Below are 124,390 nucleotides of genomic sequence, written 5' to 3'. Positions count from 1 at the left end.
ACAACTCCCATCATGTCCTGACAGCGAGGTACTACAGAACTACAACTCCCATCATGTCCTGACAACGAGGTTCTACAACACTACAACTCCCATCATGTCCTGACAGCGAGGTTCTACAACACTACAACTCCCATCATGTCCTGACAGCGAGGTTCTACAGAACTACAACTCCCATCATGTCCTGACAACGAGGTTCTACAACACTACAACTCCCATCATGTCCTGGCAGCGAGGTACTACAGAACTACAACTCCCATCATGTCCTGACAGCAAGGCTCTACAACACTACAACTCCCATCATGTCCTGACAGCGAGGTTCTACAACACTACAACTCCCATCATGTCCTGACAACCAGGTACTACAGAACTACAACTCCCATCATGTCCTGGCAGCAAGGTTCTACAATACTACAACTCCCATCATGTCCTGACAGCGAGGTACTACAGAACTACAACTCCCATCGTGTCCTGACAGCGAGGTTCTACAACACTACAACTCACATCATGTTCTGACAGCGAGGTTCTACAACACTACAACTCCCATCATGTCCTGACAGCGAGGTACTACAGAACTACAACTCCCATCATGTCCTGACAACCAGGTACTACAGAACTACAACTCCCATCATGTCCTGGCAGCAAGGTTCTACAATACTACAACTCCCATCATGTCCTGACAGCGAGGTACTACAGAACTACAACTCCCATCATGTCCTGGCAGCGAGGTACTACAGAACTACAACTCCCATCATGTCCTGACAGCGAAGTACTACAGAACTACAACTCCCATCATGTCCTGACAGCGAGGTACTACAGAACTACAACTCCCATCATGTCCTGACAGCGAGGTACTACAGAACTACAACTCCCATCATGTCCTGACAACGAGGTTCTACAACACTACAACTCCCATCATGTCCTGGCAGCGAGGTACTACAGAACTACAACTCCCATCATGTCCTGACAGCGAGGTTCTACAACACTACAACTCCTATCATGTCCTGACAGCGAGGTTCTACAACACAACTCCCATCATGTCCTGGCAGCGAGGTACTACAGAACTACAACTCCCATCATGTCCTGACAGCGAGGTTCTACAACACTACAACTCCCATCATGTCCTGACAGCGAGGTACTACAGAACTACAACTCCCATCATGTCCTGACAACCAGGTACTACAGAACTACAACTCCCATCATGTCCTGGCAGCAAGGTTCTACAATACTACAACTCCCATCATGTCCTGACAGCGAGGTACTACAGAACTACAACTCCCATCATGTCCTGGCAGCGAGGTACTACAGAACTACAACTCCCATCATGTCCTGACAGCGAGGTACTACAGAACTACAACTCCCATCATGTCCTGACAGCGAGGTACTACAGAACTACAACTCCCATCATGTCCTGACAGCGAGGTACTACAGAACTACAACTCCCATCATGTCCTGACAGCGAGGTACTACAGAACTACAACTCCCATCATGTCCTGACAACGAGGTTCTACAACACTACAACTCCCATCATGTCCTGGCAGCGAGGTACTACAGAACTACAACTCCCATCATGTCCTGACAGCGAGGTTCTACAACACTACAACTCCTATCATGTCCTGACAGCGAGGTTCTACAGCACTACAACTCCCATCATGTCCTGGCAGCGAGGTTCTACAACACTACAACTCCCATCATGTCCTGATAGCGAGGTTTAACAACACTACAACTCCCATCATGTCCTGATAGCGAGGTTCTACAACACTACAACTCCCATCATGTCCTGACAGCGAGGCTCTACAACACTACAACTCCCATCATGTCCTGGCAGCGAGGTTCTATTACACTACAACTCCCATCATGTCCTGACAGCGAGGTTCTACAACACTACAACTCCCATCATGTCCTGACAGCGAGGTTCTACAACACTACAACTCCCATCATGTCCTGACAACGAGGTTCTACAACACTACAACTCCCATCATGTCCTGACAGCGATGTTCTACAACACTACAACTCCCATCATATCCTGACAGCGAGGTTCTATTACACTACAACTCCCATCATGTCCTGACAGCAAGGCTCTACAACACTACAACTCCCATCATGTCCTGACAGCGAGGTTCTGCAACACTACAACTCCCATCATGTCCTGACAGCGAGGTTCTACAGCACTACATCCCCAGCTGTCACAGCACTACAACTCCCATCATGTCCTGGCAGTGAGGTTCAACAACACTACAACTCCCATCATGTCCTGACAGCGAGGTTCTATTACACTACAACTCCCATCATGTCCTGACAGCGAGGTTCTACAACACTACAACTCCCATCATGTCCTGACAGCAAGGCTCTACAACACTACAACTCCCATCATGTCCTGACAGCGAGGTTCTACAACACTACAACTCCCATCATGTCCTGGCAGCGAGGTTCTACAGCACTACATCCCCAGCTGTCACAGCACTACAACTCCCATCATGTCCTGGCAGCGAGGTTCAACAACACTACAACTCCCATCATGTCCTGACAGCGAGGTTCTATTACACTACAACTCCCATCATGTCCTGACAGCGAGGTTCTACAACACTACAACTCCTATCATGTCCTGACAGCAAGGCTCTACAACACTACAACTCCCATCATGTCCTGACAGCGAGGTTCTACAACACTACAACTCCCATCATGTCCTGACAGCGAGGTTCTACAGCACTAAATCCCCAGCTGTCACAGCACTACAACTCCCATCATGTCCTGACAGCGAGGTTCTACAACACTACAACTCCCATCATGTCCTGGCAGCGAGGTTCTACAACACTACAACTCCCATCATGTCCTGACAGCGAGGTTCTACAACACTACAACTCCCATCATGTCCTGACAACGAGGTTCTACAACACTACAACTCCCATCATGTCCTGACAACGAGGTTCTACAACACTACAACTCCCATCATGTCCTGACAGCGAGGTTCTACAACACTACAACTCCCATCATGTCCTGGCAGCGTGGTTCTACAACACTACAACTCCCATCATGTCCTGACAGCGAGGTTCTACAACACTACAACTCCCATCATGTCCTGACAGCAAGGCTCTACAACACTACAACTCCCATCATGTCCTGACAGCGAGGTTCTACAACACTACATCCCCAGCTGTCACAGCACTACAACTCCCATCATGTCCTGGCAGCGAGGTTCAACAACACTACAACTCCCATCATGTCCTGACAGCGAGGTTCTATTACACTACAACTCCCATCATGCCCTGACAGCGAGGTTCTACAACACTACAACTCCCATCATGTCCTGACAGCGAGGTTCTATTACACTACAACTCCCATCATGTCCTGGCAGCGAGGTTCAACAACACTACAACTCCCATCATGTCCTGACAGCGAGGTTCTATTACACTACAACTCCCATCATGCCCTGACAGCGAGGTTCTACAACACTACAACTCCCATCATGTCCTGACAGCAAGGCTGTACAACACTACAACTCCCATCATGTCCTGACAGCAAGGTTCTATTACACTACAACTCCCATCATGTCCTGACCGCGAGGTTCTACAACACTACAACTCCCATCATGTCCTGACAGTGAGGTTCTACAGCACTACAACTCCCATCATGTCCTGGCAGCGTGGTTCTACAACACTACAACTCCCATCATGTCCTGACAGCGAGGTTCTACAACACTACAACTCCCATCATGTCCTGACAGCAAGGCTCTACAACACTACAACTCCCATCATGTCCTGACAGCGAGGTTCTACAACACTACAACTCCCATCATGTCCTGGCAGCGAGGTTCTACAGCACTACATCCCCAGCTGTCACAGCACTACAACTCCCATCATGTCCTGGCAGCGAGGTTCAACAACACTACAACTCCCATCATGTCCTGACAGCGAGGTTCTATTACACTACAACTCCCATCATGTCCTGACAGCGAGGTTCTACAACACTACAACTCCTATCATGTCCTGACAGCAAGGCTCTACAACACTACAACTCCCATCATGTCCTGACAGCGAGGTTCTACAACACTACAACTCCCATCATGTCCTGACAGCGAGGTTCTACAACACTTACATCTCCAGCTGTCACAGCACTACAACTCCCATCATGTCCTGACAGCGAGGTTCTACAACACTACAACTCCCATCATGTCCTGACAGCGAGGTTCTACAGCACTACATCCCCAGCTGTCACAGCACTACAACTCCCATCATGTCCTGACAGCGAGGTTCTACAACACTACAACTCCCATCATGTCCTGGCAGCGAGGTTCTACAACACTACAACTCCCATCATGTCCTGACAGCGAGGTTCTACAACACTACAACTCCCATCATGTCCTGACAACGAGGTTCTACAACACTACAACTCCCATCATGTCCTGACAACGAGGTTCTACAACACAACTCCCATCATGTCCTGACAGCGAGGTTCTACAACACTACAACTCCCATCATGTCCTGACAGCGAGGTTCTATTACACTACAACTCCCATCATGTCCTGACAGCGAGGTTCTACAGCACTACATCCCCAGCTGTCACAGCACTACAACTCCCATCATGTCCTGGCAGCGAGGTTCAACAACACTACAACTCCCATCATGTCCTGACAGCGAGGTTCTATTACACTACAACTCCCATCATGCCCTGGCAGCGAGGTTCTACAACACTACAACTCCCATCATGTCCTGACAGCAAGGCTCTACAACACTACAACTCCCATCATGTCCTGACAGTGAGGTTCTACAGCACTACAACTCCCATCATGTCCTGGCAGCGTGGTTCTACAACACTACAACTCCCATCATGTCCTGACAGCGAGGTTCTACAACACTACAACTCCCATCATGTCCTGACAGCGAGGTACTACAGAACTACAACTCCCATCATGTCCTGACAGCGAGGTTCTATTACACTACAACTCCCATCATGTCCTGGCAGCGAGGTTCTACAACACTACAACTCCCATCATGTCCTGATAGCGAGGTTCAACAACACTACAACTCCCATCATGTCCTGATAGCGAGGTTCAACAACACTACAACTCCCATCATGTCCTGACAGCGAGGTTCTATTACACTACAACTCCCATCATGTCCTGGCAGCGAGGTTCAACAACACTACAACTCCCATCATGTCCTGGCAGCGAGGTTCTACAACACTACAACTCCCATCATGTCCTGGCAGCGAGGTTCTACAACACTACATACCCAGCTGTCACAGCACTACAACTCCCATCATGTCCTGGCAGACAGTTTCTACAACACTACAACTCCCATCATGTCCTGACAGCGAGGTTCTACAACACTACAACTCCCATCATGTCCTGACAGCGAGGTTCTACAACACTACAACTCCCATCATGTCCTGGCAGCGAGGTTCTACAACACTACAACTCCCATCATGTCCTGACAGCGAGGTTCTACAGCACTACAACTCCCATCATGTCCTGACCACAAGGTTTTACAACACTACAACTCCCATCATGTCCTGGCAGCGAGGTTCTACAACACTACAACTCCCATCATGTCCTGACAGCGAGGTTCTACAACACCTACATCTCCAGCTGTCACAACACTACAACCCTCAGCAGGTCCTGGCAGCGCCATTCTGGGAGCTGTAGTCTGGGACATGGGGAGAGCTGCAGGAACTGTGTCCCAGTGCTTGGTTCTCTCTGCCCCTATATCCCTGGCTTACGCTTCATTCCTCTAGCCCAGGAATGGGGAAGGTTCCCCATCCCCGCTCTAGCCAATAGCTCTCCAGCTAGTGCAAAACTACAACTCCCATCATGCACGGACAGCCAACAATTCCCATTCATGATGGGAATTGTAGTTTAGCAACAGCTGCTGAGTCACAGGTTAATAATAATAATAATATTTATTTTTATAGCGCCAACATATTCCACAGCGGGTAGTGCGGCGGTAAACAATTATTCACAGAATAACACACATTACAAAGTTATACAACTTAGTAATGTATGTTATGTCTGTGAATGGCCCCCTTCCCCGTGTCCCACCACCCCCACCCGTGTACCCGGAAGTGTGGTACGCTATACATACCTGTCACGTGCCGACTCGTCTCCGATCTTCAGTCAGCGATGTCGTCTTCGGCCGAATCCCTCCGTCCGTCCTGAGTGCCGGCCGCCCTCTGCCACGTCATCGACTGCTCAGCCTCGATTGGCTGAGCATAACTGTGCTCAGCCAATCGCGGCTGAGCAGCAGATGACGCGGCAGAGGGCGGCGAGCACTCAGGATGCTCGGAGGGATTCGTCCGAAGACGACATCGCAGACTGAAGATCAGAGACGAGTCGGCACGTGACAGGTATGTATAGCGCACCACACTTTCGGGTACACGGGTGGGGATGGTGGGACACGGGGAAGGGGGCCATTCACAGACATAACATACATTACTAAGTTGTATAACTTTGTAATGTGTGTTATTCTGTGAATAATTCTTTACCGCCGCACTACCCCTTTAAAATAAAATATAGAATTAGATACCATATTTTCTGGCGTATAAGACGACCCCAACTTTTCCAGTTAAAATAGATAGTTTGGCATATACTCGCCATATAAAACTACCCCTTTTCCAACACACACTAAATTAATAAAAAACATCAGACAGCAGGGAGATCTGAGAGGCAGAGAAGTAGGTGCCGCAGTACTAGTGGGATACAAGGGCGGCCAGACGGGTGAAAGAGGTGTGTTTTTCTGGACACAGCACCGCTCTCCTGTATCTCTTTTTTCAATACCCTGGGTGCCTGCAGCTTGCTATGACCCTTATACAGTTGCAGCATATGGTGCGGATGCAGACATTTTCAAGCTCTTTCCACATGTGCGGGGGCCGTAGAGTCTCCAGTCCGGTTCCAAAGTTTTTCAGCACCCACCCTATGAAACGACACCCGGTGTATAAGCTGACCCCTGACTTTTCAGAAGATTTTCCTGGGTTAAAAACTAGTCTTATACTCAGGAAAATACTGTACCTGCTCACGAGAGCGTACAGACTAGGATGAATAGGAGTGACACGAGGTAGAAAACCATTGCTTTAGTCCATTCCAGTATATTGATTTATATAACATTATAACACTGACCTATTCTGCATCACTGCACACAGATTACACTGTCCCAATTGAGGGAGGCTCACAAATAACCATGGGCACCAAAACGTGTGTGAATTCGGGTATGTGCACACTACGGAACTTGGCCAGATCCCTTGGGTTTATTCTTCGGGCGGGCGGCACAATCTGTGCATAGAATGGAGTCTATGGCACAGACGGAGATGCGCGCGGTCGTGTGCTGTGAAATCCGCGGCAGGTTCTATAGTGTGCACATAACCTTAGGGCCCTTGCACACTTAGGAAATCATGTGGATAACTTGCCGCGAATGCAGTCACTCCTAGTCCAATGGGGGGGCAGCTGCAAAACCTTGTTTAAAAAAACAAAAAAAAAACTTGAATGTGAATACCGTCAATTTTAAACCAAGGGGAGGTTTATCAATAGGTGTAAAATATAGACTGGTGCAACCTGATCACAGCAGCCAATCACAGCTCCTCTATCATTTCAGCAGAGCTGTGATCAGTTTGCACCAGTCTAAATTTTACACCTTTTGATAAAATCTCCCCCCAAAATGCTCACATACATACAGACTTTTCAACATGTTCCCATCACCAGGAATAACAATTTACAATGAGGTTCCACAATATTATGTGTTTCCTTTATTAGCGGTGCTATAGCCTTCACTTTGTGATCATACAGCAGTCTGATTCTGTCCAGCAGAACAAGCACAGAAATACATTTCATAGATCCTTAAAGGGGGAGATTTATCAAACATGGTGTAAAGTGAAACTGGCTCAGTTGCCCCTAGCAACCAATCAGATTCCACCTTTAATTCCTCACAGACTCTTTGGAAAATGAAAGGTGAAATCTGATTGGTTGCTAGGGGCAACTGAGCCAGTTTCCCTTTACACCATGTTTGATCAAAATCTCCCCCTTACTGTCCATATTGTCTATCAACGAATATACTAATACCAGGGCCAACCGTGTCCTGTCACATTATCTTACATATTACAGTCTCTAAAGGATTTTTATCATTTTTACAGTATTATACATAAACCATAGTCCAGAATACACTGAACCACTCACCTGTATAGATCAGGAGGGGTACGAACTAAAACAATAGCAATAACTGATTGTTATATCTCTACATTTGGATTTGCATTCTTCTGAGGGATGGGCAGCCACATGGACTCAAGGTTATCATTAATGCTGGGTTTGGGTAAAAGGTGGTGATGGAAATATAAGCATCTGGGGAATACACAATGATGTACTGACTAATAGGAGTCTGACCCCCCACCCCAAGATCTCAGGCCTAGTAATACAAGCTCCACTTTGGGTTTTTTCCAAGCCCAGTACTGCTCTGAAGATGGGAGCAGGCCAGGTACTGTCCATTGTATGGACTTCATTGTAGTTGTGACAGGTCTTGTAACATGGCACCTCTATTCTACAGATTTAGGATTTAGATCACCATCGACCAGTAAGCTTTAGCATATCCCGAATCTTACAGAAGCAGATAGAGCAGGATGGCTTGTATGTAAAACTACAATCACCATAACAGAGTTAGTGCTGGTTTGGGGTAAGGATAAACATATGGTACCACTCTTATCCATTGCATGGGTTTGGCTTTTACTTATAAAATGGGATACCACTTTGCATCACCAGATACAACCAATGGTCAGAGGTGCCACCTATATATGCATAACTGCCTGTACTCTACACAATGGATGAAAACATCCCAAGACTATGTTTTATTTTAGGGACTACATGTTCATATATCTCACCAGTTATGGTGCGGCTGTTGTATGGGACTGATGCAAGGAAGGGAGACCCAGCCCACACTTCATAGTCCCAAAATGTCTGTGGAATAATACTATAACTAAAAGGCATAAAGGGAGTAATATCAGGAGGACCTGACTTTGTGTCCTCTAATGCAGGAAACAAATATGTAGTCCTCTGTTTATTCATTATTATTATTAAAAGATTCCAATTATTTAAAGGCGCAACTCAGTTTATCTCTGGTAGGATTATAAATGGAAGGGAACCTGGTGGTTACTTCCACCTTGATAGCTGCAGATCTCCCTACATCCAAACAGGGAGAGACCTAGTGATTAAGACTGCTGGTGACCACTGCAGTGACTGATGGATCAGGCAGCTATAAGGATGACACGTTCCCTTTAACAGTAAGGAATCCTTTATTCGGAATCCTCATTCCTTGGCCAGAGTACCTATAAAGCAAAGGTGTCAAACTGCGGCCCTGCAGCTGTTGCAATACTACAGTTCCCATATCTAAAGCTATAGATGTCCAGATATGATGGGAATTGTGGTTTTGCAACAGTTGAATGGCCAGTTTGACACCTGTGCTTTATAGTGTCTGTCTCTCATTCTGGAGGAGCAGTCCTGCATTGCAGGAACACTTATTGCTGGGTGATGCCACAGCTTATCACTAGGGGCCACCTTATAGTCAGCTTATTTTCAAGGGTCCTTTCTAACAGGTTTATTTAAAGTGCAAAGGTACAACTATAAGATATGACAAAAGTTGCTATTTTCCTCCAAGTTATGGTCAAAGGAATTTTTCATCATTTCGTCTTTAAATCATAAAGTGTAAGCTGACACGACTTGACTTGGCTACATCTGCTCCTGGGAGAGATTGGTGACCACCAATGTGTATGTCATTACGTCTTCAACAAGGTTGTTACTCAACCCTCAGCAGCAAATCTGTCAACTTATGCAGCTATATACGGCTTATAGAACAACTGTTCCATATCTCTGTAGTCTATCAATATTCATTGACTCCTGTGGGAGTTGGAATGGCAGCAACACAGCTTTGCCCGAAATGTAAAGAGAGAAAAAAAAAGAAAAGGCTTAAAAGGGGTTTACCGGTTAAGTAAAATATATATATTAAATCATCCCCCCTCCTGGAGACTAACAATTCAGTCCATAAATGTTGTGACCTATTCTGTCTCCTACCCTCAGTTTTGAGCTGCTGCTTTCTGCTAAAGACACAAAAAACTGTGTGCGAGCTGCTAAGGGTCCATTTACACAGAAAGATTATCTGACAGATTATCTGCCAAAGATTTGACGCCAAAGCCAGGAACAGACTATAAACAGGGATCAGGTTATAAAGCAAAGACTGAGATTTCTCCTCTGTTCAAATCCATTCCTGGCTTTGGCTTCAAATCTTTGGCAGATAATCTGTCAGATAATCTTTCTGTGTAAACGCACCATAAATCCATCTCTACTCTCTATTCCCTCCTCCAGTCACAAATATATATATATAAGCAAGTCTGATATAAGCAAGTCTCTATCTGCAATTTAGTAATCCTGGGAGGGATAATCACAGTGCGTTCAGCAACTTGACCTCAGATTATCCCTCTCAGCATTACAAAGGAAATACAATGTTGCAGGAAAAGCCTGCCGAAGATTTGTTTCCATCAGCCGTCTGGGGAGGAGGGGGTGGAGACGGACTCAGCAGCTCTCACACACTTTTTTTTGTGTCTTTAGCAGAAAGCAACAGGTCAAAACTTAGGGAAGGAGACAGAAAAGGTAATGACATCTATGGAATGAATTGTTAGTCTCCAGGAGGGGGCATGATTTAACATATTTTACCTAACTCTATAACCCCTTTAAAGAATATGTCCACCTTTTTGGCAAATAACCAATTCCAGACTGGTTTTGTGTCTCCTATGCATTGCCCTGGTAACAGACTGCAAACAAACTTTGTCATCTGATCCTGCTGCCATATTCTCTTCCATGTCTTGCTGATTTACATTTGGGAGATTTCCTTTATATGGAGTTTGTAGTCTGTAAAAAGGCACTGCTGGATCCACCTGCAAGCTAGACACACCAACAGTAACGGACAGATCTTTTGGCCTTCTTTAAGGGTGTCAAAAATTGTTTAAGACAAAACTGTGCAGCATGCTGGGCTATTATGTCTGGGATTTTAATCTGTGACTGAGACACCTAATGAATCCTCAGGTGAAGGTGTGAACAAAACCTTACCTGGACTATTTGCAAAGCCGCTTTCTTATTTGATATTCATTATCACAATAAAAAGTAAAAGACCACAGCTTTTAACAGAAGATGATAACTGAAGTAGTATGTTATATAGGCAATGTATTGATCTTTTTTGAGCAAAATAAAAACTAATCTTCGGTACAGAAGCTGTTGCAGTTTTGCTTTGGATCTAAGCACTGTCGGGGACCTGGTTTAGCACCCGAAGCCTGCACCCCAGTCTTTTATTTTACAGCCTTGACCTGACTGGTATATTGCACTGTGTCATGTTCTTTGCTCACTGGTTTAATCTTATCTAATTAAAAAAAGAAGATGGACCAAATCCACAGAACTGGTTTTGTATTTTAGATTTTAGGAACCTTAAAAAAAAGTCTAGATTTAGACCCAAGCAAATTTAAATACTACACAAATAATAATTTAACAGCAATATTAGGCTTTAAAGGGAAAGTATCAGAACGCCATATCGACATGCGGCAAATAAAAATCATCTCTGAATGTACACGAATGGTTTATACAAGAGGCCGAGGAAGGACATTTACATAGGAAGCGGGGTTCTGATTAAAACGTGTTCTCTATTAGTCATTTAGAGTTTCTGCTAATAAACTAATTCAGTCTTTGTTTTAGTAGTTCATCTATTTGAGTCTTGTACATATTTTTTACATCCTCCAGGTCTAGGCGCAGTTCTTCCGCCTCTTCAGCTTTCTCGCCATACATCTGCAGGATGGTGTTGTATCGCTGGTCCAAATCCTAGAATATACATTACATTATATTACAAAACAGTCTGTGGTCTTTTGGGTATATCGAAGGGAATCTGTCATATATCATGCTCAAAGGTCAAATGTCAGGAAGATGATGTCAAGCCACAGTATACATGCCCCTTCCTCCCTGCTTGGCTTCCAGTACTGAGCCATGTACATCAATAAGACTAGGCAGGGAGGACGCATGCATACTGTGGCCTGGTACCGACTCCTTGGTATTTGAGCATGATATAATGCTGTGCAGCCACTATACAGTCAAAAGCGGTTGTACAAGATACTCTGTGCTCACTGTGTGAAGTACGGCTCCTGGTCGTAATTTACATTGTGCTCTATGGTAAATTGGAGTGCAGGGACACACGAATATGCCCGCATTCCAATTAAAATAAAATTATGTTCATTCGGCCAACACTGCGTTATCAGCCGGGTAAACAGGTCGGATATCATCCGTTGTCAAACAACGGCCTATATCTTCACAGCGTGTGAACATGGCCTAACTGTGATTATAGAACTGGGTTATTTTTATACTTTAAGTGATTAAAGGGGGGTCCTTTTCATCTTATCCCTCAAATGTCCACTAAAAAGGGTGTTTAACAGCCCTTTTAGGGTCAATGTTTACACCCTTTGTAGGAAATATATGCGTTCTTCTCAAATATGATACTTACCCTCATCTGAACTCGCAGCTTTGGGATCTCCTTCACCTTCTCTTCTAATTCATCATTAAGGTTATTTAATCTGACAACTTCTTCAGCGAGTATGGAGCGTGTTTTTTCCAGGTTCCCAATTTCAAGCTTAAAGAAAGGTATGAAGAAGAAAATGAATTAGCAAATGTAAAAATAACAATTATTAAGTTTAGTGTCTGAATTTCACAGAATTCTGTGCAGAAAGTACCACGTAATGTCACATTAAAAAGGTTAAAAATACAAGTTCCATCCATCAATGGAGAGAACATTTATGTAAGGTATCTGCAATCACATAGTTTTACCTGCAACTGGGCAATCTCCCCTTCTCTCAATTTTAACTGAGATTGCAAATTTTCAATGACGCTGGAGCCAGCTCCCATCCTTACAGCGTCATAGAGGTTGCTGCTGCTGACGGACATAGTCATTGGACCATAAAGCGACTCATGAGGATCATCCTATATGTATAAAAAGTACAAAAAAGTAAATCTAAAATCAACATGTGTAATTGCTGAATTTATACAATTTTCTGACACACATTTATAACCCAATTGTTTCTTTCAGCAGAGGAAGTGACTAAGGTAAAAAGTAGCAACTAGGGAATTTAATGTAACCTAGAACAGGACCCAGAATAGAAAATCATTACCTGTGATAGGAGAGATGTCTGTAAACCTGTCAAGTCTGCCCCACTAACTGAACTGGAACGTGACAATGTTGGAGTGGTGTTGGCGGTCTCAGGAGTGGGAAATCCGTAAGACTTGCGCTCCTAGGAAAACAGCCAGAGAAAGACATAGTTGGGAAAATAGCTTTATGAAAACAATATGCACATAACAATGATCAGCAATGCTACTTAATACAATAGCCACGGAATGGAGCTTGTATGATCTACTGGTTTAAGATTCTTGTCATGTACCGAAAAGTGAAGTTGGGGAAATACACAAAGAGGGCACAGATCAAAGGGAATGAACACAACAGGTGGTTACCTTCTCTTTGGCAGCCTCTTGGGCCAGCATCACCTTCTTTTTCTCCTGTTCCACTCTCATCTTCTCCATCTCTAGTTGGCTGTTTAGTAGAGCCTGCAGACAAAGTCCACATCAGAACAGACACTACAGCATAAAAGTGATGATCTAGAGAAAGCAGAACTACAGTTTTACCTTTTCTCTTTTTGCTTCTTCAACCATTTTCCTGTATTCCATCCTCAGGTTCTCCAGCTCCACTTGATTTCTATTGATAAATAAAAGGATTCATGTTTGAGAAATATTAACAAGAACATACGGGAAGTAATTATGTATATAAGAAGGACAGATGTTAAATAGCTATGTTCATATATCTGGCAGAGATAACAAAAGTGCTTTTGCAAAAAAAAAAAATACAGCGTTGTCACCATCTAGTGGTAAGCCACAGGAACTGCAACACGAACAGATAAATGGACATGAGTAGAAGTTAGAGAAGAGCGCAACTCAAGCATGTTCCAGTTTAGGGATGGTCCGAACCTGCCGAGGTTCGGGTTCGTACGAACCTGAACTCTCGGCAAGGATTCCCGCTGTCCTCCACCTCCGTGGAGAGGGTGGATACGGTCGGAGGACCGCCTGGAAAACTGGGATACAGTCATAGCCATCTATGCAATCTATGCCCTATGGCTGTATCCATGTTTTCCCGGACACCATAGGGCTGAAAAGAAGCAAAGAAAAAAAAATAATTATAAAAAGCATTGCACATAGCTCTGAAATAATTCCCTTTTGATGCTTGATGGATACTCTGCATGCATGTGCCAGCTAGTATATATCCATGGTACATATACCGTGTCAGCACAAACAAGTAAATGGAGAGCTGGGGGGCAAGGGCTCTCATAACATTTTAGGCCCCAGGACAACCTCAGTGGGACATTAGGGCATACGTATATCTTATTCCCCATATCTACCCTTGTATATACAGTACCTGCTGTGATCTTCCTCCATCTTTGACAGCCTGGACTTTTCCACTTCTAGCTGAGCTTGGAAGCGGCTCTTCTCTTGGCGGAGGAGGCTATTTTGAGACTCAATGGCTGAGATTTGTGTTTTTATAGACATAAGCTCCTCTGTTGCTGCTCTCTCTTTCTCTATTGCAGATGCTAACCAAGTCTGTGATTCAGCTATTAGAAAAAGAGAGAAGAGAGGCTTGTATAAAGTCATGTGTGCATTCAGCCCTCATGTTTAACTCTAAGAGGACAAATATCCCATGCACGTGCCCTGTAAACATGCACTAGAGGCAATATGAAAATAAGCCTAAAAAAGTTACAAAGAAAAGTGGAAGAGGTTGAAAAGAATGTGATACTGTGTTAGTTACACAACAGGACAGTTCAGAGAATTCACTCAAGTGGGCTGAGCATCTATAACCACTTGGAATCAAATAATTTGTCTGAGGCACATGTTTAGGGACTGTTTAGGAGTTTGCACAGTATTCTTACTGAGTCGATCAGAGAGATTCTTCTCCAACTTCTCCCAGGATGCAGTCTGAGCAGCTAATGTTGCTTGGAGGCTCTCAATCTGGCGCAGCAAGGGTCGAGTAGCTGAAGTGACACTTTGACTTAGTTCCTGATTCCGAGATTCACCTTCTTGGAGTCTCTGTAATACATAAGCTCATGCAATCAAAGTGTGAAAAAGCAACCATGAAAACACAATACATCTGTTATATTTTCCTTATAAATTATACAAGTATACAAAAGTATACACTCCGTCCGGGATTCCAGTCCAGTGCAACGTAACTTTTGTATTAACCGCGGCAGTTGTTGCTAAATTACATAAAGGTATGTTATAAACTTGGCAAGTAATGAAGTGCTAAAAAGAGCAGGGATGGGGAACCTGTGGTACGAAAGCTGTTACGAAACTACAATTCCCATCATGCCAGGACACCCAAATACAAAGCTTGATGGAAATTGTTGTTTTGCAACAGCTGAAGGACAACATGTTCCCCATCCCTGGAATAAATAATTGTTCATTCTCATACCTGATCCAATCTATAAAGAATCACTATCTATAAATTCTAGTGAATGCTTCCACAGGGAAATTTAGATAACACAATGTGTATATTCAAAGCAAAAGCCTAAAGCTAGTTTTTTTTTACATAGATTTCGAAACCCATAGTGGAACTACACTCTACAAATAATTGAATTACCTGTTGTAACTCAGCAATTTCTTGCCGTAAATAATCCTCCTTCCTTGCAGCATGCTGCTCGGCCCTCTGCAGCGCCAGTCTCAGATCAGCCACCTGAGGAGTGTGGAAGAGATGAATTAGGGTTTAATTCTTTGCATTGTTTTGGCTTTACAAAGACAGGAGCAGATTCTGTTACAGTGGTTGATCTGGAACCAATTATTATTGTATGTCGCCAATACCAAAACTCTACTTCACTAGGAACTCCCCCAAGTGACAATACATAAAAGACTAAGGAAAAAGCATCAGAAACAAATACAGAAAAATTTTACCATATAAAATTAAGAACAAGCAGCTTGAAGCTTCAGATAAGTCCCCACATTCCCACTATTCTTTTTAGCTACAGCAGCATGGATGCTGGGGAACATTATGGCCAGTATTCTGCGTTATTACATTGCCACTTTGGGGACTATACTTCAGCTCAAAGTGCACTGTGCACATGGGTGTGCACTTCTCCCAGCTCTATCTAGCAATCAATAATAAACTCAGCAAAAAGATCCCAATTAGAGACCAGGCCTATTAGAGATGAGGCCATAGGCTGTATCCATGGCTTCCCAGACTCCCTAGGGCTGCATCAAAATTCTTCAGCCACCGGAATTCAAATGCCACAAGGTCATACTCTAGCATGCTTAAGTTGCCCTCATCTCTAATCCCAATTAATCATCTGCGTGATATGTCAGACTTTCTTTTGAGTGAGAGAAATACTTTAAACTGACCCGCAAGTCTGCTTTATGAACCTCCTCAAAAGGAGTAGTTGCTAAAGTCAACATCATATTTTCTTCTCCATTCATATCCAAAGCTGGCTCATATGTCTTACAAACTTGCCTGAATGGCCAAAGCCTCCTGCTGCTTTTGAGACTCTTCCTTAGCTTTCTCCAGCGCTAAACACATCTCTTCCCTCACTTTGATTTCACAGCTTAGTGCCACCTCCTGGGCTTCACTGGCTTTAGTGGCATTGGCTTTGTGTAGTTCTGCAAGCTCTCTGAGAAAAGATACAGACAACATACAAGACAGTAATGAAAAAAAGTTTTATAAAAACAACCTACTAACTTTATATCACAAAGCTCCTCTGTACGATGTGTTTAAAGGGAACCAATCGCACAATTGTGCTGATATGGTTCCCTCAAGCACTGTGCAGAGCTACTGCTGCAGCCGCGGCACATACCGGCCACCATATCACGCTATATAGATGGTCAAATTGCATTTAATATGATTTGAGCATAGATGTGCATTCATGTACCAAACCAGACAGAAAGACAAAGAATGGCGCACCCGCAATATAATAATAAATAAATTCGATATCTTTATTTTCAAAACACATAAACAAAACAGCAAATGAACATACACTTAAAAACACCTAAAAAACCCAATCCGGGTAAACCATCACAGGGAGTACTCGTAATAATATACGTGTCCCTCTAACCGCAGCCCTGAATAACAATAAATATCAGGCCCTATATCCTATCTAAACAAATGAGTCAGGATCCTGACTATTCATAATACATATATCCTAAAGTGCACATGCTCACAAAAATAACATGAACTAATAAATAAATGAGTAAACGATCATGTATGAAATATGAATACTGGAAATCCTAATAATCCCCCCCCACAAAAAAGTGACCAAGTGCAAAACTTATCCTATCATATCAGAAGGTCAGGGTCGAAACCATAACAGAATAATCACATATCACCCAGGGCACTGAGATGGGGCTCCGGTCTGTAACCCTACGTGTATCGTCACCTCACGTGACTTTGTGTGCATTCATGAGATTAACTTGAGACAAAACTATATCTGAGCTGACTGTTAGGATTGAGAATGAATGTAATGGAGCTGCTTGTAGTCTACTGCTATACATGCAAGTTGCAGAGGAAACACAAACAACATTTAAGTAAAACCAGTTGCAGCAAGGTTATATTGGGCAAAAAAAAAAAAAAACACATGAAAAAGATGTCTACAGCATATAACAGTGTCAGCTATAAGTGACAACACCAGTCATTTTTCCCTTCTCACCTGTAGGAGCTGTCCAGAGCCGCTTGAAGACTACGGTTTTTCTCTTGAATTTCATCCAGCTCGGCCTGTAGTCTTCCCACGTCCTTCTCTTGCCTCTCCACCACACTGTTAAGCTTTCTGATGTTCTCCCGATGCTGTTTTTCAACCTCTTCTTTGCCATCTAAAGTCTGCACAAATACAGAATAGATGTTACATGGCTTTCCACAATTTAGATTAGCAGTGACACAAACAGAAATGCCACTACAAGTAATCCATGGCTTTCCACAATTTAGGTTATTCAACACAGCAGGGAAGCTTTCCCGATGCCTATGAAGAATGGGCACTCTATGCCCAACACTAAACTGGAGATAAAAATTACAAAACCAGGGAATTACCAAATGTCATTGTCTCTTCTGAAATACTTTTGACAGCCTCCCCTCAATTATATTTTCTATTAGGTATAATATAAATGCAGGGCTTTGGTTGGAAAACCTATATTTGTTTAATACAAGGCTATTCAAACTTTGTCTGAGAAGTTCCAGTATCAAAATAGATTGACTTGGTGAGGCCCAAGTCAAAAGACATACCACTGTGCACCATCAAATATCACCATCCAGCACCCATATTACGCCAAACAGTTCCAACTGAATACAACCACGCAGTGCATATAACATCCCCTGGCAACACAACTCCATGAATGCAGTGCTGCACAAAATACCTCTCCACCAGCAACAAACCAACACCACAGTGCAGCAATAAATAATTTATCACCAGCACAAACCACCACCACAGTGCAGCAGTCCTGTGCCGATGGCTACTCCTCTATTCAGTTGGAAGTTTTCACCCCTTTCTACCCTTTACCACTAACAGCAGCACTGCCCTCTCATTCCCTCTTCTAATGCCAGCTTCCTTCTTCTCCTTCTCACCCACAATATTTTCTCTATTCCCTGCCCAAAGACCTATTGTAGAGGAGTGTGGATTTCCCAGCAGAGGGAATGCTCACGTATGGAAGTGAATAGGACAGGCATGTCTCCCTGGTAATATATTAACCAGACAGAAGAGGAAATGCTGAAGGAGGAAGGGGGACAGGAGCAATTATGAATTTTGCTGTGGCTCCTCAGCAGCTCCCATGCAATGTCCACACTCGGGTGTGTAGTTAAAGGACCTAAGAGCCTACGGTCATGCCCAGGGCTAGCATTATCAGTGCAGTCTCCTCTTTGAAGCCCCTGCTGTGTGCCAATGTCAGGCACAGAGGGACCAGACACTGGGCTGCATCTTACCAGTGATACATGTAATACAACAAATACCTAATATTTATAACCCACCTGTTTTAGCAGTTGCAATTCTTCCTCCAGTTCTCGGATCTTCTTTGTCTGTTTATTGATTGTGTTCTCATGCTCCTTCTCTTTGGATCGCAGCTTCTTGATGATATTGGAGTTGTGAAGTTGTTGCTTGGAAAGTTTCTCTCCTGAGATAGCAAGAAAGTATGTACCGTCATTAGCATGGTGGTTAATATGATGTATATACTGCAGATACAGGATTATTGACCACCGTTCAACAATAGACTGCTTCTTAAGTCTGCAGCTGTAGAGGGATTTGTGTGGTACAAAGAAAATTCAACTACAGAACATAAAAAGGGATCGGGCAGCAGAGAGACAAGTTTAATATTATTTAAAAGCATTGACACAACATTCAATGAACTCATGATCAATAGCAATGGAGAACTATGTACCGTATACAACCTTTGGCTTAAAGTGTACCTGTTGTAAAAAAAATAAAAAATAAAAAAACACTTTTGACATGTCAGGGTAAAAACCATCCTCTCCTGTGTGTGAGGAGACAGCTTTGTAGACTTGCATTATACGGCCATATCTTCACATGACACAGATAGGGCCACACTGGGTGGGCTTCTCCCAATCGGTCACAGTCTGAACACTCAGACTCCAACCGGTCAAAACTTTTGACATGTCTCTCTGACAAGTCATAAGTTTTTTTCCCAAGTGCCCCTTTAAAACAAGATCTGCATGTAAGATGTCAGTATGATGAACTGGTGATATCATTCAGCCATCAGTCAGGACAGCCATCAGTCATGCCCCCCGTGGAAGCGAACGTACGTGAAACACGCGTTGGGGTAAGGCCGCCATGCTGCTAATAAGGGTAAGCATACTGCCAGAAAGATATATATATATATATATATATATACACAGGCTCGGACTGGGCCACCGGGGAGCCGGGGGATTCCCTGGTGGGCCCCGCCTCCTCCCCCCTCCTTTCTCCTTGCTGGGCCCTGTCCCTGAGCCAGAGAGGGGCCTACCATTTGGTAGGGAGCGCAAGGGGGCCCCTGCTTGTTCCCACACTGCTGAAAAGAACAGGCGGCATCAGGGCCCGTTCTTAATGTAAACTAATCATGGGCCCTCCCTCCCCCTGCACTCAGTGTGTCCCCGCTCACAGCCTCGGCCCTGCTCTCTTCCTACCTGTCATGAGGAAGATGCGGAGAGCAGCAGCAGCAGCAGGGCCCTCCATCCCCCCTCCCCTCTGCAGTCATGTGACGCTCCTGTTGCTATGTGTGCAGTCGGTGCACAGGAGAAGGGGGAGAGGCTGCTGGCTGCCGGGCCTGGCTGGGAGAAGAGGAGGGAAAGATGGAGACTCCATGGAGCTTCCTGCCCTGCTGAACATGTGAGTTTGTTTACTGTATATTTGTCTGTCTTTGTAATCTGTGTGTGTTTGTACATCTGTGTCATGTGTTTATGCATGCGTGTGTGTGTGTGTGTGTGTGTGTGCGGGCGGGCATCTATCATGTATATAGTGTATATTATGTAATGTAGTACTATAGATATTTTACTGTATATATATATAATCTGCATGCTTTTGTATCTGTGTATATATGTTTGTGTGTCTGTCATGTGTCTGTGTGTGTGTGTTAGTATGCTTAGATGTAGGTATATATGTAAGGTGTGTTGTGTCTATTTGTGTGTGTGTTAGTATAATTAGATGTAGGTATACATGTAAGGTGTGTTGTGCATATTTGTGTATGTCTGCAGTATGTCATTTTGTGTGTGTATATTTGTATGTGATGATAAAAAGTTTGCACCCTGGGGGTCCAGTTGTGCAGGAGATCCCTGAGGCTTAGGGGCTGATCGGCTGATTCAGTATTATAGGAGTGATGGTAGGATGATAGGAGTAGTAGTAGACATAACAGTAAGACTTTCATCAATGGATGAGGCGTTTTGAGGGGAACCCTCTTTGTCAGATCTATTGAGGGTTTTCTACAAAAAATGTCATCCATTGATTAAAGTCTTACTGTTACTTCTACTACAACTCCTATCATCTTTGATGTGAGAATCCTGAATCAGCTGATCAGCGCCCAAGCCTCACGGATCTCCTGCACAACTGGGACCTCCAGAGTGCAAACTTCTTCTCAATTATTGCACCAACTCAAAAAATAAAGATATAAGCAGCAGCATCAGACACGGGTAGTATAATGGACCCTCATCTCACTGCACCCCCTCCAGACACAGGTAGTATAATGCCCCCTCATCTCACTGCACCCCTCCAGACACGGGTAGTATAATGCCCCCTCATCTGACTGCACCCCCTCCAGACACAGGTAGTATAATGCCCCCCTCATCTGACTGCACCCCCTCCAGACACAGGTAGTATAATGCCCCCTCATCTGACTGCACCCCCTCCAGACACAGGTAGTATAATGCCCCCCTCATCTGACTGCACCCCCTCCAGACACAGGTAGTATAATGCCCCCTCATCTGACTGCCCCCCCTCCAGACACAGGTAGTATAATGCCCCCCTCATCTGACTGCACCCCCTCCAGACACAGGTAGTATAATGCCCCCTCATCTGACTGCACCCCCTCCAGACAAGGGTAGTATAATGCCCCCTCATCTGACTGCACCCCCTCCAGACACAGGTAGTATAATGCCCCCCTCATCTGACTTCTCCCCCTCCAGACACAGGTAGTATAATGCCCCCCTCATCTGACTGCACCCCTCCAGACACAGAAAGTATAATGCCCCCTCATCTGACTGCACCCCCTCCAGACACAGGTAGTATAATGCCCCCCTCATCTGACTGCACCCCCTCCAGACACGGGTAGTATAATGCCCCCCTCTCATAATATAATGCTCCGGCTGCATTGTGTGCATCTGGGAATTCAGATGCGGGTGCACACGGGTGTGCCTGAATCACAATTCAACAGAGATGAAGACCATCCGGCTGGGATATTCTGGTAAAAGAGGTATTCTGGTGAAAAAAATTTTTTCAAATTAACTGGTGTGAGGAAGTTATAGGAATTTGTAAATTACTTCTAATTAAAAATCTCCAGTCTTCCAATACTTATCAGCTGCTGTATGTCCTGCAGGAAATGGTGTACTCTCTCCAGTCTGACACAGTGCTCTCTGCTGCCACCTCTGTCCATGTCAGGAACTGCCCAGTGCAGGAGAGGTTTTCTATGGGGATTTGCTACTGCTCTGGACAGTTCCTGACATAGACAGAGGTGGCAGCAGAGAGCACTGTGTCAGACTGGAGAGAATACACCACTTCCTGCAGGACATACAGCAGCTGATAAGTACTGGAAGACAAAGTAATTTACTAATCTGTAACTTCTGACAGATTTGAAAATTTTTTTTTTATTTACCTGAGTACCCCTTTAACGCTTTAATGACCACTGATATGCCTTTCATGAAGGTCCTTAAAAGTCTTATTCTAGCCCAACACCTTGTGGTGAGGCTAGAATAAACCATTATTGGTCTCCTCTGCTGGAGATTGTAATATAAGAATAGACTAGATGGACATTTTCTCCTTCATCGTTTATGTTTCTAAGTCTGTGTTCACACATGACATTTTTCATGTGTTTTTGCAGCAATATTAAAGAGAACCTGTCACCTCCCGTGCCGGGTCAGAGCCCGGCCGACCCCCGCTAGAGCCCCTTAAAGTCACCTCAATCCCGAAGTCCCGCTTCTTCAGCCGGTGCGGGGACGGAGATATCACCGTGGGAAGCCCGGAGCGCGCGCTGCTGAGATGAGAATGACTGCTCCATTCATTCTCTATGAGCGTCGGACTCATCTCAGCCGCGCTCGCCAGGCTTCCCACGGTGATATCTCCGTCCCCGCATCGGCTGAAGAAGCGGGACTTCGGGAATGAGGTGACTATAAGGGGCTCTAGCGGGGGTCGGCCGGGCTCTGACCCGGCACGGGAGGTGACCGGTTCTCTTTAAGTTTCTACCTAAATGGTGCAGTTTTACCACAACTGCATAAATCAGTAACAACTGTATAAGTGACTGGCAGTGCACTAGTATTGCTGCTCACATACACAGCTCTATGCAAAATCGCTGTACTAACGTGAAAGGTTTGGTGCTGATTATGTCTTTATATGTTGGGTGGGCCCCAAGAATCAATTTCCCTGGTGGGCCCAAGGTACCCCAGTCCGACACTGTATATATATATATATATATATATATATATATATATATATATATATTTATAGGGGGCAATGTATCAGTGGAGACTCTTGAGTGAGTGCTTTGTTGGATTTTTTTTCTGATCTCCCTGAGCTCAGTGATTGTTGTGTTCTGTGCTGATCCTAAACAGAGGATTAGGTAAAGTATTAGATACAAACTGCAAAGGCGGTCTGTATCTTCATGAATAGATAAGAAGAGGGACACTAGATAATACACAGCAATCTCGCGCTGTACAGCGCGAGATCACTGTGTATTCACAGAGCGGCGGGCAAAGGATCTGCTTGATGGGAGTTTCCTGTCTTGTGCCAACTCTTTTGAAAAGAGCTGGCGCGAAACAGGGAAGAAAAGGTGAATAAATAAAAAATGGGGCCACAAAATTAATTATATTTACAAATGTTAATAAAAAAAGAGATTTAAATAGAATGAAGTTATTAAAAAAAAAGAAAAAACGGTTCTCTTCAAGGGGCTACATATCAGGGTGGTTTGGTCATCTCCCCACTAGGAGGCACCCCTGGAGAATATTTATTATATATATATATATATAATGATGTTGCTTGGGTAGGCTGCACAATTGTGTTATCCTAGTATAGGAAGCCACATTGATGTGCAACCTGGATTATACCAGGCTTTAGATAGAATGCTCAGTAGAGATGAGCGAACCTCGTTCATCCGAACCAGAGCGTTCGGCATTGAATGAACTAGAGCATGCTCGAGGTTCGCTCATCTCTAATGCTCACTAATACCATATGAACATCCATGGGAAGCAATTGCTGCGGCTGTGGATGTTGTTTTAACTAGATATCCTGACATAAGTATTTTGTTGATGTTTTGTCATTTGAATAATATTGAGAATTATTAGTCTAAGCTTTGTTCTTTTCTTATGTGTACTTGCTTTTAAAGTGATATGTTATTGTGGACATGAGATATGCTGGCAAATGAACTCATAGTGAAATAGGCCATTACTGGTTAAGTGTCCACTGGAACTATTGTGCATAAAAATCATTGTCATGTGTCATTTTCTATACATGTATGCTTCTTAAATACCACTCCTAGTGATCACACATTAAAACTAAGCCCTTCACTCCAGATATCAGGCATGACACCCCACTGATCCACTCACCTTCCTCAAGGAGGCCTTTAATTTGCTCGTCCTTTTCCCTCATTATCTCAGCCGTTTCACTGGACTTCAATCTAGTAGCCAGCTCCTCCTTCATGGCTTTTATCTCCTGAAAATATAACAATGATAATAATATTTACGTTATTATCATAGAGCCCGTCTTTAGCACGGTGTAATGTGAGGTAACTTATGTAATCGTACTAAGCCAGAGAATAAAAGTATCATGTTATTTTTACCACACGGTTAATAAAGTATATTGAAAAACACACAAAAAATAAAGCCCAAATCAAATTTTCGCAGCCCCTTGAAAAACATTTTAAACATTTAAATGAGTAAGTTATATGAACCCCAAAATGGCACTTTTAAAAAGTAAAACTTTTCCTGCAATAACCAAGCCCTAATATGACCAGGGCAACAAACAAATGAAAAAGTTATAGCTCTTCGAATGCGGCAACAAAAAACATTAAGACAACTGTTTTGGCAATAAGGGATTAAAGATGTCGTCTAATCAAAATAACCTCTTTTCAACGTCCAAAGAGGGCATTTGGCAGTCACATGACCACTTCTTTTGCCTACCTTTTTGGTGGTGTCTCTTTCTTTACAGGCTAGCTGCGCTCTCTTCTCAGCTTCCGCTATTCGATGTGTGAACTCGTCTTTCAGCAATGACACGCTGCTACTTTCTTCTTTTACTCTGACAAGTTCACTGCAAAGCAAAATAACCGTTTTACATAACACGGGTGTATAGGGCTTTTATTTAGCAAAACTTCCTGAGAAATACTGGCTTGGTTGTCCATGTTGGTGGTGATAGGGGTCAGGCATGATGGAAAAATCACAGCCTGACCCCTTTGCTTAGGGAGAGATAAGTCACAGTCAGAGCTCTCTTGTTGCAGCTTATTACAGAGAACACAGGAACGTTCCCGTGTACGGGGGGGGGGGGACAGGGGCCCCGAGGGGAGAGATAACTCATGGACAAACGATAGTTGAGCTGTCAGTTATTGAAGGTGTATGGCCAGATTTAGGGTCAGTTCACACTACAGAATTTGTGCAGACCCTGCTTGAAGTTCTGCCTGTCCTAGTGATTGAATATGATGTCTCATGCGCACTCCACCATCTGCCCAAAGAATTGACATGTTCGTGCAAATTCCATAGTGTGAACGGGTCCTAAGGCTATAGTTGTGGCAAATCCACTCCAAATCATGTGGATTTTGGTGCAGATCTGCTGCTGTATACAGGAGCAGGGATGCCTTTTTATCCTCACACTCCCTGCTTCTGTACAATAGTAAACAATGATGCATAAGGTACCGTATACATTACTGTTTAGTAATCTACAAAAGTATACCCACATGTGCATCACATCATCACATACTGACTTATTGCAAACTTTCACACCCCCACTGAAGTCTAAGATAGACATCTGCAGATATCTGTGGTGGGTCTGACATAACAATGGACATGCTGTAGATTTAAAGGGAACCAATCCCATTAAAATGCCTATTCAGCTCAGGAAGTGTGCTGATAAATCATTCAGCACACTTCCCATACATATCCTTATATCCCCCATCCCTGCAAATGAAAATTTATAATCTTACTTTTATAGATTGGCGCGCTGTATGGTAATCACCCCCAAGTAGTCACCCGGGCTGTGGTAAGGTAGTCACGGTCCTCTGGGCGGTTCGGCAGAGTAAACCCCTCTGGGCGTGATTCAAACTCCAGTGAAGCTGTGATGTACTCCGAAGGCATGCTGTAGCGTCCGGTGGCGTAACCGACGTTCTCATCACAGCGTGATGAGAACACTGGCCCGCTGCCGGACGCTATAGCATGCCTCCGGAGGACGTCACAGCTTCACTGGAGTTTGAAACACGCCCAGAGCGGCATGATTAGATGGCCGGGCCGCCCAGGGGACCGTGACTACCTTACCACAGCCCACCGCCCAGATGACTACTTGGGGGTGATTACCATACAGCGCGCCAATCTATAAAAGTAAGATTATAAATTTTTATTTGCAGGGATGGGGGATATAAGGATATGTATAGAAAGTGTGCTGAATGATTTATCAGCACACTTCCTAAGCTGAATAGCCATTTTTTTTTAATTCTTTATTCTTTTTCCATTTTATAACAATTATTAATATCTAACATAAATAAGTTGTCATGCATTACAGTAATTACAATAACATAGCTTTGACAAATGGAAATATTCAGCATTAAATGCATAACAACTGCACATAAGACATAAAATTACTCCTCCCCCCTAACCCAACCACCCCACCCACCCCTGCCAGGAGTGCGAAGAAGAAAAAAAGAAAAAAAAATATATATATATATGAAATAAATAAAAATAAATAAATTCCCGCTACCATCCTTCCCAGCGGGAACTGAATAGCCATTTTTAACGTGATTGGTTCCCTTTAAACCTGCGTATCAGGCCAATTCCCGCCGGAGTCTTTTTCTGCAACATGAGACTTAGAAAATCTCACCATTTTGCTAACACAGTAAATATTGCACATTCTCTGCATGGAAATCCATACAGGTCTGCATTTATACCATATGTGGCCGTAGTTATAGACATCTAACTATATCTGTTTCTGACCACCTACTGTGTTTGGGCCCTGCCCTCACAGTACAAGTACTAACAACAGACAGACAATGTGCTTACTCTCTGAGGTTGTCAAGCGTCTCTTCTAGAAGTGCCTTTTCCTTGCTGACTGATAACAGTTGGGTTTCTCTCTTCTCCAGCCGGCCAGTGAGCTCATCAATGATCTACACACGGGTTACAGAAAAGAAAGCTGAATTGATAAAGTCATTACAAAGTTTCTGTTTATGAGGAATCTCCCCAGTGTATGCATAACAGGAACACAACCTCTAGGCGCCATGTGCCACACACTTGCAGCCTACAAATACTATTTCACCCCACAAAAAATGAGCATGGTTCTATACAATATAGGCTGCTGAAAGCAACTTCACTTAATCCTCTGGTTATCAAACATTTTATACAAGTTTTATTGTTTGAAGAGAATGTACCATCAGGTACATCGCTTTGATTTTTTTTTACGCAAATGGATTGGCGCCGGCGTGGGGTGCTGGTGCTGCTGTACTTTTTTGAACTGACGCCCGGTTCCCATGCACGGCGCCGATCTACTTCCCAGAACCGGCCCGTCCAGGAGCAGTGGGAGCGGGCCCGCCAGCCCCCAGTGTGATGAAGCCCCCTCCCCTCTGTGACATCACTCCATTGACTCTAATGGAGCCGTGTCACAGAGGGGAGGGGAGATAGGGCCCTATTCCACAGGAACGATAATCGGCCCCATTCGGCCGATTATCGCTTTGTGGAATAGAGAGAACGATCAGCCGATGATCGTGTCATCGGCTGATCGTTCATTTAGGGCCAGACCTAAAATCATCGTTCCCCTGCGGAAGAGAAGCCCTGCAGGTAATGTATTGTGCTTTCCAAATCGTCGGCCGCCCGCCGCGCACCGCTATTCCACCATAGCAATGCGCGGCGGGCGACCGACAATTTGGGAAGCACAATACATTACCTGCAGGCCTTCTTCTCCGCTCTGTCTTCCTCCTCAGGTCCCGCTCGATCTAGCTTCAGAATGGCCTGTCAGCTGACGGAGCGCTCAGCCAATCACAGGCCGGGACCGCCGCGGCCTGTGAGTGGCTGAGTGGACTGTCAACTGACAGGCCATTCTGAAGCTAGAGCGTGCGGGACCCGGGGAGGAAGACAGAGCGGAGAAGAAGGCCTGCAGGTTATGCATGCTGCAAGGGCTGCAAGGACATCAGTAACGATGTCCTTGCAGCCCTCGCTCAACGATCATTAGGCCGTGGAATAGGCCCAGTAAACGAGCAGTGATCTAGCAGATCGGCGCTAGTTTACATCGTTGATCGGGCCCCCATTGGCCCATGGAATAGGGCCCATAGTCACACTGCGGGCCAGCGGGTCTGCCCCCAGTGGTTCATGTGCCGGGCCGGTGCTTGGAAATAGACCTGCGCCATGCAGAGTAATTGGGGCTATTTAAAAAAAATGACCACAGCACTGGTGCCAATCCATTAATGTTAAAAACTCAAAGCGATGTACCTGATGGCTCATTTGCTTTAGGTCTTTATTATGCATTTCTAAAAATGGTTAATACTGTCTAGTCCAGTGTTTTTCAACCTGTATCCATTAAGCCCTTGCAAAACTACAACCTCCATCATTTTTAAAAAAGGAAATCTGCCCTGCGATTGGTCACTATTAGAGATGAGCAACAAAAGAATATTCACCTCCAAACGAATGCGAGTTTAAATGCACACCAGTGCAGTACACTATTCCACTCAATAGTTGTCTTTTTCAAACTACTATTGAGCTGAAACCTCGCACTGGTGTGCATTAAAACTCACTGCTGGCTGAAGTTAAATGCAGCCCTAGGAAGCCCTGGAAAACATGGATACAGCCATAAGCCATAGGCTGTATCCATGTTTTCCAGGACTCCCTAGAGTTGCATCCAACTTTTCTGACCGTACATGAGCACGCTCAAGTTGCGCTTATCTCTAGTCACTACAATTATTAAAAAAGAAAAATTAGGTTCATTGCATTTGCTTTTTTTCTAGTATGTTCAGACTTTTCCTGACAGATTTACCACTAAATCAATTCAGGTTTTCCTTGCTTTTGTACCACGACCAGCAAAGCACCTCAGAAACCATATGTCCTGACATTTTTATTTAGGGTTTTTCCTATTGCTGTTGGTCCATGTACTTGGTGGTAAGGCTAGGTTCACACTGCATTTTTGCTCTCCGTTTAACGGATCCATTTTAAAATGTTTAATGTACAGAAAAACATGGTCAACCACGTTTTTATGTACTCTAAAAACGAACCAGTTTTGATTTTTTTTCCCCTTTTTTTTGTTGTAAATAATGCAAGTCAAAGGAAAATGGATCCAAACAGATTGCATACAACTGCATCCATTTTTACCAGCCATATTTTTTCCCATAAAGCCGATGCATTGAATGGACATCAAAAATGCAGTGTGAACCTAGTCTGAGCCAAATGTAAAGTGATCAGTTTTCACAATAGTGAGGATCCATTTTGCACCAATCACAAGTAGGCGCAGTCACGTAAAAAAAAAAAAAACTGGCCACATACATTGAGAGCAAAAAGACAAATAAATCTAGTTGGATGAATAACTAAAACCCTAATGTGTAGGGGTTTTGAAAAATAGACAATCTTAAGGCCCCATTCCACGGAACGATTATCGGCCGTATCCGGCCGATATCAGCCGCTACTCGTCCCGTGGAATAGAAGGCAACGATCAGCCAACATCGTTCATGTCAGCTGATCGTTGCGTCGTTTGTCTTTCTATAGGCTGCCGTCGCTCCATAGAACAGGAACGGCGGCAGCAGACTGCTACTGTATGCTATGGGCTGCCCGGACAATCTAGCGATTACCTGGGCGGCCCCCCTGCAGCTATCCACGGCCCTACCTCCCGGACTCACCTGCTCGCTGCTGCCACGTGGAATAGCAGCGGCAGTGAGCAGGGAACGAGGAGCAAACAAGTGCTAATAGCGCTCGCTTGCTCCTGTCAGTCGGCCTGTGGAATAGGGCCCTTTAGTAGATCTGCCACTAAGGCAAAGTACAAAATGCTGCAAACTGGATTCTATTTGTGATTTACAGTAATTTCTCTCCCACCATGTTGGTGATTTTATATGCAGCAGGGTTTAGAAGCTTATTAGAGGGACTCAAGGAAATTCTTCAGTACTAAGCCACAGTAAAGTTATATGTGCTTAAAGGGGTATAGGTGTTGCCATATCACCATCATCAGTAGGGGTCCAACTTTCTGGGCCACTGATCATGAGAATGAAGGGGGTGCAAGCACAGCATGTCCATCAAGGTTTTCCCTGCAGAGCAGCACTCTCAGCCACCCAGCTGTGCAGAGCATTGCAGCTGCCTTCATTATCACTATATCAGCTTTGTTACAAGAGATGAGCTAAAGCTTTGGCCGTCCAGGCATGATGGGAATTGTAGATTTGAAACAGCTGGAGGCACGATTTTGGCACCCCTGCTCTAAACCGACCCATTCAACAATGCTACTGACTAAAATGGTAGATAACCGGACCAACAGATTGTATTTCACTGCACAACAGACATCAAAAAACCATGGAACAACTTTGTGCACCAGCAATCAACCTGAAATTGTAAAGCACAAGGAAGCTGAATACTTTCCAGCCAGGATGTTTTCTTTGCTTTTATTACCTTTTGCATATCTTCCATTGTATATTCAACCTTTGGCTTATCGACCGTCTCTTTCTCCTCCCCCAGCACTTGCTGCCTGACTGACTCTGGCTCTTGTGTCTGGAGTGAAGTCACCAGGAGATCCGGTTGCTCTGAATTTACAGGGGTTGCGCTCCTTCCACTCTCCTCCATCTCTATGTCTTCACACGAATGCACAAGTAGTGTGGTCTCAACAACTTCTTCATCAGTTTTGCTCTCAGTAGAGCTAGTAATGTCCATACTTGGGATGGAAGTGCTAACCGCAATGGCGACTAGGGTGCACCCCCTGCCTGGCAGCTCATCATCAGAGTTGATCTCACTGACGCTGCGGCTGTCCAGAGATTGTACGCTGAAGGAGTCTATCCTTTCAAAAGCATCAGAAGATGAGCAGCTTTCTGTCAGCTTAGGAAATTCATCCAAGCGGCTATATTCTGCAGAGGGAGACAAGAGCTGAAAGGAGTTCTGCATCAGGCTGAGGTTACCCTTGGAGTCCGTCACCTCCTGTCGGGAGCTGACAGAGCTCTCGCTTATTACGCTCTCATGGTCTAGCACCTCAATATCACTAGTTGTGGAAGTGCCAGAGGAAAAAGTGCTGATGGGAGGGGATGGGGTATTACTCTGCCGATCCTCAAGCTTTTGGTCCTTGAGGTCCAAACCACTGTCCTTGTTTTCTGGAGGAACTGTTGGAGAAGAAGCAATGCCATCTTCTTCTGATTTAGGTTCTTTCAGTTCCTCTGGAGAGTCACTAGATTCCTGGATGGTCTTTTCCAGGTCACATTTCTCCTCAGATGGCTCTTCCCGTTCATCCGCAGATACATCTACTACTTCCAAGTCTTGGACTTGATATTCCAGCTGCTCCTTCTCCTGGAGCTCATCCCTGGACTGGTTGTCACTTTTCAGTAAGTTTATAGGCTTGGGTGCATTTTGCTTTACTTCTTCTTTGGGTCTTTGAGATTTGGCGGGAGGCTTCGACACCACAGAACTAACTGTCACAGGTTTAGCCTCTGGTGAGGAGAGAAAGGCACTGAAGAAATTCTCAGACTCGTCCACCACAGTTCTCCTGACAGGTTTAGTAATGGCGGTTGGTGATAAGATGACCTGGGTTTGAGCCTCCTCCGACTGTCCTCCCCAGTTGGAATTTTCCCAGCTTCCTTTGATTGAAGAACCACTGCCTAAAGACAAAAGGTGAATATGAGCGAGATCTAATATGGACATAGGAAGGTATTGAGATATATATATACACACACACACACACACACACACACACACACATATGATTAAGTATATGAAGACTTTAAATATGGAAATGAAAGGTAAAACACATGCACAGAATAAAATACCAAAAAACAAGTAAACCCACATTGTTTCTATGCCAGGCAAGTGTAAGACAAAGTGACAAGCAACTTACATGTCATACATTATGGAATACCCAGGCTAATGCAACAAAATGAGCAGGAAATGAGCATCCAACACAGGAAAGAAATCAGGTTGCCCCTGACCTGACACTGAACATGGATTGTTGTAATTGCGTGCAGGGCTGCACAGTTTGTCAAGGTCCATACCAAAGTGCCGAAACCGCTAAACAACAGGCACCAACTCTGTCCGGTGGACCACAATAACTTATAATAGGGTCCGTCAGATTATGGCAAGCCGTCTGTACACTTGATGGGAATAATAGTGCAGCACGCTGCATGTTTCCTTCCCATGAAATCTGACATAATCCCCAATAGAAGCCTTACAGAGGTCACTATCCCATACTCAGCAAGTATCTATTAATGAGAAGAGGACCTGTTCATGTAAACCCCTGGGCATCAGACAGTGACCTTTGCAACCCGACCAACGAAAGAGCAGCTCTTTACACCCAACATCAGGCTGGGTGGCAGTCAAATACTTGGACCATTCCTTTAAAAGAGTATTTTGACAAGAGACATTATGGGATATCCACTTCCATTGAGTTGTAGTATCTTGCCAATGGTGACTACAAAAAGGAGACCAAGGGAGGATAGGCTGTTCATGTGCACGGCTATCTTTTATGGTGTACAGGTAATACAGAAACAGCCCAGAAGCACCCAATAGTGGTGCTTTTACCATAGCAGCTTGGGAATCTCTCTAAGAAGCTGTATGGAAAGTGTGATAGCAGGGAATTGGTGAACAGGGGATCCCTACTCCCTCTCCACAGAATTCTATAGGGAAAGTGGTATAACACTCAATTTATTTACAGTAGCGCAAACATTTAAACAATTTCTAAACTCCTGATCATTATCAATGATCCCGGGAACTCCCAGCTCCTTTAATTAGTGCATTGTCCGTATTTATGGAGCATGCACAGAACGTGTGAATGCCCCCTAACACTGCTCAGTACTACTCTTTAATGTCCCCCATGCTGAAGGTGCACTATAGAGATATAGGGGTGCAGGATTCTCTTCTGTGTCTGCGCAGTGGCAGACATCATATAAGCAAGTCTATACCCACTAGGTCAAGAATAACTGAGAATTAGAGATGAATCCTGTGGAGGAGAGAACTTGTGTAAAAGTTCATAGACAAATTATATAATGACCACAAATAATACTACTCCTCATGTATACAAATGATGACTTATCCTGAGGTCTTTGAAAATGCAGGTATACTTTTATATTCCATTTAACCCTTTAAAAACCTCACTGGGTCTCTTAGACGTTGACCTGAATACACAATGACATAAGGAATGCCGTCGGGGTGAAGATATCCGGGTCATGCACCAATAATGATGAATCAGATTTTGAATAAGGATAATTGACAGTCATACACAGCGACAACACAAACTACTGAGAGCAACTGCATCCATGACGTACGGGGAGCACCTGCTGACAGTAAACCTGTACACTGTTATGGGGGGCAGCCATCTTGACAGATATATTAGGAGTGTTACGGTAATGCTGCAGCCCCTCTAGAAGCAGCGAGTACGATCTGCACTTTAGCCAAAGTTACTACTGTCATCCACATTCTAATAGTTCTCCTGTTCTGCAGTGATACACTGAAACGCTTTGCCTTTGTCTATTAAAGAGGGCCCCTGTCCACCCCATTAGGACATATACACATCATAGAGGCGGTATTACACTCACAGCCATGAGTAGTCACACAATAACACCGCCTTTCCCCTGGAGCAGCTGCGTCATGGACATGCCGGGCTGTCACCACTTGTCGCCAGCAATTTCAGCTGTTCGCCTGCAGTGTTGGGTGCAGGAACCAGTGCAACCAGCCAGTCCTTGTTTTTTAAGACAATCCCTTTAAGCTATGGTAATTTTTTTTGTAACACTTCTCCATTTATGGCTGCTGTTCAGGTGGAGCTCCTGCCTTTCAAGTTGAGTGCCCCTTTAAGATAATGTTAAGGAGGTTTCCTCTTTAAGGGCAGGTGTTGGTTTTCAGGTAAAGTTCCCCTTTAATAGCAGTTTGCCCTTCAGGTGGTACTCCCCTTTACAGACAGATAGGTGGAGTGCTCCTTTAAGGGCATCACCCACTGCAGAATCTAGGCGATATAATTACTCACAGACACAGAGAATACCATCACACAGAGTACACCTACCCTCCTCATAGTGGCTGATGATGGAGCCTGCCCAGGCTGTCTCATCCTCCTTTATATCCAGTACTCGGTCTATGGACTTCTGGGCCTGAGACAGCGCCTGCTTGGCGAAGCTCGAGAGCTGTGAGGCATTGAACCAGCTCATAGCGCCGGCTTCTCCCCCTCCTCCTCCTCCCCGGTAGCCCACACCACCAGCCGCCGCTGCCGCCGCCGATCTCCTAGCACTTCCCGAACACGTAGCAGTAAACAAACCCCGTCATGACGTCATCGTAACGCGACACTCGTCTTCCCAAAGGCGTTCTCAGAACTGATCAGGTGACTGCGTCTAGTCATGACGTCATCGGGGCGCGCCGCCGGTAGGTCCTGAAGGTGTGCGGCGAGATGGTCACGTGACTCCAGGTGGTGTTGTCACTGAGTTGCAATATCTTATCATTTGCATATATTTGTATTCACTACTGCTCAGTGTAGAATAGTAACGTATAGGAATTGGATAGAGTAGGTTTTACAAAGGTGTTGTCCAGTTCCTAAAACCCCTTTCCAGTTCACTATATCCCTGAAATTTAATGGGGTAAGGGTCCGTTTACACAGAAAGATTATCTGACAGGTTATCTGCCAAAGATTTGAATTCAAAACCAGAAACAGACTATAAACAGAGATCAGGTCATAAGAGGAAAGACTGAGATTTCTCCTCTTTTCAAATCCATTCCTGGCTTTGGCTTCAAATCTTTGGCAAATAATCTGTCAAATAATCTTTCTGTGTAAAGGGACCCTAAGTGCATTTACACAAAGAGATTTATCTGACAGATTTGTTAAACCAAAGCTAGGAACAGACTAGAAACAAGGAACAGGTCATAAAGGAAAGACTGAGATTTCTCTTCTTTTTAAATCCATTCCTAGCTTTGGCTTCCAAAATCTGTTAGATAAATCTGCCTGTGTAAACGTACCATTATGGTGCGTTTACACAGACAGATTTATCTGACAGATCTTTGAAGCCCAAACCAGGAACAGACTATAAACAGGGATCCGGTCATAAAAGAGACTGGGATCTATCCTCTTTTCAAATCCATTCCTGGCTTTGGCTTCCAAAATCTATCAGATAAATCTCTCTGTGTAAACGCACCTGCTAAGTTTACACGGAGCGATAATTGGCCCGATCGGACGATTAAAGATTTCGAAGTAACGATTTTTTTTTCTAACGATCAGCGTTTAGACGGTACAATATATCGTACGGAAAAATCGTTTTGCAATCGTGCGCCCGCAGCCCGGCCCGCCCGCAGCCTGCCCCGATCGCCACCCCCGCCGCCGCTCCGATCGAGTGATCGAGCCGGCGCAGAGGGCCGCGGATGAGCGGGGGGCCGGGCTGCGGATGAGCGTGGCGGCGGGCGGCCGGACTATCGCGCGGACGACGGTTTACACGGATTTTTTGCGAACGACGAACAACGATTTAAGAACCTGTTAAAAGATCAAAATGAACGATTTCTCGCTCATCGTTCCATCGTTCGCCGCGTTTACATGTACGATTATCGTTCGAATTCGATCGTTATCATGCAAATTCGCACAATAATCGTTCCGTGTAAACCCAGCATTAGGGTCCATTTAGATAGAAAGATTATCTGACATATTATCTGCCAAAGATTTGAAGCCAAAGACAGGAATGGATTTGAAAAGAGGAGAAATCTAAGTGTACTATTACACGGAACGATAATCGGCCCGACTCGGCAGATTATCGTTTCATGTAATAAATACAACGATCAGCCGATGACAACGATCATCGGCTGATCGTTCATATGGGTTCTGACCTATTTTTGTCGGGCGCAAACCGCGCTCCGCTACGTGTAATAGCGGTGCGCGGCCGTCGACTGACGATATACATTACCTATCCACGTTCCAGGGCTGCTGCTGCGGTCTTCTTCTCCCCGAGTCCTGCGCGCTCTAGCTTCAGAGCGACCAGTCAGCTGACAGGCTGCCTGGCCAATCACAGGCCGCTGCGGTCCCGGCCTGTGATTGGCTGAGCAGCCTGTCAGCTGAAAGGCCACTCTGAAGTTAGAGCGCGGGATCCGTGGAGAAGAAGACCGCAGGAGCAGCCCTGGAACGTGGATAGGTAATGTATGTACTTAAGCAAGGGCTGCAAGGACTTAATCAGGCCGTGTAATAGGCCCAGTAAACGAGCGACAATCTAGCAGATCGCTGCTCGTTTAATGTATTATCGGGCCCCCATCGGCCCGTGTAATACCACCCTAAGGCTTTCCTTTATGACTTGTTTATAGTCTGTTCCGGGCTTTGGCTTCAAATTTTTGGCAGATAATCTTTCTGTGTAAACGGACCCTTAATCAACTTAATTTGCAGAACTGTAGCCTGCATTAGGCAGTGGTCCCACTGGGGCTATACAGAGATTTTGGCTGCAAGAGAAGTTGTGTGACCAAAGATTGCCATGTCGCATCATAGAAAATGGGCAGATTTACTATGACTGTTGGGTTGTGGGTCGTAGGACTTGGTTTACTACAACGCAGCACGATCCACGCATATTATGCCATGGTAATTATTCAGTTGCACAACCCCTGTGGCGGCCAGAATTACCGTGTAGCCCCTGCCTTAGGGTATAAAAGCAAGCTGTACCTTGCAGGTTATGCTGCTTACTAAACATATCACTCTTTTAGTTCTCAACAAAGTGTCAAGGAGGCGGAGCCAAGCTTCTTGCATCCCCTTTATGATTGATACCAAAGGCTTGGCTTACAGCACAGAGACCATGAAAGTCAATAGCGGCATCATGTCATCAGTGCCCACAACAATCTCACCGCTATCTCTATTGATTTCCACAGCACAGGCACAACATTTTAAGACGGCTCAAATGTGGCCTTCTAGGCATATAGATTTTTATGGTCTGCATATATTAACAGGATGTTCCCTAAACACCTCCTAAGTGGGTCTTCTTCCCATAGGACACCCAGCTATTGGGAGACCTGGGGTCCCTAACCTGTTTAAACCAGCCACCAATTGCTACAATTGACAAGTTCACCATCTGGATGGAGCTTATACACTCCCCGGCCACTTTATTAGGTACACCATGCTAGTAACGGGTTGGACCCCCTTTTGCCTTCAGAACGGCCTCAATTCTTCGTGGCATAGATACAACAAGGTGCTGGAAGCATTCCTCAGAGATTTTGGTCCATATTGACATGATGGCATCACACAGTTGCCGCAGATTTGTCGGCTGCACATCCATGATGCCAATCTCCCGTTCCACCACATCCCAAAGATGCTCTATTGGATTGAGATCTGGTGACTGTGGAGGCCATTTGAGTACAGTGAACTCATTGTCATGTTCAAGAAACCAGTCTGAGATGATTCTAGCTTTATGACATGGCGCATTATCCTGCTGAAAGTAGCCATCAGATGTTGGGTACATTGTGGTCATAAAAGGATGGACATGGTCAGCAACAATACTCAGGTAGGCTGTGGCGTTGTAACGATGCTCAATTGGTACCAAGGGGCCCAAAGAGTGCCAAGAAAATATTCCCCACACCATGACACCACCACCACCAGCCTGAACCGTTGATACAAGGCAGGATGGATCCATGCTTTCATGTTGTTGGCCCCAAATTCTGACCCTACCATCCGAATGTCGCAGCAGAAATCGAGACTCATCAGACCAGGCAATGTTTTTCCAATCTTCTACTGTCCAATTTCGATGAGCTTGTGCAAATTGTAGCCTCAGTTACCTGTTCTTAGCTGAAAGGAGTGGCACCCGGTGTGGTCTTCTGCTGCTGTAGCCCATCTGCCTCAAAGTTGGAGGTACTGTGCGGTCAGCAGTTTCTGAAATACTCAGACCAGCCCTTCTGGCACCAACAACCATGCGACTTTCTAAGGCCCTCAAATCACCCTTCTTCCCCATACTAATGCTCGGTTTGAACTGCAGGAGATTGTCTTGACCATGTCTACATGCCTAAATGCACTGAGTTGCCGCCATGTGATTGGCTGATTAGAAATTAAGTGGTAACGTGCAGTTGGACAGGTGTACCTAATAAAGTGGCCGGTGAGTGTACATTATCTACATCTGTGCACTTCTCCTTTGGATGCTCTCCTTTGTTCAGATATGTTTTAGCTCATCTGGATTTCAGATAATGTTTGCTTTTGCTTTTTTAAGATCCACAAACACCTATAATACCTTGGTAACCTAGTCTCCTCACACACAAACATTCAACCATTCTGTATGGGGAGGGGAAAGCCACAGCCAAACAGCTCTGGTGCCAGTTTATCCATCTGAGAACAAAAAGGTTGGACTGCAAAAGTCCAGCACCCCCAACCTTTCTCGGCTCACATCATCTGTCAGTGGAGAATTATTCCACGGGGCGATTATCGTCCGTAGCGGCCGATAATCGTTCCGTGGAATAGGGCCTTAAGGAACCAAGGGAAGCTTGCTATCATTTTCCTGGAGTCTATCTATAACAATAGGACCCTTGTAACGTACTTGATAAGATTAAGAAAAAAACACAATAGTCCATTAGATTTCTTCCTGACTCCAGGATGGCAGTCAGGCGTGATGGGACATTGATCCAACAATTTATTCTAATATTTTTGAAGAAAAGTATCCAGCCCTCTTCCTCTTAAACTTGAGTAATAAATCAGCCATGTCAACATCATGTGGCAGAGTTCCAGTCTCACTGCTCTTACAGTAAAGAATCCCTGTCTATGCTGATGGTGAAACCTTCTTTCCTCTAGACATATATGATGCCCTTCATAGAGAACAGAAAGTCGACAGCACACTTGCAAAAAGTGAGTTTTGATTTATTTACAGCCTGAAAAAAGGGCAAAACCAGATCTTTGTGGTACACAAAAGTATCTGATGCACAATTTTTGCAAATATTAAAAGTGTCACTGTCGTTATGACTTTCAAAATCTAAATCATCAGTAGAAGTGATATTTAAAGGAGAAGTCCGGCGAAAATTATTTTTTTATATGTTATTACTGATGGAAAGTTATACAATTTTCTAATGTACATTAATTATGGGAAATGCTCCTATACTGCTATTTCCCTTAATTTAGTGTACCAGGAAGTGTTAGAATTCTCTCAGAAGCAGTGACGTCACGACGAAAGGTGTAATTCCTATGGAGTGTCCAGCAGGGGGCGCACTATATATAAAAGTCAATGAGTATCATTGACTTCTATATATAGTGCACCCCTGCTGGACACTCCATTGGAATTACAATGGATGTGTATGTAATGTAATATACAGTGTTTTTGATTAAATACATTTATGAAATACTTTGGGGAGCAAGTGTCCTTGCTCCCCAAAGTATTCCATAAATGTAAGCAATCAGTACATCACAGTAAGCCCGCCACTGCCGCTGCTGTGGACTACTCTCAACTACTACTCTCCCCACCTGCTCATAGCATGTGCAGGTGATGGGAGAGTAGTAGCCGGGTTATATGGCTGAGATCGCCGCCGCGATGCCGCGCAGGGGGAGCCGCTCATCACTGCAGCTATCATCCCCCTCCGCTCCCCCCTCCTGCTGCTTCCTTACTCTATGTGATAGCTGACTTCTTGCCCGGCCGCCGCTCTCCGTTCACACGTGCCGGCGGCCGGGCAGGAAGTCAGCTATCACATAGAGCAGGGGTGAGGAACCTCCGGCCCGCGGGCCGCATCCGGCCCCTGAGACCTCCCGATGCGGCCCGAAGCTCCCCTGTGATGTGCGCCGCTCTGGAGGAGGAAGGAGCCGGCGCACACAGCATCCTCCGGTGTCTGTGACAGCTGCCGGACACAGGAGGATGCTGTCTATGCCGGCTTCTTCCCCAGCAGAGCGGCGCGTGTCTTCAGTCTCCTGCGGGCCGTGCGATGACGTCATTTCATCGTGCGCCGCCTGCAGGAGAAAGACCGGCACAGAGGACCTGGGACAGAAGAGGACATGGGCAGCGTGGGAGCGGAGGTAAGGTGAGTGGGATGTTTATTTTTTTTATTTGGGGGTTAACTAGGCCACCAGGGATATGCCTGATGGGGGTTAACTAGGCCACCAGGGATATGCCTGATGGAGGGTTAAATAAGCCACCAGGGACATGCCTGATGGGGGTTAACTAGGCCACCAGGGACATGCCTGATGGGGGTTAACTAGGCCACCAGGGACATGCCTGATGGGGGTTAACTAGGCCACCAGGGACATGCCTGATGGGGGTTAACTAGGCTACCAGGGACATGCCTGATGGGGGTTAACTAGGCCACCTGGGACATGACTGATGGGGGTTAACTAGGCCACCAGGGACATGCCTGATGGGGGTTAACTAGGCCACCAGGGACATGCCTGATGGGGGTTAACTAGGCCACCAGGGACATGCCTGATGGGGGTTAACTAGGCCACCTGGGACATGACTGATGGGGGTTACCTAGGCCACCTGGGACATGACTGATGGGGGTTAACTAGGCTACCAGGGACATGCCTGATGGGGGTTAACTAGGCCACCAGGGACATGCCTGATGGGGGTTAACTAGGCCACCTGGGACATGACTGATGGGGGTTAACTAGGCCTACCAGAGGCATCACTGGGGGGGTTAACTAGGCTACTAGGGACATGACTTGGGGGTTAACTAGACTACAAGGGGCATCACTGGGGGGGTTAACTACAATAGCAGGGGCATCACTGGGGGTTAACTACAATAGCAGGGGAACTAGGGGAACAATACTTTGCCTTGCCCTGGGTGCTGCAAACCCACGCTACTAACTGCCGCACACGGTATGCGGCCCTTGAATTATTTTATTAATGCCCGACCGGCCCTCGACATGGAAAAGGTTCCCCACCCCTGACATAGAGTAAGGAAGCAGGAGGAGGGGGGAGCGGAGGGGGATGATAGCTGCAGTGATGAGCGGCTCCCCCTGCGCGGCATCGCGGCGGCGATCTCAGCCATATAACCCGGCTACTACTCTCCCATCACCTGCACATGCTATGAGCAGGTGGGGAGAGTAGTAGTTGAGAGTAGTCCACAGCGGCGGCAGCGGCAGACGTTCGGTAGCGGCGGGCGGCGGGCTTACTGTGATGTACTGATTGCTTACATTTATGGAATACTTTGGGGAGCAAGGACACTTGCTCCCCAAAGTATTTCATAAATGTATTCAATCAAAAACACTGTATTTCTTGTGCCTGTCATTGGGGGACACAGCACCAGTGGGTATAGGCTACTGCCACTAGGAGGCGACACTAGACAGAAGAAGAAGTGACTCCGCCTGGCAGCCTATACCCCTCCTACAGACACCAGGCTAACTTAGTTTTAGTCTAGTGTCCGTAGAGGTAGACACAGGTGCCATGCACCTCCATTTTTTATTTCTTTTTCTTTTCTTTTAGGTTATCAGGGGGACCGTCGGCGTGGGCTGCCACATCAGACGCAGTTCCCCCTGAGGGTGCATGGAAAGTTTCTTTTCCCTGCGCCGGTCACCCGTCCCCCAACGCCCGCTCCCTGCGGCAGGATACCGGTCCCCCACTAAGGTGCGAGGTGACCGAAGGGGTGACCCTGCGCGCACCTGAAGACGCCGGACAGGTGAGTATTCCTGTCCTTAGCCTTCCTTGGAATCTGGGGGGGGGTGGGGTCATCCTACCAGGGCACCTAAATATCTCTCCCCCCTGTCTCTCTCTCCTTTCTGCCTCTCTCCCTCCCTGCCTTCCCCCTCAGAGGCCCTGAGCAGGATGGTCTGTGCGGGCCTCTTTCTTCAGGGAGAGGGGGTGGAGGGAGTCTCTGGAGCTCCTGCCCGCAGGCAGCAGCTCCATAGGGGCGACCGGGTGGTTTGCCGGGCTCTTCTCCATTCCCTTCTGCCGGCGGCCGCGTTTTTCAGCGCTCCGCGCCGCCGTCTCGCTGCCGCCGGCCTGCCCATAAATTTAGCCCCCGGCTTCTGCCGGAGCTAGGCCGCATCGGCGCACGCGAGTGACGTCACGGGGGCGGAGCGCCCGCCCGTTTTCGGCCCTTCCCGCCGCTGGCTTGCCTCTTATTGGCTACTCCTGTAGCCCCCACCTGCTCCTTCCTGTGCCCCCTCCCTTCCTCCTCTCGTCTCCGCAGCAGCTTGTGGCCTCCTGCTGTTCTCTCTGCCTGCCAGCTCCCTGTGCACAGCAGCAGCAGCTCAGAATCCACAGCATACAGTGCAGTCCCTGCATCCAGTGCAGCTCCAGCTTCCAGTGCAGTTCCAGCGTGCTCCAGCATCCAGTGCGGCAGCAGCTCCAGGGTCGGGTAGGCTCACCCAGTGGGTGATATTCCCCTCCTCCACTCCCCAGGCTACCAGCCCTAGCTACCATGTCTGGTCCCCGGGACGAGCCCCCTAGGCAGCTCGCTCCTGCGGCTGTGGCGACACACTTTGCGTGTGCTCGCTGCAATAAAAAGTTCCCCTGCGGTCAGCCTGGCCCCCTCTGTCTGCTATGCCTTAACCCTAGTGCCACCTCCCAGGAGACCTCCCCTGCAGGTTCAGATGTAGCCTCCCCTGAGTGGGCTAGGTCCCTGTCCCAGGCGATTGGTGACCTCTCTAAGCTGTCCCAGGTCATGATCCATGCCATTGAGCGGTTGCCTTCCCAAGCGCCTCCAGCGGCGGGACCCTCCAGGGTATCTCCTGACTCGCCTTCCAGAGGACGGTGTCATAAGAGATCTAGACTCTCTGTCTCACGGTCACCTTCTAGGTGTTCCTCAGACCCTTCTCCGGACAGATCCACTGCAGGCGGTTCCGCTTCCCAGCGACCCCTCTCCGCCTCCTCGGGGGACCCCTCTGACTCTGCCTCAGAGTCCGACAGGGAGGATCAGCTGGCCTCTGCAGTGCAAGCCTTGATCCGTGCAGTGCGGGACACCTTACATATTGAAGAAGAGTCCCCTTCTACTTCAAGGAGTGAAGTCTCTTTCAGTCGCCATAAGCGACAGCCTTTGGTTTTTCCCAACCATAGGGATTTTGAAGATCTTCTAGCCAAGGAGTGGAATCACCCTGACCGGCGGATTCCATCCTCTAAGCGTGCCGAGGCCTTGTTTCCCTTCTCCCCTGACTTGGTCACTACATGGACAGTGCCCCCATCTGTGGACCCTCCGGTTTCTCGACTTTCCAAGTCAACTACTCTGCCTCTGGCAGATGGTGCTTCACTCACTGACCCAGTCGACAAGAAAATCAACGCTTTTTTCGAAGTCTGTCTTTGTTGCGGCTGGTTCGGCCCTACGTCCTACCTTTGCCGCATCCTGGGTCAGCAAGGCTTGTTCCTCTTGGGCCAGGCAGTTAGTCCATGACCTCTCCCTGGACACCCCGCGTGAGGATCTCCTGTCTCTGGCCTCGCAGATTCTGCATGCGTCCAAATACTTGTGCGACGCTTCTCAGGAAGCCGCTCGTTTGTCTGCGCGGGCCCTGGCTAACTCTGTAGCCATCCGACGATCTGTCTGGTTAAAATGCTGGTCAGCTGATGCCGCCTCCAAGAAGGCTCTGACTTCTCTTCCCTTTGCAGGGAACAGACTTTTCGGGGAGCGGCTTGATAAAATAATCTCGGACGCTACAGGGGGGAAGAGTTCCTTGCTCCCTCAAAACCGGTCCCGGCGCCCTCAGCCTCACAGGCGTTCTAGCCGTTTCCGCTCCTTTGAGCCTCCGGCGCGTCGTCGCCCGGCTAAGGATGCGCCTCCAGCTCCTTCTAGGAAGCCCTCTTTCAAACCCCGCCCCTCCTGGCAGCCCCGATCTCGCCCTTCTAAGGGTCCTGCCCCCAAGTCTTCTTCCTGATGGTCCTTTCCCTGTCGGGTCTCTCCCTCAAGTAGGGGGTCGTCTGCTCTCCTTCAAGGAGATTTGGCTCGCCCATGTGCCCGATGTGTGGGTACGGGAGGTGGTGTCTTCAGGATACAAAATCGAGTTCGCGTCCATGCCGCCTCCTCGCTTTTTTCCATCAAATCTCCCACGCTCTTCGGCGCGGCTTTCCGAGCTTTTTCGGGCGGTTCGGAATCTCCTAGCTCAAGGAGTTGTGGTCCCAGTTCCTCCCTCCGAGCACTTCCAGGGATTCTATTCCAATCTGTTCACAGTCCCCAAAAAGGACGGCTCGGTCCGTCCCATCCTGGATTTGAAACGGCTGAACAGGTTTGTTCGCCTTCGGCGGTTCCGCATGGAATCCTTGCGGTCGGTGGTCGCGTCTCTAGAGCAGGACGAATTTCTTGCTTCTATAGACATCCGCGACGCCTATCTGCATGTTCCCATTGCAGCCAGTCATCAACGTTTCCTACGTTTCGCCGTCGGTTCTGGACATTTCCAGTTCGTTGCCCTGCCCTTCGGGCTCGCCACGGCGCCTCGGGTCTTTACCAAGATCCTTGCACCTTTGATGGCTCTGCTTCGGTCAAAGGGGGTGGCTGTCCTGCCATACCTGGACGACCTTTTGGTAAAGGGCCGCTCCAAGCAGGACACTTTGTCCAGCCTCCAGATCACACTCGATCTCTTGACCAATTTCGGTTGGGTGATCAATTACCAAAAATCTTCCCTACTTCCCTCCCGCTCTATGGAGTTTCTCGGGATGCTATTCAACACCGAGATGGCCCGCGTCCTCCTTCCTCCAAACAAAGTTGCCTCCCTGCGCTCGGCAGTCTCTCTGCTCCGCTCGGGCGCCCCCTGTTCGATTCGCCTTTGCATGCGAGTCCTGGGCAAGATGGTCTCCTCTTTCGAGGCGATCCCCTTTGCTCAGTTTCATTCGCGCCCTCTGCAGCAAGCGATTCTGTCACAGTGGGACAGGTCCCCTCTGTCTCTCCACAAGAAGATCCTCCTGTCCCCTGCTGTTCGCAGGGAGCTTCTTTGGTGGTTGACGTCTCCGGTGGTCCTCCTCGGCCGCTCGTTCCTCCCCCTCAATTGGCTGGTCGTCTCTACGGATGCCAGCCTGTCCGGGTGGGGGGCTGTCTTCGGGAGCCACACAGCTCAGGGCTCTTGGTCGCCGACAGAGGCTCGGCTTCACATCAATATCCTGGAGCTCCGGGCCATCTTTCTCGCCCTGTCTCAGTGGACCGATCGCCTGAGGGGTTATCCGGTCCGTGTTCAGACCGACAACGTCACCGCCGTTGCTTATCTGAACCGTCAAGGCGGCACCAGGAGCCGCTCTGTCATGACCGAGGCCGCTCGCATTCTCCGTTGGGCGGAGCGGGTTGTTCCAGCTCTCTCGGCAGTCCACATTCCCGGGGTGGACAATTGGGCGGCGGACTACCTCAGCCGCGAAAGACTGGATCAGGGCGAATGGGCTCTACATCCCGAGGTGTTTCTTCAAATCTGCCGGCGGTGGGGATCCCCAGATGTGGATCTCTTCGCCTCCAGGCTGAACCACAAACTCCCCATCTATGTGACTCGGGCCCGGGATCCTTGCGCGTTCGCGGTCGACGCCTTGGTGACCCCATGGGAGCAGTTCCCCCTGGTTTACGCCTTTCCTCCTCTGCCCATTCTCCCACGAGTCCTGAAGCGCATCAAGGCACTCGGCGTTCCCGCCATTCTTGTCGCTCCAGACTGGCCGCGCCGGTCCTGGTACGCCGACGTAGTGCACCTCCTGGCCGACGCCCCCTGGCGCCTTCCCCTGCGGGCCGACCTCCTTTCACAAGGGCCAATATTCCACCCCAATTTACCTCAGCTGAGTTTGACGGCGTGGCTGTTGAAGCCGCGGTATTGAGGTTTCGTGGGTTCTCGGAACCAGTCATCCAAACCATGCTTAAGGCCCGTAAGCCTCAGTCAGCTCGGGTCTACCATCGCGTGTGGAAGTCCTTCTTTTCTTGGTGCGAACAGAATAATTTTCACCCCTTGGTGTGTTCCACGCCCAAGATTCTTTCCTTTTTACAGTCCGGGCTGGATAAAGGCCTCAGTCATTCCACTTTGCGTTCGCAGATTTCCGCCCTGTCTGTTCTTTTTCAGCGGGCTCTCGCTTTCCGCCCCCAGGTGAAGACCTTTCTTCAGGGGGTGGTCCATTTGGCCCCTCCTTTTCGTCAGCCTTTAGAGCCCTGGGACCTTAATTTAGTCCTCGAGGTTCTACAAGGTCCTCCCTTTGAGCCTCTTCGGGAGGTGTCTCTCTGTTTCCTTTCTTGGAAAGTCGCCTTCCTGGTGGCGATTACCTCCATCCGTAGGGTGTCTGAACTGGCAGCGCTCTCTTGTCGCTCCCCTTATCTGGTCCTTCACAAGGACAAGGTGGTGCTTCGTCCTCTTCCTTCCTTCCTGCCGAAGGTCGTGTCTGCATTCCACCTTAATGAGGACATCATTCTCCCCTCTTTTTGCCCTGCGCCCTCCCATCCTAGGGAACGGTCCCTGCATTGTTTGGACCTTGTCCGGGCCATACGGATCTACTTGGCAGTCACTGCTCCCTTCCGCCGCTCGGATTCCTTGTTCGTGGTCCCGTCGGGTCCCCGCAAGGGGCTGGCGGCTTCCAAGACCACCATTGGGCGTTGGATCAGGGCAGCCATCGCAGAGGCCTACCGCGTTCGTGACAGGGCTCCTCCTTTTCGGGTCACCGCTCATTCTACTCGAGCTGTGGGGGCCTCTTGGGCGGTTCGCCATCAGGCCTCAGTGTCCGAGGTCTGCAAGGCCGCCACCTGGTCTTCAGTTCACACTTTTTCAAAGTTTTATCAGGTCCCTATCCTGGCTTCCTCTGACGCCAGTCTGGGCCGCAAGGTTCTGCAGGCCGCCGTGCGTTAGGCAGGCCGCATGGGGATTGTAATCTTCTTTCCCCACCCTCTGGGACTGCTTTTGTACGTCCCACTGGTGCTGTGTCCCCCAATGACAGGCACAAGAAAAGAGGATTTTTTTGTACTCACCGTAAAATCCTTTTCTTGTGGCTTCATTGGGGGACACAGCTCCCACCCTGTTTGAGGTTGTGCTCCCGGGGCTTGTTCTGTTCTTGGGGTTTTCGTTCCCGGGACCAGCCTGTTTTTTTTTTGCCTGTTTTCGTTACTACTTTCTACTGCTTGTGACTAAACTGAGTTAGCCTGGTGTCTGTAGGAGGGGTATAGGCTGCCAGGCGGAGTCACTTCTTCTTCTGTCTAGTGTCGCCTCCTAGTGGCAGTAGCCTATACCCACTGGTGCTGTGTCCCCCAATGAAGCCACAAGAAAAGAATTTTACGGTGAGTACAAAAAAATCCTCTTATTACATTACATACACATCCATTGTAATTCCAATGGAGTGTCCAGCAGGGGCGCACTATATATAGAAGTCAATGGTACTCATTGACTTCTATATATAGTGCGCCCCCTGCTGGACACTCCATGGGAATTACACCTTTCGTCGTGACGTCACTGCTTCTGAGAGAATTCTAACACTTCCTGGTACACTAAATTAAGGGAAATAGCAGTATAGGAGCATTTCCCATAATTAATGTACATTAGAAAATTGTATAACTTTCCATCAGTAATAACATAAAAAAATAATTTTCGCCGGACTTCTCCTTTAATTGTTTGCAATTTACATTCATTTATTTTTTAGTTATCATGGAAAACATGGCACTTCCTGGTTTCTGATTTTTTTTTTTTCTCAAAAAACAGGAAACAGGAAGTCCTGTGTATCCCAGGCCATCTGAGCGCTCACAGAGAGAAGACAGTCATGTGACTGAAGGACAGATTGAGCCGTGACTCTCTGTACTGGCCAGAATTCCAGTGTTTAGTTTGTTTTTTAAAACCAGCACTGACTGACTTCAGGAGACTGGACCTGGATTTCTGGTAAGTTCGGCTTTGTTTTATAGCATGATAACAACAGAAAAATAATGAATGTATATTGCAAACTTGCTTTATTTCACATCTACTGTTGATTTAGATTTTAAAAGTTATAACGACAGTGACACTTTAAATCATGGGTCTCCAAACTGCGGCCCTCCAGCTGTTGCGAAACCACAACTCCCATCTTGCCTGGACAGCTAAAACTTTGGATTTGGCTGTCCAGGCATGATGGGAATTGTAGTTTTGCAACAGCTGGAGGGCCGCAGTTTGGAGACCCATGCTTTAAATATTTGATGCAACATGTGAAAGTTTCTACCCCCTCCTCCTTTATGTCATGGTTACAGGCCTAGGTGTAAAAAGATCACTAGAAAGATCTCTGCACTATCCATTTTTGTTTTCTCTAAACTATATAACCTCTTGGTTGCCATCTTTTGACCCGCTCCAGCTCAGCCATAACTTTCTAATATACAGGTGTAAAAAACTGTACACAGTATTCTATGTGAGGTGATGCGTCAATAATTTGATTAGGCCTGTCCACCAATATCCCCTTTTTGGAAGCAGTTTTACCCATTGTTTTATTATTTAGCACACAAATGTAAATATTATTTCTATGGCCCAGGTGCATAACCTTACATTTATCCACATTGAATGTCATATGCCAATTCTCTGCCCAAGCCTCCAGCTTCTCCAGATCCATCCTTCTCTGTGATTACCCAGTTTAGTGTCATCTGCAAATTTGCAATGCACAAGTTGAGCCAGGCCGACCGGACCAGCAGGGAAACCGCTGGCATAAGCGCACAAGGATCTGAAGGTGTACTACAAAGTTCAGTGTTACTGCAGCTACAGATCATGCTTTGGACACAACGCTTATAGCAACTCTAAGTATTTATTAAAATGCAACACGTGTCAGCCCCAACATCCTGCTGCCTTTCTCAAGCATACATATCTTTTAAGTGCCATCACTTAAATAGTATATGACCGTATAGAGACCAATACCTTCTGGGTCCAAGTTAATCTCACAGGTGCACAAGGGCCCTATTCACTTCGACATATAAGGAAACAACCCTCCTTTGTTTACCCATACCAAAAACATGTAGTATTCTACACCAGTACAACTACTAAAAGTGCCACACAATGTGCGGCAGCTCCAAAGACGCCAAACTACATGTTCACACATATTTCAACTTCCATCTCAGCAGCCTAGCTTTCCAGTCCTCACATCTAGACGTCACTGTAGACTGGTTCATGTGCAGAACACACCAACAGCAATCTTTCTCCCACATTTAAAGACACCCTGCTGCCTTACTTTATCAGGGGTTATATTGTTACAATTGTCTTTTGGTTCAGAATCTGCTTGGGGCGATTAGATTTCTGATTGTTTTCCCTCTCCTAAATGTAATTTTGTTTTTTTAGAAATCTAATCACTCCAAGCAGACTCATAAGCAAAAAAGACAATAGTAACAATAGAGCCCCTGAAAAGCAGCAGGGTGTCTTTAATTGTGGAAGAAAGCTTTGTTTCTGTTGTAGGAACATTGTACATAAAGAAAAAACTTTCACCTCCAGTGTAACGGAAAAACTTTTTTTTTTTTTTTTTTTTTTTTTTTAAATTAAGCAACATCTGACTTTCAATGTGTCTTTTGTCATCCATCTGCTGACTTGTGAAAATGTGGACTGCAGTACATTGGCAGGACCCCACAGGTGAAACACTAAAGGCCCTAAAGACAACGATCAGCAGACATGAACAATGTGGGCTTATCGTTGTCTTTCAACATGTTGAAAGAAACGACTAAGATCGCAACGATCTGAAGTGGCGGTAGCAGACTGCTGCTATCTTCTATGGGCTGCCTGAACTATCTAGCGATCACTCAGGCAGCCTTACGCAGCTCCACGCGGCCCCCCTTGCTGCCGACGCGTGTAATAGCGCTAGCAGCAAGCAGGGAACGAGGAGCAAGCAATCCATGACAGTACTCATTTGCTCTTCTCCGTCGCCCTGTGTAATAGGGGCTTTAGAGGGGTTATTTGAAACATAGTGTGTCTAGGCACTTAGATTGTAATGATGAAGAATACATTTTGATATCAGTGTTTGTCCCATTGAGCAGTCTGCATTTTAAGAGTCTGCGTCTGACAGATGGTCCCTCGAGTGAACGAGAGGCATATTTGATTTATCAGGTGCAATGCCTATCACCATAACGTCTCAATGAGACAATAGAATTGGCATAGGGCGATGTGCTGCAGTCCAACGTAAGTTTAAGTATTATTATTGTCATTGTATACTTACCTTTTTTTATTGTGTATATGCGCTAAACCTCCGCTGTTAAGGTGTTCTGCATAGCATGGTGACATCTAGATGTGAGGACTGGAGTTGAAATAAGTGTGAACATTGTACATTGTAGGAACATTGTACATAAAGAAAAAGCTTTCACCTCCAGTGAACTAAGCAACATCTGACTTGCACTGTGTCTTTTTTCATCCATCTGCTGACTTGTGAATGTGGACTGCGGTACATTGGCAGGACCACACAACCCCTTCATGGACATAAGTGTGGCATAATACAGTACCCTGCTGAAATTATACTTCTCCCATATAGTAAGCTGCCATAAAGAGATGAGTGTGGTAGTTCACTATGCTCAGATGAGCCTTACTGTCCAAATGTCCACAGGTATCAGAGGACTCTGATGTAAAAAAAAATGTTCCCACCTCCACCAGCCTCATTAGTTTACACCTGACAGGACAAGTTCACTGAATCATGCTGCAGGAGCCATAATTAAAGGAAATCTGTCAGCACCCGAGCTGTACCTAAGGAGCTGACAGTGTTCTGTAGTTGGAAGCCCCCTAGTGAGGATGTTACCTTTTAGTAATTTGTCCTACTGTAATAAAGAGTCAAAGAGGAGTTGTGGCTCAGTGTTTGTACCTCACCACTCCATCATCTTCTTGAATTACCAATGCTTCCCGGCCTCCTGCTCACTCACGTTGTCAGCCAATATCTGCCAACAGAGGACTGATCTGCAATTATGTAGGTGCTGACAGATTTCCTTTAAGTGCTTATGAAACCAATACCCCAGTGCACTATAGGTACAGAGCTATCTCCTTGCAGATTCTCCTCACTCACACACACACACACACACAAGGTAAAGAAGGTTTTATTCTGCCTAATTACATTGTTTACAAGTCTCCTACAAAACACTTTACATGTTTTGCCATAAGAAAAGAACATACATAAAACATACAGGCCTTTATACAGTACACAGCAGTTATCAGACTAAGCAGAACACTGTACATGGTGGATTTAAAATGCTCCGGGGGAGTCTTTAAAATCGGTTTCTTCCCTTTCATAAATAATTGCATAATGGGGACTATGTTACATGAGCATTTTACTGACCATATGGATGGACAGCCAATCAGAAATTCATACACCGTCATGATGCCAGCCACCGTTACTGGTTTTGCCTTCCTTCCCAGTGCATATTAGTATCATAATTTACTGCAGTCCTGTAGTATAATTTAATAACTAAAAGTGGCCACAGAGATCACATCCTCGGTCTGTCTGGCTAAGTTGTGAAATGAAGCTTGAACAGAACAGTCTGTGGTGTGGTAATGTCAGCAACGGCAAGCTCCTGTCCATCGACGAGGCCAAGCTCTATAGAGGAAGAAAATACAAGACATTTCATAGGATCAATGGGTTTGGTTACAAACTGATAAATGTAGCAAATATGCCTAATGAATGAAGAGAGCCGGTCAGATGTGTAGAGAAAGAGGACAACACAAAAGTACATGCAGGAAATACAAACATCATAACACAGAAAATATATCAGAACAGCTGAGTACAATAGGAATAAGCTAATCCTGCATTGAAAGTTATTTATAGTTTTATCCCATAATTTTTTTCTAGCAAAAGTCAATGTTTTAAAGTGTCCTCATTATATAAAAATAATAATATGGCATATGTAATATGTTGATTTTTTTCATATTTTTATTTGTATAATGGGGAAGGGGGTACCATAAATGTCTATTGGGGCATTTTTATATATATATATATATATATATATATATATATATATATATATATATATATATATATATCTCACACACACATATATGAGTCGGATGGGAAAAAAAAAAAAAAACACCACGCGTTCCGCCGCCTAGCGGCTTCCTCAGGGATGTGCGGCACATCCCTGAGGAAGCCGCTAGGCGGCGGAACGCGTGGGATGACTTTCTTCTATATTGTTCTGCTATATTGTTGGACTGTATATGTTGATCTCTTTAACAGATCTGTCTAAGCAGAAAAAGTGAAGACTTTAAATTGTACATACAGTCCAGGGTTAGGTTGGTTGTTTAGTCCCAGCTGGAACGCCAGCGGGACACATGTTGACATTTTAAGTGTTTTTAATGTAGAGTAGTATTCGGGGTTTGTTTCCCTTCTTGTAACACTCCTGCATAATTGTATTTATGATAGTGCTGTAATAAAAGATTTTTTGATGTGCTACCACTTTGTGCATGTGCTTAAGTTCTTTAGGAGGGTATATATGCAATGCTCTGATATAGTGATGAATGCAATGCCATAGCGTTTGACAGGACGGAGGTAAGTGGCTTACCCCCGCCTGTCGGTACAGTCAGTCAGTGATAGGTGCTTGTCCTGTCACTGACTACCTTAAACGCTGCAATCACTATACATTGGGGCATTTAAGGGGGTTAATAACAGGCAGCTGCAGGACCGCAGCTGTCTTTCATTATGCCGGGGTCTGGGGACAGTTAAGTGTGCAAAACCGATAGCATTCAAACAGCCCTGCACACTTTAAAATCCCTACACAATCTGGAATGTTTATATACACTCCTGCTGCATGTGCAGCAGGGACGTATATAGCTGTATGGCTGACGTGAAGGGGGTAATGATGTAGACAATTTAGAGTAATTTACTGTGTTTCTATTACAACACATCTTTTTATTAGACCAGAATGTTTCTTTTGCCTCCATTCCAGATCAGATTCTCCTAATAGTCCATGTTGATCCCTAAAGGGAACTGGTCAGAGGCTTTTGGCTTTTACTAATTAGATTCTGTTTGTCACTGCGACAATCAATGGACATGAAATAAAGATAAAATGCCTATAGGACTGTATTTGAGATGGGACTATGGACTAAACATGGTCAATTAGTGACCATTTCCCACTAATACAATTATGCTGCATGATTTAAAATAACAGCAGATTTCCTAGTTATCAAACCGATAGCCGGTCCTTAAAATAGGCCAATAATGTGTCATCAACAGGATGTAATGCCAAGGACCACGACAACCAGCAGGTGGGACTGTAATGCTACATGGTATGAAAGGGCCTCTGTTATTCTATAGTTTACACATGTACTTACATTGCATATCTTAAAAACAACAAGAAAAAAAATAACACGTTACGGTGCGTTTACACCTACAGGATCCGCAGCAGATTTGATGGTGCAGATTTGATGCTGTGTTCAGTTATTTAAATGAAATCAGCTGCGGATCCGGTAAGTTAATCAAGTTCACTCATTTAACAATTGAAAATGACTCATTTGAAAATTTCCATTATACATTTATCAGAAATTACCTTTTAAAGTCTTGCATAGATTAGGTCTTGTTCGTTCTTCTATAGATGCTACCGTCTGCAAAGCACAGGGATGTTTTAAGCAATTGCATGTATCCAGCTTAAAGAATACAGGAAGGAGTCTCCACTTATATTTTTACCTGTAAATAAAGGGTCTTATTCTTCCCATCCAGAGTTGCTGTGATTGCTGGAGACTTCATTTGTCTACAGAAAACAAAGAAATGTTTTTTTTTTTACTGGGTTTGGTAAAGTCTTTATAATTCTACCTGTTGGCTAAAACACTCAGCAATTACCCCATGAAGAAACAATTCTGAAGCATCTTTACATATAAACTTGAATAGTGGTGTTCCCCCATCATTATTCCTGAAAAGAGGATTGAATTAACTGGCTACAACAGCACATCTGAGAACAGATGCTCCAAAAGGCAATACAGGTAGTCACCAAAGCTGACATGTCAGGCAAGTAGACTGGTTCACTCTACGGAAAGGGTCAATGGACTAGCCGGAACTTGCTGAATGGTTAGTATTGGAAACATATTCCTATTAACAGAGCTGACTGCATTTCTACCAGTGTTAAATATCTTTATTATCTACTTGGTGCTTGTCTTCCTAGTTAGAACTAGGCACTGTGATGTCATCATGAATCTATGAAGGTCATGCCCTTTCTTTCATGACTTACAATGATGTGTCATTTATTAAATAATCCAAAACCTCTTGAAGTTTAGCTGAGGAGGGGAATTGTATTTCCTGGGGAAGTTGGCTGCAGGCAGGGCAGTTTTCCTGTTAAAAAAAAATATATAAGAGGATTTATAAGCAAGACTTCAGAATTAAAACCACAAGTTGTGCTACCAAGTCAATTCCCCCCCCCAAAAAAAAAAAAATAAATAAATTGCATTACAAGATGGTATATTCGCTGCTTATATTCAAGTGGGTTTCTAAAGTTTTAACTTGTTAGGACTGAGCCTATTTTGGCACACAGGGTTTTTTGTTTTGGTATTACCACAATAAGCCATAACTTTATTTTTCCATCGACATAGCTGCCAAGGGTTTGGTTTTTGTGACTCAAAATCTGCAATGGTTTCAGGTACATATAACTTATGGACTAAACTTTTTGGTTAGCTGCTGGGTGAACCACGACACAGAGCTGGAGGCCTTGACTCTGTACACTATGTTGTGGTTGTGCCAGGACATTACAACAGCCCTGCTGCTGTTCACATATATCTATAACAAAACCAATATGAAGGAAGAGGGAGAAGGACGGAAAAAGACTATTCTGCTGTTTACTGTGCAGTTAAAGAATTGTGTCATATTGGTTCCAGCAATACTATATACCGTAAAACTGCTCTAGAATACCACTCTTGTATCCAGACCAGATTTTGTGTAATAGATTTCCAGCCCACCATACATAATCCATTGTGGCCATTTTCTTTGAGACGACCACTCCCATGGAAGATCAATTTTTAATTAATTTAGGAGGGTCTTCTTATAGATAGTTTAAAGGCGTTATCCAAGTTCAGAAAAACATGACTGCTTTCTTCCAGCAAAAAAAAAAAAAAAAAGTACTCGTCTTTAGTTTGGGTGTGGGTTTTACAGCTCAGTTTCACTTATGTGTAATACCACACAAAACCTGGGGATAGGTGTGGCGGAAGCGGCTGTGCTTATTCTAATTCTGCATAACCTCTTTAATTGTATGTGAAGGGGGAGAGGGGGGGTTAACACTTTTCAAAAATATTTCTAGTGTTAACAGGGAACTATGTTGCCAAATCAGGTAATGTATCCACACCAGCAATATAGAACTGTAGCACTAGTGAGTACATAGGTAAGCAGACACCAGAATAGAATATTAAGAGTAGAGATGAGCGAACCGGGTTCGGGTTCGTGTCGATCCGAACCCGAACGTTCGGCATTTGATTAGCGGGGGCTGCTGAACTTTGATAAAGCTCTAAGGTTGTCTGGAAAACATGGATACAGCCAAAGATTATATCCATGATTTCCACATAGCCTTAGGGCTTTATCCAAGTTCAGCAGCCACCACTAATCAAATGCCGAAAGTTCGCTCATCTCTAATTACGAGTCTTCTTTGGACAAATCTAGACAGACCTGGAGAATGCACCAAGGTGCGACCAGTGGAGAATGAATGGTTTACTGTAACTGGACACCATATAACGTACCTTTCTTTCTGCCTCAAAGGTGTACGTGTACAAACCATCCACATCATTGAATACCAGGTAGTTATTCAGTGGCGTATAAGCACTGCCCCACAAAGAAAAACAAAAAATCCTTGTTAAAATGTACTGAAGTCAGGAATGGACCTATGGAATAAATCTCAATCACTTTATTTACCTGGTGGCTATTTTGAATACTTCGGTGGCGCAGGCAGCTGAAAAGACAAATGCAGCATTACATATCACTGTTGTTACACTTCCATTATAGTGACATCTGACCTGTCCATTGTAAGATAACACACAAAAATAATACGTGTTACACTGACATGTTGCAGGGATTCTTCTCGAAAACATATTTATTGGCAGAGTAATGTTCAGTTGACATTGGCATTTATGAGGTGGGTCTAGGTTTCCGTGCTGCTCTTGCCATCAAAGTACTGGTAAAGCTGAGAGTATGCAGCACTATTCCTACTATGAAATTACTGGAGACCTAGAGGGCCACATTAAATAAATGTGCCAGATATGCTTAAATGGGGTTCTCCGGCAAAAATCTTTTTCTTTCAAATAAACTGGTTTTAGAAAGTTATATAGATTTGTAGATTTACTTCCAGGACTTAGGTGCTGCATGTCCTGCAGGAAGTTGTGTATTCTTTTAAGTCTGACACAATGATCTCTGCTGCCACCCCTGTCCGAGACAGGAGAGGTTTTCTATGGGAATTTCTGGACAGCTGCTGTCTCACATTAGGTGGCAACAAAGAGCACTGTGTCAGAATGGGAAGAATACACCACTTACCACTTCCTGTAGGACACACAGCAGCTGATAAGTACTGGAAGACTTGTGGTTTTTAAATAGAAGTAAATTACACATCTATATAACTTTCTCAAATCCGTTGATTTGTAAGAAAAAGATTTTCACAGGAGTACCCATTTAAGGAAGTCGCTTGCGAGAAACTTCTATAGGAGAGTTTTCTAAGCACTGGGGAGGAGAAGCAGTAACCATCACCCATTGTCACTGGTGGTAGATCCTGTGTAGTCTTTATACTGGTGTTCCCCTTCTACTGTAATCCTGACTGTGATCATAAAGAGGAGAATGCTGAAAAGTGATCTATTGATCTAGTGCCAGCAAATTAGTAGGCTTAGTGGCCACAAAGAAAACTGCAAAATTTAGGGATATAGATAAATAGATATCCCTAAATCTTGTATAGATATATAATTTATTATTACATACACACTCTTTTTTACTATAGATAACATGAGAAAGAAAGTTAACCAACATTTTTAGAAACTTTATATTTATGAAATAAAAGAAACTATTTAGACAATAACTCAATTTCTGACAATATGTTCCCTTTACAATTGAATCAGAATTCTCTGTTGTCCACAATCACTAATCTAGCAGGGCTACCATGGTCCTAGTGTGAAGACAGCCTTGAAGAATGCAGAATATTGTGTAACCATGTTACTTTTATTACACTAAACATTTTACTAGTCTTTACCTGCGATTACTGCATTTGTAGACGCTACAGCAGGGATGATTCTTTTCACAACACCTTAAAAAAGAAAATCATTATACACTGGACATAAACAGGAAGAATGTAACGGAAATGAGGTTTGTGCAACAGGCTGATTACATCTTTCTTTCACTGAACCTTATAAGACCTAAGGCTGGCTTCACACATTTAGAATTTTGGTATTTGTAACCAAAACCAGGAGCAGATACAATATATATATAAAGCTGAAAATCACTACTATGTGTGAACCCAGCGTAAGGGTGGAGGATACATATTCTAACAAGGCTGTGAGATGTGAGAAAACTGCCAGGCTACAAAACTAAGGATAAGCTTATCTAACAAAATTATTTATAATAGCATTTCACTATTTTTTTTTTTTTTTTTTTTTTTTTTTAACAATTCACTAGTTCTTATTACCAAGCTGTACTGTCCTCATATAGGCCAATGGAGGCTGAAATAGGGATCTTTATTACACCATTGCAATTTCCATTGGCAAATGAGGGGAAACTATTTTATAGTAAATACTAGAGATGAGTGAATTTACAGTAGGAAAGAAGAAGCGATTCATTTCTATCTGTATTCCGCTCATCGGGCTGCAGAGCTTTAAAGTGTGTTCAGCTCCATGCTGCTCCTCCCCAGGTTCAGGAAAAAAGATGGATCCAGTCCTGGAAGAAGTTTCTCAGGATGAGATTCACCTTTTCCCAGAACCTGGGGAGAAGCTGCATAGAGCGAGCCGATGAGCAGAATGCTAGTAGGAACAAAGCGATTTGCTTCGTTCTTACTGTAAAGCAGATTTGCTCATCTCTACTTACATTACTTTTTTTTTTAGTACTCACCCTGAGTAAGTCTGTATGTTACACCTCTGATATTATATTGTGCTGCCCTCTCCAAAGAATTTTTAAAAATCCATTGAATATGTTCAGGGTCATCTCCATCCAGCTGTACACCTTCTGCAGAAAAAAAAAAAACAGCATTGTAGTAAAATACTTTACAAAAGACATGTAGAAGAAATAGAACGCAGATGGCCCAGAGCTAAAGGTCACAATGAACTTTATACTGATGTCAGCCAAACCCCCCACCGGCTGTGCAGAATTTTCATGTGTATGGGAAGGACGGGAGAGATAACTATCGCGAGAGCGATCATTCTACCAACAGTTATTGAAGGTGTATAGGCACCTTTAGGACACACAAATCTTGTCAATATTTTACAACCCCAAGGGCATGTTCATACTGAGTAAAAAAGGCGGAATTCTGCAGCAGAACTCTCTGCCGCAGAATCCCGCCTGTCTCAGTGCGACACTGCTTCTCTATGGGAGAGTGTGTTCTCCTCCGCGTGCGCTCTCCCATAGACAGGCACACTGAGACAGGCGGGATTCCGTAGCGGAAAGTTCCACTGCAGAATTCCGCCTGTTTTACTCACCCATAGGCTAGTGACAAACGTAGTTTTTAAAAACACTGCACTTTTTATTTTTATTGGCCAAAGCCAACTTACACAACATTAGGAAATACAAAAAGAAAAGACACCTTCCTGCGAAATCCACTTCTGGCTTGGGCCCAAAGCACTGCCACAAAGACTAGTGGTCTTCTAAGACACGCTGTGTGAGACACCACACGGGTACAACTCTGCCTGACCGCAGGTCTGATCACCTGGGCTTGGATCATCAGAATCACAATCAGGTCAGGACACAAAAATGTGGTTGTATTACAACTAGAGATGAGCGAACCTGGAGCATGCTCGAGTCCATCTGAACCCAAACTTTCGGCATTTGATTAGCGGTGGCTGCTGAAGTTGGATAAAGCCCTAAGGCTATGTGGAAAACATGGATATAGTCATTGGCTGCATCCATGTTTTCAAGACAACGTTAGAGCTTTATCCAAGTTCAGCAGCCACCGCTAATCAAATGCCGTTCATTCGGGTTCAGATGGACTCGAACCCGAACCCGGTTCGCTCATCTCTAATTACAACTATGTAAAACTGGCCTGAGGTAACTTTCAGACTGTAGTATTTTGCATCAGTCTTTATAAGGCTAGGTTAATGCTTAATGCATGGCCTATGTTTGCTGCTATACACTGCTGCATACCTGAGCCTATTCCACCGGACGATTACCGCTATTGCAAAAGACCTAAAAACGTTCACTCATTTCCATGGAACGATAATAGTTACTTATGATCGTATTTGCGATCGTTTTCTCTTCGTTATTGCGTTCGTATCTACTGTGAACGACCGAACGACGTCTTATTCAATGCGAACGTTTTGCGAACAAGCAATGATAAAAATAGGTCCAGGTCTTATAAAGCGATCAACGATTTCTCGTTCGGTCGTTAATTGCATTTCAACCGAACGATTATCGTTTAGATTTGAACGATTTAACGATAATCTGAACGATAATCATCTGGTGGAATAGGGCCCTTACCCATTCAGTCTACTAATGACTATGTTTATTTCATTTCTAAACATTTACAGTAATTTATCAGTAGGAGAGTAAGAGGCTGAGCTTTTCATTCATAGAGTCAGGCAACTTAACCTTATTAAAGTAAAACAATAGGATGCGCTATGTACACATTTTCGCTCACATATTTTGGCACATAAGAGCAGAAACATGAGGTATGAACCCTGCATTAGCTCTAGGCTATTCTGGGACTTTTTGTCACAGCTGATAATAGTTGATTTTAACTAAGCCACCACTGCAGCCCAACAGAATAAGTTGATACAATACTTTGGACTGCAGCTATCACTTCATAGCTTAAAGTGTCACTGTCGTTTAATTTTTTTTTTTTCCCAGAAATAAATAGTGCAGGCGATTTTAAGAAACTTTGTAATTGGGTTTATTAGCCGAAAAATGCATTTTTTTATCATGAAAAAACAGTTTGAGGCTCTCCCCCTGTCTTAATGGCTTGCTTATGGAGAGGGGAGGAGAGAGATGAGAGGCACCAAAACAGGACAACAAAGTTAATCTACAGTTAATCACCCGGCTATCCCCTCTGACAGTCAGCACTGACCTCTCAGACCTCTGAATAATGCTGTCACCAATCTCTGTGTTGTGTAATCCTTTGTTCTCTGCTCTCTGCTGTCGACTAACTCCCTCCTCCCCCCTCCCCCCTGCACTCTATAGAACAGACAGGGTTGTGTCTGATGCAACAAGTCACAATTTCCTGATATTTTGCAGTGAATGGAAAAGAGGGAGGGGGGGACCCGGGAAAAGGCTTTTTGAATGCGGATAATGGCATATTTGCCTAATAAACCCAATTACAAAGTTTCTTAAAATCACCTGCACTATTGATTTCTGCAAAAAAAATAAATAAAAAATACAACAGTAACTCTTTAAATCAATCCGCAGTCCAACAAAAAGTCCCAGTGTAGCCGAGGCCTAACCCTGTCATCAGGCACCCACAGCATACACATAAAACACAAACAACATACAGAAATACATACTGCCCAGTGCTCTTAACAAAACAGGAAGATGCTTACCACCTGACAATAAAATTACTTTTCATACCTCCAAATGGCTGTTCCTTTGGCCACTGCAATATCCGGACATATTCTATACAGTGCTCTGGCAATCTGGGCATAGACGCAATCGTACACATTGGGAAATTAATCTGGAAAAGCAACAATAAACACAAAACTAGTATATAGAATAAATCGGTAACATTTTAAAGTTTTTTTTTCAACAAAGATTAATAGCATAAATGCATAGTATTAGTGATAAGAAACTTTGTAAAATATCAAAATGTCTCTTTCTTAACTTACCAGGCTCCTGTTTTCCTCCCCCCTTAACCTATTCAGGGTATGTGCACACTATGGAATATCTGCAGAGACTTCAAGCTGATTCCGCCGCGCCGGCAGTCGCTTGGAGTTCTGCCCGTTCCATGCACTTAATGATATTTGCTGGTTAATTCCACCTTCTGCCCAAAAAATTTACATGTTACCGGCAAATATAATTGATTCTATGGTACATGTTAGGGCTGGGCGGTCACTGGCGTCGGTTAACCGACCTCAACTCTGCCAGTACGGTATCTGCGGTATTTCCCCCCCCCCCCCCCCGGCGGCCGCTTGCTCTGCTCCCCTCAGTTAATTCTTCCTCGCGTTTCTAGTCCTACGCTGCCCGGACAACTATTCTGCTGTCTGGAGCGGAGGGGGCGACACTCGGTCCAGGACTAGTTAGCATCACCCTCGCATTTCTACCTGCTGAGCGCGGGGTGCTGAGCATTCTGGTGCAGGGAGAGAGAGAGGTGCCGGGGTGGAGAGGTGAGAGCTGTAAAGCTGATGCTCCGATTCACCTTCCGATCCCAGCCAGGACGCACATATGCAGGCCAAGGGATTGAGGATCCTGCTGCGGGGCTGAAGAGGAAGGTTGGAGAACTGACAGGCTGCATCCAGGCGGCAGCTCCCCCTCCAGTGTGTGCTCATCGTTGCTGCTGCCGGGCGGCTCACTTCTCCTAGCTTCTCTGGAAGCTGCACAGTGTGCCCTGCCCCCCCCCCCCCTCGTGCACATACAGTGGCTGCAGGGGGTCAGGTATGGGTCGGCACATCCTCCCCCCACCGGGCACCGCTCTCTGTCCCGCACGCACAGGAATCCTCGGCGTCCTGTTATCTTTTGGCAGTGCTGGAAGCAGCCGTGTGTGACGCTCTGCCCGGGACACAGATACATGTTCAACACCAACACTTAGTGACAGGGGCCGAAGATTCCTGTGCGGGACAGAGAGAGAGGTGCCCGGTGGAAGAAGGAGGTGCTGACCCCAACTGTATGTGCGGGAGAGGGGGGCATATAGAGAGAGAGAGAGAGAGAGAGAGAGATAGGACTCCTATCTATCTATCTTATCTATCTCCTGTCTGTCTATCTCCTATCTATCTCCTGTCTGTCTATCTCCTGTCTATAGATAGATAGATAGATAGATAGGAGATAGTTAGATAGATAGATAGATAGATAGATAGATAGGTGGGTGCCAGCAGACGAATCCCAGACCTTGGATCAAGTCAGCTAGTAAAAAATACTCTGCAGCATGGTAACACAAACGTGGATTTATTCCATATAACAATGTGCAGCAAACTTCACAAGTAATACACAACGTTTCGGCATCTCCTACGCCATTTTCAAGTGGCACTTGAAAATGGCGTAGGAGACGCCAAAATGTTGTGTATTACTTGTGAAGTTTGCTGCACATTGTTATATGGAATAAATCCACGTTTGTGTTACCATCGGAAAATCGGGTTTTAAAAAGGGGTGTGGCTTTTAAAAGGGGCGTGTCATAATTATTGTTACCGCGGCTACATGTACGATAAACCGCGATATTGATTTAGGCCAATATCGCCCAGCCCTAGGACAGGTGGAATTACAAGTGGAGGTTGCGCGGCAGAATCTGCTTGTTTCTGTGGTGTGCACATACTCTCAACTCCGGAGACTCGCTGCGATGCTGGAAATGCAGCGAGTCTCAGGAGTGAGACCTGGCGCACTCAATGACTCAGCATGACCAAACCTAATGCAAATGACAGAAAGGTTTTAAGTTTATAAAAAAAAACAAAAACAACATGCTTCCTTACCTGTGGTGGGTACAATTCAAGAGTACACTCAACACATGCGGTCATTCCTGGTAAGATTACTCGGGCATTTCCTTTAAAGCCTTCTGTACCACCATCAATTAGAGGAATCACTGAATTTTGTTGCAATACTCCATCTTCATAGTTCAAAAGAGACATCTACCAAATAATATTGGTGATAACAATTAAATACACCAAAAAGAAATATCAACATACGAGGGTTACTTTTCCTTTACACTAGGTTTTAATCAGTTTTAATGAATTTTCTCAGAAGTTTCTCTGAACCACTTTTGGAATGTGTAAGTGATGTCATAAGCTTTGATCAGTGGGGGTCCAAGTGCTGAGACCTTCACTGCTCACTAAAAATAAGGGTAAGAAGTACCAGGTGCATAACCACATATTCATCTATTTCAGGAAAGCTGAGGAAACTAAGGGCACAACATCCAACCCGGAACTTCTGCCCATTTTGGCTTTGGCATCAAGAACCAAAAACTTCTGAAATGTCATATAACACTCAAAGGTTTTTAAAATTATAGGTATCCTTAAAAAGAGAACCTGACAGTGACAGACCTGTTACATCTATACTAGTAAACATAGCTGCAGCCACCAAAAATACTCTACCCAACGTATCAAACAGTGAAGCTTTTATAAGATGAAATTAATGTATTAATTATATTTATGCCCCTCCATACAGATTTATAGACGTTTGTTTGTCTCCATATTAATGTTAATCATTGATAGAACAAGTGAGCATCTATCCTGATCTAGCCCTTTAAGAAACAACTGGTCATTAGAAATGTGGAAGATATAAGTAAATAGAAAACACTCCTAGTGACCAACATGTTATATTTTAATTCTTTAGGTGTACCTGTTTCAAAAAACCTTTAACGTGTCGTAGAGACATGTCAAAAGTTTTGATCAGTCCCGGCCTGTGTGTTTAAACCCAAACCAATTGGGAGAATAGGAGTCGGCCTTCATAGAGTTCCATTATAAGCCCAACTCTTTTTTCTAACACAAAGCGGGGAGAGAACACGCTGCAACGGGTCTTCTCCTGGCTCGTTTTTTTTTTTCCCAATCGGTGAACACTCAAACTCAGAACGATCAAAACTTTTGACATCTCTCTATAACATATCAAAAGTTTTTTGAAACAACAGTGACTCTTTAAATAAGAAAAATGTATAGGTATTTTACCAGCATCCCATTCAGCCAGCGCCTGGCGATAATGGAATCCAAGCCACACACTATAATATGGAAATCTGAAAAGGGACAAATTGCAGAAAGATACAATTATGCTTAGAATAAACATATGTCCTTTAACCCCTAGGTGATATCCAGCATACACAGATGTGCACATGGAAAACATGAAGCAGCCTCTGTTACACGATAACAAGGTGCAGGATTATCATGGGAGCTAGAGGTCATAGGCTGCATTCATATGTCCCTAAGCAGGAAACTAGGTTTAATAAAGTAACTGTAAGGTCATAACAGAAGTCTGCAATGTATTATACAAGTCATTACATGTTCAATAACCTAGTGGGGATAAAGAAAAATAATGCCAGACTTATTTTAAAACAACTGCCGTTATTTGTCGTTAAATGATAGCCATCCAATAAAAACCTTTTGAGGGTGTGTGAACATAGCCTTATTGCTCTTTTATCAAAAAGACGCTTGTATGGCAAAATAGTAGCTACAGATCATCCATCAAAAAACAAGCCCACGTAGTCAAAAACATAATTCATATAAAAACACTGTCCCACAAAATAAAGTTAGTTTCTACATGCAAACAAAATACAATGTAAAGGAAATGTAAAGACATTTTACCTCTGTAAAAGGATTCATCAAAATCTTGAATCTTTTTATAATGTCTTGATTTTCCACGTGTTAAGGGAAACATGTATCAGATTATGTCAGTCTATGAGGAAGGAAGTCTTGATCTATCTTTTATAGACAGTACAGATCCTCTCAAGGATGAAAAAAGCCTCAGCATGCATGTACGCTCAGGGTCACATAGCACATCTCTGGGTTTTCCCTCTGCTGGGAATTTAAGCAACCATTTATAATCTGTGAGGGAATCTGGCCCATCATAATTCTAGTTCTGGAAAGGATACGGTGTGACACAACAGTCAGGTATTCTTCTGTTTATAAAATCAGCCGCCACCTCGGCTTTGGGTCTTCCAACATCTTTAGGCCTGAAAAGCACAATAAAAAAAAGTAATATAATGTTAGATGCAGAAAGGATGCAGTAATATATACCACTGATAAAAAAAATGTTCTCATACTCCTCTCAAAACATCTTAATAATCAGAAGTTTTTGCTATAATTAGAAGAAAATGTAGAGGAAGAAGAGAGTCGTCCTAACAATAACACAAAAATTACAGCATGACTTACCGGAACAAGAACTGTCTATTCAAATTTGAGACATCTATGGTGTCCATGTCGATGACATGGATCTGCCGAAACCCTGACAGGGCCTGATGAGTAGAGAAAAATGAAAAATATGTCACTGATATGAATCGTCCTGGTCACCTCTACCACTAAACTACTGTATAAATTAGAGACCTACAATAAATGGCCACCTTATTAGACACCCATTTAGTAGCAATTTGTAAAGGCATAAATCACACTAGTTGTTGAAACCGTTCAATTGGAATACTGGACCATGGGGACTGGATCGCTTCTCACAGCTGCACAAATTAAAGGGGTTGTCCGGCGGTCGGCCTTATTTAATACATTGCTGCTGGTGCATATAAAACAATAAACATGACAGTCGCTCAGCCAATCACTGGCAAAAAGGCTGTCCCATCTCAGTCAGCCACTGGCTGAGCAGGTTGTCACTCCCGAGACAAGTTCAACTCAAAAGTGGAGGCTCTGCAGTCAGCGGAGGACATTGGTGACACTAGAGGGGGACACAGAGGGAGCGCGGACAGGAAAAAATAACATGTTTATTGTTTTATATGCACCAGCAGAAATATATTTTAAAAAAACCAATCACCGGACAACTCTTGGACAACTCTTAAATGGAGGTTCTGACATGACCTGAACAGTCCGTTCCATCATGTCCATGAGATGCGGAATAAGAAAATCTAGATCTATAAAGACCAGCGAAGCATGGAAAACTCACAGTCATGTTCCTGGAACCAATCTGTAAATTCGCACATCTCTAATCCAAAATAAAGAAGCAAAGACCATTTTCTTTCATTATGGAGACCTAAAAGATGTCTCTTACAACATCCTGACCTAATAATCTCTGCAATAATTCAGATGTAGGGAATGTATTGTACCTCCTTCTACAAGGAGCAGACTACACATAGAGCCAAGCCCTAATGCATTAGCTTAATGTAGTCTTTACTAGAACGATCGATCCTACCACAAGCTGGAGTAATCTGCAGCCGGGGGAAGAACAGACTCCCAATGGTTGTCCCTATTGCCCTTTGCCCTGAAAAACTATAAATCACAGGCTATACGGAATTTGATATCTGTTGCGCCTGAGCTTATGAATATGTAATAAAGAATTGGATACAAGGCACCTCCACAAATGAACACAATATTCTGGACAGAGTGGATACAAAATGTTCTGCCGAGTGCAGGACCTGAGGGGGCTGAGCGTGACACAAATCCTGTCTTTATGTTCCCTGAATGGCTGCCTTACCCTTCAGATATAAAAATGTGTAGTCCTCCCATACAGATATCTATGTGGTATATTGCTAAGGCTATGTTCATGTCTATTCCAGATCTATTTTTTATGGTATGTCAGTAAAGTGTAGAATATCATTCCAACATGTGTACCCGCATGGGATACATTGAATGAAATCAACCGGACAAAGTATAAAAGTGATGACATTAAGGGTCCATTTACACAGAAAGATTATCTGACAGATTATCTGCCAAAGATTTGAAGCCAAAGCCAGGGATGGATTTAAAAAGAGTAGAAATCTCAGTCTTTCCTTTATGACCTGATCTCTGTTTATAGTCTGTTTCTGGCTTTGGCTTCAAGTCTTTGGCAGATAATCTGTCAGATAATCTTTCTGTGTAAATGGACCCTTAGTCCATTTCTACATGTAGGTGGCCAAGCTTTTCAGTCCCTCAAAAGTAAATAGATCTGTTTTGGGTATGCTGCAGTAAAGTAGTAATACTACTATCCTGGTTTGCCAACATATTTCACAGGGTGTAAAATTAGATGTGAACATACCCTCAACCAGTTGGCTATTGTACAGATAATATAAGCACATATGACAGAAAATTACCAGATTTTTGAGAAGTTCACACCCCAATCCCCCAGCTCCAACAACCAGGATTTTACAGGTTTCTAGGAGGAACTGTAGAGACTGGAGAAAGAGATTAATACAAACATGACTATAAGAGCCAACAATACATGACATATCCTACACTAGCACCATTACATGCAATGGAATGGTTATCATGCTATTACAGATGATCAGGTCAGCTACACATATAGAACTTTATAGAATAGTTGCACAAAAGCAACATGTCAACGTGACCATGAGAAGCTCTACTCCTATCTATACAACCTTTATATAAAGGGGAAAATAAAAAGCATCTGTATAGGTTACAGAATAACAGTAACAATACCCTGAGGGGCATGGCCACATTTGCACCACTTTCTTTATTGTGCCAATGTATAAAAATAAAAAAAGTTTGCAATTACAGCCTAAAAATCTCCAGTCCTGTGTCTACAGCTCTTATGCAAACCTGTGTGTCCACTATGCAGTTACACTCTCTTCCGCATCTTAGACCTCGTCCACACATCGTTTTTTTTCTCCTTGTAAATCAGAATCCTAATTTACAGACATAAAAAGGCCCATTGATTTCTATTGGGTCTTCCACATACCATTTAGAAAATTGATCCACTAATCATGCCACAAAATACAGGACCTGCACTTATACAGAACTTTTTGACATCCGGGTTCTATAGACAGTATCACCTTCACGACACAGCGCATGGTCCGTGACTGCAGGCAGCACATGCACCCATGCGTTATGGTTGTGTGAACGAGGCCTTAGAAAGTTATAAAAGACAAATATACAAATCTCCAACTACACACACTGGATTGGAATATAGTCTGCGACCATGGTGACACACAGATCTGTGCAGGAGCTGTATACACAAAATTATATGAAATATTTCATTAAAAATGTCTCAAAGGGTTTTTTTTTGTTTTGTTTTTTTGGAGCAATAGCACATTATGGTTGCAAAGCTGTCTATACTAATATGTCTAGCACTACCTGGTAAACAAAGCTGTTCTTCCTCTCTACAGAATAGCAGGTTACATTACCTTCCATACTGCCAGTCTTGCATGCTGGTTACTATACAATGGACTGGACTGGTTTATTAACACATAGGCAGAACAAAACATGACATAGTCTTAGTCCTCTTTCACATGCTCCATAGTGTACTCAGAGCTGCGGATGGCTGCATTCACACGTCTGAAATCATCCAATGGACACTAGTCATCCGGATCAAGGCCCTGTAACATATACAGACATGTGAATGGGCCCGTACTGCTGTCCGTAATTGTAGGTCAACAATTACAGGCACACTACAGAGCGTGTGAGAGTCCTCAATCAAAATTACTTGCAAAGCTACAAATAGATGAATGTAAATGTGGGGGTTCTCACTTCGTTGCTTGGTTCGAACTCGGGGTGTGTGAAAGGTCCTGATCGCTCGAGGAACTTCTTAACATGGTTCCAGCGACCTTCCCAGTCTCCAGTGTCCCCACACCCAACATCCACAGCCATTCTGCATAGAACACAGTACATTTCACTGACATTGTGTCTACATGGACATGAACTTTACATCAGAAGTTCTCAGGCTGCAATGACCGCCACCACATACACGAGCCCTGAAGTATGACAGCCGAGGAGCTCACTTACCTACCGCTCGCTTATAGTGAGGACGAAGCCTTAAAGGGGAAATTCAAGAACCAACAGATGACAAGGTGATTGGCAAATATTTACCCTTTAAATGCTGTAACCATTTCCACTATATGGATAGCTAAGTGGTGGTGGTGCAAAATAACTAGATGTCACCACCAGCACCGACCATATCAATGCCAGGTCCTGACACCCTCTATGTATACCGTGATCTAGTAGGACTGGGCACTCAGTAAAATAATATTTATATATATATATATATTCCCCTGCAACAATGTTGAGCTTCTAATGCCGCATTCACACATTCCATAGGGAACACGCATGTGGAATGCCTATAACGGAGTCCCTCTGCCCAGGCAGCATCTGTGATAAGATGCAGGGAACGGGGGAACTGCATGAATATGCGCTGCGCTGTAGTAAAGCAGACGCGAGGCGCTGTCATTACAGTGCAGGGCATATTCAGAAAGTTCCCCCACTCCCTGCATTTTATCACAGATGCTACCCGGGCAGGAGGGAACCAGCTACAGGCATTCCATGTCTGTTTCCATGCAGAACACAGAATGTGTGAATACGGCCTAAGTGTAGCCTCTAGATTACTGTGAACAACCCAAGATTCTGAAATCAGAGAGGGGCATAGGTCTCTGAGCAGCTCATGCTGGTGGGCCTGGCTGAGACCCCCTGTCCATCAGGGCTAATGGAACACTAGCTTGTGCACTGAAAGGAGCAGGCACATCCTTGTATCTGTCAGATCATTGTACAGGCCTCAGTCTGATTAAAGGACATGTCCCACTGACTATATAGTCATGTGCCATTTAGAGGGTCTGTGCAAGGTTAAAAACATGGCTGCTTTCTTCCAGTTCCATTCTTGACCATGGGATTGAATAGGAATGGCAGCTTAGACACGGCTAGGTCTAGGAGAATGCGGCCATGTTTCAGCCACAAAAAGAACAACTAAATAAACTGTGACTGTTTCCAGAATTGCGCCATTGTTATTTACATGATTCACTGTAAAGTATAAAAAGCATTGGAATTTATTGTCCAGGTCATCACTTTTACGCCAGTAACAGATATGCAGAGTTAGTTTTGTGCTCTTTGTACAGTATGCCCACAAATATTTTTTTGTTTATAATTTCTTTTTCAATATTTTTGAACTATATCAGTTTCTTTATAGGAACATTTTTATTATTTTGTTTTTCTGTCTTAACTGCTTATCTGATTTTATTTTATTATTTTTGTACTAGCAGACTTGGCTGCATGATATATTACTCTGCATCCCCCCTGTATTGTAGTGTTTTATTGACTGCCAATCTATTAGGCCTTGCAGGGCCCGATAGGTTAAAGAAAAAAGTGGCAGACCTGTGGGCCTATACTGTGGATACTATTGTAATTTGCTCTATTCCAGCTGCTGCACCCTTACATTCTGAACCCTTTCATTATGTGATCTCAGTCTGACCACCAACACAGAGCTTGCTCTCCTGTTAACAAGAAAATGATATCAGCATCTTTCTGATCCCTCCTGGCAGCTGTTGGACCCCCCTTCCCTTCCTCTGTATGTCATATACTCCTATGTTTGTAGCATCCATTTTTACCGTCGTGTTTGCTCAAAGTTATATCCCTGTACTAGTCAGGTACCATCCACAGGCTGTGTTTTTTTGTAGGGCTTAACCAGTGCGTAAAAATTTCTGATACAGGGAAAACAAAAAAACAAAACAAAAAAAAAGAGCTTTTTGCTTACCTTTCCGCACTCTCCTGGCATTCTTCTGCGGTGTCTGTCCCCACCTGCTCGCTCAGTTACTGGACACGGCACTGTCCAGTCTTAGTCAGTGATTGGCTGAGAAGGTTGTCACTCCTGGGACAAGCTCATCTCTGAAGTAGCGGCAACTATGACCAGTGCGCGCGTGGGGTTTTAATGGAGACAACGCAGAGGAACGCCAAGGGAGTGCGAAGAGGTAAGCATAGGCTCTCTGTTATTCTCCCAATATCTGCAGCACAGTATCAGAAAGTAGAGCTATACAGCCCGCCACTCCAATAAATGTACCCTGTGCAAAACACATTCTGTATATGGGAGCCTATGGATGAGACATGGCACAGTTCTGTATATGGGGGCCTATGGATGGGGAATGGCACAGTTCTGTATATGGGAGCCTATGGATGAGGCATGGCACAGTTCTGTATATAGAAGGCTATGGATGAGGCATGGCACAGTTCTGTATATAGAAGGCTATGGATGAGACGTGGCACAGTTCTGTATATGGGAATCTATGGATGAGACATGACAGTTCTGTATATGGGAGCCTATGGATGAGGCATGGCAGTTCTGTATATGGGAGCCTATGGATGAGGCATGGCAATTCTGTATATGGGAGCCTATGGATGGGGAATGGCACAGTTCTGTATATGGAAGCCTATGGATGGGGCATGGCACAGTTCTGTATATGGGAGCCTATGGAAGGGGAATGGCATAGTCTGTATATGGAAGCCTATGGATGGGACATGGCACAGTTCTGTATATGGGAGCCTATGGATGGGGAATGCCACAGTTCTGTATATGGGAGCCTATGGATGAGGCATGGCAGTTCTGTATACAGGAGCCTATGGGCCCTATTCCACCGGACGATTATCGTTAGCATAATTGTTAACGATTAACGATCTCAAACGACCGCTATTGCGAAAGACCTGAAAACGTTCACTCATTTCCATGGAATGATAATCGTTACTTATGATCGTAATTGCGATCGTTTCTTCTTCCGTATTTATTCGCTATTGCGTTCGTATCTATTGCGAACGACCGAACGATGTCTTATTCAATGCGAACGATTTGCGAACGAGCAACGATAAAAATAGGTCCAGGTCTTATAAAGCGATCAACGATTTCTCGTTCGGTCGTTAATCGTTAACTGCATTTCAACCGAACGATTATCGTTTAGATTCGAACGATTTAACGATAATCTGAACGATAATCGTCCGGTGGAATAGGGCCCTATGGATGGGGAATGGCACAGTTCTGAATACGGGAGCCTATGGATGAGGCATGGCAGTTCTGTATACAGGAGCCTATGGATGGGGAATGGCACAGTTCTGTATACAGGAGCCTATGGATGAGGCACAGTTCTGTATACAGGAGCCTATGGATGAGGCATGGCAGTTCTGTATACAGGAGCCTATGGATGGGACATGGCACAGTTCTGTATATGGGAGCCTATGGATGGGGCACAGTTCTGTATATGGGAGCCTATGGATGGGGCACAGTTCTGTATATGGGAGCCTATGGATGGGGCATAGTTCTGTATATGGGAGCCTATGGATGGGGCACAGTTCTGTATATGGGAGCCTATGGATGGGGCACAGTTCTGTATATGGGAGCCTATGGATGGGGCACAGTTCTGTATATGGGAGCCTATGGATGGGGCATAGTTCTGTATATGGGAGCCTATGGATGGGGCACAGTTCTGTATATGGGAGCCTATGGATGGGGCACAGTTCTGTATATGGGAGCCTATGGATGGGGCACAGTTCTGTATATGGGAGCCTATGGATGGGGCACAGTTCTGTATATGGGAGCCTATGGGTGGGGCATAGTTCTGTATATGGGAGCCTATGGATGGGGCACAGTTCTGTATATGGGAGCCTATGGATGGGGAATGGCACAGTTCTGTATATGGGAGCCTATGGATGGGGCATAGTTCTGTATATGGGAGCCTATGGATGGGGCACAGTTCTGTATATGGGAGCCTATGGATGGGGCACAGTTCTGTATATGGGAGCCTATGGATGGGGCACAGTTCTGAATACGGGAGCCTATGGATGAGGCACAGTTCTGAATACGGGAGCCTATGGATGAGGCATGGCAGTTCTGTATACAGGAGCCTATGGATGGGGAATGGCACAGTTCTGTATACAGGAGCCTATGGATGAGGCATGGCAGTTCTGTATACAGGAGCCTATGGATGGGACATGGCACAGTTCTGTATATGGGAGCCTATGGATGGGGCACAGTTCTGTATATGGGAGCCTATGGATGGGGCACAGTTCTGTATATGGGAGCCTATGGATGGGGCATAGTTCTGTATATGGGAGCCTATGGATGGGGCACAGTTCTGTATATGGGAGCCTATGGATGGGGCACAGTTCTGTATATGGGAGCCTATGGATGGGGCACAGTTCTGTATATGGGAGCCTATGGATGGGGCATAGTTCTGTATATGGGAGCCTATGGATGGGGCACAGTTCTGTATATGGGAGCCTATGGATGGGGCACAGTTCTGTATATGGGAGCCTATGGATGGGGCACAGTTCTGTATATGGGAGCCTATGGATGGGGCACAGTTCTGTATATGGGAGCCTATGGGTGGGGCATAGTTCTGTATATGGGAGCCTATGGATGGGGCACAGTTCTGTATATGGGAGCCTATGGATGGGGAATGGCACAGTTCTGTATATGGGAGCCTATGGATGGGGCATAGTTCTGTATATGGGAGCCTATGGATGGGGCACAGTTGTGTATATGGGAGCCTATGGATGGGGCACAGTTCTGTATATGGGAGCCTATGGATGGGGCACAGTTCTGTATATGGCAGCCTATGGATGAGGCATAGTTCTGTATATGGAGGCCTATGGATGGGGAATGGCACAGTTCTGTATATGGGAGCCTATGGATGGGGCACAGTTCTGTATATGGGAGCCTATGGATGGGGCACAGTTCTGTATATGGGAGCCTATGGATGGGGCACAGTTCTGTATATGGGAGCCTATGGATGGGGCACAGTTCTGTATATGGGAGCCTATGGATGGGGCACAGTTCTGTATATGGGAGCCTATGGATGGGGCACAGTTCTGTATATGGGAGCCTATGGATGGGGCATAGTTCTGTATATGGGAGCCTATGGATGGGGCATAGTTCTGTATATGGGAGCCTATGGATGGGGCACAGTTCTGTATATGGGAGCCTATGGATGGGGCACAGTTCTGTATAGCACTATATCTGCACACAGTGAATGAACCCATAGGCCTCCATTTAGGAATGTTCTAGCTGTGGTGAGACTACAACGCCTATCAGGCTGATGTCAGGGCTTGGTGGGGGTTCCCTTTAGAAGCCTATCCAGCCCCGGGTGCCATGAGGTGAGCCGACTACACACATACCCCTGATGAGTGACAGCTGACTCGCCCCTCCCCTATATACAATGGAGGGGGTGCTATGGCTTCCTCTGCTGTGTATAAAGCTTTTTTGTTTTCCTGGTTCCAGCCTGTCCATGTCCTCCCACCTCCCCTGTGCCAGCACTAACTTGTCAGACAGCTCTTCTATCCGCCTTCTTTTCTTCTCCCTAAAAGAGAGAGAGAGAATAAAAGAAGGGTTTGTAGTGCGCTCTCCTGCCTGAGACACGGGGGGAGACGGGGACCCTGACTGCACACACAGATACTCACGGCTCTACAGCATCCGCCATATTTGCCTCAGCCTCTCTCTCCCCACAATGCATCGGCGCCGGGGAGGCGTGGTCAGCGTAGACGGGCCATAAGATGCTGCTGCTGCGACCTGCCGCTGCACTCTCACGCGGGACTTTTTTTTCCCCCTTTTATTTCAATAACTTTATTAATAACACGGAGTAAACATAGCGCGAGTCACAGCATCTTTTCAGACATGGGAAATACGGCTGGAAGTAGAAGGTGTCGTGATGTAGCAGAATGGCAGCTGTATGAGAGCCGGCTACAGCGCCCCCTGCTGTCATAGTCATCACTATATGGGGCCTGCCTAAGGCTTTATGGAGACAGGCTATTATATTACATGTTATATAGTGGGAAATCCCCCTTTCTGTTCAGGCTGCTGGGAAAGCTGAGTGGCCACACTGTGGAGCCACAATGGTGTCTTCCATGATCAATGTATCCTTCATCACAGAGGTTGTAACCCAGGTTTTCCAGGCCGCCATATTTACCTTTCAGTGTCCTGGGAAAGCTGAGTAACACTGCGTGGAGGTGTAATAGAGAGGGCTGAACATTATCTTTGCCCCAGGCATCTTAGCCTTTCAGGAACCCAGGAAAGCTAGGTAACTGGCACACTGTATATAGAGAGCGTGTATAGCGCCACAAGACCGGGAGTCCATCATGTACGTCCCGTGTGCTTCATGGGTCTCCAAACTGCGGCCCTCCAGCTGTTGTAAAACCACAACTCCCATCATGCCTGGACAGCTAAAGCTTTGGATTGGGCTGCCCAGGCATGATGGGAAATGTAGTATTGCAACAGCTGGAGGGCCGCAGTTTGGAGACCCATGATCTGTCAAATCCCTCCAAGCCAAATAGGTAATATTGACATTTAAGGGGTATTCTGGAAAAAATGTACTTTTCTCCTATTCACAGGATAGGGGAGAAGTAGGAGATGGCGGGGGTCCGACAGAGCCAGTGGGGTCCGATGCGGAGATGGCCGTGGGGTTCAGTGGTCGGACCCTCACAATCTCTCATGTTTAGGGGAAAAGTTAATTTTTCCCAGAAAACCCCTTTAAGTCACCTGGGAAAGCAGGGTTACATCTTCTGTAAGTTTGCAACAGATGCCACAAAGCAACATTGTTTTGTGTTTTTTACTCAGACGCAGGGAGGCCCACTGGGGCTTTTGTCACACTGGAGGCCAGCCCCTAGTGCTCCATGCTTTGAGATTTGTAATTTACTTCTATTAAAAAAATCTCAAGTGTTCCAGTACTTATCAGCTGATGTATGTCCTGCAGGAAGTGGTGTATTCTTTCCAGACTGGAGAGCAGGAGAGGTTTTCTATAAGGATTTGTTACTACTCTGGGCAGTTCCTGCCATGGACAGAGGTGGCAGCAGAAAGCACTGCGTCAGACTGGAAAGAATACACCGTTTCCTGCAGGACATATAGCAGCTGATAAGTACTGGAAGACTTGAGATTTTTTATTAGAAGTAAATTACACATTTCTGGCACCTGTTGATTTGAAAGAATTCTTTTTGTGAACTACCCCTCTAAACACATATGTGACCAAGCAAACAGCCTATGGTTAGGACAATAAGAACACTAAATGAAAAGCTTAGAGATTACACAGGTTATGGTTATAGATGGGATATACACGAGATGCATTATATATCCATGTGTAGCAAGCATAGTACAAATAGTACACACCCATCTCTATGGCATGTAAGCTTATATTATTATTATTATTATTATTATTATTATTATTATTATTATTATTATTATTATTATTATTATTATTATTATCCATATAGAATAGGTGCACCCTGCAACAATTAAAGGGCTATCACATCCACTTCTGCACTTTTGGAGGCTGTGGGGAAGATTTATCAAACATGGTGTAAAGTGAAACTGGCTCAGTTGCCCCTAGCAACCAATCAGATTCCACCTTTCATTTTCCAGAGTCTGTGAGGAATGAAAGGCGGAATCTGATTGGTTGCTAGGGGCAACTGAGCCAGTTTCACTGTACACCATGTTTAATAAATCTCCCCTTGTGTGTCTCAGTGGGCATATAACATGACACATACATAATGTAATAGGCGCCTAGCTCATGCCCTCCATTGCCAACCACAACATGGCCGACACGCGGCGATCCCAAGCGTCGGGTTTTGCGACGGAGGCAGTGACTGGCTACATCTAGCGCATGCGCCTCCCACCTGCCGGATGAGGTAATCGGGCTGCGGAAGATTTGCGCGCGTGCGCAGTGTCTCTTAAAACGTTGTGGGCTGCATGAACATGGACGTCCAGGTAGCTCCTCTACGGGCCTGGGATGATTTCTTCCCCGGTACCGACCGGTTTGGCCGACCGGACTTTAAAGACATCTCAAAATGGAATAACCGAGTTGTCAGCAATCTGCTGTATTACCAGACCAACTACCTGGCCCTGGCCGCAGCTGTCATCTGTCTGGTGGGGTAAGTAGCACGATGCGGCATCTGCTGGTGGGGGGAGCTGACATCTATCGTGCACACTACAATATAGGATGGGGACAACGCCCTCTGGCGGCCGTGCTGGTATCTGTGCTTCTACAGAGACACAAGGCTTCAGATTAATAACTCCTGCTGGACTGGAGAGAAATCTCCTTTTCAGCAGTGTTCATTTCTGGCTATTGGAGGGGTAGCAGCCCTGAATATTGGGGTTATAGCTATTGTACAGGGAAAACAGCTATAACCCCAATATTCAGGGTGATCTTTGGCTGTTTTCACATAAGTATATGATGACTGTAAATTCTGTCCCGGCTATGGCTCTAGATACCAGAACTAACAGCATTATAGCAGAACTGTGACCTATTACACGTATGTGAGAGCAGCCTGGGTTCCTGAGTGTGTCTGTATTAGGGCCGGGCGGTGAGGAGCTAAGTAAAGCGGGGTCTGTGGCGTCTGCAACGTCCTCATGTAATGACACAGCATCTACACGGCTGAATCACATCCCAGATGTCACCTGCTAAAGTCTATGCGTCTTCACAGCCCTTAAAGTGTCACTGTTGTATTTTTGTTTTTGCAGAAATCAATAGTGCAGGTGATTTTAAGAAACTTTGTAATTGGGTGTTTAGGCAAATCTGCCATTATCTGCACTCAATCTCTCCATCAGAGAACCATGAAGATTGGGGGGAGAGCTTCAAACAGCTTTTCCTGATAAAATGCATTTTTAGCTAATAAACCCAATTACAAAGTTTCTTAAAATTGCCTGTTTAAAGCCATCCCGCCCACTATGCATATTCATAACTGCATAGCGGGCTCTGTGCAGGACGGCTGCGCAGGGCAGCAGGCCCGTCAGAGACAGGCTGCTTCCTGCACATGCGTGATCCCCCGGGCTGCTGCCGATCCTCCCAGTGGTCACTCAGGACGTGAGTATAAGATAGACTTATGTCTTGAGGGATTTCCCAGGGGATCGCGCATGCGCAGGAAGCAGCCTGTCTCCGACGGGCCTGCTGCCCTGCGCAGCCATCCTGTACAGAGCCCCCTATGCAGTTATGAATATGCCTAGTGGGCAGGGGGCAGGCCGTGGCGTTGCTCTCTGGCCCAGAGCAACGCCCTAAATGCTCTTATGCTACTAATTTGCATAAGAGCATTTAGCGTTTTTAGAAACAATGCGGGGGCGTACAGGGCTGTAACTAACTGCATTCTACTACTGAGGGAGGCAGCTACAGCGGCATATCAGCAGGTTCTCGCCAAAGAACCTGCTGATAGTGCCGCTTTAAAAGACAGTGACAGGGGTAGTGCGGCGCTAAGAAATTATTCACAAAATAACACACATTACAAAGTTATACAACTTTGTTATGTATGTGAATGGCCCCCTTCCCCTGTGTTTCCCGACCCCCACCTGTGGGCCCGGAAGTGTGATGCGCTATACATACCTGATTCGTGTCGACCCCCGTCCGTATTTCTTCTGACAGTGATGTAATCTTTGGGAGGCCGGTAGACCGTCTCCTGCCGGCCCTCATGCCGGCCCCCCTCTGCAGTGTCATCAGCTGCTCAGCCGCGATTGGCTGAGCATAACTGTGCTCAGCCAATTGCGACTGAGCACAGTTATGACGCGGTAGAGAGGGGCCGGCGTGAGGGACGGCAGGAGCGGGTCGGCCGCCCTCCCGAAGATTACATCACTGTCAGAAGAAATGCGGACGGGGGTCGACACGAATCAGGTATATATAGTGCATCACACTTCGGGTCCACGGGCAGGGAACGCTGGAAAGGGGCCATTCACATACATAACAAAGTTGTATAACTTTGTAATGTGTGTTATTTTGTGAATAATTTCTTAGCGCCGCACTACCCCTTTTAAGGGAGTGTTCACATGTACAAGCTTTTATGATGTGTTCAGTTGCCATCAAATCGGCTGCAATACAGTACGTGTGAAGCTACCCTAAAGGAGGATTTCAAGGAATCTGGGGGAAATAACAGTAACTGTTGTGTGACTGAGCAGAGAACAAACATGGCCTGGTCAGATGACTCCAGATCTCTGTGGTGCCAAATGATGGGAGGGTCAGAATTTGGCACAAGCGACATGAACCATATAATCTTTCTGCCAAGTGTTAACAGGACACACTTGGCAGTCCCCTGTATCCAGGCATTGTGGCCGACCAAAATCATCCCTTTATGGCAGCTGGTTACCTTATGGCGGCGGCACTTTCAGCAAGAAACTGCCCTGTGCCATTGACGACATATAGTCATGGATTGGTCCTAGGATGGCATGACGTAATGCCCACCCAGAACATGTCAGCACCTCCATCTAATGTGAGGAGTAATCCTGTCCATATGGGCCGGTATTCCTACACAACAGCTGTAACACTTAGCGGCTCTGGAGGCCAAGAGGAAGTCATTGCCCTGTTGTGTGGCGCTGCTGGCTGGATTGGCAGGTGGCCTGTTGTGTGGCACTGTAGCCTGGATTGGAAGGTGGCGGGCCGTAAGGCACTGTAGCCTGGATTGGCGGGAGGCGGGCTGTGTGGCACAGTAGCCTGGATTGGTGGGTTGTGTGTTACTGTAGCCTGGATTGGCAGGTGGCGGGCTGTAAGGCACTGTAGCCTGGATTGACAGGTTGTGTGGCACTGTAGCCTGGATTGGCGGGCGGCGGGTTGTGTGGCACTGTAGCCTGGATTTGTGGGAGGCGGGTTGTGTGGCACTGTAGCCTGGATTTGTGGGAGGCGGGTTGTGTGGCACTGTAGCCTGGATTGGTGGGAGGCGGGTTGTGTGGCACTGTAGCCTGGATTGGTGGGAGGCGGGTTGTGTGGCACTGTAGCCTGGATTGGCGGGCGGCGGGTTGTGTGGTACTGTAGCCTGGATTGGCGGGAGGCGGGTTGTGTGGCACTGTAGCCTGGATTGGCGGGCGGCGGGTTGTGTGGCACTGTAGCCTGGATTGGCGGGTGGCGGCTTGTGTGGCACTGTAGCCTGGGTTGGCGGGCGGCGGCTTGTGTGGCACTGTAGCCTGGGTTGGCGGGAGGCGGGTTGTGTGGCACTGTAGCCTGGGTTGGCGGGAGGCGGGTTGTGTGGCACTGTAGCCTGGGTTGGCGGGAGGCGGGTTGTGTGGCACTGGTCATGCAGCAGTGATGCTGGTAACCACACCTTTTTGATATAGGAAATGGATGAGTAACAGGCGGCTCATAAGAGGGTTTCTCCAGCAGATTTCTGGCCAAGCATGTGGGGAGGCTGATCTGTGCCAGGAGCCATTTATGTGTGCTTTCTGCAGGATTCCTGCCAGTGGATTACACACAGGTTGTCATCCAGCTTTCTTACACTCCTGAACAGTAATATCCCACCCTCCTGTATCACTGTATGACTAGGGGGTGACAACCTCTAGTCCTGCCTTTATACTGATCACACAGATCTTTGTATTTATGCCAAGCCCTCACATAAGTACAGGTCACAGAGGTCCATCCCGCTCCTGACTTGTCTAGGTTGTCACTACCCCTTTAAGCACCAATCAATCATGCTCCACCTTACAAGTATGTATAGTATATATGAGTATTACACCACTGTATAGTGTATGTATATATTATACCACTGACACTGCTATACGTATAGTGTATATAGGTATTACACCATTGAGACTGCTAGACATATAGTGTGTGTGTGTGTGTGTGTGTGTGTATATATATTACACCACTGACACTGCTGTATGTATAGTGTGTGTGTATATAAGTATTACACTAATGACACTATATGGCTGTCCCAGTGTTCCAGGTTCTGTGTAGTGTGTACAATGTTAGATGCGTCATATAACGTGGGGTAGTGTATAGCTGCCTGTGCTGGATATATGTAATAATCTTTGGATATTATAGCACACTCGGATACTGTAGTGCGGTGCTTCCATATATCAGCCTGCCCTCCTTTGTGGCACAATTCATCACTTCTTAAATATCCCCTCCCTGGCTGTACCCGCTGCCAGCATCAGCTGCCCCGGACAGCCGTGTTTGATGTTGGTTTATGTGTTGTCAGGACGTCCTGCGACATGTAATTCCTTTTTAGTTGAGTTTTCTTCGAGGATCTTGGAAACGGATGCAATCAATAGTTATTGGCACGGCCCTGGAATCCTTTAATGCTGCTGGTGATCCCCGCTGATGCATATAATCCAGGCTGCGACGCCTACAGAGGGTCATTCGCGGATAGGCAAATATAGCACGGTTTTCCTTGTAGTGTCACATAATCTTATGTCCTAGGAGTTTGCAGGAAAAGCTAAAGTACAGGTTATCTGGCAGTACATACATACATAGGAAAGTCAGCTCCTTAAAGTGGCAGAGTTATCCCCTGCCCATATAACTATCCGATCGCAGGTCCCTGGTAATCTCAAGGATGAATGAATGCATAGAGTGGCGGCACATGCACATTTTAAGGGGAGACTGGGGTCCTTATTCTCTAGATTATCCCTTATGCAGGGATTGCCCCTTAATCGTGGACAACACTTTTTCATTATGTATTAACATAGTGGTACAGAGTTAGGGCCCTATTCCACCGGACGATTATCTTTCGCATAATCGTTAACGATCTCAAACGACCGCTATTGCGAAAGACCTGAAAACGTTCACTCATTTCCATGGAACGATAATCGTTACTTATGATCGTATTTGCGATCGTTTCTTCTTCGCTATTGCGTTCGTATCTAATGCGAACGATTTGCAAACGTTTTGCGAACGAGCAACGATAAAAATAGGTCCAGGTCTTATAAAGCGATTAACGATTTCTCGTTCGGTCGTTAATCGTTAACTGCATTTCAACCGAACGATTATCATTTAGATTCGAACGATTTAACGGTAATCTGAACGATAATCGTAAGGCTGGATTCACACACAGTAAATTTCAGTCAGTATTTTGCAACCTCAACCAGGAGTGGATTGAAAACACAGAAAGGCTCTGTTCACACAATGTTGAAATTGAGTGGATGGCCGCCATATAACAGTAAATAACGGCCATTATTTCAATACAATGTCCATTGTTTTAATATAACAGCAGATATTTGCCATTAAATGACGGCCATCCACTCAATTTCATCAGTGTGTGAACAGAGCCTTTCTGTGTTTTCAATCCACTCCTGGTTTTGGTTGCAATATGAGGACCACAATACTGACTGAAATATACGTAGTGTGAACCCAGCCTTAATAGGGGTATCTTAATGGCTCCTATTAGTTGTTACATGCTATATATTGTATTATAATCTGTAGTGTGTCCAGCTGCAGGTCATCGCTGGAGACAGTCAGCATGCTTGTTATTCACATGGTATAGCCGAGTTACTATAGTACAGTCAGTTTCCCTTGGCGCTGGGCATGTTAGTGCAGTGATCTCCGGTGCAGATGGCTGCTATGTAAAGCTCTCCGTGCCTTGTATTTACGTGGCGTTGGCCTCTGGTTTGCTGGGTTAGGGTGTTGGTCCTGTGAGCGCACATCTGTTAACATTCTGTTCCTGCGCCCTTGGAGATATTCACTTTTTCCAGGCCGGTATAAGTAGCTATTTCTGATCTAATTTTAGTTTCCTGCTTATTCAGTCCCACCGCAGATCTGCTGTACGCTGCTAGTAAGGGAAGCCGGCCAAGTTTTCATCGCATTGCAATGAATGTAATGACAGAGTGACTAGAGCAGATGAAGCGTGGCGAGCGGACAGGGAAGGTTTCAGGGGGCAGCAGGAGGATTCTGTTTTTGATTTCTCACTGCCTCCCCCAACCCTTTCCCCCACCCCCGCCCAGGTTTGTCTCAGTGTTGAGTCATAACCCGGGTCCGCAGAAGCATCCTAAAGTACAATCATTGGCCAAAAAAAGGGAAATTTTGGCTGAACACCTAATGTCTTACGGCCTCCTGGCAATTGTTGAGGAGAAAAAAAACAGTATGGTGTGTTTGCTTTCAATATGAACCATGCCTATGTACTCGGGGAGGTGTCTGGCAGTGATATTCTGTCCTCTACCAGGTCAGAATACATTCACGCTCAGCTAAAATGAGTGTGCATATGTGGAACTAAAGTTAACACACTTTTAGCCCCCAGCTGTCTAAGTCTATGACAAGCTTTACTTGCAAGATTCAGGAGATGGTCCAGACTGCACAGTCAGGCAGTAGGGGAACCCACTGGTTTGTAGTAGAGCACAATGAAGGAATAAATAGTATAAGACGACTGACAGGAGATCGACATCTAACCACCAGGATACTTAAAATCCTGACTGAGCTGAAGTATGACAAGGCTTCATGGGGATATAGAAGCCAATGGGAAAAGGACATCGGTCCAATTAAAGATGAAAATTGGAATAATGTCCTTTGCGGTATATCCAAGGTATCAAGTAACCCCGAACATAGACACAATTCTAAATGGTGCACAGAATTTACTATACTCTATTGTGGAAAGATAGCTCCGGGTGTAATAGGTGCGGGATGGAGGAGGCTGGTCTAATACCTCTTTTTTGGTCATGTAAAGTAATAACATCATACTGGGCTGAAGTGGCAAATATAATGGCTCACAAGGGGGTATTTAATGGTATATTATCAATAGAACTGGCCTTGCTTGGGGATGACAATGAGATTAGAGAAAACTAAGCTCTCATAACTAACCTAACGTGGAATCTGGGGCCCCTATTACACGGGATGATTATTGTGTGAAAAATCGTTATATTTTAATTTAAACGATAACCGTTCTGTGCAGGCAACGATCGGAAAATTGTCTATGTGTTGTTGTTTTAGATCTAAGGGCCCTTTTACACAGAAAGATTATCTGCCAAAGATTTGAAGCCAAGGCCAGGACTGGGTTTGAAAAGAGGAGGAATCTCAGGTTTTCCTGTATGACCTGATCTCTGTTTGTAGTCTGTTCCTGGTTTTGGCTTCAAATCTTTGGCAGATAATCTGTCAGATAATCTTTCTGTGTAAAAGGGCCCTAACCCTAAAATTATCGTTAATTGTTCGCTGTAATTCCCCATTCATTCGCTTAAGTTCTGCATTTGTTCACTAATCGTTCAGTGTAATTGCTCATTGTTAATTGTTTTGCTGGGATCAGAAGGAGTAAACTATCATAGTAACGATCGTACCTAATGACTATTGTTCTGTGTAATATGGTTAACGATTTCAGGTTAACAGGTTAACGATAAACAATTTCGTTTGCTTTTTTTTTTTTTTTTTTTTTATCGTTAGTCATTAATCATTAAAAATCTCTCCATCTAATAGGACCCGATGTCTCCAGCCACAATATCAGGCAAAGGTGTGTGTGTGGCGCCTGTCTGCCCCACAAAGGGATTGGGAGGGGGGTAGGGAGGGGAATTTATTGTATAAATAACTACTGGAGGAGTTGTAATATGGTAATGAAATGTATATCGAATGTTATATATTTCCATGTAGTATGACTTTGTTGTTGATTTTATTTTTATTTTTTAAATGGGAATTTTTGTAAAAGGAAAAAAGAATAAAGAATTAAAAAACAAAATATTTTTATTGTCTTATGATTTTGATTTTGGTTTTGGTTTTCTTTCTCTTTCTTCAGCTTTTTAAGTCCATTCAACATGATCCTCGGAGCCACAGTAGTCATCCTCGTCTTCCTGGGGTTTGTGTGGACGTCGCACAATAAGGATTTTGTCCGTAAATTTAAGAAGCAGTATCCCACCCTTTTCGTCATGTCCATCATGTTGTCCAGCTACTTTGTCATCTCTATGTGCGGAGGAGTGATGGTGTTTGTGTTTGGAATAACATTCCCACTTTTATGTAAGTGATTTTTTTACTGCTGATATATTCATTATGACCTTCTGTTGTAGCGTATAAGAGAGAAACCTGAGCTTTGGCATGGGGGAAGTGTCTGGAAGACCGTCTTCCCGGCTTCCATCTTTGCGGCTTGGCTTAAGCGGCAGTGACTTCCTGCTTTTTGCTTAGTGAGAAAACCCATCTATCAACCTAGAGGTAGGGGGAGCTGAGGAGACCACCCTTCAGATGCTTCCCTGATGCCACGGCTAAGGTTTAAAGCTAGGTTTTTCTCTGATATGTAAAACTTGTTTGTTTGGGATTTAGGGAGCCTGTCAGGTTGTCATGCTAACCATAAATCTACTGAAAAGTTTATTTTAAGGCCTCCACACATCCATGGGTGAGACCGTAATGCACAGTTTGTGATTGTTGGCAGCACATCCATGTGCCCCCGCGATCACAGACCACGCACTTCTGATGTAAAGGGGATTCTAGTCTATGGAGCCCCGGACCGCAAAACGTATTAGTGTAGGTCCTATTTTTGTGCTGTCCAGATTCCCGACCACAACACACTGATCCGTTTTCACGGATTTGTGGACAACCTTATTAAAAACAATGTTTCCCTTTTCTAACTGTAAATTAGGATCCTTATTGGATGGAAGAATCTTGTTCCACTGAATACAATATAGTGGCCTAGACTTACTAAAACTAATTTCTTAGACTAGATAGTTTAAAGGGGAACAGCAGCATGTTAGGACCATTTTCTTTAAAGGGGAACTATCAGCAGATTAGACTAATCTAACCTGCTGTTATGTCCCTACTGCTCAGGAGTCACAGAGGAGGAAGGTGTGTTTCTTACCTTCCTCCTTGGCGCTGCTCCGGTGCTACACAGTCCAGTGACACCATCAGGAGCACTGCCTGTCCCCATAGCGCTGATCTACCCCCAACGTAGGGCTGGGCGATATTGGCCTAAATCAATATCGCGGTTTATCGCACATGTAGCCGCGGTAACGATAATTGACCGATAATTATGACACACCCCTTTTTGCAAACCACACCCACTTGCCGTGCCAAACTGGCGATATTTTGATTCAAAAAAAGTTAAAAAGAACTCACTGAGCAGCAATCCATGGTTAGTCTATTATCATTATTATTATTTGTCATTATTAGGGGGTCTCAGCAGAGACCTGGACATGTGTATATACAGGTATACACCCTCTACAGGGTATACACAGGTCACAGAGGGATAGGTGTGTATTACTATACAGTAGGTTGGGATCGGGTTACAGGACTATACAGGCAGCACATAGGGATAGGGGGCGGACGGGGGTGTATGACTATACAGGGATGGCGGACGGGGGTGTATGACTATACAGGGATGGCGGACGGGGGTGTATGACTATACGGGGATGGCGGACGGGGGTGTATGACTATACGGGGATGGCGGACGGGGGTGTATGACTATACGGGGATGGCGGACGGGGGCGTATGACTATACGGGGATGGCGGACGGGGGCGTATGACTATACGGGGATGGCGGACGGGGGCGTATGACTATACGGGGATGGCGGACGGGGGCGTATGACTATACGGGGATGGCGGACGGGGGCGTATGACTATACGGGGATGGCGGACGGGGGCGTATGACTATACGGGGATGGCGGACGGGGGCGTATGACTATACGGGGATGGCGGACGGGGGCGTATGACTATACGGGGATGGCGGACGGGGGCGTATGACTATACGGGGATGGCGGACGGGGGCGTATGACTATACGGGGATGGCGGACGGGGGCGTATGACTATACGGGGATGGCGGACGGGGGCGTATGACTATACGGGGATGGCGGACGGGGGCGTATGACTATACGGGGATGGCGGACGGGGGCGTATGACTATACGGGGATGGCGGACGGGGGCGTATGACTATACGGGGATGGCGGACGGGGGCGTATGACTATACGGGGATGGCGGACGGGGGCGTATGACTATACGGGGATGGCGGACGGGGGCGTATGACTATACGGGGATGGCGGACGGGGGCGTATGACTATACGGGGATGGCGGACGGGGGCGTATGACTATACGGGGATGGCGGACGGGGGCGTATGACTATACGGGGATGGCGGACGGGGGCGGACGGGGGCGTATGACTATACGGGGGGGGGGGGGGGGGGGGGGGGGGCGGACGGGGGCGTATGACTTTACAGGGGGCACATAAGGATGGCAGGCGGGTAGGAGAATATTATACAGGGAGGTGCATGCTGGTACCTGTAGTCCCCTCAGTAACAATACAGGACTGTAACATAGGAGGAATGGATGGGCTGCAGCAGGCAGGATACCACACACAGCTATAAGTTATCCTGCCTGCTGCAGCCCATTATTCCTCCTATGTTACAGCCCTGTATTGTTACTGAGGGGACTACAGGTACAGCTGCTCCTCCAGCTATGACATGCCGGCGTCACTGCACACAGACACAGCACAATAACATGTGCAGGGACGCCGGTATCAGAGCGGGAGGTGGAGGAGCAGCAGGGCCCAGATGACAATGCCGCCCGACCCGCCCCCCGCCCGTCTGAGCGCCCTCACCCCCACCCGTCCGGTCCCAGGCCCTGTCCCGCCGCACCTGTCCATCCATGCGCCCACCCGTCAAGTCCGGCGTCCCTGCACACACAGCACGTTGACATGTGCAGCGCTCGCCGGCCGGGGCGGGGCTCGGACGGGACTGGTGCCGGGGAGGGCAATGTCAATGTGCTGTGTGTGCAGGGACGCCGGACGGGACCGGACTTGTGGGGCGCATGGATGGACAGGTGCGGCGGGACGGGGCCTGGGACTGGACCGGTGAGGGTGCTCGGACGGGCGGGGGGTGGGTCGGGCGGCATTGTCACCTGGGCCCTGCTGCTGCTGCTCCTCCACCTCCCGCTCTGATGCCGGTGTCCCTGTGTGCAGAGACGCCGGCATGTCAGTGGTGGAGGAGCAGCAGAAAAAAATACAAAAATACCGCAGATACCGTCCTGGCTAAGTTGAGGTCGGTTAACCGACGCCAGTGACGGTATCGGTATTTTTGCGGTATACCGCCCAGCCCTACCCCAACGACCCATCCCTTTCTAATGATAATGAACAGAGCGGGCTGGATTGGCTCTATTTGGGCGGGCAGAGACATACTTTCATCCTCTGTGTCTCCTGTGCAACAGGGACATATCAGCGGGTTAGGTTCGTCTAACCTGCTGATAGTTCTGCTTTAATTTTTTTTTTTCTGTTCTAAATAGACTGAGCTATCCACAGGATAGGTCATCATTTATTGATCAGCACACCTGACACTTGCACTGATCTGGGCCTGAAGCTGTTCTTGTAGTATGCTGCCTGCAGACTGAGTGTCATTTTCAGCATGGTGATCCTCTTTGATGTCTTCCCGCTATCATGTCCCCATGCTGTGATGGGACACATGGACAGAGCTGTGCATATGTACAGAGTTTGTTCTTTTGAGGCAGTGTTATTTCTTGAATATACAAGAGTAGGATCGCCAAAGGTGAAAAAACTTTAAAAATCTCCACCATTAACCTCTCCTGCTCCTTCTGCCCCTCAGTGATGTTCATCCATGCCTCCCTGAGGCTCCGCAACATGAAGAACAAGCTGGAGAACAAGATAGAAGGCGTCGGACTGAAGAAGACCCCAATGGGGATTGTACTGGACGCCCTTGAACAACAGGAAGAAAATTTTGCAAAAATAGCTGACTACATCAGTAAAGTGAAGGAATAAGCACAACGGCCCCCACACATCCCTGCACTCCTCAGTCTTGTACCATATGAGGTTATCTTTTTGTTTCAGTTGTGTGTACTGGGGGCAGCACCTCACTGCCATGTGTTCTTCCCAAAACAATAGGTCTGACATGGAGACCTGGTTTTGTACTGTGTTTCTCAGTGTGACGTGGTTACCCCGCTACTGTATCCACAATGGGGCCAGCTTCTTTTTTGATATCTTATACTAGAACCTTTGTCTTCTACACCTAAACCCACACTCTCTCATGTGGTCTCAGAAATATGGGGGCAACCCTTACCCGCTCCTGCCTCCCTACTGAACAGTACAGAAAGTGTTTCATGTGTTATCATTTCATTGTAATGCTGAGCATTGTTCATTTTGCACTTGCTTTGGATACACAGGAAAGTCCTGTTTGCCTATATAATGACTTTGCCCAAATTTTCAGAGCTAATATATCTATTTTATGTTTTAGCATTCCCCCCTCATTATTATTATTATTATTATTATTATTATTATTATTAGCTTTACATTCTTTTCCTTCATTTTGTTGCATAAGCTGTAAAGAGAAATTTGTCGGTCTAAAGGGCTTAACGTAGAGCGTCACGGCCATTTAAATTAAACTTTTGACACGTCTATGCCGCGTGTCGAGTTTATATTGGTCGGGACCTCAGTGCTGAGACCCCCTCTAAGTATTAAAAATTAATGAATTAAAAAAAATAAAATAAATATATATATATATAGAAAAAAGAGGAGTAGAGGACAGCATCTCTTTATAAAGTGCTCAGTTCTTTATTGTGCCAATTTGCTATAAAAGTGCAACGTTTCAGCTCAATGAGCCTATGTCAAGCATGCTTGACAAAGGCTCATAGAGCTGAAACGTTGCACTTTTATAGCAAATTGGCACAATAAAAAACTGAGCACTTTATAAAGAGATGCTGTCCTCTACTCCTCTTTTTTTCTGAATACGATTGGGGGTTGGCCGAACCCCGTGAGGACCGTGCGTCTCGTACTGCATTGCCGCGGATCCAACTTGCATTGTATATGTGTGTGTGTGTATATATATATCACACACACACACACACACACACACACACACACACACACACACACACACACCTCTGTGAGAAGCACTTCTCAATATGAGTGCAGGAGACGGGCTGCATTATAAGTCCATGGAGTCATCTCCTGCAATCAGACGGATCAAGGAGTGAATTGGAGGGGTCTTAGGACTGAGACTCTGACCATTATAAACTTTTGACACATCATAAGGATATTTAAATTACAGTGATGCTTTAAAGGAGTGCGCTGTGTCATTGCAAATAAAGCTTATTGAAGAGAGCACAAGGTGTCACTGTGTTATCTGTAGCATTCTGTCCCTGACTTCTCATCTGCCCATATGTATTAGGTAAATGTCATCGGATGCTGCCAATAGTGTAATGTTTGTGGGTGCAGCCTGTCACCCTGGGGGATACACTGTGCCTAATACAATGGAAGCTATTGATCACATCGAGTTCTTTTCAATAATTTTTTTTTTTCCTCTTAATAAATTCTTAGATTACAAAGACCCATATTATCGCCCATTCTCCTATGGTCTTATCTCCTTCCATTGTTAATACTGACTATTCGGTAGGTTTACTGTGCCCTATATTTATTGTTGGTGCAGTATTGAAGATGATGCATAACATGAAGAAGCTTGTAGAATTGCACAGTTTTATAAACCACTAAGCCAGTGTGCCAGTCACTATATGGAAGCCACTCTGCTTATGGCCTGGGCCCCACACTATGAAAACAGGAGGATGTGGCCATGACTTCTCCTTTTACAATGGGCTTAATATATCTGTATTAATGTAAACCTATTTTGCTTTGATATACTTCTATATTATTATATTTACAATATTAATTTCTTTTAATATATTTCTTTATTTCCTGCAGTTTTTGCACACGTATAAAAGGAAGTCTATGCAAAACCTTACGTCCTATAGAAACCAGCAAATTGTGCATATGGCTGTTTTTGTTTGTTTGCTTTTTTGCACCAAATTTGGTAGGGTATGATCTGGCACAACTGGGGTACCACAGTCTGAGACCAACACTGTAGGGAAACCCCTTGTTTTTTAACGCTTTCTCCCTGATCTGCGATTGTGTTTGAGAAGGTTTTGTAGAATGTAACTGTATAGTAAAGAGGCTTCTAAAAGATAAGGGTATGTTCACACATGAATGAGATTTGTTGGAGGTTTTGATCTCCTTATTGAAATTAGTTGGGAAAATCTGCGGCATTTTAGCCCTGTGTGAACTTTCTCTTATCCGCATGACCTTTTTTTTTTCTGATTGTATTGCAGTGGACGCCATAGTGATCAGTATCATGGAGTAGGCGGCCATTCTCATTACTGTGGCACCATGGATTCCCCCAGCTGTTGTAATATACTGATGTACAGTAAGTCATTTATTCTGCCAAAGGGAACGGCTAGGGACTAACCTTTTTATCTTTTATATACCAAGTCCACGCTCCTATTTGAGCTAAATAACCAATAGGCCATTTGCATTTAAACTGCAAATAGTTGGAAGGGGTTGTCTGGATTAGAACCTATTAGGGAAATATGTCTTTTTGAAGGAATTTGTCTTTTCAGGAGCCTGAATGGGACAAAACAAATTACTGATGTGTAGTAACCAGGTGAATGGAGCCAACTGCTTCCTGTAGATGGATCATCAGTCTAGTTTGCCTGCAAAACCCCTTTTAAAGGGGTTATCCAGTGTTAGAAAAACATGGCTACTTTCTTCAACTCGACTTGTCTCCGATTCAAGTGTAGGTTGCAATTAAGTTCCATTCACTTCACTAGGACTGAGTTGCAAAACTCCTTCCAAACTTGAGACAAGAGTGGTGCTGTCTCTGGAAGAATGTGCACATGCTTTTTCAACACTGGATAACACCTTTTAACAAAAAAAAAGTGGCTGTAAAGCATGTCTGCATTGGAGGACTTAAAGGGAACCTTTCATCATTTTATGCTGACTGAACCACTGGTTATCCCAAGCAATGTGGCCTTGATTGACGTATTGCTTGCTGGTTTGATATAGAGAGAGGCCACCTGGCACTGCCAAATGACTTGTGGTTCAGGCAGCATGAAAGTGAGGACAGGTTCCCTTTAATTGATAATGTCAGGCACCCTATCCTGTCAAGTTATCATAACTAGACTTCTGTCAAACTCAAGTGTGGTGAGTGTGGAACCAGCTCTATGATAAGCTAAAGCTGCTTGAACTGGTACTGTAATTGTCGCCCAACTTTTTCCAGAATAAAAGAACTGACAGAGCATCCCATGGTTTTATATTTAGTTTATTTGATGCTTTATCCGCTATCTAGTTGAATTCAAAAGGGAAAATAAAGCGTCTCTCATAACTGTGGCTTCCTCCATTTTGTGCTTATTCATCTTGCATCCCCACGCCATTAAACATTGTCATCATGTCTGCTATATATAACCTAATTCTCCATCATTTGACTATATTTGTGGCCTAAGAAACTTGCAGAAGGTCCCCATCATGAATATGATTGGACATAATTAGTTTTTTTTTTTTTTTTATCTATGACATCAAACAGGAGGTAGAGTAGGTCATGTCTCTGCAGCTGTGTACAGGAGTATGCAGTGCTTGGGCTTATGGCCCGCTGGATCACCAGACAGGCTCCTTGTGATGGGTACAAGTTGCAGCCCAGAAAGTGCATTAACTTGCATTGTCTTGGTGCATATAACTGATATAACTTCCTGCTTCACCCAACAACACTATTACTACATGTGTACATACCCTGGAGGGGGTGTTGTAAAGGGCTGATACCCTCGTGGAAGCCCCTCTTTGTTAGCCAGCGTGGAGAGCACTGAGGACGAGGTGCGCTTATGTGACCCCCCCCCCCCCCCATCGTGATGCAGGAGTGTACTTACTGCACGCTGGGTTACTGTTATTAGGGCGTCTAATAGTCATCCTGACTGATGGACTGTTCATCCCATTTGTCAGACCTTCCTAGCCATGAAACAAATTCTTCTCTCCTTATCGGCCATACTAGGAAACAATTTGTACCTGACACTTAAAAGACTATACCTTTTTTTTTTTTTTTTTTATAAATGTGCATGGTTTTAAGCAAGTGTTCCCCTTTGACCTCAATTGCTGCTTTTTTGATACACGCACTAATTCCTGCATTTAATCCCAGTGCGGCTGGAACTTCTCTGCACTGTCTGCACTCTTAATGTAACAATCTATCGGAATATATATTGTATCCTAAGAGTGACTGTGAAGGAGATCTGTTACATTTATTGTCAGCAAATAATAGGTCATAGGACTTAAAGGGAAACTGTCACCGGGAACTGTCTTTTATCCTACCATGTAAAAAGTCAGAGGTGTGGTCAGGACATTGAAGTTCCCTGGCCTCGCCCTACCCTCTTCATCTAGGATTGACAGGTAGGGCTCTCTCTGCAGGCGCCATTCATTCTGATTGTGGTGCTGCCCCAAAGGTGGCACTCACTACCCGCCACAAACCCGATTAATGGCACCTGTTGGGGATTTCAGCTCAGAGAGCCCTGCCTGCCAATGGTAGATGATGCTGGGAGAGGCCATGCAATTTGGGGGAACTTTTGTCCTGGCCATTCTGTGACTCTTGAATATGTTGTCAGCAGTTTCTCTTTAAAAGGAGCTTGGGATAGCAGGAGGAGAGTGGAAGATAACCCCTGAGTATAGGATTAGATTGTATGTGGGTAGGCATAGGAACCCATAGGTTGGCATAGATGCTGGATAAACAAGATGGGACTGGATATAAACAATCTTCATGCTACAGTATCTGTATTATAATCCCACGATTATGTGTTGGACTCAGCTGCAGTAAAGGATCAGTCTGCGCTCCCCTCTTCTTCCGCCCCTCCCTGGTGCCACCCTTTAGTAGTAGCCTCAGCCCATGAAGAGTATGACTGTTCCTAGGAGGGAAGGCTCACACCCTATATTTCTGACTGCTGAATTCTGAATGGCTTTCTCCTATTGGTTTGCTTCTGATGGATTTTCTTTAGGCTATGTTCCCACAACACACTGATAAGCTCAAACAACGGACGGAATTAATGAACATGAACATTAATTCCGGCTGTTGTTTGAGCTTATCAGTCTGTTGTAGTAATAATATATATAGTCCGGTACACATTGTAAATGACCGGTGATTACATATCTGGTAGAACAGATTTGAGGCAATACATTAAAATGCCTTGTGGTTTTAGCTAGGATAGAGGCAGTGCTTGTTCAATGGCGACAAAAGAAACAGGAATTTCTAGCAGCGATGCATGTGTAATGTATAGCATTAGTGCAATATTTCACAGATGTGTATTGAAGCTTTGGAAATGAGAAGCATTTTATTAATAAACTGAAACCTGATGAAACCTAGAATTGTGTGTTGATTTTCTTTTACAATTTAGAGAAATGAAATTCACTTAGACATATATTTAAAGGAAATTTATCATCAGAAAATGACCAAATAGAGTGTTTGTGTTATACATTTTTAAAGGATTTTTGGTGATGTTTTTTCTAATTCTAAGTGCCTTGTTCTGTGGCTCCTGACATCTGGACGTTCTGCTCAGCCAATCAGTGCACTGTGGCTGGACAGCGAACTCGCAGCGTAAATTCCACTGATTAAGTTATGTATGAAGCTACCCTTAGGCCGCATTCGCAAGTTCCGTGTTCTGCACTGAACATAGACGTGGAATGCATGTAACGGACTTCTCCCCCGCCTGGGCAGCATCTGTGATAAGATGCTGGAAGCGGGGGATCTGTATTCATATGCGCCGCGCTGTAATGACAGAGCCGCGCGGCTGATTCATTACAGCGCGGCGCATATGAATACAGTTCCCCCGCTTCCAGCATCTTATCATAGATGCTGCCCGGGCGGGAATGAAGTCCGTTACATGCATTCCACGTCTGTGTTCCATGCAGAACATGGAACGTGTGAATGTGGCCTTATAGGGGAACTCCAGGTAGAGGTTAAAAAAAAACGAACCTTCTGCAAAAGCATATCGCATTACTTACCACTCTATCCCAGTTTTGAATCTCCAAAAAATCAATTTTCTTTTTTTTTGGGGGGGGGGGGGGGGGGTGGGGGGTGGTCTGTATTATGTTTCTGTACTTCCTGGTTGAGCAGTTCCCTGAATGCAGTACTGTTTCCAGAATGCTTTCCCTCAGCTGTTCATCACAGTCCTCTACCCTGCCCATTCCCAGCCCAAATCTGTTACAGAACATCTAGGCTGTGTTCACACATTGCAGTTTCATTGTGTTACTGAATTATTTGCGGTACTTTATCATTTCATTGTGGTCCCAACCACACAGCACTACCTGTTACACCACACAGCACACAGTTACTACCTGTAAGACCACCCAGCACACTGTATTCTCTACCTGTAACACCACACAGCACGCTGTATTCTCTACCTGTAACACCACACAGCACACAGTTACTACCTGTAAGACCACCCAGCACACTGTATTCTCTACCTGTAACACCACACAGCACGCTGTATTCTCTACCTGTAACACCACACAGCGCGCTGTATTCTCTACCTGTAACACCACACAGCACGCTGTATTCTCTACCTGTAACACCACACAGCGCGCTGTATTCTCTACCTGTAACACCACACAGCACACTGTATTCTCTACCTGTAACACCACACAGCACACTGTATTCTCTAACTGTAACACCACACAGCGCGCTGTATTCTCTACCTGTAACGCTGATATTGCAATAAAGTAAAGAACTTTTTGATTTTTATTTCTTCTCCTTTCCAAGCACATATTATGATCAAGCATCTTTTATCTTTGAAGTTGAGCCCCACAATAAGGAGTTTATCCAATATTATCTCAATATTATCTTTATCTGGGATATACTGTTTATGCCTTGTTTTTTCTCCAAGTGGGATTGGCATTGCTGGCTCTGATCCTTTCTGCTGTTTAGCATCATTTACTTGTGTTACTGCATAATTTTTGTGAATACGCTGCTCTACTACAATTAAACTCCCAACAAATGTGAATACAGCCCTAATTTCACTGTAGACTTTGCACAATCAGTGAAATCAGTGCTGCACCTGCTTCTGGCTGGTCAGAGATGGTGAATCCCTCAGGGGATTGGGGGATCCAGCCAAGCCTCCTGTGATATCACACCCTGCCCCCTGTCTATAACTTTTAATAGAAAAATGTTTTCCTTATGTGGAGTTCCCCTCTAAAGGGAATCTGTAAGCTGCAATTCACATTCCAAACTACTGACACTGTTAGATAGCCGTTAGGACAAGGAGACACAGGGGGAGATTTATCAAACTGGTGTAAAGTAGAATTGTCTTAGTTGCCCCTAGCAACCGATCAGATTCTACATTTCATTTATCAAAGAATCTGTGAGAAATGAAAAGTGGAATCTGATTGGTTGCTAGGGGCAACTAAGATAATTCTGCTTTATGCCAACTTGATAAATCTTCCCCATGGCGCCTTTCATATATCCAGCTGTGCTTCCAGAATGTATAAAAATGCTTTTATTATATAGTAAGAAATGTCAAAGAGGCTTTCCTGAGCTCCTGCATTGCAAGAAGCTGTAACACCTCTTTACTCCCCCCTCCCATACCTGACCATGCCTGGGTCCCTTTAAGAGCCAAGGCTGGGTTCACACTACGTTTTTGCAATCCGTTTTTTTTTTTTTTTTTTTTTTTAAAGGATGCAACTGTGTGCATCTGTTTTTTAATTGATCAAAACAGATCTTTTTTTTTTTTTGACGGACAAAATACGTGGTTGACCACGTTTTTTGTCCGTCAAAAAAATAAACTGATCCGTTTTGACCCTTTTTTAATAATTGAAGTCAATGGAAAAACAGATGCACACAGTTGCATCCTTTTTATGAAAAAAACGGATGAAAAAAATGGATTGCAAAAACGTAGTGTAAACCCAGCCTAAGTTGCAGCACCAGCTGCACTCCCATGGATCTCACCATGTTGGGTTCAGCAGAACCATTGTTCCCTTGTTTTGATAGACTGTGGCAAAACTCCACATCTGGTGTAGGCACAATGTTACGTCTTTACAATAATACGTGTTAAAGAGGGCTGATTGCCGACCTCTCTATCTGTAGCACTTCACTAGCTGGTAACCAAAGCCGAAGAGGCAATTCATAAGATGCCTTTCTAATTGCTGTATTTCAAGTATGACAACCATGTCACTGTTCTATTTGTGTAGCTGTGATTGATGGGACTGGTTTATTGTAGTGAGAACATAACAGCACATAAAAGCTGATTTTTCACAATTACTTTCTAGGTGTGGGTTGTCCTTAAAATGAAACTGGATGAACCCTATTACATACGGGGCACTGAAAATTGGATGAACCCTATTACATACGGGGCACTGAGAAAAACAGTCTCTTATATTCAACCTCGGCACTGTTCCCGTGGAGTTTGAGGTGTAATCCTGAGGGCGGGGCCACAAGCAGTGCTCTGGGGTGCTAGCCCCGCCCCCAGTTCTCTAAAGGCCTTATCAGACATAGGATTACACTTCAAACTGTACGAGAACAAGGCAGAGGATGAAGGTAAGAGACATAACTTCTTCCTCAGGTCCTCATGCGCAATAGGGAGCTATCAAGTTAAGTTCATCCAGCCTGCTGATGGTTTCACTTTAAATATAATATCTGGGCTTTGAAAAACATACAGAGACAGTGGCCCATCTGTCCATAGAGAAATCAGCTGTGTTTTTCTAATCTTGCACAAGTTTTTTTAAAGGGCACCTATAGCCAACCCCCTAAGATATTACTACTGTTAAATAGCATAGGGTGCCGTGGTTACTTCTTTTTAAGTTTGATACAACCTCCCATCCCCAAGATATCTGGGTTTATAGTTTGTCTTGACAATTTAGCCAATAGTCAGATGGGTATGAACTTGATTTTAACAATAGTAGTCGAATGGGCGTGATTATATAGTAAGGTGTAAACGCCTGATACACACCTCTGACTGTATAATCACACCCATCATATATTAATATACATTCCTATTAGAATTAAGTTCACGCCCATCTGACCATTAGCTGAAATGTCAAATTATAATCTGAAAATCTGCTGCTTATCCAACCAGTAGGTCGGAATTTAAAGATTAGGGACTGCATTTCCTAGGAAAGCAGATGGGTGTAATAGGCCATACTGTATGTAGCTGTTTGTATTGAGGTTGTAACACCAGGCCCCCCTTCCTTATTCTTAAGGATAGAGACATGACTTTTGATTGGTTGGAATGTTTGTGCTGAAGCCTCCAGTGAATGCTAGAACAAGTGGAGAGAGGTGTTTGACTAAGGGCTTCATTCCTCATCTTTCTCCACACTGCAGGAGACAGGCTCCATGTACTCTGTTATAGAAGCCATCTCCTGCAGCGAGCAGAGAAAAGTAGAGATAAGCAAACATTTCAAAAGTTTGATTCGGCAGGTTCGCTGAGCTTACATGTAAAGTTCGGGTTCATCTGAACCTTAAACAAACTGCACTAAAACAGCTACACAATTGCATGGGTGCCCCCCTGGCGTCCTCCTTCTCCGGTGTCCCTTGCAGCTGCTAAAATCCCGTTTATCCAATCACTGACTGAGACGACTCAACCAAAGATTAGCTGAGCGGGCTGTCACTGTTGTCTCGCGAATGACAACCTGCTCAGCCAATCACTGGCCACGGTGCTGACTTGTCTCAGTCAGTGATTGGCTGAACGGGCTGGAGACCTGGAGGAGGACACCCAGGGAGGGCGGTCAGGTGAGAAAACTATTATTTTAGTTTTTTAGATGTGCGGTTGCAATCTTTGTGAACTTCTTCTGAGCTTTGCAAAAGTAAATGAATTTTCGTTTAGTTCGCGCATTTCTAGAGAGAAGCTTATCGAGCACTTTTCCCTGCTCATTTTAGTATTCAGTAGAGGTCTAAGCATCCAGATCCCAACCGATTAAAACATTTCATATATCTTTGTCAAATGTTTGTCTAAAATGATAATAAAACGAAGTATGGTCCGAACCTGCCGAGGTTCGGGTTCCTATGAACCCAAACGCTAGGCATCAGATTTCCGCTGTCTGGCCACTCCGTGCAGCGGGTGGATACAGCGGGAGGACCGCCTGGAAAACTGGGATACAGCCTATGGCTATGGCTGTATCCCAGTTTTCCAGGCGGTCCTCCCGCTGTATCCACCCTCTCCACGGAGGAGGAAGACAGCGGGAATCATTGCTGAGGTTCGGACCATCCCTAAATAAAACCTTAAGGCACTATAGATTCATATGTTCGGGAAAGCAGTAAATATGGCTGCCTGCATGAAGCCAATCTCAACTGTGTGTGATGAGGCAAATACATACTATTCTAAACCAAATTTTGGGACTTTCTAACCCTGCCTTTCTTAACTTAGGAACAGTGGAACAGCAGAATGTCCATTTTTAGGAATCACATTGTCTTCAGACACATTCAAATAACAATTTTATTACATCCTCTTTCTATTTAACAAAATGATATTTCTGTATAAACAGTAAATAGTATGGAGACAACTCAGACATTTTATCATTCACAATCGCTTAAAAAAACCTCTTCAGAATTCAACACACAAGTCATTCACTTTCGGAGTCTCTCAGAACTTCTGGAGATAATCTGCGTCTCGTCAGGTTTCACCTCCCCCTGCTTCCTGATGTTGTGGGGACGGTGGTGCTTGGTACCAAACGCGGAGTCATCTGTAAGGGTGTGTGACGTCTTCTTACATTCCTCACAGTTTTTGCTTTCTGGATTTATGGTCTGTTCTTCCTGCCAGTCTTGGGTTCTATGCACAATGATTACGGTAGAGTCCATATATATATATTCCAATATGGAACATGTACAGATTGCCTGCTGACCTGCTGTCCCTTTCATAAGGACATACAGATACGGGAGCAACTCCATGCTGGCAGATACTGTTTGGCAAAAGCTGGAGATTCACAAGTAGTGACTACTACTAAAAAGATTTCTTCCAGAATTTTCCCCCTTCCAATTTTTTTCTATTTTTCCTTATTAGTCACCCCCCTTTCCGTCCGGGGCATACGGTTGGTGTACACCACAGGGAAGTGGCAAATCTGCCAATTTTTTGGATCATAAACCAGAGACACACATCGATTTGACTTGTTTTGCAATTGCCAAAAAACCCATCTAGATAAGCCCAAATCCTTTTGGGGTAATATTTTCTACACAGGTCAAAGGTGGACTGACATGGTTGATAGAGGTTTTAAATACATCTTTATATTCAACAAATGGAGTGATCATTTACAAGCTTCTTTTGTGGTTACTTGTGTTTTCTTATCATATGAAAAGTATTTGGATATTCTGATACATTTAAATTCATAGAAACTGGGTGAGGAGCAAATAATGCTTATTCACATGACTGTATAAACCTCTCTGACTCAAGTATAAACCTGTGACTCAAATCCTGCTGACATCCTGTCTTTGATATAATGGTATTACCACAGGGTTTAGCTAGAAAAGAATTTCTTCATCCGTCCTTGACCTGTACTGTGAACGGTGACTCTTAAAGAACTAGAAAGCATGGCTTTTGTCCACAAGTAGTATATGGTATTGCGTTGTTTTTATTTAACATTCACCCTATCTTACTGTGTTTTTCCATATAACTTCTCCATACTTATATAGTTCTTATTCTTGTAGCCACTTAACTAGAGCAAATAGTGGCTACAAAGAGTCTTTATCTCTAGGGGTCTACTATGTTTGTTTCTTACACAGACAGTAAATGTGCAATACCTCCTTTCACCTGTGGTGGTGCTGCAGGAAAATAAAACTCTTACTGCCAGGATTCCCCCACAACTGGTTTTGGTCTAGTTATTTTCTACCTTTCCAGTCTTTTTTGGGGATTATGCATCAGATATGAGAGAGGAAGCTACAAGTTCTTGTTATGTGTTTGATAGTTTAACCATTAGTAGGCCATAACACTCACTATCCTAATTCATGTTGTCCAGACCAGCGCGCTTATTGACACGTCTTTTCTTGACCATCCCGCCATGTGTTTTTGTGTTTAGACAGAATGAGGCAAATTTATTAGTGTTACAATGGCATTCCGGCTGAGCACCATATTTATGAGCACCCCATAATTAATTTTTTCTAACACTTGCAAAGTTTTGGAAAGGTGAATGGCTATTAAATCATTGGCAGTGCAAATTAGTCACAATAAAAAAAATACAACGGGTGTATTTTTGGCTTGGTAAGAACCGTTGTAGATTAGAAGGAACACCCTATTGAGGGTATACTGCTCGGAGGTATACCAGTTGCAGAGAATATGCCCCAATGTGTCTGAATAGGATACATTAACATTTCATACATCTTACTCTTCTCTCTTAATGTTCTGTGTTGATCCCTTGAAACTAACAGAAGTCTCCCCATTGTCTTTAGAAGTTCGCCAATAGCAACATTTGAACAGTCTGTATGTGCGAGTCTTCTTCACTTTTATTCCAGCTCTTTGGGGAGTGGTACCTGGACAAAACATAATACAATAATTATTAAATGGTACTAGCTTGAGTTTTAAGATTGTTTTAGGTTTAAAAATTGGACCTGTGTTTTTCCGCTAGAATTTGCTCCAGTCTTTCCTATGAGCTGTGTGTGGTATTGTGGCATTGCAATTCATTTACATTGAACATAATAAAAGACATAACTAATGGAGTGGGGTGGTCTTATCTGGAGAAATAAGATCTGTTTATTTACATTTTTATGATCGCCTCAAATGGACACCTTCTTACTTTTTCTTTTAGTATTATTGTTGTTGATTTGTTTCTTGAATGGGAAAAAAACCCAGAAACTTTATAAATAGTCTTCCTTAAAAGTTTCCTACTATTTAGCTGCTAGTCTGAGAAAGCTGACATAAGTCAGATAGACTTTCTGTCCACTTAGGGGGACATTTATTAAGTCCGGCGTTTTCTGCGCTGGACTTAAAAATCCCCCCGCATCTCCGGCTCCACGGAGATTTATGTAGAGGCGGACTGCCTCTACATAAATCCCGTGCGAGCCGGTGCGCACGGCTGAAAACCTACGCCAGCTGAGGACTGGAGTAGGTTTTCGGCGCATCTTTAAAAAAAAAAAAAAGATAAATCGCGCGCCCCATCCACATATCCTAGGCATAAAGAACCAATGTTTAAATCCTGGAAACCCCTTTGCTTAAAGACATGAACGGAAACCTTGAAAAAAAAACAAAAAAACAACTGAGGTAATTAATCAAAACTGCTGCAAAGAGGCATCAACCAATCGAGGGACCTCGGTATAATATAAAGCAGAGTCTACTCCACTTTTGCTTTGTCCTAGTTTTTATAACTCTTTTTCTATGCAGTGGAAATTCTGCCCCTTCAATTTTTTTTTAACTTTATGTTTACAGAAAAAAAAATCTGGATATATACATGTTAATAGTTACTTACTGCTTTCAGATAAGCTACATTACTCTGGCGAATATCTTTTAAAAGCTCATCTCTTGGCGTCAACTGGACACGAGGAGGCGGACGATTCCTTGGCACAGGCTTCAGGGTTTTTATTACATCTTTAAGATTAGTTTTCTCTGACAGCTCTGAATTTTGAGACGCACTTGACTTCGGTCTTGCCCTCTTGAGTTGGATCATGTCTCGCAGACTAGCTTTATCTGCTTCTTCTCTTAATTTTTGGGCAGTGGATTTTGTTTGAAACTTTTTCAGTTTCACTTCTTGGAAAGGTGGAGGCTCAGAATTGCATTTGTTTTCCATGTTAAACTCCATCTTATTCTGTTTAGTTTTTCTAAGTGGTGGCACTGGAATTTTTGGTTCCTCTGGAATTGTTGGCATTCTTGAGTTGGATGTTGGTGGTGGCATCTTGGAGTTTGGAGCTGGCTGAGGTGGAGCTTGGTTCAACATAGCCCAAAGTTCTGGAGGGATTCCCATACCTAGACCGTTTTCCAACATGTTAATGAACTCTTCTTGTTCTTTCATCTGTTGCTGTTGTTGCTCCTCTTTCCTTTTTTGCCTTTGTTTATCTAAATTTCTACTTAGCAGATTAGTGACGACCATTCTTGGGCCTGGCAATTCAAAATGGTAACCCATTTTCAGCAGTGTGTTGTTGGCCTTCAGAAGTCTAGAAATTTCCATCTCTGCATGGTGACCCAACATATGTCTTTGATTGTGAAACCTTAGCTCAGTCAGGTACTCATTGAACTGAAGACATCTCATGATGGCCACAATTCCTTTTCCGGTAATGAAATTGGATTCAATATTTAAGGTGGTAATGCTCCTGTTTTCTCGTAACATATTGGCCAGTGTAAAGGCCACATTCTCATCGGCTCCTACATTTGCCATACTGAAAGTCTTTACATGTTTGTTTTTCTTTAAAGCATTGACAAAGTCCACCAGCATCTCCTTTGGGATATTTTCAATGTTGTTTAAATTGACTTCTTTCACATCCGGATTGTTCTCCCGGATGTTCTGCAATGTTCTGTCCAGGTTGGTTTGATTGCCAGAAGGCCTCGCACTCATCTTAATGAAGCTAGAGTCTAAGTTCAATTTTTTTGGTAAATTTAATTTATTAATTTTCCCAGGTGTTTTTTGCTCCTCATTTTTTTCAGTTGAATCTGGAGCCTCCTCATTGGTCGAACTCGTTTCATTGTTCTTCTCTTCTTGTGGCTCCTTTTCTATAATCTCCTCATTCTGTGGGGATGCTGGTTGACTTTCTTCAGTTTGCTCATTGTCCATCCTGTCTTCTGATTCTGTTTCTGATCTGACACTTTGGTTTGTTTCTGCTTCCTCATCTACTTCTTCTGTTGTCTCATTGTCTTCATCCGAAACTTCTTTTAAGGATTCAATATTATTTTCTTGTACTGGTTCTTCTGGTGGCTGCTCTTCTAGTTCTTCTGGTGGCTCTTCAGCTAATTCTTCTGGTGGCTGTTCAGCTAGTTCTTCTAATGGCTGTTCAGCTACTTGGTCACTGAACTTCTCCTCCTGCTCCTCTTCTCTGGCAGTTAATCTCTGATACAAAAAAAGTCATATTTATTATGAGTTTTTAAAAGTTGAATATAAATAAAAATAGAAATTTGTATGAAGAAAATCTATAGCCTGCACTATGTAGAGTGAAGAGGTAAAACATGGCTGCAATGGGTCCTTCAAAGCAAGAGATGACTCCTTTATAATAGAGGGAATTCCTATGCAAGGAACCCCTTTATAACATCCACAAGATCTGTCCTAGGTAGCATATATATATATACATATAGCATGTGAACTTAGCCTAAAAGTAATTCCCAAAACACAGGGCCCCTCACTGATCACAAGAATGGAGATTAATTGTGCCATGAGTGAATTAAATTTCATTTCTGAGCATTGTCAAATGCTGAACTCTGTTATATTAAGAAGTCCCAAAGACAGCAAATGGAGTAGTGGCTGACCATGTTCGCTATTGCCTTATTCACTTGGGGGACAACTGTTCTCCTTACTCATAATTGCTGGCGGTCTCTGCATTTGTACCCTCACCAATTAGCCAGTTATCCCCTATCCTGTAAATAGTGTATAGCATTTATTTTGAGATAACCCCTAAATTAAAAATAAAAAAACTGTCATCCATAATAATCATTAAACACCACTCCTTTTTTCACAATATTTTTGTGAAATTTTTTTTGCAGATGTATGTATTTAGCAAACTTGCCTCCTTCCATGATATGCCGCTCCTTCCTTTCCATTGTTGACAGCTCATTGCCTAAGTTACAGACCACCACTCTGCTCTAAAAGCAGTGGTCTGGTGGCATATATATATATATATACACTCACCGGCCACTTTATTAGGTACACCATGCTAGTAACGGGTGGTCTTCTGCTGCTGTAGCCCATCTGCCTCAAAGTTGGACGTACTGTGCGTTCAGAGATGCTCTTCTGCCTACCTTGGTTGTAACGGTTGGCTATTTGAGTCACTGTTGCCTTTCTATCAGCTGGAACCAGTCTGCCCATTCTCCTCTGACCTCTGGCATCAACAAGGCATTTCCGCCCACAGAATTGCCGCTCACTGGATATTTTTTCTTTTTCGGACCATTCTCTGTAAACCCTAGAGATGGTTGTGCGTGAAAATCGCAGTAGATCAGCAGTTTCTGAAATACTCAGACCAGCCCTTCTAGCACCAACAACCATGCCACGTTCAAAGGCAATCAACTCACCTTTCTTCCCCATACTGATGCTCGGTTTAAACTGCAGGAGATTGTCTTGACCATGTCTACATGCCTAAATGCACTGAGTTGCCGCCATGTGATTGGCTGATTAGAAATTAAGTGGTAACGTGCAGTTGGACAGGTGTACCTAATAAAGTGGCCGGTGAGTGTATATATATATATATATATATATATATATATATATATATATATATATATATACTTTAAGTGTAGATTTATATCTATAGCTATATTTAATATACACTTAAAGTGTCATCTTTCCTCACTTTTGCATGGGACCCGGCCCCTTTAACCCCTGCGCCGCCGCCAACCACCCGCAGCTTACAGCCCCAGCCCCCTTAAACCCCCGCACCGCCCGCACGCCCGATCGCCGGGGGTTAAGGGGGCCGGGGCTGTAAGCTGCGGGCGGCAGTGGCGCAGGCGTTAAAGGGGCCGGGTCCCATGCAGGCAGCGGATGGGACCCATTGACCTTCACAGTACAGGATCCGCAGCTGATTTCGCTGCAAACTCGCAGCATGAAAATCCGCTGCGGATCCTGTAGGTGTGAACGCACCCTTAATGATTTATTTTTGTTGTTATTATACCTATGCCCGATACCTTGACTGGGTGTAGTATGTTACTAGCAGTTATTGATGGGAGTCAATCAGACTCATTGCTCATTCACAGCTTATTTTTATAATAGATATGTCAACCAAAGCTTGTTTATGGTTTCCATCTGATTATTTTTATGCTAAATGAAGTAGCAATGAACCTAAATTTGGGGAAATACTAGGGCAAATGAACATCCTGAAGATTTTCCCTTGGTGAATGACGCCATTGTAATTCATAGACAGCTGGATAGGTCATGTGACCTGCTGCTATTCTGATAGTTCTGACTATACGCTCTCCTCAGATGCCATCTAACACATGTCATGTATTCCTGTACCAGAGACATAATGTGACCTCCATGGCTATAAGTCCCAACAAGAAACATGCATTACGGTATATGTAACATAAAATCTGCTGTAAGGCCAGCCATTGTAATTACCACCCAGCTTTCCAAATATAAAATCTGAAAAAAAAAAAACCTCTACAACCTATATTAATTTCTTATTATTTTCTTTGCCATTTGAAACCTTTATACGTTATCATATGTTACTAGTAATACCACTGGATTGAAGGAAAGCCATTACATCCATCAGTAAGAACCTGACTATGGAAAAGTATGACCTATTACTCAGGGTTCCCCCGACTGCTTAATGGAGACTTATCACGTTATCTTAGAGCATTAGAGCTGATTTCTGTTGGCTAGCACCCCCTACTGAAATACCAAATAAAAAAAACAGAATCGTCACGTCAAAATCTGGATCCTGTTCTTGTAATTCAATCAAAGTGGCATGGAAAAGTTCATGGAAAGCAGTGTCGTTGTTGGGTTTTGTTTTTGCCTCTTTACATAATGATGAGCAAAACATGAATTTAAAAATTTTGAGCATTTAGGGTGCCTTCACACCTACCGTATCGCAGCAGAAAATCCGCAGCAGATCCGCAGCAGATTTAACTAAATGAATGAACACAGCATCAAATCCGTACGTACAAATCTGCTGCGGATCCGCGGCGGATTTGACAGTGCGTTTTTAATGCTGTGTTCATTCATCTAGTCAAATCTCCTGCGGATCCGCAGCGGATTTTCTGCTGCGATACGGTAGGTGTGAAGGCACCCTTAAGGTCTATTTTTGTGATGATTATTAGTCTGTCTATTTAGGGGTTAAATAAAAAACAAGTATTTCCACCAACCATCTGGACAAAGTATCATCACCACCACTATCATAGTGTTTAGCTAGAAAAAGAGACAAGAATTGGCCATGTGTGCCAGTCTTTTCCGGTTTTCTGACTTCTGCAACTTATGCCAAGTTATAGGCTAGATAGTACAGAATGATTTAGGTGGTGGATAAATTCTATGCTTTGTATTTTTGCAGCTTTTATAGTATTCATACAGATCCTCTCAGTAAATATTACTGTGAAGTATTATTTTTTTTTTTTTTTTTTTTTATTTAAACTTTTTATTAATTTTCAAACTTTACAGAAATTTACATTAATAAGGCATATACCTTATACTCATGATACGAAGCAAACACAAAAACAATTATAAGCAATACACTAAGTCCCTCCCCCCCCCTCCCCGACATCTGATTCTCTATATTAGCCTATTATTTTATATATCACTAATTCTTAGTATATTTTACCTTAATTTTTATGTCTCTTATCCTAGCTTCTATTAGGGTAAAGCTGCAAATAGTACATGCACCATTTTTGCCAATGTTTATGGGATCTTATAATCCCATCCATTCCTACAGCTATTGCAGTTTCCATCTTATAATTGTGTTGTACCTTAGCTATAACCTCTAGTGTAGATGGAATTTCACTAGATTTCCATCTTCTAGCTATGCTGCTTCGTGCTGACATTAATACATGCAGCAATATTACCCTGTCTTGGGGTGGAATGTTCTCAGTTTTCATTGAAATCAATGCCAGACCTGGACCCCAATTTGGTTGGTAACCAAGTATACTTCGTATGAGGTCCTCTATTTGGGACCAGAACATCTTAATTAAATGGCATTCCCACCATATATGAAACAGAGTGCCATTACTCTCATGGCACCTCCAACATACCGGGGACATATTTGGAAAAATTTTTGCTAACTTATATGGTGTCCTATACCATCGGTATAATAATTTGCGGGATGCTTCTAGGTGTCCAATACAGTGTGATACTCTAGATGGAATACTATATACCGTGTCCCATTCATCCTGTGTAAATATATGACCTAGGTCCTCTTCCCATTTCTTTGTAAATGTAAATGATTTTCTTTGAGATGATAAAATTCTGTATGTTAGGGCGAGGCCCTTTTGACTTTCTTTTAAGTTGTATAGGAGTTCTTCATATTTTGTTGTTTTAAGATCAGATAATGAATTATTTAATTTGATCGTGTGAAGGCAGTGCCTCAGTTGAAGGTACTTATAGAAATCTTTATTGGAAATCCCATATCCATCAGCTATTTCTGAGAATGGTTTAAGACTAAGGCTATTGCCTACTGTGAAGTATTATTTAACCCCTAGACGACCCAGGGCGTATAGTTACGCCATGGAAGTCTGTCCCCAGACGACCTAGGGCGTAACTGTACGCCCTGGGTGTTTCTCCCGCTATGAAGCGTGCTCCGGAGCGGAGCGCGCTTCATAGCAGGTGGGGGCCGGCTGCAATCAGCAGCCGGGACCTCACCGGTAATGACACGCTGCAGCGATCGCGCTGCCGCGTGTCATTAACCCCTTAAACGCCGCGATCGCGGTGCGACCGCGGCGTTTAAGTGTAAGTGACAGGCGGAGTCCCCTGTCACTTACCGATCGGGACCCCCGCAGTGTGACTGCGGGGGTCCCGATCGGTAAAACGGACTGCAGGAGGTCTCTCACCTGCCTCCATGCGGTCCGATCGGCGATCTGCTACTCTAAGCCTGCACAGGCAGGCTCAATGAGCAGATCGCCGATAACACTGATCAATGCTATGCCTATGGCATAGCATTCATCAGTGTAGAAATCAAACTAATCTATGTAAAAGTCCCCCAAAGGGACTTCAAATGTGTAAAAAAAAAAAGTTAAAAACACTAACACACAACCCCAAAACCCCTCCCCCAATAAAAGTTGAAATCACCCCCCTTTCCCATTATATAAATAAAACATATAAAAATAAATAAATAGATAAACATATAATATACCGTAGCGTGCATAATTGTCCGATCTATTAAAATATAACAAGCGTCATTGCGAATGGTAAACGGCGTACACGAAAAGAGGGAAAAAAGTGCGCGGATTACCGATTTTATGTTACATTATATATATAAAAAAATTAATAAAAAGTGATCAAAACGTCCGATCTTCACAAATATGGTATTAATAAAAACTAGAGATCATGGCGGAAAAAATGACACCCCATACAGCCCCGTAGGTGAAAAAATAAAAACGTTATAAGCGTCACAATAGGCCCAATTTTATTTATAATTAATTGCCAAAAAAAAGGATTTCATTTAAAAAAAATATATAACATTAGAGAATCTGTGTAACCTGCATATGGTTGTGTTCAGACTGACCTATAGAATAATTGTATCATGTCGCTGTTACCATATAGTGCATTACGTGGACACAGGAACCCCCCAAACGTTACCATATTGCATTCTTTTTTGCGATTTCACCAATTTATATCTTCATAAATAATATATTTGGGATTTCATCATACATGTTATGGTAAAATGAATGACGCCATTACACAGTACAACTATTCCTGTAACAAATAAGCCCTTACATGGCCTGTAGATAAAAAAACTGAGAGTGCTAGAGCTGTTAGAAGGGGAGGAGGGAAAAACAGAAACACTAAGATCAAAATTTGCGCGGTCCACTGGGTCATTTTGGGCCTGGTCCTCAAAGGGTTAACATTCTGTTTATCTTTATTTATTTATTTTTTTAGTGTATGGCTTTCCAGAGACTTTTAGTCAGTTGATGATCATAGCAAAATTTGACCCCGAGAGTCCCAAAATTTTAGAATTGATTTTGGTAACCCCTGATTTTACTTGTGTGTCTCAGTCACCATAAAGCCTACCTTAACTAGAACTGTATCTGAAAGTGACAACCAGTATGGACACCCTGACAGCTCCAAAAAGTTTTACTACTCTGTTTCTCAGATTCCTAGACTGCATAATTACCCAGATAAATAGTGATACAGGAGTAAGGAAACTTGATGTTCTGAAATCTAGAAATCTCATTGACAACCTCTGTGAAAGCCGTCATGACAGAAATAAAACATGAGCTAGAGGGGGATGCAAGGGTTAATATGGAAAAGTATTTTTTGTTTTGTTTTTAAGGGAATATCTACTATATATATATATATATATATATGAAACATGCCATTATATAATTGCAACTTTCTGTTTCTTCTCGGATGCATATGGAGGAAAGGTTTGTCTGTCCGCTGGCATCATTTTTGCTTTAGCTCAATCCTAACACAGTTTTTTCCTTATTCAGTTCTATCATTTGAGCGAGCGTTTACCTCGGATGGCAGAAGTGTAACAGGAACTCTCTCCTCCTCCAGCATGCGCTGAGATTCCTTCTCCCAGTGCAAATAATCGATGAGCGATCTGTGGTCAAATTGCCCAGTCGGTGCTTTTTCCGTCTGGTCCTTTTGTATCATGCCCACTGGTAATTTCGGATCCGGTGCCAGTACCTCCATCTCACTCTGAAGCTCCCTAAGCTCTTCAGGAGACAAATTGGCCAAAATCTCATCTTCATCAATATCTGCAAACAGTTCATCCACATCTGAATCTTGGCTGTGCTGAGACATGGTTAATGGTACGATCCAAGCGAAGGCAATCACAGGCGACTATGGTGCAATGTGCTGTATCCTCTGAGAGGAACCCACCATGAGTGACTAAAGCGACAGTCCCTTCAGCTGAAGCCAGAGCTATATTAAGCTGTGGAAGACTTTGTAGAGAATTTATGACCATGCTGCCATGTTCTGTTTTCAGCAACTGGTGTCAGCTGTGCAAATGCTTTTGACATTTGAGTACAGCTGGTCCCCCCCTCATTGTGTAATATGTAGTGGTCAATTTCTGGAGGGTTCCAGGGACAGACCGGTTCATGTAGCTTAAAGCGCGGTCACCAGTGTGTCACCTTAAGTGAAGTTCCTTTCCTTTGAAATATGACAAGTTTCATTAGGGGCGTATGCAGGGTTTTGTCAAGGGGAGAAGTAAATGCCAGGAACATTGATGCCAGTACACACAAGGATGCACCTTTTCCATGCCATCAATTGTAGCTGCCATATCAGTGCCAGTCACTTACCATCTTAATAGATTCATCTAATTCCCCTCATGATTAGGCCATGTACCCACATAACAGTGCAAGAAAGCCTGTGTCCTTCTATTTTTCTATCATGTGTAAATACGTTATGGGGGGGGGGGACTTTATCAGGACTGCATATTAGTACATCTGTCTTAGCTAAATCCCCACCCCAATGCCTCATATCAGATTTATTAAAAGCAGCACGCCTCTAAGTAAATCCAGTGACTCTGAGGCTGCCGTGCGTCAGTGTCAGTAATCTATACAAGCTCTGGAGCTGGTGTAGATTTTTACTATGATTTACAACTGATTTACACCTTGCCCCCATGATTTGCACCTACACCTTGCCCCTCTGTCTTTCCATTAGGTGAACCAGTTTGATAAATCTCTCCCATTGACTTTTGCCCAAACCAGCTGATTCTTTTGCCTAAGTATTCCGGGTGCGGGGGTGATAAATCCCCCCAATACGTTGATCTGTAAATATACAAGCAGTCATTCCTAAAAGAAATAAAGTATAAACATAGTATATGACAGGATTAAAACTTTCTAATGCTTGGCTGTAGAACCTTTGGTAACAATAACAACCTCTAAATGTTTTTGGAGCTATCTGTGAGCTTTCTGCACCTGTCTGTTGGCGGCTTCTTCGGCTCTTCCTCTGCACTTCTATAAAACTCTTGGATGTTTGCAGGTTGCTTTTCCCAACAGCACATTTCATTTCTCTACAAAGATTTTCAGTTGGATTGAGATCAGGGATCATTGGTGATCAGTTTACAGCAGTCCGTTCTTTCCTTCCTGACCATTCTATGGATATGTTTGGGTCTTTATCCTGCTGCAGGACACACCTTTCTACACATCCTCTAATTTCATAACATGTTCAAGGCCCCTAATCCCAGAGGCAGCAAAGTAGCCATAAACCATTTAGAACATCTACATTTATCATAGGTAGAGTACACCTTCCTCTATAGGGTTTATTTCATTGTCTCTAAGCATAACATTGGTATGCATTGCCAAAGAGCTCTTAGGTTGGGAGGGGCTGCCTGGGAGGGGCACCCCAAAGGAGATAGTGGTGGTCTGCTGCCGCTGCTCCCATTACGCGGGGCGACGGCAGTAGATCGTTGCTATTGTTGTCATTCGTCTTTCAACATGTTCTCCACGTATTCTCACTTAAAACCCTTTATTTCACAAGATATTTTACATGGTGTGCTCAATATTCAGGGACACAAATAACGTTGACCATGACAATTAATTTAATATATTACTAAATAAATGTTTCTTAAACCACAGGGGGCTACACGACGTGTATAGAATTTTCTCTTTGGGGCCATGCTAGGTCCTTGTTGTGAAAACAACACAGGATTAGCAGAGAACAGCTGAGGGGTGGATAATGATGCAGATCTCAAATATAGTCTTTGCACCGTGTTGAAGTGTTAAATCCATCTGGAATTACGGAGAGCAGTATAAAGACGAGGGCCCAGGGACAAGATGTGTGCTAATGTGGCATATTTGACATTATGAACAATCTGCCTCTCTGACATGATACATTTCTTTAGATTCAATTATTCTTTATAATTTCTATTGCAGTCTATTTGGCTCGTGTTCTCTCTACATATTTTGTGCCACTCCTGACATTTATGACACTCAATGACACCAAAGGGTTATTGGCCCTCTTCGCTATTCTGTACGATAATTGTTTGGTGTAATAGCACATGTTGAAAAATCACAATAAGCCAACATGCACAACATCGGCTGATCGTGGTCTTTCAACATTAGCCGACACAGGCAGCAAGCAGAAAATGAGGAGGAGAACGCTGACCTGACCTGGTCTGCGCTCGCTTCCTCCTCAATATCATGCTATGTAATACGGCCTTTAGCGAGACCTAGTGGCACCAGTGGAGGCAAATAGCCTACTGGGCCCTACCTTTGTAAAATAGAGTAGTCAGATAGATGGCTATAGGATGTAAAAGTGCAATCCTGATCATTTTAATTCCATGGTACTGCAACTCTCTTCTTTTAAAGGTGAACAATTTAATGGAATAAACCCTATGTTACGGTGTGGCATAGTTGATGGCATAAAAATTTGTCTAAAAACCTAAACAACTGTATCATCTGTAATCCCATATTGGCAGCCATGTGGTCATTATGGCTAGCATTTTCAGGGCATTGTGGCTGGTATTTATAGGAGCCACTGAGGATGGGATATGTGTCTAAATCTTGGCTGAAATGTATGGGAAAGATGAAAGAAGAGCCATTTTATTCCTGGTCAATCCCTTTAAAACCTGCAGTGTGATATTTATCCTTTATTGAAAAATAAGATTACCATTTCTGTTGCTATCACCGATTCCACAGGCTACTTCTTACTGGGTGACATTATAAGAAATAGGAGCAGGCACCTGTTATGAAAACACATGATGCCTTCTCCCATGGGATTTACCCTGATATTGGAGACCAGTGCAGTTAAAGGCACAGACCTTCTGTGGGATTTGAGTGGGATTAGAATCATTATGCAGTAAGTGATAAGATGGTGCCATGAACTTTTAGACCTTGGCCGACATAAGCAATGGCTGTTTGTCTACAGTTCTGGGAACTAAATTTGGCATTGGGTCATGAAATACCTGGGATAGTTTGGCTGTGGATCATTTTTATTAATGTGCATGCAAAAATATGGAACATGGATGGGAAGAAAGGACAGGGGACATGAAGGAGATAAAAAAGAACAAACTTTGAAATCAAAAGTGGAGTTAACTCCCATTCTTTATCCTGTGTTAAAGGGGGTGTTTAAAATTTATGTAAATTATCCCCTCTTAATTCCTTTTTGCTCTTTCCAAACTTTCAGTCTGGACTGCAGTCTCAAATGGTTCGCACCTGGGGCTCCAAAAAGCTCTTTCAGTTCGCTGATTTGGTGGACCCCCTTACCCGTACTTTACTTTCGTTTGAGAGGTTAATGGACAGATTTGATCTCCCTTCCTCTGAACATTTTTCTTATATTCAGATACTCCACTTTATGATGTCCCACCTGGGTTCCCTCACAGTGTCCAAGCCATCCCCTTTTGAGCAGCTGGTAAGGGCGGGCACGTCTACTAAGGGGTTGATATCGGATATATACCAAATTCTACTGTCCCCGAGTGAGGGAGCCCAGGTCAGACATAAATACATGGACAGATGGGAATCCTTTCTGGGGAGGCAGCTTCCTCCGGAGTGCTGGGCTGCTGTGTGGGACAGGCCAGCGACCTCCTCCATCTGCACTACGTATAAGGAGTCCCATTACAAGTTATTGATGTTCTGGTACCATACTCCCGAGCTCCTACATAAATTAAATAACAGTATTTCCTCTCAATGCTAGCGTTGCCAGAGAGCGGTAGGTTCCCTCATTCATGTTTTCTGGGAATGTCCTCTTATACAAGGGTTCTGGAGGGGGGTCTGCTCCTTGTCCTCCACGGTACTTCAGACTGATATTCCTTTGGACCCGGCAATATGCCTCCTTAATTTGTTTCCAAAAAAGCTGGGGAAGAAACCTGCAAAGTTACTTCTAGTGATCCTGACTGCATCTAAGTCATTAATAGCTAGAGGGTGGAAACAAACTATTCCTCCCTCATTGAGTAATCTTAAGGCTAGGATTGCTGAGTTGAGGTCCCTGGAGAAATTGACAGCGTCTCTGAATAATAAGATGGCCCAGTTTGAGTCCATTTGGTCTCCTTGGGACTCATACAGTGTTTCAGATAGTGGAGCGTAGAGGCCTTGGGCTGACCCTGCCCCCCCCCCCTCCCCTTATTTCCCGATTGTTTTGTGTTGTTCTTTCTGTTCTGTTCTATGTGGTCTGCCTCTGAGTATTATGCTGGTTATGTGATGTTATGTTCCTTGGTTGGTGTATATCACTTGTTTTCCGTGTCTCTTTTGATACTTCATATCAAGCATGCTGAAACCGTTATATATAACTCTATGCTGACTTTTATTTTATGGTCAGACTGGTTAGTTTATTTGTCTGTGAAAATCCTTGTGAAAAAACTTGAATAAAAATTTACAATTTAAAAGAAAAAATTTATGTAAATTAAGCTTGCCTGGGTTTACCGGGTGCTGAATTCAGCCCTGCCACTGACAACATGGATAAGTGAGTAGCTAAGTCAGGGTAAGTCATGGCAGTATTAGTAATACTGATTTTATATACAGGATTTGCCAGCAAGTGAGACCTGATGAATTACAAGCAGCAATTGCATTAGCTGTCTGTAGTTTCTGCTGTTTTATTGCCACTGCTTGAGGTGCACTGAAAAGGGGCACACGGCCGGGTCACGGAACGTCCAGTCTCTGAAAAGATCATCCCGGCCGTACTGCAGTACCGGCTGGATGATCTTTGCAGCCACAGAGTTCTGATGTGGGTGCATCTGTTCGCGCCCGCATCAGAACTCTCCACAGCACACTATGTAGCATACGGCTGGAGCCGCTCGCTCCATAGTGTGCACTGACAGGGTTTTCTGCGCCCGCTATTCACTGAATAGCGGCTGCAGAAAACTGACATGTCAGTTTTCTACAGCGTCGGGAGGGATCCCGGCCGATTGCAACGGCCGTACTATTACAAAGAGATATGTTGTGTGAACATAGCCTAAAGGTCCTTTTACACGGAGCAATTATCGTTTAAAAATTCACTCAAAATCAAAACTGAACAATTATCTGTCTGTGTAATGCTACGTTTACACGGAACGATTATTGTTCGAATTTTCGCATAAACGATCGCATTTGAGCGATAATCGTACCGTGTAAACACAGCAAACGATCAAACGACGAGCGAGAAATCGTTCATTTTCATCTTTCAACATGTTCTTAAATTGTCGTTCGCTGAAAATTCGCAGAACGCTTTGTGTAAACAGTCTTTCAACGATTCACCCTGTGTGTGAGATGGGCTTAAGTGATCTTAAAACGATCGCAATAACGTTTTTTTCAAACGATATATTGTTCCGTCTAAACGTCAAAATCGTTAATCGTTCATTTGGCGAATTATCGCTCCGTGTAAACGCAGCATTATAACACCCAATGATCAAATGACCGAAAAATTTTATATTTTTATCTTTCAAAATGTTAAAAAATCCTTTGCAGATAAACATGTTGTGTGGGTTGTCCTGAGAAACAATTAGTGATGTAAAAATTATCGTTCATAACAGTAATCAGTGAATGTAATAACCTCAGAATTGTTCGATACAAAATTTTCAGTGTCATGTGATTTCAAATAAAATTGTGACCATTTGACCCCTAATTACAATGTGTTGTGTCTTTATTTTGTGTTGTTTGGTTTTATTAATTTTCCTTGCAAGTTGGTCCATCACACATTGCAGAGTCATAAAGACAGGCATCTGACCACCAAAGAAATACCTCCTTCTGTCTATCTTTGTCAGAGGTCCCGCTGATATTGCTCAGTGAGCTCACCATCAAAGCTGAAATCTCAGGAAAGGATGGGTGCAATTCACTTCTATACCAGTTCCCGGCTGTTTAGGACTCATCACACCTTTATCTTTACATGTGTATGTATGATATATGATACCGAAACTACCAGAGAGAGCCAAGTAGAGCACTCAGCTCTTTCCAACAGCTCCATAAGAATGAATTGACCTACACCCAGACTACACCTTTATTCAGTTTGTTACTTAGCTTTTCCAGAACCATGAATGGTAAATTTGTCTAACTGTGTGGATTTAGAATTTTGCAGTTTTAGCATAACACGGTCAATTTTTAAATTACAGCTTCCCATAAATTCTTACCCAAGTTTTTCTGGCTCTTAGATACCAAATCTAGTTAGTTATTCTATAATATGAGAATTGGGGACCTAAGCAGATATGGCAGCCTGGGCAAGCTGGATAATAACCTCTGTGACTGATTAATTGATCATGTTAATCTAGGTTCACATTGTGTTATTGCAGTCCGTTTAACGTATCTGTTTTATGGGGGAAAAAAACAGATGCAATTGCATGTTTGCAGCTGTTTTTCTATAGACTTACATGATATTAAAAAAAAAACAGCTCTTTTTTGTAAAAATTTTGTGGCATACATAAAAACGTGGTTGACCATGTTTTTTTAATGTCGTTCATTAACGGCAGGTGTCAGTGAACTTCCAAGCCCGAATCCATACTCCCTCATATGATCCATGGTGTAAGTGTACACCATGGGTTGGTTAATTATTATAATCTTTGATTTCGTTTTATATACTGGACATATCACTAATGAGCTCTAATAGGTCAGCTTTAAATGAAGTCATCTTCCGTTGGACCTGTGAGGTCCATTGTTATGTCAGAGCCCCTGGGCCACCAGAGGACTCTCTGCAACTCTGATGGGCCGGTCCTATGATGACCTTCAACCACCAACCACGGGTAACGGGCGCAGGTCCGACACAAGCCACCAAATAATACTAGTCCAAAAAGAATGGATCTTTATTGCAGAGACTCAACATGCTTCGAAACTGCACCAGTTCCTTTTTCAAGAGTTCCCCTGCCTCTTGAAAAAGGAACTGGTGTGGTTCTGAAACGCATTGAGTCTTTGCAATAAAGATCCTTTCTTTTTGGAGTATTATCGTTTGGTAGCTTGTGTCGGACCTGTGCCCGTTACCCGTGGTTGGTGGTTGGAGGTGTCTTCCTTCTGTTATCCTTTATTGGAGATCGGGAGTGGCTGCGGTTTGCTATACATGTGTTCACAAGAGTGGTGCCTCCCTTGCTAGCACACCAGGTGAGGGTTCACATTACTTTTATACCCTCAGCTTGGTTTAGTTGATCCTCGCCATGGAACGCTGTCCATCTTTTTCTTTCTATGATGACCTTGTCAGCTAGACGTGAATGACGCATGTTTTCAGCTTCTGGATTATGTTTCATTCACTGACAGCTTTTTGAATATTACAAGAATAGATGGGAGCAGCCTCCTGGATCAGATTGCTACTTGTCTTTCCATTCTAACCCTAGTGATCTATTATCAATAAATGGGAATCTAGCGCTTCATTTTCCCTGCAGCGGTTCTTTACTCATAAAAGGGCATCCTGGGTAGCAGACTACGCTTATGACATCCATATGCCCTAAAAAAGCAGCCATGAATAATATGTCTCATATTGTAAGGTGGTAGAACTGGCATCTAACTGGGTATACCATTTCACAAGGACCTCAGAGATCCAAGGAGACCCATGTTGTATTGTAGGAACGGAGCGTGTAAACATCAGTGATGAGGATTATATCCAGCAATATGTCAGGATTATAAGGCGACGGACAGCTCTTCTCAGTGACAGTCACAGATCTGGGATATAGTGATACTCAGAGCTTTATGCAGACTTGTCGCTGAAGCCATGGAGATGAGGACAGGGGGCAATGCTTTATGGCCATCTGGAAAGAGATAATTTATTAAGTCACATGAATGAAAAAAATCAAAATGATGTGATTTCTCTTATTTCTTTTCACGCAGGAATTCCATGTATTACCCAGGGTTAAGAGCGGCTACAAAGAGTGCCTCTCCCTCTGGGGAACCCAGGACACCTGTTCATTACACAGACAGCCTATTGATTTCAGTGGTAACTGTGTAATACTTCCCTTTATTCTGCTCATCACTTTTACATTAACACAGAGAAATCCAAGAGCTCACCACAATGACAAGATACAGACCCAATACAGATATAAAAATCACTAAAAGCAGCCCCCAACTGCCCCCCCCCCCCCCCCCCAAAAAAAAAAAAAAAATTCCATAAAAATAATGAGGCTCTTGGTTACCGGGGCTGCTTTTAGTTATTTTCATATCAGTAGTGGGTCTGTATCTTGCCATTGCGGTGAGCTGTTGCATTTCTCTGTGTTTTAGTGTGTTTGCAATTTCAGCTATAACAACATGCTCCTGCCTACTGTGAATAGTGTTCTAGGAGAGCTGACCACCAGATTTGTCTTTTTTTCTGTGTTCCAGAGGGGGGGCTGATGGCTGCCACTACTTGGTGGTGCACGCCAACCATTCCACCCAGGTGGTTATTATTTTTGCCAGTATAAGGTGTATCCTGCATGCCCAGAGCATAGGCTTATTATACGCCATGGAGAGGCTAGTACATTGTAGGTCCACTCCGGCATGAGGCCACCTTATCGTTGGTGGGATGGTTCACACTATTTGCAAATGGTAACCAAGAGCCTCATTATTTTTATGGATATTTTTTGGGCAGTTGGGGGTCTCCTCATAGTGATTTTCATGTCTGTAGTGGGTCTGTATCTTACCATTGCGGTGAGCTGTTGCATTTCTCTGTGTTTTTGTGTGTTTGCAATTTCAGCCATAGCAAAGTGCTCCTGCCTATTGTGAATAGTGTTCTAGAAAAGCTGACCAAATTTGTCTTTTTTTTTTTTGTCATCATTTTCTTGTGTTATTTATGTATATTGTTGAAGCTGAAACTCCATGGCCAGAGGAACAGCACAGGGATTAGCCCTTATGTACAGTAATTCAGTCATGCACATGTTGTAGGTTTTACATTTATTTTAAATTATTATTTTTCCCTTGGCATTTGGATAAAATATGAAATTTAATACTAAATCTTGTATATGTGAATGTTGCTTTATACTGTTCACTGTGCATACAGAATTTGTCTTGTACATACAGTATCACATTCTAACTCTAGGTGGCAGTGCTTCTTCACATAAATAGTTGGTGTCCACATGCAGTGCAGGTGGTGAACGTTAGGCTGTGGCTAGACTTGTTTTATTCTGTGACTTCTGTTCACATTTAGGTCAGACCAGCTCAGCAGAGTACTGAGGGATCCTTCTGTGGGATGAAATTCTAACACAGTGATAGGGCAGCCACTTTCCCTTCTAAATTAAGTACAACAGCACACTGCAAATGCTAAGGTATATTCATAATATAGATCAGGGGTGTCGAACTCAAATACACGGTGGACAAAAATAAAAAAATTGGACAAAGTTGCGGGCCAACCTTGATAATTATTGAAGCGCGAATGGCACTGTCAGAGCAGCGTGCATTGTTCCTGGTACTGTCAGTGGTGTGCGTCTCCCAGCCACGTGTACTATGATAAATTACATGACAGGATAAATTGCTATGTCATGATTAAACCTCAACCCATATAATAACCAACCCCCAGAAAATTGCCCCTCATATTAGCCAGCCCTTCCAATAGTGCCCAAATAGTAACCAGCCCCCCAGGTTTTCCATATAGTATCCAGCCCTCCCCAACAGTCTCATATAGTAGCCATCCCTCCCCAATAGTCTCATATAGTAGCCAGCCCTCCCTCATAGTCTCTTATATAGTAGCCAGCCCCCCCATAGTCTCTTATATAGTAGCCAGCCCTCCCCAATAGTCTCCTATATAGTAGCCAGCCCTCCCCATAGTCTGTTATATAGTAGCCAGCCCTCCCCATAGTCTCTTATATAGTAGCCAGCCCTCCCCAATAGTCTCCTATATAGTAGCCAGCCCTCCCCAATAATCTACTATATAGTAGCCAGCCCTCCCCATAGTCTCCTATATAGTAGCCAGCCCTCCCCAGTAGTCTCATACAGAAGCCAGCCCTCCCCAACAATCTCATATAATAGCCAGCTCTTCCCAATAGCCTCATGTAGTAGCCAACCCTCCCCAATAGTCTCATGTAGTAGCCAGCCCTCCCCATAGTTTCTCATATAGTTGCCAGCCCTCTCCCATAGTCTCCTACATAGTAGCCATGGTGGGCCAGATGTAATTAAAACTCTGAATTGCCTGGCGGGCCAAAAATGATGGCACCACGGGCCAGATTTGGCCCTTGGGCCAGAGTTTGACATGACTGATATAGATATTTTTGCATTGCTATAGAAGAGAGAGGCACGTATACAGTGTAGGGTCCATCCCGTTTTTGAGGTCACCTTATCGTGATGGGATGGTGCACACAATTTCATTGGATGGTATGCTAAGACCCTCTTTTTCTATAGCGTTATTGCAATTCAAAAAATTCTATATTATGCATATATTGTGGCATTTTCAATGTGCCGCTGTACTTTTTTATGTTTTTCAGGCATGGCACTGTGCACCTGCGTATTTACAGTAGTTCTATTGGATGTGTTGGCCAACATTTTTCTGTAATTCAATGTCTGTGTGACATGTCAAAAGCGTTTATAAAAGAGAGTAATGCTGCGTTTACACAAAACGATAATTGGCCCGATCGTATGATTAACGATGTCGGAGTAACATTTTTTTTTCATAACGGTCAGCATTTAGACGATACGATATATTTCGTACGGAAATTTTTTTGCGATCATTTTGCAATCGCTTAAGCCTATCTCACACATTGGCGAACGACTGTTTACACTGAACAATCTGCGAATTTTTTTGCGAACGATGAACGACGATTTTAGAACATGTTGTTAGATGAAATTGAACGATTTCTCGTTCGTCGTTTGATCGTTCGCAGCGTTTACACGTACGATTATCGCATAATGCTTTTACATTGCATCTGAGCCCTGTAAGCTGGGCTTACATAAATAGCAAATAAATCATGGTAGGAGACTTAGGAGTAATGTTGAGCGGACTTGCTGAACTGGTCGAGTTTATGGCTCTCTCTATATTTTCCAGGACTCCCTAGGGCGACATCCAACTTCTTTAGCCGCCGGGAGTCAAATGCTGAGTGTTTGGGTTCTGAGAACATTTCCAAACCTGAGTCTGCTCATTACTATTGTCAGGCCTGACCAGGAGTTATTTCCCACTGTTATCCATCACCTACCTGTGACGCATTCTTATTGCAGTTTTTTTTTTTTCAAAGCAACTCTGTACCCACAGTCTGAACCCCCCCCCCCCAAACCACTTGTACCTTCAGATAGCTGCTTTTAAACCAAGATCTGTACTGGGGTCCGTTCGGCAGTTGATGCAGTTATTGTCCTAAAAACAACTTTTAAACTGGCAGATTATGTATGCATTAAGCTGGCACAACCTTTCTGTCCCTCCTCATCATTAGGAATGCTCCAGGAAGATTGTCTCCTATTCATCAGCTTTGTGAATACTGAACATGGGCTGGATCGTTAAGGCAACTGTGCAATGTTCAGATAGGAGAAAATGTTTTAGTGGCATTCCTAATGATGAAGAGGGTGGGGAGGAGGGACGGAGGGTTGGTGCAAAGTTAGGGCATAGATACTCCCAATGGGCACGGAGCTGCAAGTTTAAAAGTTGTTTTTTAGGACAATAACTGTATTGCCTGCCGAACGTACCCCAGGACAGATCTTGGATTAAAAGCAGCTATCCGAAGGTACAGAGTCGCTTTAAGAGCCCTGCACCAGCACTACTGGAAAGGCAGCCAACAGCACAATGCAAGGATCAAGTCTGCTTGTCACCCACCCTCTTAAAGTCACAGTGCTGTCCTTTCTTCCTTTTAAAACCAGAAGGAGGAGCCTAAAGGTCCCAATGCACTTAAAAGTTGGCTAAACCTGCCAACTTCAGTAAGACCGGCCAACTGGAGAGGTCTGGTAAAGAAATACACTCTATACATTGCTAATGTGGTAAATGACTATTCTAGCTGCAAATGTCTGGTTTTTGGTGCAATATCTACATAGGTGTATAGAGGCCCATTTCCAGCAACTATCACTCCAGTGTTCTAATGGTACAATGTGTTTGCTCATTGGCTCAGAAGGCTAATTGATGATTAGAAAACCCTTGTGCAATCATGTTCACACATCTGAAAACAGTCTAGCTCATTACAGAAGCTACAAAACTGACCTTCCTGTGAGCAGATTCTGTTTCTGGAGCATCACATTTGTGGGGTCAATTAAACGCTCAAAATGGCCAGAAAAAGAGAACTTTCATCTGAAACTTGACAGTCTATTCTTGTTCTTAGAAATGCAGGAAAAACTGAAAGAAGCAATCTGATTGGTTAGCAACTGTTCTACTATTTCTTTACAAACGTTTTAATAACGTTCCCCCTATTTTTTTTTGTAATTTAAACTTTATTTACAAAAATGTATAGTACTATATACCTACAGATTGCATTTGGACAATGATCCTGGAATATTCCCCATGTAATAACAATTCGGAGGCATCTTTTGTCATAACTCAGTGTTGTGTTGTTCCCCCTATATTCAGGTATGTGCACACTACGGAATCCCGATGGATCACCCGCTCACGGACGCTGGCGGCCGCACGCATCTCCACTGGTCCCATAGGATTCATTCTATGGTTTGCCAGATTCTGCTGTCCGCCAGAAGAATGAGTGGGCTTCCATAGTGTGCACATACCCTTCCTCCTGAAAACAGATGAATAAATTGACAACTGGGAGTTACCAGTTGGGGGTCCTACACTGGAATAGTCAGGATTAATTGGACAGTGTCAGACTATAAACAGGAAACATGCTGACTGGAAACACTCAGGTGGCAATGTATTCATTAGGGATGGTCCGAACCGAGTTCGTACGGAGTTCATACGAACCCGAACCATCCACAATGATTACCGCTGTCTGCGCGCTCCGTGCAGCGGGCGGATCCAGCAGGAGGAACGCCTGGAAAACTGGGATACAGCCATAGCCACAGGCTGTATCCCAGTTTTCCAGGCGGTCCTCCCGCTGTATCCGCCCGCTGCACGGAGCGGGCAGACAGCGGTAATCCGATGCCGAGCGTTCGGGTTCAGCCGAACCCGAACCTCGGCGGGTTTGGACCATCCCTAGTATTCACACATTTTTAGAAGTAAAAGAGAAATGACACAGCAGTGTTCTAAAGCAAAATGTTCCAGAATTCTTTTTTTCAAGAAATGAGTGAATTTACAATAAGTTTTATGCTCAGGAAAGCCTGTACGCTCGGCATTTGACTCCTGGTGGCTGGAGAAGATGAATGCGGCCCAAGGGCTTTACCCATCCTCTCCAGCCACCAGAAGTCAAACGCTGAGCATTTGGACTTTCCTAAACCCAAGCTTACTGTAAATTTGCTCATTGCTAGTTATTTTATAAAGAATACAAGTATTTACCACAGCAGACACATGAGGAGAACCGACTGATCTCTGTTGCCATTATCACTGTTTTATGCCAATCTGCCTATACATTCCCATTCTCCTATACATTCTTTATAACCTTACAGACAGGGGGCGTGGCCTAGCAATGGCTGAGTAAGGACGCACGCTACCGAGCTCCTGCCATGAGGGGACCTTCAGGGGCTCTTTGACCAGCCAGCAGACACCCAGACCCGACCCTATGCCGAGGACAAAGAAGGGGACACCCGCCTCTACCCGTAGCCTCCGCTCCCGGACCAGACAGAGCAGCCTGGACGGATATCTGAGGCAGACCCCGCAGCAAGGCCCGGAGCCCAGAACGCCGGAGCGCCCGCCATTACAGCCAGAGGCCTTACCTTACCGCTCCCGGGCAGCACGGCCGGCATCGGCGGAGACACCGGACCGGGACCTTCAGATAAGTGGTGCCCCATCGGCCCCCTCTCCCGGTCGCTCACCCCCCCGGCCCGAGTCAGCCTCACAGCCCGCGCGCGGCATCCCGTCAGTGCCTCACTCCCCAGGCGCACGGCCTGGATCACGCGGCTCATCGCTGCTTCCCGGCACGTCCATTAGTGAGGGGGCTGTGCGGACAATACACCAAGGGATACCGGTCACGTTAGTGGCGGGGACTGCGGGCTGCCGTTCCACAAGTGATATAGGGGCCCAGCCTTCCATCACCGCGGGGCCGCCGTCTTGTTCTCCTCTGAGAGGATCCTCACCCCCTCTGCTCCTACTCCCTGCTGCTGCAGCAGCTACATCTGGAATTGCTCTCCCCCCCTATCTACCTGACTCTCACCCAGGCGGCCCAAGTTTAACCACTTCAGCTCCACTAGCTGCTGCATCATCTCATATCATTATGGCAGCGCAGCCAGCGCCCTCTCCTGCAACAGTTTCTAGACACGCTATTGAGGGGTCTACAGTCCAACCACCGTGGGACTGGCAGGAACACATGAAGCTATTGCCCACCAGGGTTGAGATGGAATCTTTTGTGCAGCGATTGGAGAACTCATACAAGCAGGAGCTCAGCTCCATAAAAGCAGCTGTGCAAAAAACTGAAACTAGACTGGAGGAAGTGGCTGCTGACCACCATACACTGGCCATCCAGGTTACTGATCTAACCGCGAAAGTGGTGACGCAGGAAACACACCTGGCTCAACTGTACCGTCTTCATGATGATAATGAGAACAGGAGCCGGCGAAATAATATTCGCATCCGGGGGTTGCCGGAGGCTACCAGAGCCACAGACCTCATTTCTACACTTCAGGGTATCTTTGGTGCCATTCTACAGAGACAGAATGCTGAGGAGCTGGAGATTGATAGGGCCCACAGGGCTTTAGGGCCTATGAACCCGGATCCCAATAAACCACGGGACGTCATTTGCAGACTACACTATTATTCTGTGAAGGAGGAGATCATGCGGAAAGTGCGGAATGAGCCTGCGTATGACTTTGATGGTGCCTCCCTGACATTTCTCCAGGACCTGTCTCGGCACACTCTATCTCAACGTAGAGCCCTGAAGCCGCTCTTGGAGGTCTTAAGGGATAGGGAGATTCCCTATGTGTGGGGCTTCCCGTTCCAGCTGGTGGCTAGGCATGGTGGTCGCAGATATGTTCTACGCGACCCGTCTGACCTCCCTGAATTCCTGTTGGCCCTGGATTTGCCTGCA

General features: G+C 44.6%; 4 protein-coding genes and 1 long non-coding RNA gene across 5 annotated transcripts; 1 reads left to right on the top strand and 4 right to left on the bottom strand.

The window, feature by feature from the left end:
* Positions 1-11,405: 11,405 nt before the first annotated feature.
* TMF1 (TATA element modulatory factor 1) lies at positions 11,406-34,254 on the bottom strand. The gene is made up of 17 exons (XM_069966911.1): positions 34,096-34,254; positions 30,516-31,705; positions 26,946-27,049; positions 24,867-24,993; positions 24,294-24,399; positions 19,026-19,168; positions 17,722-17,888; positions 16,533-16,689; positions 15,672-15,764; positions 14,965-15,121; positions 14,457-14,649; positions 13,673-13,742; positions 13,502-13,594; positions 13,165-13,284; positions 12,824-12,976; positions 12,504-12,629; positions 11,406-11,830 (listed from the first exon to the last, which is right to left on the bottom strand). Exons 1-17 carry the CDS (start codon positions 34,235-34,237, stop codon positions 11,687-11,689), a joined length of 3,285 nt encoding a protein of 1,094 aa, XP_069823012.1. The 5' UTR covers positions 34,238-34,254; the 3' UTR covers positions 11,406-11,686.
* A 17,030-nt stretch (positions 34,255-51,284) lies between these two features.
* On the bottom strand, positions 51,285-67,487 carry UBA3 (ubiquitin like modifier activating enzyme 3). Its single transcript, XM_069967925.1, has 16 exons — positions 67,470-67,487; positions 66,771-66,851; positions 64,915-64,997; positions 64,635-64,715; positions 64,348-64,391; positions 63,718-63,782; positions 62,530-62,685; positions 60,485-60,587; positions 57,824-57,937; positions 56,973-57,026; positions 55,655-55,691; positions 55,483-55,564; positions 53,991-54,091; positions 53,453-53,516; positions 53,316-53,370; positions 51,285-51,373 (listed from the first exon to the last, which is right to left on the bottom strand). Exons 1-16 carry the CDS (start codon positions 67,485-67,487, stop codon positions 51,285-51,287), a joined length of 1,227 nt encoding a protein of 408 aa, XP_069824026.1.
* Positions 67,488-68,115: 628 nt separating this feature from the next.
* Positions 68,116-73,879, bottom strand: LOC138789910 (uncharacterized). The gene is made up of 3 exons (XR_011362811.1): positions 73,840-73,879; positions 73,701-73,739; positions 68,116-68,284 (listed from the first exon to the last, which is right to left on the bottom strand). It is a non-coding gene; the product is annotated as an uncharacterized lncRNA (long non-coding RNA).
* A 2,215-nt stretch (positions 73,880-76,094) lies between these two features.
* On the top strand, positions 76,095-88,526 carry ARL6IP5 (ARF like GTPase 6 interacting protein 5). Its single transcript, XM_069968778.1, has 3 exons — positions 76,095-76,299; positions 83,824-84,041; positions 87,602-88,526. Exons 1-3 carry the CDS (start codon positions 76,118-76,120, stop codon positions 87,772-87,774), a joined length of 573 nt encoding a protein of 190 aa, XP_069824879.1. The 5' UTR covers positions 76,095-76,117; the 3' UTR covers positions 87,775-88,526.
* A 9,690-nt stretch (positions 88,527-98,216) lies between these two features.
* On the bottom strand, positions 98,217-109,550 carry LMOD3 (leiomodin 3). The gene is made up of 3 exons (XM_069966910.1): positions 109,015-109,550; positions 101,191-102,759; positions 98,217-100,258 (listed from the first exon to the last, which is right to left on the bottom strand). The coding sequence occupies exons 1-3, from the start codon at positions 109,303-109,305 to the stop codon at positions 100,232-100,234; spliced, it is 1,887 nt and encodes a 628-aa protein (XP_069823011.1). The 5' UTR covers positions 109,306-109,550; the 3' UTR covers positions 98,217-100,231.
* Positions 109,551-124,390: the final 14,840 nt, after the last annotated feature.

The sequence above is a fragment of the Dendropsophus ebraccatus genome, chromosome 4 (assembly GCF_027789765.1).
Source record: "Dendropsophus ebraccatus isolate aDenEbr1 chromosome 4, aDenEbr1.pat, whole genome shotgun sequence".
Classification (NCBI taxonomy): domain Eukaryota; kingdom Metazoa; phylum Chordata; class Amphibia; order Anura; family Hylidae; genus Dendropsophus; species Dendropsophus ebraccatus.
This window is presented reverse-complemented; position numbering and strand designations above follow the sequence as displayed.

What these genes read in the sequence shown, in the direction of transcription:
- UBA3 (XM_069967925.1), bottom strand. An exon ending in AACATACAGACTTACTCAGG is followed by an intron (nt 57,027 to 57,823) that starts GTGAGTACTAAA and finishes TTCTTTTTTAAG; the next exon opens with GTGTTGTGAAAAGAATCATC. An exon ending in GTATTCAAAATAGCCACCAG is followed by an intron (nt 55,565 to 55,654) that starts GTAAATAAAGTG and finishes TTTGTGGGGCAG; the next exon opens with TGCTTATACGCCACTGAATA.
- TMF1 (XM_069966911.1), bottom strand. Translation starts at nt 34,237, where the DNA reads ATGAGCTGGTTCAATGCCTCACAGCTCTCGAGCTTCGCCAAGCAGGCG. An exon ending in CATCAGCCACTATGAGGAGG is followed by an intron (nt 31,706 to 34,095) that starts GTAGGTGTACTC and finishes TTTTGTCTTTAG; the next exon opens with GCAGTGGTTCTTCAATCAAA. An exon ending in AGGAGGCTTTGGCCATTCAG is followed by an intron (nt 15,765 to 16,532) that starts GCAAGTTTGTAA and finishes CACACTCCTCAG; the next exon opens with GTGGCTGATCTGAGACTGGC.
- LMOD3 (XM_069966910.1), bottom strand. Translation starts at nt 109,305, where the DNA reads ATGTCTCAGCACAGCCAAGATTCAGATGTGGATGAACTGTTTGCAGAT. An exon ending in TTACACTTCTGCCATCCGAG is followed by an intron (nt 102,760 to 109,014) that starts GTAAACGCTCGC and finishes TTTTTGTATCAG; the next exon opens with AGATTAACTGCCAGAGAAGA. An exon ending in ATGTAGCTTATCTGAAAGCA is followed by an intron (nt 100,259 to 101,190) that starts GTAAGTAACTAT and finishes TGTTTTGTCCAG; the next exon opens with GTACCACTCCCCAAAGAGCT.
- ARL6IP5 (XM_069968778.1), top strand. Translation starts at nt 76,118, where the DNA reads ATGAACATGGACGTCCAGGTAGCTCCTCTACGGGCCTGGGATGATTTC. An exon ending in GCTGTCATCTGTCTGGTGGG is followed by an intron (nt 76,300 to 83,823) that starts GTAAGTAGCACG and finishes CTCTTTCTTCAG; the next exon opens with CTTTTTAAGTCCATTCAACA. An exon ending in AATAACATTCCCACTTTTAT is followed by an intron (nt 84,042 to 87,601) that starts GTAAGTGATTTT and finishes TCTGCCCCTCAG; the next exon opens with TGATGTTCATCCATGCCTCC.